The following is a 144,179-nucleotide window of genomic DNA, read 5'->3' as shown; positions in this document are numbered from 1 at the left end:
CCCCACTTGCTGGCCAGGCCAGAAGCCGGAGCTGGGCCATGATAAGAGCCGCTCAGGGAGACTGGGCTGCAATGGGGAGCCCAGTTCCTCCACTCACTCTGGCTGGTGCACCCCAGGAGGCAGGGAAATGGGCTGGCGGCTGCCTTTGGGCACCCTGCGAAGGGCAGGTGGAGGGTACGGGGCTCCGCACAGCAACCTGGGCTTCTTGGGCGGCTCTTACCACTGCCTAGTTATGGCTTCTGGCTTCGCCAGGGGGGTGGGGCCTTGGGGGTATAAGAGGAGGAGGGGTGGGGTCCGGGGGGGAAGAGGAAGAGCACCAGTCCCCCACACACCTCTATACAAGTTTTAGTGCCCCTGTGGGGGCCCCCAAATTGGCCAGGGCCCCTGGGCATGGGTTCTGTGGCCCCATGCATTAATCCACCACTGAGTGGGGGTAAATAATCTTTGGAACAATTTACCAAGGACTGTGGTGGATTTTCCATCTGGCAATTTTAAAATCAAGATTGGATGTTTTTCTAAAAGATATAGTCTAGTTTAACAGAAAATGATTCAAGGAATTGCTATGGCCTGTGTTATGCTAGAGGTCAGACTAGATGATCACATTGTACAACTGTCTGCCCTCCACAAAAAGATCTGGCAGCTGCTGATCTTACAGCTGACTTGAGATTGCTGTTGCCTTGGCACTTCACCTCAGCCTTCTGCCATGGTCAGGACACAAGGGTGGGGCTTAGGGACACAAAAGATCCTGTAGGACTGAGTGTAGGTGGCACATTGGAAATATGTACGTTTTGAATATGTGGATGTACGTTTTGAATGTTGCTTTATACTTTCCAGTCTTCTTTCCACAAGCAAAACTTGCCGAAGATGGATGCTATAGTATCTTCCAATGAAGTTTTGACTGAGCAGTGTTACAAAATTTAGAACTAAAAGGAGCATTTTGCAAACCAATCTGTGGAACATTCTTGGGGGCATAAAGTTTCATGTCAAGCAAAATTCAGAGGGCTCAAAAGTGGGTGGGATTTTTCAAGTTTTTCCCACCATCTCACTCAGTCCTAATATTATTATCCCCCTTGCGGAAACCAAGCCAGAGAGGTTAAAGCTACCATTTTAAAAAATGATCTCTGAGTTTGGGTGCCCAAAGACACCTTGGCCCAGAGCCTCAAATGTATTTAGGCACCTAACTCCCAGTGGGCTTTATTTTCTGAAGTATCACCACTCCAACCTAAGTCAAGGGGAGGTCCCGGTGCTCAACATCTCTGAAAATCAGGCCCTTGAGATGTTTCAAGTTGTGCACCCAAAAACAGGCTATCAAAAGATAGAAAATCAGACACAAATCCCTTATTGCAAATTAAAGAATATCTAAACTGCAATAGCGTAAAGTTTAAATGATTCTAAGCAGTGTGATTTGCTACAGATGGCCAAATCGCTGACAGCAGTTCTTAACTTATACATTATGTTTTACATAGGAAAATTACCGTTAACAAACCCATACACATACTCATACTATACTAAAACTGTACTATGCTATAATATAACTATACAGTACATATAATTTAACATTATTTGATAAACTCACTCTTTCCACTGGCTATGTTAGTGATACTGTCTCTTTCTGTGTTTGCTCCTTCTGCTGTGTCTACTGCTGCTTTTTCATTCTGTTACTGTTGTAGCTTTGGGTCTGTTGTTCTCTTTTCTCCAGCAGCTCTTCCTGCTGGCTCCTAACTGTCTAACTGCCTGTCAGCACACTGCCTTTTATACTGTCAGACCTTCATTGAGCATGTTCACTATTAAACATTACCTCATCCCTGTTTACTGGGCATGCTTACTACTACCAAAAAAAGCAGCCCCAAACCAGCCCAGGCTGGAACTGTCTGACCTATCCCTACCCTTCTAAGCATTATCTCAATTCTGCACATGCTCATATACCTAGGACCAACATTCAATTTGGGCATCCCTGGACATGTCCAGACATGCTCAGACTTATTCAATACGAATAACCCAGAAACACTCTGTGGCCCTTCCTTATGTTACTCTACATTCTACTGGGCATGCTCAGTCCAGGAATCTCTCAGCTCTGATTATGTGACCCACGTTGTCCAATGGTAAGCGACCTGCAGTTTTCTGTTGTTGCAGTGACTTGTGCTTATTCAAAAGGGAAGTCAGAGCAGTGGCGGATTAGCCACTGGGTTGAGAGGGCCCGTGTTCAGGGGCCCCAACCAATTGGGGGCCCCCAGAAAAATGGGCACTCCCATGCCCCAACCCCGCTCCCCAACAGAAGTGCCAGGCAGCAGGGGAAGCCCCTGGGCCCAAGACTGGAGGAGCTCTAGCACCCTGACACAGCCTCAGGGCTGGGGGAGCTCTCACTCCCTGCTGCGGCCATGGGGCTGTGGCAGGGAGGGGGCACAGAGCTTCTCCAGACTTGGGGCCACAGTGGGGGAAGCAGAAAGGAGCAAATAGGGTGCAGGCCGCAGTGGGGGTGGGGAGAGGTGTCAGAATGGGGCAAAAGCATGGGTGGAATGGGGTGGGGCTACGGGGGAAGGGGCAGAATGGGGTTGGATTGTGGGTGGGGCCACAGGCGGAAGGGGTTGGGAGGGGGCCCCCTCTTGCTCTGAACCAGGGCCTCACAAAACCTTAATCTGCCTCTGAGCCAAAATGGAGGTTATGAACACAAAACGGAATTAGAGGAATTTCTTCCGTTTCACAGAGATTTTTCCTCACTAAGTATGCAATGGCACTTCTAACAGAACCATTCACTGTTCTCTTAAGTCCATTCATGCTGATGAAGCAGCAAACTCATAGTCAGAATGGAATAAGCTTTCATGTGGAAACCAGTTGAAGGAAATGTCATTTTAGGGGATGAGCCTTCTCAGCATAGGCTGATCTCAAGGGATAGTGATCTCACATAAGCACTGACACTATTATCTTCAGAGTCACTTCTCAGGTCTATTGCTATAGTTCATCTTCCCTCTTCATCAAACTTGCAAACAGTCATATGTCTAGAGCAGCACAGCCTAATCAGGAAGTGCCACTGACTCTTACTGGCTCTTCCGTGGAAGTTATAAATCATAAAAATGTAGAGCTAGAAGGGACCTCAAGAGGTCACTTAGTCCAGCTGCCTGAGCTGAGGTAGATCCAAGTATATTTAGACCTTCCCTGACTGGTGTTTGTTTAACCTGTTCTTAAAAACCTCCAATGATGGGAATTCCACAACCTCCCTTGGAAACCTATTCCAGTGCTTAACTATCCTTATAGTTAGAAATCTTTTCCTAATACCCTCTCTGCAGATTATCAGACATAGTATAGTGAAACATACTACTGCAGTGTAATATTTCAGCACTGATCATAGGGCGACTTAAAGGTTGCATTCCTTTAGTTATTCCATAACTTTTTTTTTGTACAGCTCTGTTAGCGAATGTAAAATGAAGTAGGGTAATTTACTTCTGTGCTGTGGAGTGAAATTTATAGAGATCCAAATGTTAACAGCATTGTCTAATGACTATACCTTTTGGTCTGTCTTTTGAACAGTGTTAAAATACAGAAGTAGTGTTAATTATTTGATAGTGGTATCTCCCACTGTAAATGCTATTGAATGTTTCATTTCAAATGCAAACATACTTTTACAAAATTAACCCATTTCTAATCAACTTTCTTTGAAAATCTGAGATTATGAAAGACTTTATAATTTTTGGTTCAAACAAGCAGAAAATTAATCTGCAGCCACATCATCTTTTCAACCTTGGCTTGTAGCTTAAAGGGAAACACACATGAGGGGTTGGGATCAGGTTTGAAGGTCAAGTATGAGCATTCCCAGGGACATATATTCAACTGATCTTTGTCTTCTAGACCATAGCTAAATATTTATTTTCTTCTTGTGAATTTGTATTTACTGATTTTCACTGAGGTCTACGGTTAACTACAATACAACCATTAAAAGAGAAGGTTATGAACAATCTCTCATTTGACCTGATCCAACCATAGGCTAAACATGCCCAACTCCCATGAAAGTCATGGGAGTTGTGTGTCTTCCCTGGAATAGCCTCCCTCTCTTGTACATTAAAAACAACCCCTTTCTCTTCCTTTATAGCCATACCCTTATGCAGTAGCACTTTACTCCTGGTGTAGGCCCACTGACCTATGCTATCATAGGGGTTGACAGGGCTGTAAGGGAGAGTAAGGTCTCCCAAGTTCTGGCTGCAGTGGGGATAGCTGTCCAATTCCTTCCTGCATGCAAGTCGAAGGAGGTAGAGAGAAGTGGGACTACCACAGACTCTGTCCCTTGCCCCTGATAGCCAGAATAGCTGGCCAGCTGCACAACGAGACGTAAGTTTTTCCATGAAAAGGAAGAATTATCTTACTCCCTCCTTAGAGCGACAGTGAGCAGTAAAGGAATAGCACGTGATTCACAGTCTGATTTATTTTGGGGGCAGTGCGACCCCCTATTCCAGGCAGATTGTAAAGTTACAACCTCCAACCCAGCTGAATGGGACTATTCATGGAGTATGGTACTATTCAAGGTAAGTAATGGCAACAAAGTCTGGCCCTTAATTATTACTATTCAACCTTTATATTATGGCAGTGCCCAAATGCCCCAAATCAATATCGAGGCCACCAAGCCTTCCTGCGATCATCAGCACCTCGCTAACAGCAACTCCACACTTCCACCGTTGTCCCATGGGTTGTATTTGCCCAGTTTTCTCTACATGCTCTTCAGGATAGGGACTTTGCCTTATAAAAGCTCAATTACAGCACTACTGTCTGTAAGCAATTAAATCAGAGTAAAACCACTCATGACAAAAAGACCAGAAGATATTGGGGAAAGAAATTCAGATTAATTATTTACGAGTAACATTACAGTTATATTGCATTTAGTCAGTTGTCAGTTCAGTCCATTTACAGTACTTAGTTCAAACTGTCCTCAATAATGATGTCTTTCCTCTTAGCTGATACAGAACATGCTTTGGTGGGATGCAAATTGTGTTTCCCCTCTACTCCCGGTGTGTTTTATTATTTAAACTCAGTGGGAACTCCGACACACAGTTTCTTTCCCCAGATTTTAGAGCATAAACATGATATTTTATATGGTCTTGCCTCTAGGGAAAGGTCTTTGTCCTGGAGTGTTTGTATTCAAACAAATAGTTAACAAAGAGCAAAACTAATTTATTTTGAGAACCAAGTCTAATTGCAAACAAGTTAATTCTACAAAATTGGGACTCAAAACACATTACCATCACTGAGCAGGACTAAGTGATCTAGCCAGTCTAGGAAATAGGACAGACTATTTGGAAGTATTTAATCAAATGTGTCTAAAGAGTAAATGAGACTTTGTTTGATAAAACCATAGTTTGCTGATTCCGTTTCTCTCGACTCTAAACGTGTGTGTGCATACACACACATACACCCTACATAGACACATATATGCTGTCCCAGTTGTTCTGTCATGTTCTTTCCTGTGTGTCACTCAGCCTTATTAAAAAAAAAAAAATCACTTGGTGCCAAATTTTGCCAGCCTTACTCATGTTGAGCTGTATCTTACTCCATGATTAGTTTCGTTAAAATCAATGAATGTTCATAAAGCATTTTGAGATCAAAGGCTCTATTTAAATACAACGCATTGGGTATGTTTTCACTTCACAATTAATCTGGGTGATTGGCACCTACCTCTGAGCACCTGGATTAGTCTAGCCTAGGTGTGAGTGTCGCCACAGCAAAGCCCTCCCTGCATTACTATGTTCTCTCTGTTTCTTCACTCACCTGTAGTGTAGACATGGCCTATGCTATGCTGGTATAAGAACATTCATACCAGGATAGCTGCATCCACACTAAGGGGTTGTACTTCTTTAACTATACTGGTGTATTTAAAGCTGTATAGCTCTTGCATGTGGACAAGCCCTTCCAAATGTGTTTGATCAATATTTTACCCTAATTTATGTCCCTCTCTCCATCTTCCTGTGGAATAATGGGTATGTCTTCACTGCAGAGATAACCCCACTTTACCCAGATTTTAGCCTAACCTCCCCCCCCCCCCACCATCTGATCTGGATTTGGAGGTGCTTTAAGCCTGGGCTAGCTGGGAGCATGGGTTTAAGTCCAGGCTCCATTTTAATTTAGGTTGGAACACACCCACTTTGCAGTGAGGAGGCAGGTAAAATCACTTGAGTGCTGATAGTCCTCTAATGCCCTTCACACAAGTCCCCCTGAAGGACAGACAAGTTCTCCCTCAGCTTACTGGGAAAGAATCCTAAAGTGTCTCAGCATGAAGAATCATGGGCTATGCCCCCAGACACGCACAGGTGAGCATTTTTGCCAGCGTAGCTGATTCCATCCTTGCCCCCAGGCAAAATAAGCTATACCAGCAAAGGCACAGTTTTGCCAGTATAACTGCATCTACACTAGGGACTTTTCGTAGCACATCAGCCATCAGTGCTGTCCCTTATTAGTGGTTTTCAAAAGTCTTTTAAAACTTTGGCCCAGATTCAATATATGAATTTAGAAAGGTCTATTCAAGTAAAACTTGTGCAACTCATTGCAATATATATTTCAATTTTCTAGAGGTAATCAAAAGCAGAAATAACCAGCACTTTAAGTAAAAATTCACAGAACATGGTTCAAAGGAAGTCCCATCTAAAGTGAATCCTCTCTTTTCTCTCTTAGGAATACTGACCGTGTTAAATGAAAATAGGTGTGTACGGAGAATATGCATCTGGATTCAAAAAGAAACACTGCCTACATTCTTCACATGGGTATGCAATATGTATATAGTTAACTATTTTAGGTATTTAAAAGTTATGTATTTTCTTCAACTCTATTAAAAACAATAAAGAGTGGGGCAGCGTGGTCCAATGGATTGGGAACTAGAGTGGGAGTCAGGGGACCTAGGTTGTATTCCTAGCTCTGCCAGTGATTCATTTTTACCTTAGGCACCTTTGTCACCTCTGTTTCCCCATCTGTGAAGCAAGGAGAATGATAATTACCTTGAAAAACCATTTTGATGTCTACAGATTATCATTGCTTAATTATGTATAGATTGCTGTTGGAAATATAAGTGTCTGATATGAGACTCGATTCATAAAAAATTAAAGAAGGAAAATACAATTAATGCCACTCCATATGGGTCTATGGCAAATATAACCTATCGGACTAATTGGATATCTTTTTTTTTAAATGAGATTACACATTTTTTGATACAAGTAATCATGTTGAGTAATATACTTACACTTTCCTAAGGTGTTTGACTTGGTACCACATGACATTTTAATTAAAAAATCTAGAAAGATATAAAATTAACATGCCACACATTATGTGGATTAAAAGTTGGCTAACTGATAGGTCTAAAAATGTAATTGTAAACAGGGAATGATTACTGAGCAGGTGTATTTCTAGTAGAATCCCAGAGGGATTGGTTCTTGGCTCTACAATTCAACATTTTTATTGGTGACTAGGAATAAAACACAGAATTATCACTGAAAAAGTTTGCAGATGACACAATAATTGGAGGAGTGATAAATAATTTGGAGGACAGGTCACTGGTACAGAGCAATCAGGATCTCTCGGTAAGATGGGCTCAAGAAAACAATGTGTGTTTTAATACAGCTAAATGTAAATGTACACATCTGGGACAAAGAATGTAGGCCATACTTACATAATGGGGGACTCTACCCGGCAAGCAGTGACTTAAAAAAAGATATGGGGGTTGTGGTGAATATTCAGCTGAACATGAGCTCCCAGTGTGATGCTGTGGCCAAAAGGGCTAATGCTATCCTTGGATGCATGAACTGGGGAATCTCAAGTAAGAGTAGGGAGGTTATTTTACCTCTGTATTTGGCATTGGTGCAACTACGGCTGGAATATTGGGTCCAGTACTCCTGCCCACAATTCAAGAAGGTTGTTGATAAATTGGAGATGGTTCAGAGAAGAGCCACAAGGTTGCCGTTTTAGTCTGTATCCACAAAAACAACGAGGAGTCTGGTGGCACCTTCAAGACTAACAGATTTATTTGGGCATAAGTTTTTGTGGGTGAAAAACCCACTTCTTCAGATGCATGGAGTGAAAATTACAGAGGCAGGCATAAATATATATTGGCACAAGAAGAGAAGGGAGTTACCTTATAAGTGGAGAATCAATGTTGAAGGCCAGTTTAGTCAGGGTGGATGTAGTTCACTCACAATAATTGATGAGGAAATGTCAATACCAAGAGGGAGAATTGCTTTTGTAGTGAGCCAACCACTCCCAGTCCCTATTCAAGCCCAAACTGATGGTGTTAAGTTTGCAAATGAATTGTAGCTCAGCAGTTTCTCTTTGAAGTCTGTTTTTGAAGTTTTTTTGTTGAAAGATGGCTACTTTTAAATCTGTTATTGAGTGTCCAGGGAGATTGAAGTGTTCTCCTGCTGGCTTTTGTATGTTACCATTCCTGATGTCTGATTTGTGTCCATTTATCCTTTTACGTAGAGACTGTCCAGTTTGGCCAGTGAACATGGCAGAGGGCATTGCTGGCACATGATGGCATATATTACATTGTTAAGCTTATAAGCACACAGGATATTTATAGGGAAGAAGGCAGCATGCCGCATTTATTGAGAATACAACAGTTAGCATATGCTTTTCAATCTCTCTCTCTCTCTCTCTCTCACACACACACACACACACACACACACACACACACACACACACACACACAGAGTCCTGCCAGTTGATATTTAGTTACCGGTCCAGAGTCTGGATCAATCTAGTGGCCAGCCAGATTGGTCACAGAGGGGAGCAGGGCTCTGTCGGTCGCGATCCGATGCTCCTGGAGTGTGGCAAGACGAACCCAAAGTCCCATGGCCAAGCACCCTGTTCTTATAGTCTTTTTTCTCTGTTGAAGTCTATGGATTTTGCTGTGTCAGTTTGTGACCGGTTACTTCTTAATTGGTGTATCTTTTGATGTAAACATTCCAGTACACCTCCAAGAGGGTTATCCTGTCCTGGTTCCGATTTAACCAATTGTCCTGTCTTTAGGGGTGCCAGCCTTCACCTCAGGGTCGTCAATTTGCCCTTCCTTCATTATGGATGCGCATGGATGATTTTCTGATGTCGTTAAGTCTCTTTACTCCTTTTTCCTTGACCATCTGGCTATAACAATGGCCTTCACACCTTATCTTTTCCTGATGCATAAATTCCTCATTCACACAGTCTTTTTACAGAGATCTTTGAGAATACAAACAGTGTCAGTTTATTTTGAATCTCCTTAACATAGACACAATACAAGATCCTGTCTTTTACTTACTAAACCTTAAAACAAAGAAATTTATATTTAACTAGAGTGCCTAATTTGTAATACATATAGGAAATCATACTAGACGTTATAATTTATCCTAAAACAAAAGGGTGACCATAATCAGCTATAATGATTGTTCTGGTCTGTCCCTGCCTTAAAAGCAGTCCAGACACGGGCAGCCTGTCAGATGCATTCCTACCAATGTCCCAGAGGGTCATTCCTTTCTGCTGTTCAAAAAGGGTGGCTGGTAAAATGAAATCAAGACTTACATTAATACCTCTATTATTATAGTACAATTATAAAATCCTGCTCCTACAACATTAGTAGATGTGCAAGTGAATGAGCCTCTGATTATGTGGCTGGATCCTATGATGGTGTTGCTAGAGTAGATATGGGGACAGAGAAGGCAACGGGGTTTGTTACAGGGATTGGTTCCTGGGTTAGTGTTTCTGTGGTGTGGTGTGTAGTTGCTGGTGAGTATTTGCTTCAGGTTAGGAGGCTGTCTGTAAGCGAGGACTGGCCTGCCTCCCAAGGCTTGTGAGAGTGGGGGATTGTTTTCCAGGATAGCTTGTAGATCATTGATGATGCGCTGGAGAGGTTTTAGCCGGGGACTGTATGTGATGGCCAGTGGTGTTCTGTTATTTTCCTTGTTGGTCCTGTCCTGTAGTAGGTGACTTCTGGGTACCTATCTTGCTCTGTCAATTTGTTTCCTCACTTCCCCAGCTAGGTATTATAGTTTTAAGAATGCTTAATAGAGATCTTGTAGGTGTTTGTCTCTGTCTCAGGGATTGGAGCAAAAGGATAAATGGACACAAATCAGACATCAGGAATGGTAACATACAAAAGCCAGTAGGAGAACACTTCAAACTCCCTGGACACTAAACAACAAATTTAAAAGTAGCCATACTTCAACACAAAAACCTTCAAAAACAAACTTCAAAGAGAAACTGCTGAGCTACAATTCATTTGCAAACTTAACACCATCAATTTGGGCTTGAATAGGGACTGGGAGTGGCTAGCTCACTACAAAAGCAATTTTCCCTCTCTTGGTATTGACACCTCCTCATCAATTATTGGGAGTGAACTACATCCACCATGACTAAATTGGCCTTCAACATTGGTTCTCCACTTGTAAGGTAACTCCATTCACTTCTTGTGCCAATATATATTTGTGCCTGCCTCTGTAATTTTCACTCCATGCATCTGAAGAAATGTTTTTTTTTACCCATGAAAGCTTATGCCCAAATAAGAATGATCAAAGGATTAGAAAGCATGCCTCATGGTGATATGTTCAAGGAGCTTTGTTCTAGTTAGGTTAAAGAAAAGATTAAGGGGTGACTTGATTACAGTCTGTAAGTACCTTTATGGGGAACAAATGTTTAATAATGGACTCTTTAGTCTAGCAGAGAAAGGTATAATGCTATCCAATGGCTGGAAGTTGAAGCTAGACAAATTCAAACTGGAAATTCAGGCAAAAACTTTTAATGGAGAGAGTAATTAAGCATTGGAACAATTTACCAAGGGTTATAGTAGATTCGCCAACAGTGACAATTTTTAAATCAAGAAGGGAAGTTTTTTTCTAAAAGATCTGCTCTCAGAATTATTTTGGGGAAGTTCTATGGCTTGTGTTATACAGGAGGTCAGACAAGATAATCACAATGGTCCCCTCTGCCCTTAGAGTCTATACTACTATTATTACCTATGCCAGGTAGATTAAAATTAGCAGGGGTATGCCAACCTGTCCTACAAGCACACCTTTACTTGAGTGTAGACATACCCTGGCAGCTTCAGGCAACCATGGTGTTTGCCAACACACACATGCGCACATTACTGATTGTGGGTTTAGTGACCCTGCAGGTAATGGGAAGTGACATGGCTTTTTCCTCATCATGTGAATATGGTAAAGTCTCACAAAAAGTCACCGTCTTCTAACATTGGACGAGGAACACCATTAGGATAATCAACCAGTATTTTTTCTAAAGCTTCTCTCTCTCTCTGTTTCATTAGAATCTCTCCTCATTTGCGTCACCGGCACAAATCATCCTGGATTTTGTCCCTTTTGCCCCTCTAAATGAAGGCAAGTGAATGAGCCAGAAAAGTGCAATAACTAGAAAAACTGTAAGAGCCACTAACACAGAATCTAGAAAATAATATTATCCTGTTAATGATTAAAAGCCGTGTACTTTTATTTAGGACTGTAATAAGCTGGGGAGATTTTCAGTGGGAGTTGGGTGCCTAACTAGCTGTGGTGCCTTTACAAATCTGTCCCGTGGAGATATTAAATATAGAGCAACAATAATTTATCACAAGATCTGTCTTGCAATAAATATGTTCTTTCATATGTAAATTATTGAACAAGATTTGTAAAATCTAGTTATTGCTGTTTATCAACCTTGCACACACTATAAATGTTATACATTCAATTCATTTTAAAATAAATCCGGCGCTGAATATAAACTGAAATCACCTTCTAACTTTATTTCCACAAATTGAAAATTAATAGTGTATTTTCTTTAACTGCAAAATCATCCTGGATAATACTTTTTATTTAATCACAAAACCCTTAAATGTTAGATGCGAGCATTCTCTTGTTTCAATTCGGTAGCAGCCACACATTTTAATTAGAATAACTGTACTTTCATTTTAATCTATATAGAATATCCTGCAATACATTTTACTGGGTTGTTTCCTATTAAACTTTTATGCAATGTAATACAATATTTATCAGTCCAAATTGCTGAGTAAATTTTGGCTTGTGTTTTTATGATTATGTTTTCCTGGGTAGAGGCACCATAAAATCCCAAAATACTTTTCACTTTTGTTCTGTTTTTAATCTATTGCTTTACAAAAGAATTGCCATCCTGGAACAGACTAGTGGTCACTCTGACTATGGCCAAAGGCACATGCTTCCCTGAAAGGCACTGAAACAAATGTGTTTCTGTGAACTCATCTGTTAATCATCTTAGGACCTGAACAGGGGTATCACTGGGCAGGAGGGAGGGCTCTGGATGCTATAGCCACCCCAAAATTTGCCTTAGACCCCTGTAGCAATGGCCGGTCTCTCGCCGTCCAGATCTGAAGGCAGAGTGGAGAGCAGCAACTGCTGGTTGGGTGCCCAGTTCTAAAGGCAGCTCCACAGCAAGCAGCAATGCAGGAGTACGCTCAGGGCAGGTGGGGGGTCCCCACATCAGCCCAGACTGACCCGCTCTAAGCTGGGTTCCTGGACCCTGCCGCCCCCCGTGGTCACTGCTCCCTGAGGGCTTTGCTGGCCCAGGTCCCCCTGCCCAAGTGGCTGTTACCAGCTGTGAACAGTTGAAGGGCGGCAGGGAGTTGAGGAGGAGCCACAGCCCTGGGGCCCCAGCCCCAGCAGGAGGAGATCGGGAGCACCGCTGCTGCCTGCACCATGGCACCAGCCAGTGCAGCAGTCACCCCTCCAACCTGGCCAGGCACTTAAGGGGGAGGAAGAGGAGGTGACAGGGCCAGCACTTACCAGAGGAGAAGCAGAGGGCAGCCCCCCAGTTTTCTGTCGAGAACATCACAGCGCCCCCCTCCCAACAAGAGGTTAGTGAAGCCGCTGATCCTGAATGTGTTCAGCATAAAGCCTATTTGTATTTATGGAACCAGACAACATTCAGTTTCTACAAAAAATGAGGATTACTCAGCTGTAACCAGAGTTTTTCCAAGTGTTTGCTACACCTGAAAGGAATGTAAAGTTTCATCAGTCTTTTCTGAATACAAAAAGTGACAGTCAAAAGGTAAGTCCTCTGTCCTGCTGACCATCAGGGGCTATGCCAAAATTCTGCAGCCACGAAGCCCTCCTTATGGTCACAGCTGATGCCATCACTCTGGATGAAGCATCCACCATGTCCAGACTGCAATAAAGTCTTGGGTACCAGATGGCCTGCTGCAATGAAAGCTGTAAACTCCCTGGAAGCTTCTGGCATCTCTTTGTGAATTTGGACACTGCATCCCAATTCACAAAGTCATATTTGGATAATAACACCTGCTGATTTGCAGTGTGCATCTGCCATGATGAAGTCAGATAAATTTTCCTCTTCATCAAGTCCATTCCTAGACTCTTTGTCCTTAGGGGTGGACTTATATCTCCCCTGTCAAGACCTGTCATTTACTGCAGTCACCACAAGCGAGTTAGGAGCTGGATGGGAGTAAAAACACTCCAAGTCCTGCATGGGGACATACTATGGCTTTTCAGAACACTTATCTGTAGGCGGTAATGAATTTGGAGTATTGCAAAGAGATTCAAGCAGGCTCCAAAAGGGATTCATTTATCAGGGGAGCTGCTCTCCCTGGAGGTCAGGACAGGAGGCTATCCAGCAACTTATGAACGTTCTCCTTCACGATTTCAGCCTGAATTCCCAAGGAGGAAGGTATATGCCTAAGATCCCAGTATAACCTAAAGTCCTCAGGCACTGGAGAGGAAGAGTCTGCTATAGCACAGTCATCTGGAGAGGAAGAATAAGGGTGAGGGGCCAATGGAGGCTGCTGGGAGGGAAGGCGGGGGGAACATGTTCTTGTAGGAGACAATCTGTCTGGACTGGCTCAGGAAGAATAACCTCAGACCGCACCTGTAATAGAGGTGGCTCAGGAATAGAGACCACATTGGGAATCTGTGATTTTGCCCCAGACTGCATCAAAGAATGGGATTTCCAAGACTGAGGCACATCCCAAGGATTCAAGGAAGCCACTGCAAATAGGAGTAAGGCATTTGTGGCCAGAGGCCCCTATCCCTACTGCAGGAATGGTGCTAATCCCAGTACCAATGGTAACCTGAGGATCAATAATAGTACTTCAAAGGCCAGGGGAAAAAGGGGAAATCCCTGAACCAGATCTCCAGGAGCCCTAGAAGTCATCTAGTGGGAATGGAGGAGTCACCCCAAAGGAGCAAACAAATGGTCAGCCTCATCCAGAACCCAATATGAAGAAGGCATCAGTGCTGAGGCTGAATGGGAGGTCAACACCATCCGTACCAGAAGATGCATCGCACGTCTAATCGTCATCTAAGCAAATGACTGAGGCAAGACTGATGTCGGTGCCTGTCAAGGTTCCTCCCCCACTTTGAACTCTAGGGTACAGACGTGGGGACCTGCATGAAAACCTCCTAAGCTTACTTTTACCAGCTTAGGTTAAAACTTCCCCAAGGTACAAATTAATTTTATCTTTCGTCCTTGGAATAACCACTGCCACCACCAAACTCTAACTGGGTTTACTGGGAAACATAGTTTGGACACGTCTTTCCCCCCAAAATCCTCCCAACCCTTGCACCCCACTTCTTGGGAAAGGTTTGGTAAAAATCCTCACCAATTTTCATAGGTGACCACAGACCCAAACCCTTGGATCTGAGAACAATGAAAAAGCATTCAGTTTTCTTACAAGAAGACTTTTAATAGAAATAGAAGTAAATAGGAGTAAAGGAATCACCCCTGTAAAATCAGGATGGTAGGTACCTTACAGGGTAATTAGATTCAAAACATAGAGAACCCCTCTAGGCAAAACCTTAAGTTACAAAAAAGACACACAGACAGAAATAGTCATTCTATTCAGCACAATTCTTTTCTCAGCCATTTAAAGAAATCATAATCTAACACATACCTAGCTAGATTACTTACTAAAAGTTCTAAGACTCCATTCCTGTTCTATCCCCGGCAAAGCAGCATATAGACAGACACACAGACCCTTTGTTTCTCTCCCTCCTCCCAGCTTTTGAAAGTATCTTGTCTCCTCATTGGTCATTTTGGTCACGTGCCAGTGAGGTTACCTTTAGCTTCTTAACCCTTTACAGGTGAGAGGAGTTTTCCTCTGGCCAGGAGGGATTTTAAAGGGGTTTCCCTTCCCTTTATATTTATGACAGTGCCAAACCTGATGAATGTGTCTATAGTAAGGACATAGTGACAAAGATTGCAGTACCAAGGAGTTCATTGACATAGATGCTAAGGAGGTCGACTGTGACTCTGCCCCAGATGGTGAGGAATGTAGTGCCGACAAGCGAGACAGCTCGGTAACCCAGTCAGACAGCACCAGTGCCACAGCAGAAGAAGATGAGGTAGAAGCCACAGCAGCTGACAGCCCCTGAACTACCAGGGAATCTTGATCAGAATGGCAAAGCAGGTCTGACATCATCCTAGTGGTGTGGAGAGAATCCATGCCAATGCTATAGTCATTGGTACTGGACTCTACGGACAGCCCATGGCCAGTACTGGAGTTGACAATAGAGTCCAATTGATCTCAGCATAGTACCGTGGAGTGATTAGATGGGCCTGCTCCATCGTGTATACTGAAGGACTCAGTGCCACTCAGCAGTCCTCTTAGAGGATGAAGAAAAGTCCCTCTGAGTCCTGGAACAGTCCCAGTGGGTCTTATAGGAGGCTCTTCCTTGGAGGACCTCTAAGGATGAAGATTCCACCACTTCCCTAGGTAACCCTTCCAGTGCTTCACCACCCTCCTAGTGAAATAGTTTTTCCTAATATCCAACCTAGACCTCCTGCACTGCAACTTAAGACCATTGCTCCCTGTTCAGTCATCTGCCACCACTGAGAACAGCCGAGCTCCATCCTCTTTGGAACCCCCCTTGAGATAGTTGAAGATTGCTATCAAATCCCCCCCTCACTCTTCTCTTCTGCAGACTAAATAAACCCAGTTCCCTCAGTCTCTCCTCATAAGTCATGTGCCCCAGCCCTCTAATCATTTCCTTTGCCCTCCGCTGGACTCTCCAATTTGTCCCCATCCTTTCTGTAGTGGGGGGCCTAAAACTGGATGCAGTACTCCAGATGTGACCTCACCAGTGCCAAATAGAGGGAAATAATCACTTCCCTCAATCTGCTGGCAATGCTCCTACTAATGCAACCCAATATGCCATTAGCCTTCTTGGCAACAAGGGCACACTGTTGACTCATATCCAGCTTCTCGTCCACTGTAATCCCCAGGTCCTTTTCTGCAGAACTGCCACTTAGCCAGTCGGTCCCCAGCCTGTAGCAGTGCATGGGATTCTTCCGTCTTAAGTGCAGGACTCTGCATTTGTCCTATTGAACCTGATCAGGTTTCTTTTGGCCCAATCCTCCAATTTGTCTTGGTCACTCTGGACCCTATCCCTACCCTCCAGTGTTTCTACCTCTCCCCCCATGTTAGTGTCATCCACAAACTTGCTGAGGGTGCAATTCATCCCATCATCCAGATCATTAATGAAGATGTTGAACAAAACTGGCCCCGGACAGCCCCCTGGGACACTCCACTTGATACTGGCTGCCAACTTGACATCGAGCCATTGATCACTACCCGTTGAGTCCGACAATCTAGCTAGCTTTCTATCCACTTTATAATCCATTCATCCAATCTATACTTGTTTAACTTGTTGGCAAAAATACTGTGGGAGACCATATCAAAAGCTATGCTAAAGTCAAGATATGTCACATCCACTGCTTTCCCCTATCCCAGGGCCAGTTATCTCATCATAGAAGGCAACCAAGTTGGTCACGCATGACTTGCCCTTGGTGAATCCATGTTGACTGTTCCTGATCACATTCCTCTCCTCCAAGTTCCTCAAAATGGATTCCTTGAGAACCTGCTACATGATTTTTCCAGGGACTGAGGTGAGGCTGACTGGTCTGTAGCTCCCCAGATTCTCCTTCTTCCCTTTTTTTAAAGATGGGCACTATATTTGCCTTTTTCCAATCATCTGGGACCTCTCCTGATCACCACGAATTTTCAAAGATAATGGCCAATGGCCCTGCAATCACATCAGCCAACTCCCTCAGCACCCTCAGATTCATTAGATCTGGCCCCGTGGTCTCGTGCATGTCCAGCTTTTCTAAATAGTCCTTAACCTGTTCTTTCACCACTGAGGGCTACTCACTTTCTCCCCATACTGTGTTGACTAGTGCAGCAGTCTGGGAGCTGACCTTGTCTGTGAAGACTGAGGCAAAAGAAGCATTGAGTACTTCGGCTTTTTCCACATCATCTGTCCCTAGGTTGCCTTTCCCATTCAGTAAGGGTCCCACACTTTTGCTGACCTTCTTGTTGCTAACATACCTCTAGAAACCCTTCTTCTTACCCTTTATATCCCTTGCTAGCTGCAACTCAGGTCTTCCTGATTACACCCCTGGATGCTTGAGCAATATTTTTATACTCCTCCCTAGTCATCTGTCCAAGTTTCCACTTCTTGTAAGCTTCCTTTTTGTGTTTAAGCTCACCGAAGATTTCTCTGTTAAGACAAGCTGGTCGCCTGCCGTATTTGCTATTCTTTCTTCACATCGGGATGGTTTGTTCCTGTGCCCTCAATGAGGCTTCTTTAAAATACAGCCAGCTCTCCTGGACTCCTTTCCCCCTCATATTAGCCTCCCAGGGGATCCTGCCTATCACTTCCCTGAAGGAGTCAAAGTCTGCTTTTCTGAAGTCCAGGGTCCATATTCTGCTGCTCTCCTTTCTTCCTTTTGCCAGGATCCTGAACTTGACCCATAGGCGCCGATTCTGTGGGTGCTCCAGGGCTGGAGCACCCACAGGGAAAAATTAGTGGATGCTCTGCATCCACCGGCAGCCAAGCTCCTCTCCACCTCCTCTCCTGACTGCGCCGTGGCCCCGCTCCTCCGCCTACCTCCCAGCACTTGCTGCTGCCAAACAGCTCTTTGGCTTCATAGCAAGCTCCGTGAGGGAGGTGGGAGGAGCAGGAACGAGGCACGCTGAGGGGAGGCAGTAGGGCTGGAGTGGGGATTTGGGGAAGGAGTCGGAATAGGGGCAGGGCAGTGATTGGAGGGGCAGGGCCAGGGCCAGAAGGGGGTCGATCACCCACCGGCACGAGTAGAAGTCAGCGCCTATGACTCAACCATCTCATGGTCACTGCTTCCCAGGTTGCCACCCACTTCTACTTCCCCTACCAATTCTTCCCTGTTTGTGAGCAGCAGGTCAAGAGGAGCATGGTCCCTAGTTGGTTCCTCCAGCACTTGCACTAGGAAGTTGTCCCCAACACTCTCCAAAAACTTCCTGGATTGTCTGTGCACCGCTGTATTGCTCTCCCAGCAGATGTCAGGGTGATTGAAGTCCCCCATGAGAACCAGGGCCTGTGATCTGGAAATTTCTGTTAGTTGTCCAAAGAAAGCCTCGTCTACCTCATCCTCCTGGTCTGGTGGTCTATAGCAGAAGCCCACCAGGACATCGCCCTTGTTGCTCTGACCTCTAAACTTAACCCAAAGACTCTCAACAGCTTTTCTCCAGATCCATACTGGAGCTCTGAGCAGTCATACTGCTCCCTGACACACAGTGCAACTCCTCCACTTTTCTCCCCCGCGTGTCCTTCCTGAACAGTTTATACCCATACATGACAGCGCTCCAGTCATGTGAGTTACCCCACCAAGTCTGTTATTCCAGTCACATCATAGTTCCTTGACTGTGCCAGAGCTTCTAATTCTTCCTGCTTGTTTCCCAGGCTTCTTAAGTTCGTGTAAGATAATTAGCCGATTGCCCTACTTTCTCAGGCCTCCCCTGTTGCACCTCCTCCTTGTGTTTCCTTCCTGTATCCCTCTTCCTGTTAGGGAAAGCACTGGATATCGAGCCAGGAGCCACACTGTGTTAGCTCCAAAAGACAGCACAGGACTAGACAACCTGAAGAGGTCCCCAGTGCTGAAATAGGCTTCGTGACCTGCTCGAAGAGGTGCTGTTTCAGACACAAAAATCTCTCACCACCTGTATCCTCCTCTTAAATGACTTTTTTTAATGTGCCCTTCTTCCAGGTACAACAAACACTGTGCGTGGGTCACTACTGGGTTTAGCCACCCCACACAACAGACAATATTTAAACCCTAATGAGGGCGTCACCCAGGCCAACTAACTATCCATCCTAACTACTGTAACTAAACTAAGGGTTCTACTAAGCTACACTAACCATGAACTATATACAACAAATTTCCAGAGAAATTGAGAAAAACAGCATGAGGTAAATCATCACACAAAGAAAGCTCCAACTCTAGCCACGGGCAATGAGGAGAGTCGGGGTGGCACTGCCTTTAAATAGCCAGGGAAGGGGCTAGAGCCACGGGATGCGAGTGCTGCCCCTATGGTACTACCAGGCAAAAGTCTCCAGTTTTGATGCACAGGATGTGCACACACAGGAGTGTAACACACATCTGCACCCACTCAAAGAACACGACGTACAGGATTCCTAAAGTTATGGGATTGCAACTTGGTTTTTTGCAGTGTAAATTTTGCAGTGCAAAAGCCTGTCAAAACTTGAAGCAATATAAATCAAAGAAACCATCGAGTGATAAGATGTCCACAATGCAAGGTGCACTCCTTTTTGCAAGTCATCTTAATTAGCTAATCGCTTCCAGATGAAGACCTTTTCCAGAAAGCACTATTTCTGAAAGTGATATTTTAGCATAGGTGAATCGAAGTAGCTGTATTGAAACAGCATTGCTACTTTAGTGGGAGTACTGCCCTTTCGAATTGCCAGCACTATACTTTTAAAGTCACAGGTGATGGAAAATGCTGGCTATGTTCTATCTACATAGTAACTGCCTGCACTAGAAACACTGTATCAAAGAAATCAGTGTCATCACTACAACAGAAAGACTTTGGGTGTGTCTACACAGCAGCTGGGAGGTGTGATTCTCAGCTCAAGTAGAGATACACACACTAGATCTGCTTCCGCTAGTGTGTTAAAAATAGCAGTGTGCCTGCAGTGGCATGGGTGCAGCATAGGCTAGACATCCCAAAATTGTACTCGAGCGGCTGGCCTGAGCCACTGCCACCACACAGATATCTCTAACACTAGCTCATGCAGAGCTAGTACATATATGTCTGCACATGCTGGCAAGCACAACTCCCAGCTGCTGTGCAGACATACCCTTAATATTCAGCCTCTTAGAAGAAGAGTTGTTGAGACATACAAGCAAATATAAGTGGCAACATGCATTTAAAAGTCCAAAACAATCTAGCAAGGTACAGTCTTCGTTCAAGATGAAGGGATGATGTGGATGAAGGGAAAGCGGCGGACGTGTTATTCCTTGACTTTAGCAAAGCTTTTGACACGGTCTCCCATAGTATTCTTGTCAGCAAGTTAAAGAAGTATGGGCTGGATGGATGCACTACAAAGGTGGGTAGAAAGTTGGCTAGATTGTCGGGCTCAACAGGTAGTGATCAATGGCTCCATGTCTAGTTGGCAGCTGATATCTAGCGGAGTGCCTCAAGGGTCGGTCCTGGGGCCAGTTTTGTTCAATATCTTCATAAATGATCTGGAGGATGGTGTGGATTGCACCCTCAGCAAGTTTGCAGATGACACTAAACTGGGAGGAGTGGTAGATACTCTGGAGGGTAGGGATAGAATACAGAGGGACCTAGACAAATTGGAGGATTGGGCCAAAAGAAATCTGATGAGGTTCAACAAGGACAAGTGCAGAGTCCTGCACTTAGGATGGAAGAATCCAATGCATCGCTACAGACTAGGGACCGAATGGCTAGGCAGCAGTTCTGCAGAGAAGGACCTAGGGGTGACAGTGGACGAGAAGCTGGATATGAGTCAACAGTGTGCCGTTGTTGCCAAGAAGGCCAATGACATTTTGGGGTGTATAAGTAGGGGCATTGCCAGCAGATCGAGGGACGTGATCGTTCCCCTCTATTCGACATTGGTGAGGCCTCATCTGGAGTACTGTGTCCAGTTTTGGGCCCCACACTACAAGAAGGATGTGGAGAAATTGGAGAGAGTCCAGCGAAGGGCAACAAAAATGATTAGGGGTCTGGAACACATGACTTATGAGGAGAGGCTGAGGGAACTGGGATTGTTTAGTCTACGGAAGAGGAGAATGAGGGGGGATTTGATAGCTCCTTTTAACTACCTGAAAGGTGGATCCAAAGAGGATGGATCTAGACTATTCTCAGTGATAGCAGATGACAGGACAAGGAGTAATGGTCTCAAGTTGCAGTGGGGGAGGTTTAGGTTGGATATTAGGAAAAACTTTTTCACTAGGAGGGTGGTGAAACACTGGAATGCGTTACCTAGGGAGGTGGTGGAATCCCCTTCCTTAGAAGTTTTTAAGGTCAGGCTTGACAAAGCCCTGGCTAGGATGATTTAGTTGGGGATTGGTCCTGCTCTGGGCAGGGGGTTGGACTAGATGACCTCCAGAGGTCCTTTCCAACTCTGATATTCTATGATTCTAAGATGGTTTCTCACAGTCTCCTTGCGAGCCTTTTACTGGCTGGTCTGGCCAGGACCCATCACAGAGATCAAATTGCTTGGTTTCTTTGTCTCCTGAGGTGAAGGATGAAAACAGAGCCCCTCTCTGTTCCTTATATTCCCAAAAGGGTTGTTTTTTTCTTACAAGTCTCCTTTGTCTCTCTGGGGTGAAGGAGCCTTGTTAATTCACTGTTTCTCAAGTTAAGGATCAGGATAACCCCCACTGGTTTAGGTTGATGGCTTTGTTTACCGCTAATATGTAAAATGGGGAAAACCCACATTCCTTTGTCCAGGACAGACCTGTTTCTTACTTCTACCTGGACAAGTCTGTCTTGTCTTAAACATGTTCTAGTAACATCATGCAAAGGGAAGTCGTAACTTCACATACAAGGTCAATACATGCATTTTACAATATTAATAACCAGTGTGTTTTTAGCTTTCACATGATACCTCATAAGGCATATTTGATACAAATCTTATTACAGTAATATGTAGGGTGTGAATACAGAGGTGCCTAGGGTCACAACAACATTAAAGGTTTTGTTCAGAGGGGGGTGCAGATTGAAAAAAGAAGGCCCAGCCCATAGATTATGGATAAAAAAGGCACATTCAACTTTCACTTTCAATTTTGTCTCAACTTTATTTAATACCACCTGTTCCCACACTTTGTTCTAGTTGTGTCACTGTATTTGGACTAACGCATTTGTTCTCCATACTTCAGTGTATTGGTCTGAATTCATATTTTTCAACTTAGTGTGAAGCTTTACAGTCCTGTTACAATATTTAGGGGGAGGGAGAAAATGGGCTGATATAATACAACAAATGAATGTTTTAATGCAAGCTATTTTAATAAGGAAAAGATTAAATATTTAGATCATACTACTGGCATGCACTGTGCTTCACAGGGAAAAATGGATTCCTATTCCACACTGTTTACAATCTAAGGGTTGAATTTTATTTTTATCATACATCCTAAGTACGGGTCAGGACATAATTGCTCTGCCCCAAGAGTGGACCAAGCAACAAGACTCATCTACATGGGAAAACTGACCAGAATTGTTATTGCGGAATAAGCTATTCTGGAATAGTTCCCTGTATGGACACACTAAAGGCTTGTCTACACTGGCACTTTACAGTACTGCAACTTTCTCGCTCGGGGTGTGAAAAAACACCCTCCTGAGTGCAGCAAGTTTCAGCGCTGTAAAGCGCCAGTGTAGACAGTACCCCAGCGCCGGGAGCCATGCTCCCAGCGCCAGTAGCTGTGCCACGGCAGCGCTTTAACATTGCCAATGTAGACAAGCCCTGATTCTGGAAAAAGAATATCCACAGAGAGCTATTGCAGAATAACTTATCCCGCAATAGCTATTCCAGTCAATTTCCCTATGTAGAACAAGCCCTAAATCACAATCTGGTGTCTGGTCACTTTTTGCATTTGGGAAAATAACTTATACCAGTCCTACACCTTGTGCAGATTACTTTCCTCTCTGCATTGGTTCAAATGTGCTGACCGCCACATCTTTGTAGGGAAGGTAGGGCAGAAGCCCTTTACAGGCTGCTCTCCACCCTGAACCGTGACATGGGTATAGACCACACAGAGAATTAAATTAGTGACTTACACATTTTTACTCCTCTGTGTTGGCACATCATGTGGGCCACAACTGTGCCCTAAATTAGGTAGATAAACTTATGTGTCTGGTACAAGAGTGCATACTAAATTTTGTACATTTAAAATTAAGTTTCTAGTAAAAAAGAAATATGGGGGGAGTATGGAAGGGGGAAACAGGTAAACATTTGTGATCCAAAGTCTGTGATCCAAATTTGTCTTCTCAAAAAACTTGATCCATTTCTACTCCTGGGACAAATTCTCTGTACCATCCATCGCAAAGGCAAGAGTACATTCCCAGCATGAACAAATATTAGAGGCCAATTCAAGACACTGCCGAAACAAATTCAGCAACTGAGTTGAATCTTAATCTACTGCAGGTTATCAGTGCACAGCTATGAACTTTTTTTTGTTTTCTGAATGATCTCAACATGACACCAAATTCTTGCAACATTTATACTGTGGGTACAAGTAAACAACCTGCAGAATGTGCTCCCATGATAACTTGAAAAGTGTCATGGCACTCAGTGGGTTTAAAGAAATAAACAAACCTGTACAGACATAGTTCAAGAACAATAATGCACAGAAGTGATTCTAAAATACTACTGTGTCAGAACAGGAAGAGAGAAGTATGTGGAACATTAGGAAAATGGTTCATGTCATTACACACATCAGGAATTCAGAATACACAGATTGTCAAGGAAGTTTTTCTGCTTAATTTGTTGACCTTTTCTATAGTTAGAGATACAAATAATCCATATTAAATATCCATATTGAAAGACGGCAGGTCAATCTCTCTAATGAGCAAAGATATGTGGTTTGGTCTGTTCCAACCTGACAGATTACTTAATTTACAGGAACATTCTTTGAGATAAAATCTTAACCTGGGTCCCACTGTAGAAGTGTGCACACCATGCACATAAGACCAAAATATTTTAACCAGCAGGGTCCTTTGGGGCTATGCATGTGCTCTTCACATCCTTGTGCCCCGGTCCTCAGTGAAGTTATAAAGAGCAGAGCAGCCCCACTGCCCCTCAGTTTCTTTACTAACATATAATCCAAGTAAAGGGCTTGTCATAAAAATAAAGGGAAGGGTAAACCCCTTTGAAATCCCTCCTGGCCAGGGGAAAGCTCCTCTCACCTGTAAAGGGTTAAGAAGCTAAAGGTAACCTCGCTGGCACCTGACCAAAATGACCAATGAGGAGACAAGATACTTTCAAAAGCTGGGAGGAGGGAGAGGAACAAAGGGTCTGTATGCTGCTCTTGCCAGAGACAGAACAGGAATGGAGTCTTAGAACTTTTAGTAAGTAATCTAGCTAGGTATGTGTTAGATTATGATTCCTTTAAATGGCTGAGAAAAGCATTGTGCTGAATAGAATAACTATTTCTGTCTGTGCATCTTTTTTGTAACTTAAGGTTTTGCCTAGAGGGGTTCTCTATGTTTTTGAATCTAATTACCCTGTAAGATATCTACCATCCTGATTTTACAGGGGGGATTTCTTTATTTCTATTTACTTCTATTTTTTATTAAAAGTCTTCTTGTAAAAACTGAATGCTTTTTCATTGTTCTCAGATCCAAGGGTTTGGGTCTGTGGTCACCTATGCAAATTGGTGAGGCTTTTTATCCAACATTTCCCAGGAAAGGGGGGGTGCAAGTGTTGGGAGGATTGTTCATTGTTCTTAAGATCCAAGGGTCTGGGTCTGTAGTCACCTAGGCAAATTGGTGAGGGTTTTTACCAAACCTTGTCCAGGAAGTGGGGTGCAAGGTTTTGGGAAGTATTTTGGGGGGAAAGACGCGTCCAAACAGCTCTTCCCCAGTAACCAGTATTAGTTTGGTGGTGGTAGCGGCCATTCCAAGGATAACGGGTGTAATATTTTGTACCTTGGGGAAGTTTTGACCTAAGCTGGTAAAGATAAGCTTAGGGGGTTTTTTCATGCAGGTCCCCACATCTGTACCCTAGAGTTCAGAGTGGGGGAGGAACCTTGACAGGGCTCCATATCAGTAGAGGAGGAGCACAGGTTGTGGGATTGGTGCGATTTCAAAAGAATCTTGAAGAATTCCAGTTACTATAAGGTAAGTAACCTCACTTTCTTCTTTGAGCATTTGTCCACATCGATCCCACTATAAGTGACTAGCAGTTACTACTTTAGGTGAGTGATAGGAGTCCTATCTAAATGACTTTAGGACAGCCCTTCCAAACTGGGTATCTGATCTAAAAGCTGCCACAATGGAGTAGAGATTTATAAATGTATGAACTGAACTGCAAGTAGCTGTCCTGCAGATCTCAGAAATAGGGACTCTCCTAAAGCAAGCTAATGATGTCATCTGACTGCTCTAACTCAAAAGAGAAGAGGTAGTTTACTAAGTAGAAAATTTTAATGCAGTCTAACTCATTTATAGAGTGAGAGGAAACAGTCTGCCCATCAGACTTATCACCAAAACCCACAAAGACTGGATGATTTATGAAATGGTTTTGTTCTGGTATGATAAACAGATGTAACCATGAGACATATAGTGTGTGAAATTTAGCCTCTACAGGAGAGTTGAGCTTTAGGGGGGAAAAAAAGATACCTGTAAGTGGATAAGTTGATTTATATGAAAATCCCAAACCATTTTTGGTAAATATTTCAGATGTGGCCTGAGAGTAATCCTGTCTTTATGGGGTGAGGGGGGAAAACAAAACAAAACATTGTTTAGAGTGGCTGCCATCAAACCCTAAAAACAGTGCTGGGTGGGACAAAATTGAATGATTTTTTCACAGGTGGGTAATATGCAGATATAGCAGCAACATGAAGTCTAGCACAGCTAAACAGATCCCTGAGTGTTTCAAAGACAAATATTCCAAAACACTCCAAGAGCTGAATAGTATCAGGGGGCAGCCATGTTAGTCTGTATCCACGAAAAGAACAAGGAGTCTTGTGGCACCTTAAAGACTAACAGATTTATTTGGGCATAAGCTTTCGTGGGTAAAACACCACTTTTTCCTTCAGATGCGTGGAGTGAAAATTACAGATGCAGGCATTATATAATGACACCATGCATCTGAAGAAGTGGTGGTTTACCCACAAAAGCTTATGCCCAAATAAATCTGTTAGCCTTTAAGGTGCCACCAGACTCCTTGTTGTTTTCAAGAGCTGAATGTGTCTCTGAATGAACAAAAGATATTCCACTTAGCATGGTATGCCCTTATAGTAGAGCCTTTTCTGCTCTGGGCCAAAACATCCTGAAAGCTTCTATCCACAGAACTAAGACAATGAGCCTCCAAGCTGTCAGATGTAGTCATGCTGGGTCCAGGTGGAGACCCAATGGTCGATGGTAATCGCAGCCCATGCAGCCATAAAATAAGGAGACTACCAGAGAAAGGAAAGAAGGCGTAAAGATTCTCTACAACAAATCCAAGTTTCTTTGAACTCAGCATAAAACATGCCACCTCTGGTCTTATAAAAAGCATGCTGTCCTAGTAGTAGAGTCTCTTCCCTTTCAGAAGAGAGGCCTTTTTCTAGAAAAATTAGGATCCTTTTGTTGGTACTGAAGTAAGACGGAGGCCTCTACCTGGAGAATAAGAGAGATCTGCTTTGCTTCCTCTTCTGCAATTGTAAAGACCAAGAGACTCAAAATCCTTCAGAAAGTGAAGCACTTTCTCAGTTCTTGACTTAAAAAAACCCTCAAAAGGAAGATCCACAATTGTGGCTTAAACCTCTTTTGGAATGCCTGACAACTGCAGCCATGGTGTTCTCTGCATAGAATGGTCTGCAGTGACCATTGACCATGCTCTAGCACCAGAGGCAACCAGGGAGACCTGCAAATCTATCTTCGTCACTAACTGGCCTTCCATAGCCACTGCCTTTAGTTAGTCTCTGGTCTCTTGAGGAAGCTTACCCATTTACTGTAACACTTTGTCTCACTGCAGGAAGTTGTACTTCACCCACATGACTTGATAGTTGGCTATAGAATCTGAAAACTTGCAGAGGAGTAAACTCTTCTCCCCAGAATCTCCATCTTCTTGGGCTCTTCAGAGCACACTGAAGCATGGGATCTGTGATGAGATGGGCTCCTTCCAAGGCTACACTCAGGCATCAACCTAGGCAAAGGAGATCTCATAGGCGAAGGGCTCCTGCTGCCATGTGAAGGTGATGCAGTTTAACAGAATCCTTCTAGAGAAGGAGCTAGTCCCTGAGGCGTAGGAACAGAAAAAGACTCATAGCATGAGAAAGAGGCATTGGTATTTGTCACGAGGCAAGTCTACCCAGTCACCCTCGGGGTGGGGCAAGGGCGATAGCCCCACGGTTAAGTCAATATGGCTGCGCTCAGCCTCAGGGCTCCATGGCCCAATGACAGGCACCAATAGGGCTCGCCTTGGTGGCAGGTAAAGAGCAGCCCTATGGCCAGTCAATGGGACTCCCCTTGGCTGCAAGGAAGCACGGCTTAATGGCCAGAGTCAATATAAGGGGGTTTGGTGGGCCGCCCCCCAAAGGGGGGGGTGGCCGGTTAGGGGGACCCAGACCCTCCCATCTCCACCAGGTACCAGCCCAGGGCCCTGGTAGAGGCAAAGAGGTTCGTCACAAAGTTGGTGGGGAATCCGCCTGCAACCCGCTGACTGCTGCACGGACACTGGCTAATCCCTCCTTGGGCTACTTTCTACCTTGACTCCTGCAGTTGAAGTCTGGGTGTGGTCAGAGTCTCCAGGCCACTTGGGCGGCACGGCCCTCGGCAGCTGCAATCTCCCTGGGACATCTACCAGTACCTGGGTACCTGTCCAGGTCTCAGCACTCTTGTGGCCTGGACTTCCAGCTGCTCCTCGGCTGGAGCCGAAGAGGTGCATCCTTCCTCCTCAGCAGTCAGCCCAGACTGTGCTGAGTTGCTCCCTTTTATACTGCAGCAGTTGGAGCATACCCAGCAGGGGTGAGGGAGTGTGGCTTCCGCTGCCAAGTACTGGTTTAACCCCTTCGTCTCCCATGTAGGGCAAGTATACCCCCTCACAGTACTGTAGAGGTTGGATGCAGAGAAATTTTCATCTCTGGTACTCAGGGCTCTGGTATCAGTACACATACAGGAGAGACATCCATAAAAGTGGATTCTGGTTCCAGAGTGATGGTATATAAAAGGAGCTATGGTGGACATAGGAAGCAGTACTGATGGTGATGGAATTGTGACAGATGGTACCAATGCTGAGGTCTCAGAATTCTTATCAGGATGCGGTACCAATGCCAATGATGCCAAGGGAGTAATGTCAGTCACCGAAGACAGAAGACACTTTGAAGCGTTTTTTGAAGCAGGAGCAGACTGCTTTTGAGGGGGAACCTCAGAATCTACACTAAGGAACCTCAGAATCTACACTACAAAATGTACTTTCCATTAGAAACAGTTAATTGGCATGAGGAGCCCTTTGTGGGAGCTCAGAAAAAATTACAAATGGCACACTCAGAGATATGAGACTCGCCTAAACAAAACATTTTCTATGTGCATCATTGGCAAGCATAGGGATCCTGCAAGCAGGGCATATTTTAAAGCCCTGAAACTTATTTTCAGCCATCAGACCTACTCTCCAGTACGAAGGTGATACTCAAAAGAAAAAAAAAAAGAAAAAACGTATCAAAACTAATTCTAAATGTAAGAACTATGGGGAAGCTGGGGGACAACATGGGCTCTGACTCACTACCATGGGCAATGAAAAGGACCTGTGTGGTGGTTGAGGCTGCTCTCTCCTTTTTACCCTTGCTGTAGGGCGTGTGAAGGTAAGCAGGATGCATGCGTAGCCCCAATAGACACTTCTGGCTAAAAGATTCTTGGCTAACACACCTACAGTGATAGCTGTGTGGACAAACGCTCAAAGAAGATACTTCCAAGTCATATACAATAGGTTTTTACCTGGCTGTGGAGCCTAACAGATTCACACCTTGCAAGTTTCTCCATGATACTTTGTACTCTTATCAAAAGACTCTGAACATTTCAAAAGTACAAAGATCTTATTTTAGTATTCTTGTAGATTTTAAATTGGCTAGATTAATTCATTTCTAGGCGCTATAGCCATAACTGATAAATCATACACAGGCAAACTCTGAACATGCTCACATAAGAGGTAGTTAATGTTGGGATAGAGTACCCCAAAGTATCACTAGGTTTAAGCATGTCTCTGGTTCCATTAAAAATCTTAATAAATTGGTCATTTATGGTGAAATGTAAAACACACACAAGATGGAGGGAAGGTGTGCTGTTTCTTTAAAACTGTTGCAGGGAGCTGGACAAGAGGTGGACTGAGGAAGATTCTAGACTGTAGCGTTACAGTGAAGCAGAGAGAAAAAGGAAGACAGATCCAGTAACTTCAGGGGTACCACTTTTCTGATCTAATCAAGTTCTTTGTTCCATGTTAGAGGGAAACTACAATTTCAGTTGTCAAAGGTGATGTCATTTTGGTGGCTCACACACATTTTGGTATCGTTTTGACTCTATTCTGGAAAGCAGCAACTCTGAAAGTGTCCCTAGCCTCTGTTTGCCAGAAGCTAGGAATGGGCCACTTGATTACCTGTTCTGTTCATTCCCTCTGGGGTACCTGGCATTGGCCACTGTTGGAAGACAGGATACTGGGCTAGATGGACTTTTGATCTGACCCAGTATGGCCGTTTTTATGTTCTTATAAAGTGACAGATGTCACGATAGTTATCTGCATACACGCTTCCTGCAGGATGCTATTGCTACGAGGGCTAACACTGTCTTTGGATGCATGAGTAGGGAAATACCAAGAAGTGAGGTGACATTACCTGTGTATACAGCATTAATGAGATTATTACTGGAATACTATGCCCAGTTATGGTATCTACAATTCAGAATGGATGTTGGAAAACTGGAAGAGGACTCAGAAGAGCTGTAAGAGTGATTTCAAGATCTGGAAAACCTGTCTTACAGTGAGAACCCTTAGACATGCATTTAGCGTATGGAAGAGAAGGTTAAGAGATAATTTGATTATGGTCCATCAGTATCTACATACAGGGAGACAATTTGTTAGCAGATATGTCTTTGTCAGATATAAAGAACTAACACCCTCCAATAGGCTGGAAGATAAAGCTCAAGGGATGGTGGGATTCTCCATCATTTGAAGTCTTTCCGATTGGATGACTTTCTAAAAGATATGCTCTAGATCAACCAGAAGTTATGGACTTGATGCAGTAATTAGTGGGTGAAATACCATGGCTTGTGTTATACAGATCAGGCTAGATCGTCATAATAGCCCCTTTAGGCCTTAAAATGCATGAAAAAGAACAGCTTATTTTGTATACACCATTCCATAAATGTAAGACACAGACTTGTGAGATTCCCACCACAGAACCAGTATCAGTTCCGTGGCGGAGATGGGGGGGGGCGCGGAGAGGAGGAGAAGTATTCATGGAAATTTGTCCAGCTGCCAACCCAGCAAGTCAAAAGAGGAAAGTCCATCTGTCTGGAGTGGAAAAACTCATGAGGAGATATATTTTCAATGCACTTGTTTAGTATAGGACAAAAAATTGTGTACATATTTCAGGAAAGAATTATACTTTTTTTTTAAAAAAAAAAATCTCAATTTTATTAGGATGTTAGTAAATTATACAGGATAAAGTTCAGGTCATCAATGTGTGCTCATTTTTATTTTACTTACATACACTCTGATGTGAATTTACTCACAATTTCATTTCTTTTCATTTGTATTCACTATCTTCACAAAGTGGATGCAGCAGGTCTTCCATCAGTAAATTTAATGAAAAACATTTCTCTTAGGCAAGGCACAAAGAATTTAGACAAATTTTCAGTAATTCTTGATTAATCCAATTTTTTTTTTTTACATTAAGTACAAAGACAACAAGTTAAATAGTCACAAAATATTTCAGTGATACAGAAAATCAGTTGTGAATGCAGCATGATAATGCACAATTCAAAGCAGTCCAAGATGTAAACCGTTTACCATAATTACTTACTAAAAGAGCTTGTTCTGTGTGAACATTTTCAACACCTCCATTAATAAATTAACATTACTGCTCCTTTGTTTTACTCTCATTTGAAAACATTTAGAAATTCCATAGCAAATAATGAAAAATTACAAGAATGAAAAGAGCTGAGATAAGAACTATTTCAAGGCCATTTCACAGCCTTAAAGAATACACAATAAAAAATGAGTTAATGCTTTAAATAACTCTAGTTAGACATTTAGAATGAACACTTCTAAGCATATGCATCTGTAAGAAAAAATGGAAAACTAGCAACAGTTTCAGAGGTGTTCTTGTCTTGGACAAAGTAATATGGTATATGGTAGTTACATACAATGTTCTAACAAGTGTAGAAAGTAATATTTCTAAATTTGTTGTGATTACAATTCTTAGGTGACCAAAATGCTCAGGACAACCATCTAAGAACTTATTTACAAAATAAAAGCTTATTTCAGTTTCAAATGTATAAAAATCAGTTTTGGCACTACCCATAAGGCAATGCATAATATACCCCTTACATAGTAAATGATACAATGAAAGGTAAAGTTAACTGAAAAGAAATTCTATGTAATATTATTTAAAGGGACACTGTCAGTTTAAAAATCACACAAGTGCACATCATTAAAAGTCAACATTAGCAAATAATTACCTCATATGGATATCGGAGATACTGAAGATTTTCTTTATATTTGAAACAGAAAATATCTGTACTGTATTTGATACCACTGTGCATTGTTTTTGGTAGTGTCTGATATTTTCATGACTACCAATAATTTGTAGAACTAGTTTCCTTACCTACAATTAATAGCAACACCTTAGGAGCCTGATTCTAATTCCACGGAATGAAAAGAAAAAAAGGCTTCTTCCTCTCAAGTTTTGCCACTGGCTTTTACGAGAGCAAGGAAAGTTTTGCCACTCACAGGAGAAAGAAGATAAATAGACAAGATACATTTTAAAAAATGTAATCTCTGTTACTGATCCTAATAATTTCTTTTTACATTTCCATCAGCTTGGGCAATGAAAATTAACTAATCCGGTTTCAGTTTCTCAGTGTTGTAATGTTTGTGCTGAAAAGACTGCAAGAAAAGTTTATTTGTAATCAGTTGTTTCCACTAGAATTTTAATAAATCAAAGAAACCTTTCATTAGCCTTGAAATTTTTAAGAGCTTTTTCAAAACCTAAGGTTAGGGACAAATTTGAATTCACAGTGTCCCTTTAAATCTGAGCAAGTGTAAGATTATTTTAGACTACCAAGAAACCTGTAACACTTGGTTTTGCAAACAAAACCTAATAAGTCAGCATGCATATTTAAGATAAAACAAAAATTAACTTTTACAAGATGTTTAAATAATCCAAAGGCGGGGAAAAAGAAAAAGAAAAAAAAAAGGTTTACCCACCTTAAGAGCATTCTCATAAAACGTGGAAACTTTGGAACGCAAATCAAGTTATTAAAATATTCTGTTCAATGGTCATACAAATAACATTCCTACAATTACAAGTATACATACAATTCAGATACTTTTCATTGTTACCTAATATTTAATTAATTAAATTTACAAGACAAACATAAATAAAGCTGTTAAAACAGGCAAGTACAGTACTGGTCTGTCATTCAGCACAAATTGTTTTATACTTCTTTCTTCTTAAAACCCCATCAGGTTAGAAGTTTGTGAAGTCATTCTTCAAATCTAAAAATAAAGATCAAAAGAATTAGATTCCTATGTACATGTACAAATGCTCTATATTGCTGAGGCATATACAAATTGATGAAAAGTCCTATTACTCATTCTGGTCAAGGAACACAATTACCATTGAATGCAAAGTCTTAGAAGAGGCCACAGTCTTTTAGATTATTTTTTATGATGACGTCAGTTACAGCATCAAAAACAAACTGCACATTCTTGGTATCTGTGGCACATGTGAAGTGAGTATAGATTTCCTTTGTGTCCTTTCTCTTGTTCAGATCTTCAAATTGACACTGGATGTATGCAGCTGCCTCTTCATAAGTGTTGGATCCTGAAGGAAGGGAAAAAGTTGTTCAATAAACACTAAATTTCAGGCTAAGTGTCTACACTTACCGGGGATTCAACGCACGGCGATCAACGCATCGGCAATCAATTTAGCAGGTCTAATGAAGAGCCACTAAATCGACTGTCGATTGCTCTCCCATCAACTCCTGTACTCCACCAGAACAAGACGTGTAAGGGGAGTCGACAGGAAAGTGTCTCCAGTCGACATGGCGTAGTGTGGACCCCATGGTAACTACATTATTCACATAGCTGAAGTTGCGTAACTTAGATCGATCTCCCCCCGTAGCGTAGACAAGGCCTAAGCAGCAATGAATACTATACACTTTGAAGGAAGTCATGAACTGTTTTTTAAAAACTGCTGGACAGTTTCTTTAAAAATGGAAGAATGGTGTGCAGTTTTAAGTAACTGCACAACTACTGTTTTAAGTTACAGTATAAAACTCTTGCTGGTGGTAAAACATACTGGATTATTAATGTTTTAAGTTATATATACAGACGGCTAAGGACTCAAATGAACTCCCACTTACATGGGAGTTTTACCCTTGACTTCAATGGGAAGTTGATCAGGTTATTAAAGAGCTCTAACTGCTCTGCAAATAGAAGTGATGTTTTGTTTCCATGGAACTGTTTGTTCATGTTTTCAGATTAAACACTAAGGAAATTAAATACTGAGGGAACAAAAACTTCCCTCATTCCATTTATTTTTGTTTCCACTCACTTTTCTTTTTCATGTAGCTTTCTTCCATCCCCACCTGCCCAAATTTGTATTTGGCCTATTCCCTCTTTTCTCCCAGTTTTAATTATATTTTTTCAAGTAAGTATTCTCTGCACAAGAGAATGATAGAATTTTATATAATTATGAAAATAAAATAAATCTACCAATAGGTAGTAGAAAACTAAATGCAGACCACTGCTGAATTACATCATCGTCTCTTCCTAAAGAATTCTTGCATACCATATTTTCCCTTCCAATGTGTTTAAAAAAAACCTAAATGCCCTAAACCTCTTTAGGAGAAAATCCTATGATTGTAAAGGTTTTGGAGCAAAATGGAGTACAGGAAGAGCCTAATCAGAATAAATTGGAAAGAATCTCATCATGAAGAATGTTTAAACACTTTAAATACTGAACGAACCAAATATTTGTGTGGATTCTCCCCCAATGTTTCCAAATATTCCATGTATTTGAAAAGATGTTTGACATCAGCTTTCAATAAACCATGAAAGTAACAATACTTCTGATTACAGTTAAATATTTTAAATTGTTGTTTAAAGTTAGTAATGATCCTACTATGCTCTCAAACCACCACCTTAGAATACATCTCTGTTGGGAAGACTATCATCATTGGCATCAAGAGTTGCCATTTTGTAAGCTGTTACAAGTTTGGGACAGTTTTCTCACCTTATATGTACAGTTTTTCATATCTCTGAGCTGCAGTTAACTGTATTTTGGGATATTTTTAGACCTGGTTGTGGATTTTCAGGCGGTCAATGCTCACAGCCCAGAGATAGTGAATACTGGTCTATCAGGAACATTCCTGCTCTACAATGAGCAGTTATAAGGCTAAATTCTCTTAGCCTTACTCATATTCATAGTTCTATTGACTCTGCTGGGACTACTCATGTAAGTAAGAAGAGCAGGATTTGGCACATACTTTAAAGTGACTAAAAGTGGCACAGTGAAGTTTCATGTTTATGTTACTCAACTTTCATATCAAACTGGCTCAGTTTACAACTAAAGAACCGTCTCCCCTAACTACTAGCGGAGGACACAACTTTGATTCCAGATTAAACTGTTTCTTACTGGTGGTTCATGCATCATAAAACCAGGAATAAGATTCCATAACTGGAAGTGACTTGACTTCTCACGCAAGTAGCAGAATACCTGCATATTCAGGGTAGCAAATAGTGAGGGGACTCCTTTTGATTTTTTCTTCAAAGAGATCCTTCTTGTTTAGGAAAAGAATAATAGAAGTGTCTGTAAACCATTTATTGTTGCAGATGCTGTCAAACAATTTCATGCTTTCGTGCATCCGATTCTGCAATTGAAAAGAAGATATTTCAGCCTACCCTCCATTATCCTTTTCAATAGCAATGAAATCAGGAAATGTATACCTGTTTGATACAGTGAAACTCTACCAATGGAGTAATAAAATCTCCTTTAAAAGTGTTTTTGTATACTGAATCCCAGAATCCTACCCCATGATGTATAAAACGGAGAACAAGATCATCAAAGCACGATTTCCTGTAATAATTTTGGCAGCGTTCAGGTGAGTAAATTCTTTATTTTTGTTTTATTTTTCATTTACTTATGACTGTAGTTTTGAATGTCTAACAATTGCACAGTTTAGTGTCTCTTTTCCGTACATAACTGCAAATGTTATAAAGAAAAAAGAGTCCAGGGAAGACAGCGACCTTTACGTGGAAATTGATTACTGCACAAATCCTCTAAAAGAAGTTAGAAAATCAAATATGGCAGCCCTGCCTGATAGTCAACTACTCCAGTGTTACCAGGAGACCAAATGAATAGTGTTTTTCCCCAAAAGCGATTTACTCAAACATTTTCCAGTCATGCGAATAGCCTCTGCCATGCTTCTAACTGTTTATGCCAGCAGACTACTACCCACCCGGGACACAATTTGCCTAAGCTTGATTTGAAGGCTACTTCCTTACTCCTCAAATTACAGTCTACAGGAAAGTCAGCACACAGAAAGTACTTCACTTATTAAGCCAGCTAGAGAGCAACACAGACTAGGATCACTCTTGTCAGCTCCATGAATAAAGAGTGGTGCTAGTTTGTGTCTGTTTCCGCTAGGGGAGTCTGATCCTGAAAGAAGAGAAAAGAAGAGTAGCCGGAAAGAAAAAACAAAGAAACGAAGAAATAGCTAGAGAAGACCAGCAAATGCAGGGAAAATGATCAGAGAAAGAGACATATAGAAAGGAAGACTGAAGGACTGGAAACTAGGTAAAAAGAAAAAAGAAAAAGAAAACACACGCAGGGAAAAGAAAGTTGTGGCTAAATAAGCCATATGGTTTTCCACTAAAAATTGTTTGAACCACCAAAATTTGTCATCGTAACCCCCTACTATGCAATTAAAAAAAAGCGTTCACCCCATTACGTAATTTAAAAATAGAACGTCTTTTGGAACATGGAAAAGAGCTACCTGTAAACAAAAGTATCTATTAAGAATTTCTTTCTAGATATTTTCTTATGCCAGTAATATTCAAAGAGATGGCATTTTCTTCTCCATTTCTACTGTCCACTGGGACATTTGTAAGTGGAAATTATTTTCTTGTGAAAACAGAAGACACTTTTCATAAAGGGTTTAACTTCCTTCAAGATCATTTAGTTTCTACTTTCTCTTCTCCCCCTTCCTTCAAGATTAGTTTACTTGCCATTTCCTCATCTTCTGCTAGGACCAAATCATAATCACTGAGCGCTACACAAAAGATTATTGCTGTAACTCCCTCAAAGCAATGAATCCACTTCTTCCGTTCTGATCTCTGGCCTCCCACATCAAACATTCTGCAAAACAGAAAAATAAGGTAGTGTTGAAATTCCAGCCTTCTGAATACTATACAAAAATTTGGGAGCAGACTGTACTAGTCTGATCACACAATTTTATGGCAAAAGAGTATTCAAGTTTTAGAGTAACACCCTAGTGTTGAAAATTAATTTTAATAAAGCCTTAAAAATCTCTTCAATACAATAATTTGCATTACTTCCTAGCAAAAATTACTTTGAAACTAAAGCAAATAAAATGCCCTGCAGAAGTAAATGTGATCTGTACTACACAGTTTATCTGCAACTGTTTATGGCTGCAAGATATCAAAACCCACTGCAAAATATGTACCTGGATTTAGTTTTACTACACACGTACTTGAATAAAGAGCTTTTCAACTTCTTTGGCTTATTGAAAAAAAAATGCTAGCACTAAAAATACAATGGACCATGAAAACATTTCTTTTCTTACACAAATGCTCTGAGCTAGGGTGCAAAATCCTGTACATTCAGAAGCACAGAATAATTATGTGTTTCACTGCTTTGGAGGAAGTTTTGTAAAAACACTTGGATTAGACTCTGAAAATTGAGTAAAAGTTACATTTCCAGTTTTTATTTTCACTGTTTCAACATTTCTAAATCAAATTTACACTGTTTATCACTCAAACTATAATTTTTCTAACTTTCAGCTTTTCAAATTCAGCCTAGAAGTTAAGTTGGGTTTTGACTGGTGTACAGACATACAGCTGGGGTTTGGTAAACACAACAGTTGCTAATGTTTAAAACAGAAAAATCCAGTTCGCTTTCCTATAGCTGATCAGGTTTATCTTTAAAGACCTCTAGTATATAAGCTGAAGTAAGCAGTTCAGTACCCAAGAGATGTTCTTAAAGATGTTTTAGTCAACATGGATCCCTCTGTTGGTGCGCATGTTCGTTATGGGTGTGAGATCTGAGTCTTTTGAATAGCACTGTCCTTTGAGGTCATGAATTGAGGCCTAGTGCCTCCTGATACCACTGTACAAGGCATAAAGGGCAAAGTGGTCACAACTCTCCCTCAGTTTTCTCACAATTCAAAGCTTGTGTTAGCTGAGGACTCCTAAAAGCAATTGAAGTTGCAGCTCAGGCTGGAGCTTGGGCTCTGAAGCCTAGTGAGTGGAGTGGACTTCAAAGCCCAAGCTGCAACTTCAAAGCGCTATCTACATAGCTATTTTTAGACCACTAGTGCAAGCCCCATTACCTAAGTCTATTGACCTAGTATGAAAGGCTCTCTACGCTGCAGGCTGTGTAAACATGCTCTAAAGCAGAGGTTCTCAACCTTTTTCTTTCCGAGGCCCACCAACATGCTATAAAAACTCCACGGCCCACCTGTCCCACAATATCTGGTTTTTGGCATATAAAAGCCAGGGCAGGAATTAGGGGGTAGCAAGCAGGACAATTGCCTGGGGCTCCATGCCACAGGGGGCCCACAAAGCTACATTGCTCAGGCTTCAGCTTCAGCCCTGGGTGGCAGGGCTCAGGGACTTGGGCTTCAGCCCCATGCAGTGGGGCTTTGGCTTTTTGCCCTGGGCCCCAGCGAGTCTAATGCTGGCCCTTCTTAGAGGCCCCCCTGAAACCGGCTTGTGGGCCCCTACGGGGCCCCAGTCCCGTGGTTAAGAACCACTGCTCTAAAGGTCCTGAAAGTATTCAACACTGCAATTTAAATATTTATCATCACAATTTAATCCTTATTTGAAAATTGTCTTTGCCATGTTTGATATACATGGAGTTATTTGCACCAAAACCAAAGCTTTACAATCAAGTTTGCTGATAAATTATAAAAGACCTATCAAAAACTGCATAGAAAGAAAATTGCTTTGATGTATTTCTGCAAAACTAAAAGGTAAGGTTTTAAACAGATAGGATAAGTAATAACCAAAAAGGACCATCTTAACTTCTGAGATACAGCTTATCAAAATGGGATAAAAAACTTGCTGCTACTACTTTAGATTTATTCAGTGCTCAGAAGCATGTTAGGTACCTTACAGACAACAAAGAAATGTTGCCCTACCTCAGAGAACTTTTTTTTAAATGTAGACATGACAAAACCAGGATGGATGGAAGGATAGATAAAGTTTACGATAAGCTAGAAGTCTACAATGTTATGTGGTTATTTAAATTACTTATGTATCCTGATATATTAAAATTTGTCTCTCTTCAAAACTTGTCCCTGTCCATTTGCATCTAAAAAGATTCTGCTCAGAAGCGAGTTATTTTTAGTACTGATTCAACAAATCTATAAAACCGCTACTGCTTCCTTTAAAACAAAACTAAACAGAAAAAACTAAAATCCTCATGACTTTCCACACTCCTGTTTAACTACTACTGTTTAACCCTTGTGATGCTCCACCCAAAAACTCTAAATTTTATAAAAACAACAAGGAGTCTGGTGGTACCCTAAAGACTAACAGATTTATTTGGGCATAAGCTTTCGTGGGTAAAACACCACTTTTTCAGATGTATCTTATGGAGTTCTGCTTCCTTTTAAAAAAAAGGCTAATCAGGCAACCAATTAGGCACAGCCTAGCTGCATGAGACATTTACATCCAAAGTAAAGGTCAAGAAGAGGAAAAACAACTTAAAAAAAATCTACAAAAAGTATGAATAAGTAATCTAACAAGATGTCAGAAATTTGATAGCCAGATCTTCAGCCTCCTGAGGAACAAACAGAACTGATAATTAGGGGTCAATAACTCACAATTTGTACTACTGTCACTCCCAGAGGTTTCAAATTCCCTGGCTTTGCTAATCAGTTTGCAGATCACTCTACACCTGAGGCTAGATATTCAATAGTGTGGCTTTTTAAATGTTACTGCTGGAAATGTAATTTTCACAGAGTTCGGAAGACAGAGTGGGGAGGATTCATTTCCACCTGCCACAACAGCTACATTTTTTCATGGTTGAACAAAAACAATTCAGTATACTTATAACCTTTTAAAGTATAGAAATGAAATACATTTCCAATGTAGTAAAAGTCTTAAAACTTGGATTTGTCAAATCATACCATGCATTTCCATCAATATAAATACTGAAAGTTTTTTTAAAATGTGGGAACAGACACAATGGACTAGATATTTAGAACAGAAGTGCAGCTGCTGCACAAGAATCACAATTATCCAGTAAATATATTTATATAACGAATGCTACTTTATAGTGAATTAATACTAAGTTTGTTGCTCTTCTCATTACAAGCCATTTCAGTGTACATAAAGCAAGAAAAACACTTATCTCCAGTTCCAAAACAACTTATAAGCTTTAAAGCAAACTTAAAGAACTAATCTATGATTTCTTTTTCAAAGTTCAAAAAAATGGAAACTAAATAGAACATATTATTTTAAGAGGAAAGTCAACTTAGAAACAAAACTCCCACACTTCTGCCAACATATTGTATCTACGATTGCTTCAATTAACACCTAAGATCACATAGCAGATTTATTTCATTACACTTTATTGTGTGCTTTTGACAGTAGTCTAGTTAGTTTGTTTCCTCTGCAGAGTCAGTTAGCTAGTCATATTTCCCCCTTGTTTGTGTGAGCCTTTAATATAGCAACAGAGGAGAAAAACGCTTTAAAAAAAGGGTGACTGTAAAACCACAAGAGTTTACAGGCTGGAATTAGGGGCAAGGTTAGTAATCTACTTGTAAAACACATTTTAAAAATAGTTTAGATTTTAAGTTAAAATTGATCTAAGAACTCTCCCACGGACTTTAAATGAAAAGTTACAATGCTTTGGTAAGCCATCCAATGAATAAGATTTGCATGTGACCTTAGCAAAGTCACAATCATCCAGACCAATTGAAAATTGATGTTCAAGGTCTATTTCTATGTTCAGATACACGTAGAAAAACTTCACTGAATTCAATGGAGGTTGCAATCATTTATCCAAGGGCAAATGTGGTCCATAATTGTTAATGATCCTCATTTTCAAAAGATTGGCCGGCCTAGCAGGGATTAAAAAAATGTTGCTTAAGGTATTAAGTTAAAGTGCAGCTGGACTCCATTCTTTTAAAAATATTTGTTACTAACTCATCAAGAGTGAATAAGAGCCCAATTTTGGTCTTTAAAACTGTAATTCTGGATGGCTAAAGGCCTCTGATTTGACCATTTCTTTCCCCCTGCATTTATACTGGAAGGAAGCCACATATTCCTACTAAGGTATATTTGTATGTCATCAGGGAATGAAGCAGATGGAGCGGCCAAAGTGCCTATTTATTTGTATTACCATAGGAGCCTTAGCGCAGCAAAAGCAGAAGCTATTTCTTCAAAGAGCAGCAGAAGCTTCACGAGACCTAGGATTGGGAAGAGAGAAAGAGTAGGCAGGGAGAAGAGAGGGGGAAGAAAAAAAAAAGTGCATGTGGCCCTTCCCTCAATCCACCTAAAGAATATAGGAGGGAAAAGGAAAGAAGGGAAAGAGAAACCACATCAAGCACCTCAAAGCCAGGTGAGAAAATTGAAGAAGCAACTGTGTCCCCTCATAAGAACAGATTCATTAAAACAAGAAGCAACCATTATAACCATCTAATCTGACCAAGCCAAGAATTTCATCCAGAAATTCCTCCACGTTAATACCCTGTGCTTGAGCTGAAGTATATTATTTTACAAAGACATCTAGTCCTGATTTAAGACTTCAGGTGATGGAAAAGCCACAACCCTTGATAAGCTGTTCCAATTGTTAAGTTACCCAAAGTTAAAAATGTGTGGTTTATCTCCAGCCTGAATTAATCTATTTTAGGATTCTTAGGAAGCCTCTGGTCTTGTCTGCTAGAATAAATAGCCCTTTACAGGTACTAACAAGTGATCAAGTCACCTCTTAACCTTCCCTTTGATAAATTAAATAGATTGAGCTTCCTAAATCTTTCACTGTAAGGTGAGTTTTCCAGACCTTGACTCATTTTTGCAGCTCTCTTCTGAACCCTTTCCAATTTTTCAACATCCTTTTTGAAGTGTGGACACCAGAACTGGACAGACATTCCAATAATGATTTCACCGGTGCTGTTTAGAGGTAATATTAGCTCTCTATTCCTGCTCAATGTTTCCCGGCTTATACATCCAGGTACCCACCAGGGCCCTTAAATCCTCTTCAGAATCACTGCTTTTGAGGATACAGTTTGCCAGTATGCAACAGTCTGGGTTGCAAATTCACCAAGCAATGGGAGAGGAAGCAAGGGAATAAAGCAGGGGTAGCAGACACCCCTACCCAAGAAATGGCAGTCCGGAAAGAAGTGCCAGAGAATTGCAAGGAAAAACGGCCCGAGTAAAATTCTCTGCTCCATTCATTGGTGACTGAAATTCTGCCAACAAGCCCAGCTGGTACGTCCTTCCCACTGGCACCTTTTATCTGCTGCTTCAGTGCAGGGTGCACAAAAGGCCCATTTCAGAGAAGGCAAGGGGGACACAGGTCACTTGTCTTGTCCTTCCTCCAAACAGACTAAGGCCATGTCTACACTAGAGAGCCTACAGCAGCACAAATGTACCGTTGCAGCTGTGCTGCTGTAAGATCTCCCATGTAACTGCTCTATGCCAACGGGAGAGAGCTCTCCCGTCAACATAAACAAACCACACCCAACGAGTGACAGTCTCCCACTGACAAAGCACTGTCCACATCAGCACTTCTGTCGGTGCAACTTATGTCATTCAGAGGTATGCTTTTTTCACACCCCTGAGCAACGTAAGTTATACCAACAAAAGTGCTAGTGTAGACATAGCCTAAAAAGACACCAAGAGGAAAATACCAAGACTTTTACTGAGAGAGATAAGGTGGGTAAGGTAATATCTTTTATTGGACCTACTTCTGTTGGTGAAAGAGAAGCTTTAAAGCTACACAGAGCTCTTCTTCAGGTCTGGGAAAGGTAATCAGAGTATCTCAGCTAAATACAAGGTGAAACAAATTGCTAAGCAAAAAGAGCTAACACATGTTGCAAAGGATCATTCAAGTTAAGTAGGCAATTAACACCTCTGCAGTCATAAGACAAAGGAGGGTTAGTAGGTTAGACTGTTGTAATGAGATCTAAAACCAGTGTCCCTACTGAATCCATGATTTTTACTGTCTAGCAAAGTTATGAATTTAAGCTGTGAGGCTTTGCAAGAAGCCTAGTGGCAGATCTCCAGACAACAGTGGGCAGAACTGAAGATCAGGGCTGCATTTCTCACCATCCTGGCTACTATGGATGTAGAAGCCCTCTACACCAGCATTCCACACAAAGATGGACTACAAGCCATCAAGAACACTATCCCCGATAATGTCACGGCTAACCTGGTGGCTGAACTTTGTGACTTTGTCCTTACCCATAACTATTTCACATTTGGGGACAATGTATACCTTCAGATCAGCGGCACTGCTATGGGTACCCGCATGGCCCCACAGTATGCCAACATTTTTATGGCTGATTTAGAACAACGCTTCCTCAGCTCTCGTCCCCTAAAGCCCCTACTCTACTTGCGCTATATTGATGACATCTTCATCATCTGGACCCATGGAAAAGAAGCCCTTGAGGAATTCCACCATGATTTCAACAATTTCCATCCCACCACCAACCTCAGCCTGGTCCAGTCCACACAAGAGATCCACTTCCTGGACACTACAGTGCTAATAAACAATGGCCACATAAACACCACCCTATACCGGAAACCTACTGACCGCTATTCCTACCTGCATGCCTCCAGCTTTCACCCTGACCACACCACACGATCCATCGTCTACAGCCAAGCTCTGCGATACAACCGCATTTGCTCCAACCCCTCAGACAGAGACAAACACCTACAAGATCTCTGTCAAGCTTTCTTACAACTACAATACCCACCTGCAGAAGTAAAGAAACAGATTGATAGAGCCAGAAGAGTTCCCAGAAGTTACCTACTACAGGACAGGCCTAACAAAGAAAATAACAGAACGCCACTAGCCGTCACCTTCAGCCCCCAACTAAAACCCCTCCAACGCATTATTAAGGATCTACAACCTATCCTAAAGGATGACCCAACACTCTCACAAGTCTTGGGAGACAGGCCAGTCCTTGCCTACAGACAGCCCCGCAACCTGAAGCAAATACTCACCAACAACCACATACCGCACAACAGAACCACTAACCCAGGAACTTATCCTTGCAACAAAGCCCGTTGCCAATTGTGCCCACATATCTATTCAGGGGACACCATCACAGGGCCTAATAACATCAGCCACACTATCAGAGGCTCGTTCACCCGCACATCCACCAATGTGATATATGCCATCATGTGCCAGCAATGCCCCTCTGCCATGTACATTGGTCAAACTGGACAGTCTCTACGTAAAAGAATAAATGGACACAAATCAGATGTCAAGAATTATAACATTCATAAACCAGTCGGAGAACACTTCAATCTCTCTGGTCACGCAATCACAGACATGAAGGTCGCTATCTTAAAACAAAAAAACTTCAAATCCAGACTCCAGCGAGAAACTGCTGAATTGGAATTCATTTGCAAATTGGATACGATTAATTTAGGCTTAAATAGAGACTGGGAGTGGCTAAGTCATTATGCAAGGTAGCCTGTTTCCTCTTGTTTTTTCCTACGCCCCCCCCCAGATGTTCTGGTTTAACTTGGATTTAAACTTGGAGAGTGGTCAGTTTAGATGAGCTATTACCAGCAGGAGAGTGAGTTTGTGTGTGTATGGGGGTGGGGGGGATGTGAGAAAACCTGGATTTATGCCGGAAATAGCCCGACTTGATTATGTAAAGAGTTGTCACTTTGGATGGGCTAGCACCAGCAGGAGAGTGAATTTGTGTGTGGGGGTGGAGGGTGAGAAAACCTGGATTTGTGCTGGAAATGGCCCACCTGATGATCACTTTATTACCAGCAGGACAGTGGGGTGGGAGGAGGTATTGTTTCATGATCTCTGTGTGTATATAAAGTCTGCTGCAGTTTCCACAGTATACATCTGATGAAGTGAGCTGTAGCTCACGAAAGCTCATGCTCAAATAAATTGGTTAGTCTCTAAGGTGCCACAAGTACTCCTTTTCTTTTTCTCAGCAATGGGTCTGCTGAAACCTTGTCTAATACACCCCATATCACTTCTACCCGCAAAGTTCAGTGCTAACTCAGAGCAGGGGGCTCCACCTTGCCATCCCTTGCCTGCCATATTCTTGTGTGAATAAGGGTGCTTCTTCCCTCAAAAAATTGGAGAGGTAGCAAGGTGGGAAAGAGTGGATGGTTCTCTCACTCCACTCTGCCACATAATCTTGTGAGAACTGGAGATCAGTCTTCTCAATCTTAGATTTTTTTTTTTTTTTGTTAAACACACACACGCTCACCAGCTGCCAACTCCTATACAAACAATTCTGAAGTGTGGTTCAGGTGGTCTTTTCTCCTTACTCTCACCTCAGAGTCTCTTTGACTGCTGCTCATTGAAGTAACAGCTGCAGCATCTCCTGCCAGAAAAAGCTGCTGCTGCAGCTGGCTCCTGTCTAATGGGAATGTATGAACTTACATATCCAAAAAACCTTTCATGTCAAAGATATATGCTGGCCATATGTTCACACTGATCTTCACTGTTATAAGTGATATCTGTGAACAGATTTATGATTAAAAAATTAAATTACTTGTGGAATTTCCTGTAAAGATTGCATCCTACTTAGTCACACTTCATTCTGGTGGACTCTTGAGTAGCATAAGGAATGCTCAGAATATTTTAAAATTTCTGCAACTCTGTTGGGAGTTACTCATACAAGTACCAAGAGAAGCAAGAACGTTACAGCCTTCCATTCACCAAACCCTCTAAAGTACAGTTCTATTTTAAAAGATAACTATAAGTAAATAAAGTTGCACTTACTCAAACCTGATCTGTGTGCACATGCATGCGCAATCATAACTGCTGAGTGACAAAAAATAAGATTTTACTACTATTTATTCCTGCTATGTTTTGCAGAACAAGCCCAGGTCTTGGAGAGCTAACTAGAGTTTTTTCCAGCTCATGTGTCAACAGCATGTGTAACCAAGATCCCTTTGCAGCGCCACCAGAGCCTCCCCATTGACTTCAAATTATGTGCTCAGTTACATTGGTGAAAGTCATTGATAGCCCCCAAATATATAAACAACTGACTGAATTATCATATTCCTTTCCTGCATGGGTGCAGAAGAGAAATTTGGGGAAGGGGGTCCAAAAGTGGCAATAATAAAGGAAGGTTACTTACCCTTAACTGGAGCTGTTTCAGATATGTGGTCGCTATGGGCATTCACTGTGAGTGCCCACATGTGCCAGGGAGCAAAAAATTTTCAATAGTCTGCATTGGTCTGTGCCTGTACCCGTGCCCTTCGTCTCCTCATGCTCTCAACTGACGGCATAAGGGGCAGTGTCGACTGATTGCCTCTGTAGCATCTACTCTACTTCAAATCAGAAGATAATGCAAACTAAGGGGAAGGAGGGAGGACATGAATACCCATAGGGACCATACATCTCAAAGAAGAAACAGTTACTAACCTTTCGGTAACTACTGTTCTTCGATATGTGTTGCTCATGTCCATTCCAATGTAGATGTACATGCGCCATGTGCAGTGTTGCTGGAAGTTTTCCCCCAGTGTTATCTGTCGGGTCAACTCTGGCGCCATCAGGGTGCGGTATATAGGCACTCAACAACATGCTGCCCCTTCAGTTTCTTCTTGCCGGCAATTCCGACAGAGGGATAGGTGGGCAGGTTTTGGAATGGACATGAGTAATACATCTCGAAGAACAACAGACACAGAAAGGTTAGTAACTGTTTTTTCTTCAAGTGCTTGCTCATGTTTATTCCCATATAGGTGATTCCCAATCAATCAGTTAGGTGCTGGGATCGGAGTTTTGCTGAGACAGACTGGAGGACCACTTGACCGAAGGCTGCATCATCTCTGGATTGTTGAGTGATAGAAGAGTGCGTGGTGAATGTGTGAATGTATGAGATCGCTGCCTTGCAAGCATCCAGGATTGGGACCTGTGCCACGAATACTGCTGAAGCAGCTTGCGATCTTGTGGAGTATGCTGTCAAGCAAGGAGGTGACACCTCTGCCAAGTCGTAGTGTGTGTGGATGCAGGATGTGATCCCCAGGATAGATTCAGCCGATGGCAACATGCCCCTTGCTCTAATGGGGCCCTCCCGTCTTGACAACAGCAGATTGAGGTCCCAAAACTTTAAGCCGTTCCTTGATGTGTTGATGGGGAAGTCTTTCAGAACGTTTATGATTGACATGATGACTCTGAAATGGTCTTCCAGAAGGGAGGTTCTGGCCTAGTTCAAGTTGAGAACTGCTCCTATGAATTCTATCTTCTGAACCAGCAAGAGAGTTGACCTTTTTGCATTTATCAGAAGACCCAGATCCTGGAAGGTGGACTGTATGAGTTCTGTGTGTGCTTTTATCAGGTCCCTGGACCAGCCTTTGCCCAGCCAGCCGTCCAGGTATGGGTAAACCTGCACAACTCCTCCGGAGGAAGGCCACCACGACTACCAGGCACTTCTTGAATACTCGTGGGTTTTAGACAGTCCAGCAAGTAACACCATGAACTGATAATCATAGTTATTTACCATGAATCGGAGGTAAGCCCTTTTTCAAGGAAACAGGAAAATGTGGAAATATGCGTCCTTCAAGTCGAGGGCAGCATACCAATCCCCTGGATCTAGAGAGTGGATGATAAAGGCCAGGGAGACCACGCGGAACTTCAGCTTCTTCATAAGCTTGTTCAGGCTTCCGAGATCCCCGTTGGCCTTCGGGATCAGGAAGTGAGTAAAACCCTTTGCCTCTTAATTTCATAGGAACCTCCTCCATGGCTCCTGTCCTGAGGAGTGATTGCACCTCCTGGGCCAGAAGTCTCTTGTGAGAAGGGTCCCTGAAGGTTGGGGAGGGAGGGTGGGACGGAGTGGAAAAAATTAATTGCAGGGTGTATCCCACTTCCACTGGGCAAATGGTTCACAAACATAGGGGCAAGATCCAGACTTTGGTCTGGTACGCTGTCCTCTGGTGTACCCTCAAAAGATCTGCTTAGAACCCGTCAATTGTTTCCCAGGCGCAGACGTAGAGGCTGCTGAGGTGTGCGGCGTATGCCTCCTCCGGAAGCCCTTGCTCCTCCACTGGCTGATGTCCTGCCTCTGCTGGTGTTGCAGCGGGTAAAATTGGACCACAGGTTGGGACTTGTACTGTTTGCGCATTGGGGCTGAGGTGTGAAGGCCCAACAACTCTAGAGTGGCCCTTGAATTTTTTAGACAGTGAAGCCAAGTGTCTGTTTGTTTGGAAAAGAGGGAATTCCCCTCGAATGGAAGGTCCTGAATTGTTTGTTGTATCTCGTGGGGCAGTGCAGAGAACTGAAGCCAAGAGCTCCACCTCATGACCATCTGTGTGGCCATGGTTCTAGCTGCAGCATCCTAGGCCTCCTGAAGGGATGCTTTGGCCACAGTCTTACTCTCCTCTACTAGGGCCACAAATTCAGATAAGAGTTCCTTAAATGTTATCGCTGACCAGGAATTAAAATCATAGCAGCCTAGGTCCTGGTGGTTTGATATCCTAAGCTGGAGGCCCCCTGTCAAGAAGGCTCCTCACCACCTCATTTGCCTCTGGTGTCGATGGCAGGGCCAGGGCTGTATCTCCTCTGTGGCTCACCCTCTTGAAGACCCCTCTCTGGGGCCAGAGTCACTGGTACCGATTGTTCTGTAGATGTTTGGAGAGTGGCCCAGCACAGGTCTCAGTCGCTCCATGGTCCCCTGTCGAGTATAACTTCCTGCCCAATAAATCCAGTTTCCTGGCCTCTCGCTTTCAGCGATGGGCCTTGCTGCCCTGGTCTCTCCCATTCGTTCGCAGCAGCAACGACTAGAGATCCTGGAGGGGGATGAGTGTATAGATACTCACCCCTTGGAGGATTACAAAGTACTTTCTTTCCACATACTTTGCTGTGAGCTGGAGGGCTGCGGGGGGTTGCCACAGAGCCCTCATAGATTGCAAGATGGCTTCATTTGAGGGCAGGGCCACTCTTGCCGGTCACAACAGTGCTAATATGTCCACCAGGGCAGGAGCTGACTCTGCGATCTCTACCTGTATGTCCAGGTTCTGGGCCACATGATGCAAAAGCTCTTGGTGAGCCTTATAATCATCTTGAATGGGTGCTATGGTCATCCCTGCCACTGCCTTATCCAGGGAAGATGACAATGAGGCTTGGACTGACACCAGGTCTTGCATGTCCTCTGTTGTTGGAGAGTCCCCCACAGGGTATACTGTGCTTCAGCCACCTCGGCACCCAGAACCGAACCCCTTTCTGAAGGGAATAGCAGGGGAGCTCTCACTTTTGGGGGCACTGAGTGAGAACCTTGGAATGGATGAACCGTCCAAGGGGTCCACATCAGCCACAGGAGTGGCATTTGCCATTGGGTCGGTGGCCAGGCTGATGGGATGAGCCCTTGTGCCATGGCTGTGGAATGCCCATAGTCGACTCAATGTGTGCTCCCTCAGGAGGCGTACAATTCAGCCTCTGACTTGGAGCTAGAGGACCCACTCCTGGGTGACTATGGCAGCGTGGTGCCCATCAGTGCCAGGTAGCGGTGCTGCAATGTGAGCAGTCGAGCCCTGCGAGGAGGGACGTGATGGCAGGGTGTCGCGCCATCATTGCTGGCTTGCCCAGTACTAGCACTTGTCTCTGAGGCACTGGGTCCTGCGGTGCTAGGACTGTTCCTGGTAGTCCCTGACTAGGGGGAGATGGCAGTGCTGGGAGGGCAAGAAGGCTCCTCACCACCTCACTTGAAGACCCCTCTCTGGGGCCAGAGTCACTGGTACCGATTGTTCTGTAGAGAGTGGCCCAGCACCGGTCTCAGTCGCTCCATGGCCTTAAGGCTTTGTTGAGAGCGCCCCCAGTCCAACTTATTCAGCTTCTTTTTAGGCACCAGTGATGGGGAACAGTACTGCACAGCTGATGTTGCCTTCTTACTAGCCAGAGAGGTATGTCAGTACCAGGTAGTAGAAGGTGACAGGGAACCCATACCATGCTGAGTCCCTCTTAAAGAGGTCAGGGCACTCCCAACTGAGGAAGTACTCGCTGTCAAATTGGGTTGCCCTAACCCTCCCTCTTAAGTCACGAAGAACCTCCTCCCTGGCTTCCACTCAGAGAAAGGCTTGCATCTCCTGAGCCAGAAGTTGCTCATGAGAAGGAAAGCATGGGGGAGGGGAGTGGAAATAAACAGAAGCATATAACCCCTTTCCACAGAGTTCATCACAAAGTGGTCTGTGGTGATAAGAGACCATGCCATGTTAATGAGGGACAAGTGGCCCGAAAACTAAAGAGGGACATGATCTAATGACATGGGAATTGGTATAATGCCCAAGGAATCCCATCGAAAGATCTGTTTGGCTGGCCCCGACCTGGGCAGCCCCCGTAGGGATAATGAGGCAGATGGGGGCAGCTGCCTACATTTAAAATCCGTTTCATTTCTTTTGCAGTGATGGAATGATGTTTCTGGAGTGACGGAACTAAGAAACAGGTGGAGTGCTGGGGCCTGAAGTGTTTCCTCAAAGACCCAGGGACTTGAGGGTGGCTGTGGAGTCTTTCAGATCATGGAGCTTTGCATTTGTTTGCTCTGAGAAGTGCCAAGTGCCTTCGAACAGAAGGTCCTGAATGGACTGCTGGACCTCCACTGGCACTCCTGAAGAGTGGAGCCAAGAACATTTGCGCATGACCACCGCAGAAGCCACAGATCTAGTCGCCAAGTCTTTTGCGTCCAGGGCAACCTGCAGGGAAGTCCTTGCTACAGACTTACACTCTTCTACCAGAGCAGAGAACTCCTGCCTGGATCCTGGGGAATTGAGTCCTTGAATTTTAACATCGAGTCCCAGACGTTAAAGTCACACCTCCCCAGCAACACCTGCTGGTCGGAACTGCGGAGCTGCAGACCCTATAGAATAAACACCTTTGTCCTGAAAAGGTCTAGTCTCTGAGTCTTTCACTTTGGGGGTTGTTGCTTGTTGCCCTTGTCTCTCTCTCTCGTTGGCCGCCGAGACCACCAGAGGCCTGAGAGAGGAATGGGAGTACAAATAATCATACCCTGGAGCGGGAACAAAATACTTCTTTTCAGCTCTGAGGTGGGAGGCAGGGAGGATGGGGTTTGCCACGGGGCTTTAAAACTGTCTCTGATGGCCTCACTGAGAGAAAGAGCCTCCTTCGATGGGGCTGCTGCGCTCAAAATATCAGCCAGGTTGTGGGAGGACCTCTAGCTATCTGCACTTTCAGTGCAAGATCCAAGGCCACTCTTTTTAACAGCTCCTGGTGAGCTTTGAAGTCATCGTGGGGAGGTGACACGCTCACCCAACACTACCTCATCCAGGGAGGACGATGAGGACGCCTGCACTGGCAGGTGGTCCTCCTCTTCTCCTTCTGCACCGATCCAATCCTGAGGGTCTAGGTTCTGAGGATCGGTACTAAACTTGGTATCAGAGTCCAGATTGGGTGTTGCTCGATGGGATGGAAATGCTTTCTCTCTCAGACCACCGAGCATGAGCGCCTGGAATCAGGGGAAAATCCCCTGGGATCGAAAATGGCCATTGCATCTGCATAGGCCAGTGCCCACTGTGCCAAGGACTTCGGGGTAGCCCTACATCTGGATCCACAACCTGATAAGCTGACTGGGGTGGTACTGGGAACAGTTCCTTGGCTGGGAATACAATTCCACTCTGAGTCAAATGACTAGCCTTCCTTCAGGTCCCACAGAGGGGCAGTACTATTTGGTGCCTGGGAACGGTGCTGAGGCGAGGAGACCTGCGCTGACACCAGCAGGGACGGTTTCCCTCTTGATGGTACCAAACGGGAGCTTGGGGCAACTTGCTGCCTTCTGCTCACTGGCACCAACGTCGCCAATTCTTGTACTGCCAGCGACAGTGGTACCGAAAGTACCAACAAGTCCCTGGCTGCAACAAATGCCTCTGGGGTTGACAGCAACACGACTCTGCTGGTGCCACAATGTCCCTCTGGTGCAGAAGGTTGATCCGGGACTGGACTCAACAGAGAGGACTGGCCAGACTCAAGTCACACTCCACTGTGCTCCCCGTGGTTGGCTTTCTTCAGAGTCGGGGAACACCCCCTCTCAGCCACCTGCTTATGTTTTTTCTTCAGCATCGGTGATGGGAAATGGTGTCGAGAGACTCCCACAGTGGGAGAAGCACTCCACACCAACACCGAAATACTCAGTGCTGAGTCGACTAGCTCGGCTCCAATGAGGGTCGGCACACCGCCTCCACCAAGATCTTTTGGCCACAGCATCACACTGGGAGCTCATGTTCAGCTGATTATCCATCACCAGCAACAAATCTTTTCCAGAGAATCTCTGCTTTCCAGGAAAGAGTCCTCCATCCTGTAATTGAGGCCTTTATTCTGTGTTTACATTCAACCACATTAAAATGCATATTGTTTGCTTGTGCCCAGTTTACCAAATGATTCCAATTGCTCTGAGTGACGTGTCTTCTTCATTATTTAACACTCCTCCTATTTTTGTGTCATCTGCAAGCTTCATCAGTTATGAGTTTATGTTTTCTTCCAGGTCATTGATAAAAATGGTAAATAGTGTAGGAACAAGAACCGATTCCTGGAGGACCCCATTAGAGAGACCCACTCGAGGCAATTCCCCATTTACAACTACAGTTTGAGACCTATCAGTTAGCCTATTTTAAATCCATTTAATGTGTGCCATGTTAATTTGACATTGCTCTAGTTTTTAAATCAAAATATAGCGCGGTACCAAATTAAACACCTCACAAAGCCTAAGCATATTACATCAACACTATTCCTTTCATCAACCAAACTTATAATCACATCGAAAAATAAAGATCTATTTTCCATAAACCCATGTTGATTTACATACTACACAGACAGTACATGTAACTCTTCCCCGGTATCCTTTTCATGCATTTGCTTGCTGAGAGAAGTAGAAGAGATTCCAAAATGTTTAGTTGCAAAACACCTAATGCACAGAGAGATAACATCTCTTAATAAGACTTGATGCAGAAACGTCTGCTCCTTAGAAGTTTCCTGAACTCTCTTTACAAAGTCTCATTTTTAGTTCATGAAGAAAAAAAATAGATTTGCAAAATTAGTCAGTAAACAAAGCATCATGTTGCAAACTAGGATAGAAATCAGCATTTAGATGTACTATAAAAGATATTTTGGTGGTTTCACTTCACAAATAGTGAATGTTCATAGTCCGTCAGCTCTTCAACTGATTTTCAAGTAGAAGAAAAGCTGATTTTTCAATCACTAGTTCTTCAACATTACACAAAAAGGATTATTTGAAAGAAGTTTATATATGCACATTATTCATGTAAACATGTAAGTTTACATGGGAATTAAATAGGCTTTTCTGGTGCTACATTTTCAATGCTAAATATGCCTCCAAGTAGTTTGTGTTATTTCATTGTACTTGGTCTCTCACTATGAAAGTCATTCCCCCAAGCCCTTCCCTCCGCGTGGACACCCCATCTTCTCTGAAAATAGTTCCAAATGCCAAGAAATAAGTTGTGATAAAAGTAAGTCACAGTTGTTAACGAATATTTAAAACTTTGAATAAAACATGTCACAGGGTTATGTGTACAGCTTGAATACTCACTTAAAATGAAGATCTTTGAAAGTAAAATGAGTTTCCACTATTCCTGTAGTTTTCACTCTAGTCCTGAGAACATCCTGTTGAGTCGGGATGTAACTGGTTTGTGCTATCCTGTCCAGATCATTCAAGTAACTAAAGATAAAATAAACACCGCTTTTAATTATTTTAAAAAAGATAAGAGATTTGCACAGATAACTTTTATAACAGATAAAATATCTTTAACATATCTAAAAATCCTAACAACTATTCAGCACACTCAGTTTAGCTTTCATCATAGACATACGCACGGACAGTATTCTTTGGAGTAAAACAGAGAACCTGCACACTACATTTAAGTCTTACAGGTTATTTACTTCTTTCCTGGATATCTGGCTGGTGAATCTTGCCCATATGCTCAGGGTTTAGCTGATCGCCATATTTGGGGTTCGGAAGGAATTTTCCTCCAGGGCAGATTGGAAGAGGCCCTGGAGGTTTTTCGCCTTCCTCTGTAGCATGGGGCACGGGTCACTTGCTGGAGGATTCTCTGCTCCTTGAAGTCTTTAAACCATGGTTTGCGGACTTCAATAGCTCAGACATAGGTGAGAGGTTTATCGCAGGAGTAGTGGGTGAGATTCTGTGGCCTGCGTTGTGCAGGAGGTCAGACTAGATGATCATGATGGTCCCTTCTGACCTTAATATCTATGAATCTATGAATTTACAAGTTTAAAAATAGAATTTTAAAAAAGTTTGGCAAGCCTTTGCTAGTTAAAAAAATGCATACTGGAAAATATTATTCTAGAAAGAAGAAAATTTAAGCAATTAATTCCATCTTAAATAATTCTTCCTTCTAAGTCTCAGAACGCATATGTGGTTTTCTTCCAATTGGTGCAAGCAATTATAAAGTAGGAAAACATGTAAACAGATAATACATTTCATTATCTTTACACCTGTCTACAGAATTAAAACATTTTAATATGCTGTCCCTTAATGGGAATTAATAAATGTATGAAGAATGTTCCAGCCAAAATACTGAATCAGTTCATGTGACTTAATGCTCTGTGATTCTGTTTATTGACTAGGTGGCTGGTTTGGCGCACTGTACCACAGTAACTTTCTTTCTAGTCAGATAGTCTTGAAAATAAAGCCTTGTGTTTTACTTTGTGAAATTCTTGAGATGCATGCCATCAATTCAGTGCTTTTAATATAGTACATATGGGATTTTTATTCACATTCACTTTGAAAAGGAAGAGAAAAAAGGAACGGCTGCCTATGTGATCAGAAATTATCAACTTCAGGGATATAATTAGGGGTGTTAAGTAAACTGTGCTGTCATTATGAAATTGCAGGAAAGAGAAGAGGAAGTTACTTACCTGAAACTGGAGGTTCTTCGAGATGTGTGCTCCCTATATGTATTCCACTGAGGGTTATGTACATGCGCCAGAGCTTTTCAAAGTAATATTGCTTGGTGGTCCGCACAGGCACCTTTGTATTGCCTTGTGGTTTCGCCCGATTGTGTTCCACTGAGGGTGATTGACAAGAGGGTGCAAGGAAGATGGTGGAACCATAGAACAGAGGACCACTGCACCGAATGAGGCATCTGGCCCCAAATGCACATACTAGAGCATAGTGAGAGGAAAAGGTGTGTACTGAACTCCACGTGGCTGCTACATATACCTGCAAGGGATCTATCGTACAGCATGGCTGTGGTTGATGCCTGTGCTCTCGTGGAATGGGCTTGTATGCCATCTGGTGGGGAGTTCCCTGACAATTGATAGCAACAGTTAATGGACCCTGAGACCCACAGAGATTTTCTGGGTGGAAATGGCATGTCGTCCTTTAATTCTCTCAGCTATGTAGACAAATGGGAATGGCTTCATCCTTTGTAGGTAAAAGGCCAAGGCCCTACACACATGGAGGGAATGAAGTCACTGTTGCTCATTAGAGGCATGTGGTTTTGGAAAGGGGGTAGGCGGAGTATGGGTTGGTTGAGATGGAATTGGGAAACCACTTTTGCCAGAAACTTGGGATGCAGTCACAGTGAGACCTTGTCCTTATCTAATGTGGTGAAAGCGGGGTTTGCCAGCACGGCTCCCAGTTCACCAACCCTCCTCACTGAGGTAATGCCAACAAGGAACATGACCTTTGTGGAGAGGAGAGAGAAAGAGAGCGAGGGCAGGAGGCCAGCGTTTCAAAGGAGAGTTCATTAAAGAGGTAAAGACTAGGTTGAGGTCCAATCAGGGAGTGATAGGCTGAACTGGCAGATATTTACATAAAAGGCCCTTCCAGAATCGCACGGTCTAGGGGTGGGTAAAAATCAAATACCCTTCTACTGGAGGGTGGAAAGCACTAATGGTGACTGCATGCACTCTGACAGAGCTGAGATCGAGTCCTGAGGTTTTCAGGTAGAGGAAATAGTCAAAGCATAGGGATGTCCACAGCTTTGGGGGTAAGATCTTGCTGTTGGGCCCTGGAGGTGAAGCATGTCCATTTGGCCTAGCAGGATTGCCTTGTGGAGTCCTTCTGGCTATTGGAGAAGAGGTCTTGCACTGCCAATGAGCATTCTTGTGCTAATGGAGGTGTCCATTCAAAATCTATGCTGTCAAGTGTAGCTTCCGTGGATCTGGATGCCTGAGTCTCCAATTGTGTTGCCAGCAATTCAGGAAATGTCTGGAGTTGGAGTGGAGGTTGTTTCGACATGTGGAGAAAAAGAAGGAACCAGAACTGACGACACCAGAATGGAGAGATCAGAACGGCTGTCCTGCTGGAGTTTATGGAGGACGCGGGGGAGGGAGGGGTCATAGTTTGTCCGGTCTGATCAATCGACGACTGGAGCGTTGCTTAGTGAGCGAGCACAGGGTCCTTTCCTAGAGGAATACTGGGTGCACTTGGCATTGGTGTGTTATGCAAAAAGATCTCTGATTTGTGTGCCCCAGCGACCAAGGTTGTCTGTGATTATCGTTTTGTGCAACTCCCATTTGTGGTCGGTTGCAAAGGTCTTGCTGAGAGAATCTATGATCGCATTCTGGGTACCAGGCAGGTAGGCTGCTGACAAAAGGATATGATGTGCAATGCACCATTCCCAGAGGAATTGCCTTCATACACAGCGCTGGGGACCTTGTGCCACTTTCTTTATGTAGTATACTATTGTGGTGTTGTCTGACATGACGAGGATGTGGCAATAACAGATAACTGGTAAGAACACGTGACATGCTTTGTGTACTGCTTAAAGTTTGAGTATGTTTATGTGCATTCTGGACTCTCGCATGGATCCAGGTGCCTTGTGATCTCCAATGTAAGTGCCCCAGCCCAGTGGTTCTCAACCAGGGATACACGTACCTCTGGGGGTATGCAGAGATCTTACAGGGGGTACATCAACTCCTCTAGGTATTTGCCTATTTTTACAACAGGCTACATAGAAAGCACTAGCGAAGTCAGTACAAACTAAAATTTCATACAATGACTTGTTTATACTGCTCTATATACAAAACACTGAAATGTAAGTACAATATTTATATTCCAGTAGATTTATTTTATAATTATATGGTAAAAATGAGAAAGTAAGCAATTTTTCAGTAACACACTTGTATTTTTATGTCTGACTTTGCAAGCAAGTAGTTTTTAAGTGAGGTGAAACCTGGGGTACATAAGACAAATCAGACTCCTGAAAAGGATACAGTAGTCTGGAAAGGTTGAGACACTCTACCCCAGCCTGTGAGCAACGCGCCCATTATGAATATCACAGTTGGCAAGGATGGGAGGAAGGCATCCCGGAGCAGACTTGTAGCGAGTCTGTCCACCACCGAAGAGAAGAGATGACATTGGGTGGAACATTAAATAGGGTGTGCATAGATTGGTGCATAGGAGAATAGATTCTTTGCAGCCATAGCTGTAGACAGTGAAGATGCAGGCGGGTGAAGGGTGTGATGTATGTGCACACCGCCATGTGCCCTAGAATGGAAAGGCAGGTCTTGGCAGAGACCAGGCCGTTGAAGGTTATCAGGACTATTTTGTTCAGTAGGCTCTGGAATCTGTCCTGTGGTATATAAGCTCATGCAGAGATCACATCAATGTGAGATCCTACGAATTCCAGGGACTAAGGGTGGCACAAAGTTGATTTTTTGACGTTGATGCTCTCTCTTAGGGAGGAGAGAAGTAGAAGAAGCTGGGACATCAATGCTTGAGCTTCCTCTTTGGACCACACTGCCAAAAGACAGTTATCCAGGTTGGGGAAGACAAGGATTCCCTGACATCATAGGTGAGAAGCTACAACAGAGAAAACCTTTGTAAAAACTTGTGGGGCAGCAGCAAATCTGCATGGGACCCTGTATTGGAAGTGTCGATGCCCCACTTTGAACCTTAGGAACCTTCTGTAGGTCATATGTATGTTGAGAGCCACATGCCTTTTTCCAGTGAGGGAATAATGGCCACAAGTGTGACCATATGGAATTTCGACTTGCAAATCGAATGGTTGAAGGGTCGGAGATCAAAGATTGGTCTCCATCCCGCTATCTTCTTAGTTACCAGGAAATAGTTGGAATAGAACCCTGTGCCACAAAAGACTGCCGAGACTGGCTCTCCTGCTCCTCTCTGCAGGAGGAAGTCCATCTGTAGGGTAAGAATACTGTCATGAAAGGGATCTCTGGGGCGGGAGGCGGATGTGGAGGAGGCCTCATCATAAACTCTGTGCTGTAGTCATGTCGAATGATGTCCAAGACCCACTTGCCCATTGTTATATAACTCTCAAGCTGGTAGAAAGAGTTTGAGATGACCCTCGAAAGGGGTGGAGGGTAAGAGCACTGGTGTGCAGAGTGACTGATGGCTCTCTAGGTGCACTAAAAGACCACTTTTGTGATGACAGTGTGTTGTGCAGAGGTCTGCATTACTGGAACAGGCACACATGCTTGGAGTACCTTAGGGCAGTTCTGATGAGGTTCGTACGTCCACTGGTGGCAGAAGTGTGGAGTTCTATATTGTTGCGCTGATGGTGGGCGATAAAATTTTCTCTTTGGTTCCAGTGTATATATGCCCAAGGATCATAAGGTGACTCTAGAGCAGTGGTGGGCCACCTGCGGCCCGTGGGCTGCATACGGCCCATCAGTATAATCTGATTGCGGGCCGCGAGACATTTTGCTGACATTGATTGTCCGCGGGCACGGCCCCCCACAGCTCACAGTGGCTGCAGTTCACCATTCCGAGACAATGGGAGCTGCAAGAAGCGGTGGCCCGTCCCACCAGGCCACACGTTGCCCACCACTGCCCTAGAGTCTTTTAGTCAGTGTAAGGAATCATCAGTTTTCTGATAGAAGAGGTGTGATTCATTGAAGGAAAGGTCCTCAATAGTGTTTAGCACCTCTCTAGGGAAACCTAAGGATTGTAACCAGGATTCCTTCCTCATGACAATTCCAGTCACCAATACATGCAAGGACGTGTCCGCTGAACCAACTGCAGCCTCAAGTATGGACTTGGTGACAAACTTGTCTTCCTGTACAATTGCTTGGAATCAAGTACAATCCTGATGAGGTAACTTATCTGCAAATTCCTCCATCCAGTCATAGTTTATAAAGCCATTCTTGGCCATCAGTGCCAAGTAGTTAGAGATCTGGAACTGCAGTATAGTTGAGGAGAAGACCGTTCGACCCATGAGGTCAGGTCTCTTACCCTCCCTGTCTGCCGTGATGGAGTGTGGGTATTGTTGTTTGGTCTGCTCCAATACAGCCTGTATTACCAAGAAGTTAGGTGGAGGGTGTGAAAATAAAAGTTCTGGTTGGGGGTGGGGGAGAAGAGGCGTAGTACCTTTTTGCAGCTCCCTTTGGGGTTGGTGCACAAGTGTCCAGGATGTGCCACACAGTGTGTGCTGGTTGAAGAATAGCATCGATTGGTAAGACCACCCTTACCAGTACCAATGTGTGCAGAATGTCTAGTAACCAGTGCTGACAGTCCCATACCTCTTCCAGTTGAATCTCAAAGACAATGGCTATCTCCATAGGAGTTCTTGAAACTGACGATAGTCATCTGGTGGAGAGGAAGGTGTTGATGACACAGCTGCGCCTGGAGATGACGAAAGGAATCTCTTCCAATCTGCCAGTACCGTTGGAGCCGGCCTGATCGGTGCCTCGTCTAACCTCATTTCTGAACCTCTGCCGGACAAGGTGGGACGGTGAAACAGGGGAGTTCTCCTGAGCCGAATGAGACTATTCTGGAGGCATATAATGGGGCCATGAGCTCCAATATGGCCAACCCGGTTGATCCTGCTGCTGTTATACTTGTGCCCAAGGAGACAGATACCAGCTTCTTGGGTAAGGCAAAGGGGTAAACTGCCATGGAGCTGTTGGAACCCTCTGGTAGTTGTGTTTCCTGAATGGAAGCAGCAGACCATGCTGAACATCCAGATTGTCAGATTCAGGAGTCGTAGTCTTGCATGAATGCCAGTGTCAATAGAACAGGATGTGTTAGAGGGGTACGGCTAGCAGGGGGTAGATGTAACGCATGAGATGGAGCCCTCGACAGAGGTGAGTGCATCAAAACACGTGGTGACCTCGCTCCCTCCAGGGTGAACAGTTCTTGAGGGCTGAGAGTGCTTCCGAGTTTCCCCAGAGTCAACAGTATCTGGTCCATTGATGGGACCAGAACCAGTAAAAGCATCTGGGACGCCACCGACAAAAGCAGGAGGGGTATGCAAATCTGGCGCTGGGACCGGCAGATCTGGCAAGTGGTGCAGCCTTTTATCAGTCAGGCGAAACCACAAGGCAATACAAGGGCACATACGCGGACCACTGAGCAAAACCACTCTGAAAAGCTTTGGCTTAGGGCACATGTGGAATATAATAGGGACCATCACTCGAAAAGGAATGACTACTTCCCCAATAAAGCTAGTTACCTAAAATACTGAAGGCATAGAGTCTTTGAGGGATCTTATTAAAAGTAGGAAAATGACCCACAAAAGTGACTTTCCAGTTCTTTTTGTCATGGATGTGCTTTCTTCAGACTTATTTGCTACCTTAAGTTCATCCTGTTTGTCCCTATTCTCGATGACTTGAAGACTCTAGAAAGTTCAAGCTGTCCTCCAGGTTCAGAGCAGATAAAAGCAGGCTGGAGATATGTACAGCAGTGTTTTTCAACAACTGATCCGTAGACCAATGCCGGTCCCCAAGATCTCCCTGACACAGTTTAGGAAGGCAGCAAGCCAGTCCCTGGTATCAAAAAGTTTGAGAAATACTGATCTATAGTATCTCAATGCACTAACGGCATCATGTTTTAGTTCATTATATATGGATTTGAATCGGTCATTTTGTTATATTTTTTAAATTTAAACCAATCATTTAGCCTGTTGTCAAGGTTCCTTCCCCACTCTGAACTCTAGGGTACAGATGTGGGGACCTGCATAAAAGACCTCCTAAGCTTATTTTTACCAGCTTAGGTTAAAAACTTCCCCAAGGTATAAACTTTGCCTTGTCCTTGAAACGTATATTGCCACCACCAAGCGTGTTAAACAAAGAACAGGGAAAGAGCCCACTTGGAGACGTCTTCCCGCAAAATAAACCCCCAAGCCCTACACCCCCTTTCCTGGGGAAGGCTTGATAAAAATCCTCACCAATTTGTACAGGTGAACACAGACCCAAATCCTTGGATCTTAAGAACAATGAAAAATCAATCAGGTTCTGAAAAGAAGAATTTTTAATTAAAGAAAAGATAAAAGAATCACCTCTGTAAAATCAGGATGGTAAATACCTTACAGGGTAATCAGAGTCAAAACATAGAGAATCCCTCTAGGCAAAACCCTAAGTTACAAAGAGACACAAAAACAGGAATATACATTCCATTCAGCACAGCGTATTTTACCAGCCATTAAACAAAAGGAAATCTAACACATTTCTAGCTAGATTACTTACTAACTTAACAGAAGTTTCTAAGGCTGCATTCCTGATCTGTTCCCGGCAAAAGCATCACAGACAGACAGACAGACCAACCGACCCTTTGTTCCCCCCCTCCCCCCCCGACTCCAGCTTTGAGAGTATTTTGTCTCCTCATTGGTCATTTTGGTCAGGTGCCAGCGAGGTTATCTTAGCTTCTTAACCCTTTACAGTGAAAGGGTTCTGCCTCTGGCCAGAAGGGATTTTATAGCACTGTATACAGAAAGGTGGTTACCCTTCCCTTTATTTTTATGACACTTGTGTACTGCTCAGTGTTGGTAATTCATGCTTTAGATATGCTAAAGCCACTCTGCGCCGATCCCTTTACTTTGTACTGCAAAAAAACTAGTAGCAGCAAATTTGAAGATCAATCAGGAACAGAAGATTTATTAAACTTAGAATACGTTCAGATGATTCAGAATCATGATTTACACATCACAAGCCTATAATTACATGATCTTATTACTATTATCCTCCTTCTACCCTATTTTCCATCTGTTTATCCTCTGTTGCTGCATCTAGTCTTAATTAGTTTTAAACTCATTAGGGCAAGAATTATCTCTATCTATGCATCTGTACAGTGCCTAGCACAACAAAGACAAATCCTGATTGGTATTTTTGGGTGCTACCACAATATTAATGTAATGGAACAGAAGCAAAGTTCAATCGACAATGCTGATTTAGAGCCAACAGTCATGGAAGGTTTCAATGTACAGAACAAGTAGCTTTGAGACCACAACTCCTCCCTCAACCCCACACCCCCAGTATATGGGCAGAAATATAACAACTGGCCATATAAAGCAATTGAGAGTACCTGTTTGTTTTTATTTCTCCCATTAACTGCTCTGGGCACTGCTCACAGATTTGACCTGTTAATTCCAGCACAACACTTGGGTTCCCCACCCAATTCCTTTTCTTCGAGTTCAGACTTCTACTTCAGGACTGCTGCAGCTGTCTGATCCCAGAAAAGGGCAACTCTATCTAGGTACTTCTAAGACTCCCATCAGCATAGTATCAGACTGCCTCAAAGAATTTCATCTTACAATCTTTACCATTTTACAGGAGAGGGACAGGCTTGGTTACAGTTCTACACTTACTATGCTGCAGAGTCATTAAGCTGGTATTCTCTGGATCTATTGAAACAGGCTTGAACTCCACTATCTTTCCACAATCTCTTGATAACTCCTGCTAGTTCCGTGGTCATAAATCCTTCCTCTGCTGCTCCAGCTAGTACAAAGAGTTGTCGGGCATCATCCTGTAAGAAACAGGGAAACAGAAAACTTGAAAGGGAAAAAACTAGAGCAGAAATCCATACCATTCCTTTAAGTCAACAGAAGGACGTAAAAGCAACAGCCCAGTCCACAGCAAATGTATGAATTAGTGGAGTAAGGAAATGAGTATGTCTACACAGCCCATCACAGTGACCTCCTGACCCAGGCTGGCAGACTATGTCTCACGGAACTCATGCTACGGTAACCCTCGTGCCTAATAGGGAGGTCTCTTTAAAGAGGTCTATGGGGGTGGGGTAAGAATAAGTTGTGTCTGGGTCCTTTTTATTTATTTATTTTTTTGTAAAGTTGAATTTTCATTTATTAGGCAGACAATACAAAGAGATTCACTTAGATTTCTGACTCTGTTGTGGAGGTGTTGAAGACACAAAGCACAATATTCTGCTCCTCAATAAGGAAAGCTCATTTGATTCTCTCACGGACACATGTAGCACACGTGGAACTGCCATAGGATCTACTAACATGCTTCTTTGTTTTTGACAACTTCATAAGGACTTTAGGGTGCACAGTACGAACACCACGAAGTCTTCCTGGACACATACCACATGCAGACTTTGGTGCCTTGCCAACTTTCTTAGTGTAAAGGTAAACAATCCTGTTACCTAGTGTCCAGGACATCCTGGTCTTGTTAAAGGCTGTGTTGTAGGACAACCTAAGACGGTATGTCAGATGCTGAAACATTTTTTATATCTGGTCTGGGCAGATGCAATCAGATCTCCACACTCAGAAGTTTCTGGAATAGGGTGTGGCAGTTTTGGGAATGCTAAATAGGTTCCCTGTTGCTGAACTCAGACTTCATAAGGGCAAGTAGTCAGGGCAGCTATTTTACAAAAGGCCATGCGCACTGTATGGTTTCGGAGAAGCTGAGCTCCTGGAGCAGAAAGCAGACTGTTTTCCCTAACTCTAAAGCATTTTGCAGCAGTTTTTTTTTTTTTTTTTTTTAAATCTATATACTGAACTAAGTGGTTGATTAATTGTGTAGCTAACTAGTTAACTGAGTTGATTTCAGCAGAGCAGGAGGAAGAGTCTTCATGGATTCCAACTAAAGATTTCTACAAGCAAGTGGTGGGAAGATGTTGCTTTTAACTCAGCAGACTATATAAATTTCGTGATCAAAGACTAATAGAGACTCAAATAAACTAAACCTAAGCATTTGGGAGCTCAGTTTCTTTTAACTGGGATTCTGTGGGGACTGACCTGTTTAGATTTAATTTGTTTTCTTTATTTATGCTTATGAATAAACTGTGAAGATAATGTATGTGGATTATAAAGTAGCCATGTTATGCTATAAATATAAATTTTAACTATGTTTCTTTATCATAAGATTTTATAAAATTGGTACTTAATTAAGTTCATTCCTTTTGTTCTTTTTGAGACTTGAATGTGTGGAGGTTGACCCCGTGCAATCCTTGCTGAAAATCTTTAGAGACTGAATTCTGGGTCTCTTGCTGCTTTTCTATGGGAGCTCGGTTTTTTAAGGCACTGGTAAAGGGCAATGAAGTGAACTCTAGCCCACCCACAGGTTACACTACCACACTAAAAATAGCAGTGTAGACGGCACTTTGAAGTTGCAACTTAGGCTGGAGCTTGGGCTCTAAACCCCACCCCCGTGCCTAGGCTGCAACAGCTACACATCTATTTTTAGCGCAGTAGCACAAGTCTGAGTCTGTCCATCTGACTGTAGAAAATAAAAGCCTATTGTTAATTTAAGTTTTTATATATTGACACACTGGTAGTAAACCAAATATTTGCGTGAAGACACTAAATTTTATTGATAAAGAAATTTTATTTCTCCTTCCATTTCTAGATATGGTGATAATGAAGAGCAGTTCTTGTTTTGAGGGGGTTAAGCATTACATTATCATATTAGAACACCGTGGAATTCATAAGTCATATCATAGTATCACCGGTTAAAAATTTCTTATCTTACACTTATACGGCTCTGACCTTCAATGCACAAAAGTTTAATCACAAGAAAAAAACAAAACCCCTCCTTACATCTTAATTTTCAGATCTGTTTGAAATGACAGTACAGGAATGGCATGTCCCAACATCACAAGAATTGTATGTCCTTGTCTTTTTGCTCTGATTCTCTCACAGGCAAGGCTTGCTTGTTTGCCAGAAACTCAAATATGGGTCCCAGTTCTCCAGGAAACAGGTTGCAGTTCAAATTTTGCCTTCATTTACAAGAGCGAAACTTTCACCGAAGGACAATTAGACTGACAGGTGTAACTGAGGGCAGAATTTGACCACAGCTGTTCTACATTTACCAGTAAATACCAAGATGAAAAAACCCTGCCCCAAGGAGCAGACAATTTCAACAGTGGATTACATAAACAACTGAAATAGTAACAGACACCAAGAAAAGGGAGAAGCAAGAAAGGACATTTGTTAAATACACAGATATTCTCTTCTTTATGAATATATACATCTGAGTAGTTGAAATATTTGTTTTGTTTTGAAGTATAAGCACATTTTTTTAAGAGTGGCAGAGGTGATTTCTCTGGAATGATCTGAATAAAACAGTGGAGCCTTGACAACAGAACTGAGAAAGGTACTATAAGCAAGGGGAGCATGGCAAGAGACAAAGAGACTGCTGCTGCAACAGAAGATGGAAAGTAGGTCTCAATTAGACTGGTATCTTTGATGGAATAGAAAGGGATAGGAGACCTTGGATTCAAAAGGTGACCAGGTTAGAAACAAGAAAAGGAGTACTTGTGGCACCTTAGAGACTAACCAATTTATTTGAGCATGAGCTTTCGTGAGCTCATGCTCAAATAAACTGGTTAGTCTCTAAGGTGCCACAAGTACTCCTTTTCTTTTTGCGAATACAGACTAACACGGCTGTTACTCTGAAACCAGGTTAGAAACGTAGGCAGGGGCTGCATGATGCAGGGAACAATTTATGGAGCACGGAACTATTTATGAAGGTAGCAATCACATGCATCTCTTCATCCCACCTCCAATTCCATCAACAAATCTACTTTTTGTTTTATGACTTACCATGACTTATCCTTCAGTGCCACGTTTCCCTTTAGAGAACAGTAGACACACCAAGTGTGGCTTTATTATGGGACATTACCTAACTTCATAAAAAGAAGAGTTGATCCTAATGTGGGGTATCTTCCCTCCCATCCTTAAACAGTCTGGAATAGAGGGGCTTCCCTTCAGGAAAAAAAAGTGGTTACTAACTTTTCTGTAAATACTGTTCTTTGTGATGTGTTGCTCATGTCCATTCCACATTAGGTGTGTGTGCACCATCACAGGAAATTTTTCCCTCAGTGGTACCAGAGGGCGCTAGAGCCAGCCTGACAGATACCGTGCGCTCATGTGCTGGTATAAAGAGTCTGGCTGGCCCCTAACCCTCTCAGTTCCTTCTTGCTGACTAACTCTGACAGAGGGGTAGGAGGGTGGGTCGTGGAATGGACACGAACCACACATTTTGGAGAACAATAGTTACAGAAACGTTAATAACTATTTTTTCTTCTTCAAGAACTTGTTCATGTCCATTCCACTTTAGGTGACTTACAAGCGGTACCCAAGGAGGTGGGTTTGGAGTTCATAGACATGCAGATTGCAACAGTATTCTTCCAAACTTGGCATCATCTCTGGCCTGCTGGGTGATGGTGCAGTGGGGTGAGAGGGTATGTACTGACAACCAGATTGCAGCTCTGCAGATGTCTTGCATCAGGACCTGAGCCAGAAATGCCATTGATAAAGCCTGAGCTCTCGTTGAATGAGCAGTCAAGATGGCAGGAGGTGCAACACCTGCCTGCTTGTAACACATACGAATGCAGGATGTGATCTAGGATGAAATTATCTGGGCTGAAACCGGGAGGCCTTTCATCTTGTCTGCAACTGCGACAAAGAGCTCCGTAAATTTACGGATCGGCTTGGTCTTCTAAATATAGACGGCCAGAGCGCATCTAACATCCAGCGAGTGGAGACACTGCTCCTCTGAATTCCTGCATGGCTTGAGAAAGAAAACTGTCAGGAAAATAGCCTGGTTACTATGAAACTGCGAGACCACCTTTGGAAGGAACACTAGGTGGGGGTTCAGTTGTACCTTGTCCTTAAAGAACATCAGATATGGGGGTTCTGATATAAGAGCCATAATTGCTGAGACCCTCCTGGCCGAGGTAATTGCTACCAGGAAGGTGACCTTCCAGGAAAGATATGACAGACAGCATGATGCCAGCGGCTCAAAGGGAGGGCCCATGAGTCTTGACAAGAACAGGTTTAAGTCCCACAGTGGAATCATTTTGAAAATTTGAGGGTAAAGTCTCTCTAATCCCTTGAGGAAGTGGATGGATAATTCATGAGACAAGACCGACTTACTGTCCACCACAGGGTGGAAGGCTGATTGCCACAAATTGCAGATTAATTGATGAAAAGGCCAGACCCTTTGTTTCAGGTGAAGCAGGTATTCCAGCACAGACTGGAGGGGTGACGGAGTCGGAGAGAGACATCATAGGGAAGACCACACCAAGAAACTCTTTCATGTGGCTAGGTAACTTGCTCTAGTACACGGTTTCCTACTACCTAGCAAGACCTGGCAGACTTGTTCAACCATGGAGCTTCCCTGATGGTCAGGTGGAGGACCCTGAGGTTCAGGTAGAGTAAACAGACATGATTTTGTGAGATCAGGTCTGGGCGGGGCAGAAGCAGTAATACTATTGACAGGTCCAGCAGTGTGCTGAACCAGCATTGTCGCGGCCATGCAGGGGCTACAAGGATAACCCTTGTCTTTTCTCACTTGACTTTCAGAAGGACCTTGTGTATCACAGGAACAGGAGGTAATGCATAGAATAGGAGCTCTGTCTGTGGAAGTAGGAAGGCGCCAGCAAGAGCCTGGGCTGTGACTGCATAGCAAGCAGAACTGCTGACATTTCCTTTTCAACCTGGTTGCAAACAGGTCTATCTGGGGAGATCCCCATCTCCAGAAGATGGATCTGATCACCTCCGGGTGAAGGGACCACTTACAGTGAGAAGAAGAGAAAGACCTGCTGAGGTGATCTACCACAGCGTTCCAGGCTCCCAGAAGATGGGAAACTTCAAGGTGGATGCAGTGTTTCACACAGAAGTCCCACATGCAGATGGCCTCCTGGCACAGGGTAGAGGAACACACTCGTCCTGGTCTATTGATGTAAAACATGGCTGCTGTGTTGTCCATAAGCACTTGTACAACTTTGCCCATGATCTGGGGAAGGAACACTTGGCAAGTTAAGCAGACTGCTCTGAGCTCTCTGACATTTATATGCAGGGAAAGCTCTTCCTGGGACCACAGGCTGAGTTCTGAGGTGCTCGAGACGAGCCCCCCAACCTAGATAAGATGCATCCAAAATTAGGGATACTAAAGACTGGTAGTGACAAAGGGAACATGCTCATGACCACTAATCGGGGAATCCTTCTACCAGTCGAGGGAGGCAAGGACTGGGGCAGGAACTGTAATCACCGAGTCCAAAGGGTGTGGTTCAGTGAATACACAGAGGCCAGCCAAACTTGTAAGTGCACACAACCATGTGGCTCAAAAGTCTGAGGCTGTCATGGTGGGGTGGGCATTGACCTTGGATATCAGAGCTGACATTGTCTGGAATCAAGCCCCTGGGAGGAAGGCTCTGGCCCAGGTCAAGTCAAGCACTGCCCTGATACACGCTATTTGCTGGACAGGAACGAGAGTCAACTTTTGCTCATTTATCAACTGACCCAGAGCATGGAAGGTGGCTTGGACCAGGTGCAGTTTTTCACTTGAGCCTCTGATTGGCCACTGATCACCCAGTTGTTCTAGGTACAGATAGACTTGAACGCCTCGCCTTCTGAGGAAAGCAGCTACCACCGCCAAGCATTTTGTGAAGTTCTGTTTGGGGCCTCGCAGTACCTGTGTGACCCTGGTAGCGAAGCTGAGATGGAGGGGGGCAGTTGCCTGTGCTTGTAACCCCTGCTCCATTTTTTAAACAGGTCCTGGTAAGGCAGCAGAGCTGAGAAGCGGGCCTGCGCCTGAGGCTTGAAATGCTTCCTTGAAGGTTCCAAAGAGTAGAGATCCAGAGATCTGAGGGTAGTCCTGGAGTCATTCAGACCATGGAGCTTTGAGTTGATCTATTCTGTACCTTCAAAGGGAATATCCTGGACTGACTAGTGGCCTCAGGTGGCAGCCCTGAGGATTGGAGCCAGGAGCACCTTCTCATGAGAACAGCCGAAGCCATTGTTCTGGCCACTGCATCAACTGTGTCTAGGGCTGCTTGGAGGAAGGCTCTGACTATGGTCTTCCATTCCTCCGTCAGCGTGGAAAACTCTTGCCTGCAGTCATGTGGCATCAAGTCTTCAAAATTTGCCATAGAGTCCCAAATACTGTAATTGTACTTCCCAAGCAAAGGTTTGTTGGTTGGAAATGCAAAGCTGTAACCCACCCATCAAATAAATCTTCTTATGAAACAGCACTAGCTTCTTTAAGTCCTTTTGCTTGGGATTTGCACCTAACTGTTCTTGTCTGTCCCTCTCATTGGGCACATAGTACCTTTTCTCTGCCCAAATTGAGGTGGGGGAGAGAGAGAGAGGATAGGGGTCTGCCACAGGGACCTGACTGGACCCATAACAGCCTCATTGAGGGGTAGAGCCACCTTTGATGGGACTGCCGTGGCCAAAATATCAATGAGGCTATGTGAGGACTCTAAGAACCTCCATCTCTAGCCCCAGGTTAGAAGCCTTTTTAGAAGCTCCTGGTGAGGTCCAAAGTCATCCTGTGGCATCAAGCCACTTGGTCCTGAGACAGCTTTGTCTGTACAGGTGTGTGTGTGGGGTCTTCCTCCTCTTCTTCAACCCCAACCACATCATCCAGGCCTAAGTCCTGCATGTTGGTCCTGGGCTTGGTACTGGATTCCAACTTGGGTGCTGGATGATGCAGTGGAGGAGCCCTCCTCTCAGACACCAGCAAGTAGGAATGGCTGGGCAGAGGCCCCGATACCAGGAGAAAACTGCAGGGATTCTAGAATGGCCACTAGACTTGCTTCAGAGTAACAGCCGTGTTAGTCTGTATTCGCAAAAAGAAAAGGAGTACTTGTGGCACCTTAGAGACTAACCAATTTATTTGAGCATAAGCTTTCGTGAGCTACAGCTCACTTCATCGGATGCATACTGTGGAAAGTGTAGAAGATCTTTTTATACACACAAAGCATGAAAAAATACTTCCCCCCACCCCACTCTCCTGCTGGTAATAGCTTATCTAAAGTGATCACTCTCCTCACAATGACAGGTTTCAGAGTAACAGCCGTGTTAGTCTGTATTCGCAAAAAGAAAAGGAGTACTTGTGGCACCTTAGAGACTAACCAATTTATTTGAGCATGAGCTTTCGTGAGCTGTAGCTCACGAAAGCTCATGCTCAAATAAATTGGTTAGTCTCTAAGGTGCCACAAGTACTCCTTTTCTCCTCACAATGTGTATGATAATCAAGTTGGGCCAAATCCAGCACAAATCCAGGTTTTCTCACCCCCCCCCCCACACACACACCTGTAAAAAAAACTTCTACACTTTCCACAGTATGCATCCGATGAAGTGAGCTGTAGCTCACGAAAGCTTATGCTCAAATAAATTGGTTAGTCTCTAAGGTGCCACAAGTACTCCTTTTCTTTTCACTAGACTTGCATTATCCATTGTCCTTTGGGCCAGGTGCTGAGGACTGGGGAAGGAGGGAGCGCACCGAGATTTGGTGGAACGTAGGACTAGTATTGGTGGCAGCTCCTTGGTTGAGTGCAAGGCTTCACCCCAACTCTGAGGAAGAGTCCTCTTGAGACCATGTGGGAGCGGTACCCTTCTTTTCTGTTGACCGGTGCCAAGGGTCTGGGGATCGGTGCTGGCGCGGAGAAGTCTTCGCCAATGACAGAAGGGCCAGTTTTCCTCTGGTCGGTACTGAAGAACCCAGCACTGGGTACGAGTTCAGAGCAACATGCTCCCTTCTTCTCGACACACTCGCCAGAGCCAACAATTGTCCCATTGGGCTCAACAGAACCGGGAGTGTCATCAGGACCCTGGCCGCTGCAAAGACCTCCAGGGTGGAAGACATTGAAATCCCGCTGGTGCCACAATGTCCCTCCGGTGTTGGTGAATGGTCCCATACCAGGCTCAACAGCACCTGCAAGCAGGGCAGAGTCAATGCTATGGTAAAACAGGGGTGAAGAAGAGACATGACACAGGTCGCGCTCCGCTGCACACTCCTTGTTTGTCTTTTCTTTGTACCAGGGAGTGTCCTCTCTTGGACCATTGTTTCTTCTGCCTCTTTCTTGGTACCAGAGAGGGGGAATGGTGCCAAGAAACATGCAGTGCCAGAGGAGCGCTTTGCACTGAAGCCGAGGTGCTCGGTGCTGAGTCAGACTGGCTTGCCTCCAATGCCAGTCTAAGCGTGGCTTCCATTAGGATAGTTTAGCCTCCCTATTCTTTTTTGTACAAGGCTTGAAGTTGCAGCAGATTTGACAACACTCGTCAGTGAGCTTCTCCCAGACACTTCAGACAGCTAGAGTGTGGGTCGCTCATTGGCATAGGCTTGTCACAGGACGTGCAAGGTTTGAAGCCCAGAGACCAGGGCATGCCAGGCCCCAGAGACAAAAGAAGCCTCTTTAAACTAAGAGAGGGGAGTCTATCTATACAATAATACTATTTACACTACTATTAGAAATTAAAATGAAGATAACTAGAGAATAACATGAAAAAAACCCAACCCTGAATGATCACCTTGCCAAAGCAAGAGAAGCTGTTCCAGTGACTGTCATGGGAGGTAAGAGGGAACTGAGAGGGTGCGGGGCCAACTGAGCCCCTTATATCAGTGCATGAGTGCATGGCACCAAAGGATTCTAGAGCCGGCCTGGCGGGCACCACCGAGGGAAAAAAATCTCCGGTGACAGTGCACGCAGCACTCACGTACCTAACGTGGAATGGACCTGAGCAAGCACTTGAAGAAGAACGTGCCATTTCTATCTCAGATTTCCTGAATAAGATGGCATGCAAGAAGTATTTCAGCCATCCTTATTGAACTGGTTACAACGAATCTCGTATCTTGGAGCCAGTCTAAAACCTTTTAACTTAAATGAAAAAGCCATTTGCCAGGTTACAGCCCCTCTCTTAAAAAGTGTTCTATCCAGTCTAGTATCACTTTGTCCTCCACGGATGATCAATAAAATCGAATAGATATTTAAATATATGCCAGTCTCCAAACTGGAGAATTTTAAGGCAAGATCACCTGATCGTCAGCTGCTCACACATTGAGTCAAATTAACACAGTTCTACTATAATCACTTCAAAGGGCTTATTCCAGTTAATGACTAGCCCTTGGTCTAGTCCCAGAAGTGACTGCATAGGACACATGCCCAAGTTCCATTTAAAATAAGTTTCTTTAAAATACCTTTCAGACCCATAGGGAAGAATGTCTCTGAATAAAGCTGCTTTCCCCCAGAGACCATTAGGATTCTACTCCACTTCTAAATTTTCTGAATTTTCCTTCATACACTTAAGAAGAAAGGTCTGAAAAAAGTCAATAAAGCAGAAAGAAAAAGCCTCAAAACACACTTCCCCCGATTTCTTATTTTCCATACCATGACTACACTGACCAATTTAGCTGGACCAAAGTCAAGTCATTTTCAGGAAATTATATATATATATACAAAAATAAAAACACACACAGTCCTTGTCCTTCTCTGCTTTCTGAAGGGTTTAAACAAAGTGAACATTGATACTACAGAGCTATATATGCTGAAGGTTTTGTCCTCCATCAAGCACGCCAATTAGTGAGAAGTCAAGTCCACAGAACTACTTAAATGACCTATTTTCTCAGAGAGTCAAAATACCAAAATGTAAATTTACACTGCAGCAAGAATTCAGAGCAAGAGTATCAACTTAATTTCCATATATATAATTATATAGTGAAATTGTATATATTCACCCAGAACTCTGTACTTTTTTGTAATTTTTTACAAAACAAACAGCATTGGGTTTGTCCTGTTCCTACAGACAGGAAACAAGTGACCTGACTGTAAATTTATGCATTACACAAAGAAAAAAATGTCACAAAACTTAATCATCTCCTCCTGATGAGTCACAAATTTATCTCTTCATCGCCTTCTTGTTACCGATATTAATATAGTAATTACTTTTGAATGTCATCACAATAGAGAGTCTCCACAACTCAAAAGCTGGCAGTTCAATATTTACACCTGGGGGAATTCTCCGCCACTGCAAAATTCATGTCTGGAGCATAATTTTTTTTCCCCCTGCAGGAAATACATTCTTCCCAAGAATTGCTGCAGTTACACCTTTCACCCACCAGAGGACGCTGTGGTGCCAGAACAGCCAGCAACATGAACACAGCCAGCTGTTCTGGTGCCACAGAGGCCTCTGTTGGGCAAAAGGCAGAACTGCAGAATTACTGGGGCAGAATGGTTTTCGTTTGGGAAAAAAAAATTCTGTGCAGTGGCGCAGAATTCCCCCAGGAGTAGAAGTTAATCACAGCACCCTGCCCACGGAGCCAGGTTAACTCAGAGTGGGGCACATGGTGTTGCTGGGGGGTGGGGGTCACAGACTGGGGTTCAGAATGGCTAGTGGGAGGTATGGGGGATAGAGTGAGGCGTGGGCTCAGGAGCTAGTGGGGTGACAGCATTGAGCCAGGGACTGAATGGGAGTGGGGGGCTGCAAGGCCACATGGGGATGGGGGGTGCCTGAACAGAGGCAGATGTGTGACTGAATGGGAGAGGCTTCAGGTCAGCCAGGGTCTCCATGGGGGAGGCTCCCCAACTGCCTAACAATCCCGCCCCTGAGACCCAGTTCCATACTTCTCCCACTCACACCCAACAACTCTCCAGGTTCACGCCAGGCTCTTTCCCTCTCCCTCAGCTCCTCTGTTACCCCTGACTCCTCCAAGCCTTTGCCCTGCTTCAGATGGGTGCAGGAAATACAGTTCTGTAGTGTAATTTAAATGAATTACTCAAAGTTCTGTATTAATATGCCTAGTAAGGAATCTATTTATCAAAAAAATTACCAGAAATTTTTTTTTGGGGAGGGAGGGTGTCTATATTGTTAGATACATACTTTCTGACAGGTATTTTGAAATAAAATACCAAAATAATTGAAACTGGCACGATTATATTTTGTTATTTTGACATATAAAATATGCAGAATATTAAAATATTGTGCCCAGAATTTTTAATTTTTTGGTGCAGAATTCCCCCAGGAGTAAACACTGGTCTCTCTCTAATATTACCGAATTATTCTTTTTACTATATTACCACCTAGAAACTCCAATCAAGCACACAATATGAGACAATCCCTGTCCTAGAGAGATTACAAAAAGGTAAGCCACAACCAGTTGGAGAACAAACTAAGCAACAGGTGAGGTAAATGAGGGTAACAGTGAGAGAAACAAGGCCATATAGATTAGTTGTGTGCATAATTAGCAGTTCTGAGCACATTATAATATATACACATTTTCTCGTTTCATATATAACAAGAAAATTAGTGATCTAGTAACCCCTATTAGCCAAATCATTATAATTTCTGTCTTACCCATCACCATAAACTCAATGTCAAAAGCAAAGCAGCATTATCTAGTAATCTGAACATAGGCCTGGAATCTGAAGATCTGGGTTCTACTCCCAGCTTTGCCACTGACTTGGTGGCCTTAGACAGCTGAAAATCTCTGTTCACACTCTTCCCTGAAAAATGATAATGGCTACTTCATAGGGGCATTGTGGCTATAGTCATTAATGTTAGTAAAAAGTGTTTTTGAGAAGTTCATATAAAAGAGGTATGCAAGTGCAAAGCGTCAACATATAAAATGGAGCTCCTTTCCTGATAAAACCATTTTTCTTCCCCTTGTTCTTTGTTCCCACCCACCCCCTTTCTGTCATTCAAGCTTGTAATCTTGACGTGTGAGGAAAAAGTAAATATGGCACAAGACCCTAAAGTACAAAATAATAAATGTCTCAATACTTGACAAATTTCTTTCAGTACATGATCTACAGAATCTCTCCCCTTCCTCTATGTGCTTCTGAGAAGACTAGCCCGTACCGAGACTATTTCCTGCTTCAGCTCTTGCAACCAATGAATACTCCACACACTGACCTTGACCTCCATTGAGTGCAATAACTTTTTATGCATTCCAGGGTAGGGACTGACACTTTAGGTGCTAAATCCAACATCTGGGCGTTACTGAGATCCTCAAAACCCCTTCTCTAGTGTCTACAGAATTAGACAGGTGAAATCCCTGGGTGCTCGAGTATCCTCTGTTAAAAGTCTCTAGACGACCACATTTCTTCAAGTATGTATGTACACAGATGCCTCAGATGCATGGGTACCTCTTTTATGCCTTAGTCTTCAAACTAGGCATTTCCCCACCAAACTCACCTGCAGGGCCTGACTGGGCAGGTGTGCTATGCCTAAACACACGCAAAAGGGCTGGGGAGGCCCGCCTTATAAGCTGTAGCCCAGTGGTCAGAGCACTCACCTAAGATGTGGGAGATGTGGGTACAATTCTGATGTGTAGAAGCAATCTGAACACAAACTTCCCATCTCTCAGGTGAGTGCCCAAAGCACTGTGGTATGGGATATCCTGGTGCAGAGTCTCAATTTTTCCTGTCGAAACTGTTCCTGTCAAGGTTCCTTCCCCACTCTGAACTCTAGGGTACAGATGTGGGGGCCTGCATGAAAAATCCCCTAAACTTATTTTTACCAGCTTAGGTTAAAATTTCCCCAAGGTACAAACTATTTTACCTTTTGCCCTTGGACTTTATTGCTGCCACCACCAAGCGTTTAACAAATATAATGGGGAAAGAGCCCACTTGGAAACGTCTTTCCCCCAATAATCCCCCCAAGCCCTACACCCCCTTTCCTGGGGAAGGCTTGATAAAAATCCTCACCAATTTGCATAGGTGAACACAGACCCAAACCCTTGGATCTTAAGAACAATGAAAAATCAATCAGGTTCTTAAAAGAAGAATTTTAATTAAAGAAAAGTAAAAGAATCACTTCTGTAAAATCAGGGTGGTAAATACCTTACAGGGTAATCAGATATAAAACATAGAGAATCCCTCTAGGCTAAACCTTAAGTTACAAAAATACACAAAAAACAGTAATATGCATTCCATTCGGCACAACTTATTTTATCAGCCATTTAAACAAAACAGAATCTAACGCATATCTAACTAGATTGCTTATTAACCCTTTACAGGAGTTCTGACCTGCATTCCTGCTCTGGTCCCGGCAAAAGCAGCACACAGACCGAGAGAACCCTTTGTTTCTCCCCCCTCCAGCTTTGAAAGTATCTTGTCTCCTCATTGGTCATATTGGTCAGGTGCCAGCAAGGTTATCTTTAGCTTCTTAACCCTTTACAGGTGAAAGGGTTTTTCCTCTGGCCAGGAGGGATTTAAAGGTGGTTAGCCTTCCCTTTATATTTATGACAGTTCCAATGTCTATAAATGAATAAATAATTATGCATGCGGACAGAGGAGCAGAATGACTGCAGAGTAGCAGTTAGAGCATTCACTTGGGAGATAGGAAATAAGTTCAAATCCCTTCTCCACATGAAGCAGAAGGCAGCCATATACCATGTAAAGTGCAAATGCCATTTATGGTGCTCTATAAATCAAGCCTCCTGCAAAGGAAAATTGTCAGTCATTTATTTGAAATGTTAAAAGTGAACTATTAATATTTTTGTTTGTCTGCACCCATTAGGTAAGACAAGGTAGGTTTGTATAAATGTTGCCAAAGTTCTTTAGATTCTGTATTATTCTGAAAAGTATTTTTCTCACTCTAAGGAGTTTTGTTTTTTTATTCTCTTCTTTCTTGGAGTGTGGATGGGGGAAAAAGTTCTATTACCTTTACCATGCAACAACAATGGACAGGAAAATTTTTTTATTATCTTTACCATGCAACAACAATGGACAGGAAATTATGTTTGAACAACATATGGCATGTTAGCTGCACATCTACATTTGTATGTACTTCAATACTCACAGCCCTGGTTGGGTCACAAAAGTCTATCTTCAATCTCCCCATTGCTCTAATGATAGCAATAATGGATTGAATGGTATTACTGTAGACAACAGCTTTGTACTGTTTACATTCTTCTTCTGAATAACCAGCTTCATGGATAATCCTATGGAGGAAAATAATATTAAGTCTTCTATTCAAACGCAAGCTAGTAAATAATTTCAGTTATATCTTTTAACCATACTTACTTCATTTGTTTTACAATTGTGCTTTTCCCTGATTCACCAGCTCCTGAAAAATAGAAGTGTAAAGATTATTAAAATACATCCTTCTTGAGTTCCCTTCGTTTCCAAAGCTAACAGTTAAAAAGTCAGTTTTCACATTTCAAGAATTCCTTAACTGATATATTACTGAAGGATTTTAAAACACAATTGTTACAAGTTACCTCTTAACATCAGGCAGAATTCTTGCTTTTGACACTTACAATAGGAGGAGATTTAACTCTGAAATGCCTTTATATTCATAGCTATACTCCTTCAATCCACACAATCTTCTCATTTAAAAAAACTGCAGGAATGTCTAATGCAAACAAATGGTCAAATACATACCTGCAGAATCAACTAACTAAACCAGGGATGGGCAAACTATTGCCCGGGGGCCACCTCCGGCCCTCCAGACATTTTAATCCAGCCCTCGAGGTCCCATCAGGGAGCAGGGTCCGGGGCTTGCCCCGCTCTAGCCAGGGAGCGGGGTCGGGGGCTTGTCCCATTCCGTGTGGCTCCCAGAAGCAGCAGCATGTCCCTTATCCGGCTCCCACGAATATGGGAAGCCAGGGAGCTCCACATGATGCTCCCGCCCCAAGCGCTGCCCCCGCAGCTCCCATTGGCTGGGAACCACGGCCAATGAGAGCGGCAGTGGTGGCGCCTGTGGATGGGGCAGTGCACTGAGCTGCCTGGCTCTGCCTCTGCGTAGAAGCCAGAGGGGGAACATACCGCTGCTTCTAGGAGCTGCTTGAGGTAAGCGCCCCCCTGAGCCTGCACCCTTGACCTCCTCCCATGCCCCAACCCCCTGCCCCACCCCTGATCCCCCTACCACCCTCCGAACCTCTTGGTCCCAGCCCCACCCCAGAGCCTGCAACCCCAGCCGGAGCCCTCACTCCTCACCCCCTGCACCCTAACCCATTGCCCCAGCCTGGAGACCCCTCCCACACCCTGAACTCCTCATTTCTGGCCCCAGCCGGAGCCCTCACCCCCTCCTACACCCCAACCCCCAATTTCGTGAGCATTCATGGCCCGCCATACAATTTCCATACCCAGATGTGGCTCTCAGACCAAAAAGTTTGCCCACCCCTAAACTAAACCAACAAATTGACAACCTTTTCCCTCACATGTTTTCACAATACCTCCCCTGAAAGACAGTGTAATCGAACAGTCATTCCTGCGACATCTAAAGGCTTGTCTTCAGGGCCCCGCAACGCAGGCTATGGGTGTGTGAGTTGCAAAGCACACTAAAGTGTTTACTGGAGCTGCCCCACATCAACACTGCTAGCATGAACTAAAAGGCACAATGGGACCACATTAACACAAACTAGGTACACCTTTTATTACACTAAGTCAATCATTTCATTAGTCAGCTTTTGGCACTTAACACATCTTTCAGTTTGACTTGGGCTAAAAGTTGTATGAGATTCAGTCTAAGAACAATTTATACTTTTTTTAAAGGCTATGAAAATCGTGTGTGTAAGTAAGTTGTAATTCATATGAAATATACAGCAATGAATGATTCCCTCTCCTCCATATGTAAGTAGTTTTGGGGTTTTTATTAATCACTTCATCATAGTAAAAAATGGACATAAATTCTGTGCCTGGGATGGTACATTTTACCACAATCTGAAGAGTGTGTGTACACATACACATTCGCGCGCACACACACTCACTCTCTCAGAGGTTCTTCTCAAGACTCATACGGGATGACCTTCATAACTCATTGTAGCTTCACTACTCATGAATAATACAGCCATCCCAAACTCCCATTGATAGAACCCTGATATGGTACCACATAATCACATTCCGTACAGCCACAGATAGACATGATAGGTACTAGAGGAGGGTTCCCCAACACCACCGATGAGCTCTAGGAACAAATATTTCCCCATCTCAACTGCTAGGAAGGGAGAAAGGATTGACTAATGAGTCCTCCAACTTTAGTATCAACCTCTAGAAAGTATGTCTAAAAGTTGGTGCCTCCTGCCTACAGTACATTGGAAAGGAGAAGTACCTTTCTCCCCCTTCCCATGATTCCATCCTACCATCAGGGCTTGTCTACACCAGCATAGCTGCACTTGTGCAATCCTCCCCTGTACTCATGTAAAAAGTGACAACTTTCCCCAGTATCAAATTGTGGCAAGTTGTACTAATGCAAGTAACACTAGAGGTCTGCATGCGTACAGCTACATCACTAAAAATAAATTAAAAAAAAACCCACCAAACAAAAAATACACCCACTATGGCAGAACCAAGTGTGCCATGGAAACAGAGCTATGGAGGACTTGAAACCTTGCTTGAGGGAATTTTCAATCTACAAAATCATTCAGGCCACCAGCTCTATCTACTGAGATCAGGGTCTCCCTGTACCAAGAATGGATGAGGGGGAGAAGTTTTAGATACTGAATAGCAGCTTTGTCTTGTGGGGCTACTATATTTTAAAGGCAGCCTTGTTAATCCACCTCTCTCCCCCCAAATTAAACAATCCCCAAACCACAATTTTTTTCCAGGGATTCCAGATTGAGAATAAGATATTTGCCCTTTTTGCATCTGATTGTTAGCTTTTTTAAGGTGGTGAGCAAGAGCTTATTGTTGGCATGTGCTATATTCCAAGGTGGAAGGAACAATTTCTACCTAACATTCCATATCATCTGAATCATATTGATCTGAGACTGGGACGGGTTCTCCATCCTTACAAGGAGAAAGGGAGGTGGGCACTTAGCAATCCCCACAGGACTGCAGAGCTTCAGTGAACAATACTCTGATATCCATTTGGGATAGAAGGGGGTCACAAGGCACCATGCCCCAGCTTCTCTCTTTCTGCTTGCTCTCACTTTGGAAGGCACAGTTCAAGAACTCCATATACTGACTATATAGTTTCTGTAACTATCTACAGAGGGCACATACCTGCAAGAACAGGAGAAGCCCTGCCACTAGTGGCTGCTGGTTTGGTTTCTCCACTACTGTACTTTTTGCTACAAGAATAAGAAGAGGGGTCCAATGGAGCTTGAGCTAGTCTTTTATCAGTGGAGGAGGAAACCTTTCCTTTATTCTCCCTGTCCAGGATCTTTTCCCCCAATCGCCTTTCTGCCCCTCATCAAAACTAAGAGCTCTGTGTTGACAGCTTGGAGTGCATCTGCAGGCAGTAGAACTACAGCTTATAAGTTACTGCCCAAGTCCCTGGCAGTTTCCCCCAGACCACTTTCCTAGGACTGAGGTATGTGAAGGAGCCAATTTCTAAGGTTGCTAATGCTTGACCAGTTACTGTGTTTGATTCCTGCTCTCTGATGAGAAGGGTGAATCTTTCTGCAGGAGCCTCTACTGTTAGAGCTGCTCCTGCCTCCGGGGAAGCAGGAAGCGTGGCCCTCCTTGGCCTTGAGAGAGAGATTATACCAGAGGTATTTCCAGAAGCTTATAGCTGGCTTCTCCAGACCTCCCTGGGTTCTTTGCTAAAACCACTGTCCTTTCTCAGCATGGGAGCTCAGACTTTTTCCAAGTAAAGGCAGAACCCTTACTTTTCCTCCCAAACACAGGCCCATCTTTTTTCCTGGAGAAGTCTAAGGCCTGGTCTACATTAGGAAATTAGGTCAGTATAATGACATTGGAAAGGGATATGAAAAATCCACACCCCTGAGCAACACCGTTAAATCAACCTAACCCCAGGGGTAGACAGCACTAGGTCGAAGGGAAACTTCTCACACTGACTTAGCTACTGCCTCTCAGGGAGGGGAGTACCTACGCCAATGAGGGAATCTCTCCCATTGGTGTAGGCAGAGTGTTCACTGAAACGCTGCTGCTGTGCCGCTGCAGCATTTTAAGTGTAGTCAAGCCCTCAGACGGGGCAGCACTAAGGCTAAGCATACACTGGACGTCTACCCTCTGTTCCTCAACTCTTCCTTACCCTGGGTGGCATAGCTGGTGTTGTGAAAGGGACTGCCTGAGTAAACGGTAGGCAGCTGGCTGAAGGGGTGTCTGAGCACACCTTGCCGCCTTAAAGGGACCAAGTCCTAAGGTATCGGGGTATTCTTAATAGGCCTTCCTAATTTCCTCCCCTCTTCATGAGGAGGGACGCTTCCCTGCTTAAACTAAATCTGAGCCATCTCTGCACTTCAGTCAGGTAAGGCATGCTAGGCTTAGCTGGTGCCTGGCACTGGACCTGGTTATAGTCAGTTACACTGGCCACCTATTAAGGGAAAGTTCAGTGTACATGAACTGTGGGCCACAGCCTGTCATAGAATCATAGAATATCAGGGTTGGAAGGGACCTCACAAGGTCATCTAGTCCAACCCCCTACGCAAAGCAGGACCAATCCCCAACTAAATCATCCCAGCCAGGGCTTTGTCAAGCCTGACCTTAAAAATATCTAAGGAAGGAGATTCCACCACCTCCCTAGGTAACGCGTTCCAGTGTTTCACCACCCTCCTAGTGAAAAAGTTTTTCCTAATATCCAACCTAAACCTCCTCCACTGCAACTTGAGACCATTACTCCTCGTTCTGTCATCTGCTACCACTGAGAACAGTCGAGATCCATCCTCTTTGGAACCCCCTTTCAGGTAGTTGAAAGCAGCTATCAAATCCCCCCTCATTCTTCTCTTCCGCAGACTAAACAATCCCAGTTCCCTTAGCCTCCCTCAGAAGGCATGTGTTCCAGTCCCCTAATCATTTTTGTTGCCCTCCGCTGGACGTTTTCCAATTTTTCCACATCCTTCTTGTAAGTGTGTCAGTGTGTCAAGTGTGCTGTCAGTGTGTCAAGTGTGCTGCTAGGGCACATGGACACCGAAGTGGGTCACAGGAGCTGCTTAAGTCTTCAAAGACCTATTTCTTACTTCCAGTAGGAACCTGGTAGGGACAATGTTCTCCACCTGCTCAACACACACAAACAACACTACCAGTCAAGTAAGCGATAATAGCAGTAGATTGACTGTACCTAATCAGGTGAGGAATCTGTACGAAGCCAAGCAGAAACAACTAAGATGTTTGTACACCAAATGCAAGGAGCCGGGGTAACAAAATGGAGGTACTAGAATAACTGGTGCAAGGGGAAACAGATATTATAGGTTTCAGAGTAGCAGCCATGTTAGTCTGTATTTGCAAAAAGAAAAGGAGTACTAGTGGCACCTTTATGCTCAAATAAATTGGTTAGTCTCTAAGGTGCCACTAGTACTCCTTTTCTTTTTAGTTATTATAGGGATAACAGAAACATGGTGGAACAGTAGTCATGACTGGAGTACAGGTATTGAAGGGTATGTGCTCTTCAGGAAAGACAGAAATAAAGGTAAAGATGATGGAGTAGCATTGCACAGTAATGATGAGGTAGACTGTAAAGAAGTTAGAGATGATGCAATGGATAAAAACAGTCTGTTTGGGTCAAAATCCCAAACTACACAAGATTAGAGGGCTCTATTTTTATATCTTTCTATCTTCAGTTGCACTAATTTCTTCAAATTCAGTCGTTCACAAGTTAAAATAACTTGTAATGTAATATGTAATAATACATAACTGACATAGCTAACTAGGACTGGTAAAGCCTGATGAATAGTATTTCAGAATGATCAAATAAAATCATTCAAGAAGCAGATATAATTATCACCATAGTATCAAAGTATAGTATAATGGAGAAGTTGGTCATGATTTCATAGCTCATATTGGATTTAAACTTCCATTTTCAGACCCATTTTCAATATCCCTCTAACTTGACTGGAGAAATTAGTTTATATGCTTAAATTAGGTTTGAAGTAGAATTCTTCTACACATTTAGAAGTCTACAATTAAAAACTGAAATGGTAAGAGAGCAAAAGTTAAGCCAGTTTCATGACTGTAGACACATACCACATTACTTAGAAATTGAGAATGCTAGAAAAAACACATTTGTTTGCAGCGTGGTTGTAGCCATGTTAGTCCCAGGATAGGAGAGAGAGATGTGGATGGAACCACTGTGGAACGGGCCACCTGAATATCCTGAGAAACTCTGCTTCCCCACACACACCTATGCACATGCCTAGCTATCACCTACCACCCCACATTAGAGCCCATATGGGGTTTCATGAAACAATTACCACCCATACTTCATGGAGACCACATCCTGAAAGAAATTTTTCCTGAATGCCCTCTTCTGGCCTTCAAACAACGCCCCAACCTTGTCATCATCAGAAACAAGTTCCCCACAGAATAGAACAGTCCAACTCAAAATGGCACCAGACCCTGGCAAAACAGACACAAAACATGCAGACAGATCTCCACTGGTATGATGATCAACACCCCCCACAACACACCCGTCAAGATCCCTGGGTCTTATACATGTCAAAACATGCATCAAATACCCCAAAAACAAATATGTGGGTGAAACCAGACAATCACTACACTCTTGAATAAACTATCACAGACAAAAACACCCTATCACCCAAGGGCAAATACTTTTCACAAAATGACCATTCCATATCTGACCGCTCTGTCCTCATCCTCAAAGGAAACCTGCATAACACCTTCAAAAGATGTGCCTGGGAACTTAAATTCATAACTTTGCTAAACACTACAAATCATGGACTCAACAGACACTGGTTTTATGTCTCATTGCAACAGTCTAAGGGCATAGCTACATTAGAGAGTTTACAGAGGTGCAGCTCCACCGATGACGCTGCGCCGCTGTAAGAGCAGCTATATTAGAAAGCTAAGCTGATGGGAGAGAGCTCTCCCATCAGCTTAGCTACTCTAGCCCTCGCGAGCGGCAGTAGCTATGTCAATGGGAGAAGCTTTCCCACCAACATAGTGCTGTCCATACTGGTGCTTATGTCAGTGTATCTTATGTAGTTCAGGTGAGTTGTTTACAGGACACATCTACACTAGCACCTATGTCAGCAAAATTTTTGTTGCTCAAGGATGTGAAAAAAATACATCCCAAAGCAGCATACGTTTTGCTGGCATAAGCACTTGTGTGCACATTGCTATATCAGGTTTCAGAGGAACAGCCGTGTTAGTCTGTATTCGCAAAAAGAAAAGGAGTACTTGTGGCACCTTAGAGACTAACCAATTTATTTGAGCATGAGCTCTCGTGAGCTACAGCTCACTTCATCAGATGTATACCGTGGAAACTGCAGCAGACTTTATATACACACAGAGAATATGAAACAATACCTCCTCCTACCCCACTGTCCTGCTGGTAATAGCTTATCTAAAGTGATCAACAGGTGGGCCATTTCCAGCACAAATCCAGGTTTTCTCACCCTCCACCCCCCCCCACAAATTCACTCTCCTGCTGGTGCTAGCCCATCCAAAGTGACAACTCTTTACATAATCAAGTCGGGCTATTTCCTGCATAGATCCAGGTTTTCTCACATCCCCCCCACCCCCATACACACACAAACTCACTCTCCTGCTGGTAATAGCTCATCTAAACTGACCACTCTCCAAGTTTAAATCCAAGTTAAACCAGAACATCTGGGGGGGGGGGGTAGGAAAAAACAAGAGGAAACAGGCTACCTTGCATAATGACTTAGTCACTCCCAGTCTCTATTTAAGCCTAAATTAATAGTATCCAATTTGCAAATGAATTCCAATTCAGCAGTTTCTATATCAGTGGGAGATGCTCTCCCAGCAACATAACGCAGCTACACGAGTGATTTTATAGCGGCTTGCCGTTCTAAGCTTGTAAGTGTAGACATGGCCACAGCCTAACCCACTAACCCTCATTTGTCCTACGACAGCAGAGGTGTTAATTGCCCACCTTATAGCGAATAGTTTCTTGCAGTATGTGTTAACTCATGATGTTTAACAGTCTGTTCCACCTTGTATTTACTAGCTGTGACAGTGACTATCTTTCCCAGACCTGAAGAAGAGCTCTGTGTAGCTCAAAAGCTTGTCTTTCACCAATAGAAGTTGGTCCAATAAAAGATATTACCTCACCCACCATGTGTCTCAGGAACAAAAATTAACATTTCAGTCATTACGAAATAGATCTTCATCAGTTACTTATCAATTAAAGTTTTGAGTGCTAAGAACTTAACTGCATTCCAATCTGCCATGAGTTGGAGGGTGATAGATTTGAGTGGGTCATAAGGGAGCACAGAAGGGAAGCCCCAAACTATATTACGCTGGCACCTTAGGGATATGATTGGGATATACAAAGGTCTAAGCACGAAGATTTCCTTTTGCAAACATTAAAAGAGGAATGATTGTGAATTGAGGGTGCGGTAAAGAAGAAGCCAAGGAGACAGCTTGGCTGGAAGCTGGAGCTGCGAAACAGAGCTGGTTCTGGGCTTCCAATTCAATCTGGCTCAGGAATAGGGCCAGGGAGTTAATAAAACAATCATATTTGCACCAGGAAAACGGGCTGCAAGTAGGGCAGAAAAAATTTTAACTGACACAAACTTTCAGACAGCGCTCAGCATTTTGGGTGAAACAGTAATAGTCTATCACTGTATTAAATCTGAAACAAACAGACAGGAAATTCCAAAACAAAACTAAGTTACAGTTAAGGTTGCAAAGCACCGTTGTGAAGTATCAATGAACACATCTGTGTTAAAAGCCAAACACATTAAAAATTATGGAAATAGGCTAAATGCACATACAGACACATTCTCAATCACCAGCATCTAAATCACCTTAATTCTTCCCTTGCAAGTGTTGTTTATTTGTTTTTTTTAAACAGGGGCAGGGTTAAGGTTATGTAGATGTTGATGACTAAGCCCTGGTCTACACAAGGAAATTTGGTCAGCATAACTACATCGCTTGGGGTGTAAAAAATCCACACTCCTGAATGCCACAATTAAACCCACCTAACTCTCGGTGTAGATAGCATCAGGGCAAAGGGAGAATTCTACTGTCAACCTAGTGACCACCTCTTGGAGAGGTGGATTACCTATGCTGACAGGAGAAGCCCTCTCATCAGCATAGGTAGAATCTTCGCTGCAGCATCTTAAGCGTAGACAAGGCCTGAGGGTTTTTTTGTTTTGTTTTATTTTAACACCAGAGTGGATAAAAATCAAGGATTTTTTTTTTAAAAAAAGTTTATTTAAATTGGATTTTTTTTATAAAATGCTTTTTGAGGAAAAAAACCTATCTAAAGTTTTAATTAGATACATTATAGCTCAAAGATATCTCATCATGGAATAGGGATTATAAATTCTAATTCTATAGTATGAGACAATATATTAATGTAATGTTTCAGAAAAGTTTTGTAAATGAGTTCCAATAGTTCATGGATTAGGGACCCAATCTTATGGGGTTCCAGGGGGTTCTGTATAGATTATTTAGATTAATCTTTCTATCTACCCAATGGAACTCAGTGCTCAGTCTAGACAATACCATCAGAGATGCTTAGTTTTGCAGTTCTCAAACTGTGGATTTGTGTCTCCAGAGATAGCTTGCTTGTTAACAGCAAAAATGTTTTAAAATAAATAATATATATAGGTGAGAAATAACAGACCACAACCCTATTTCCCTCTGCAAATTTGTGTACACAGTCAGTCCCTTACCTCTCTCTAAAAGTGAAAAGTTTCAAAAAGTTCAATGAATAGAAGATTGTTGGGGCCGGAATAGATCTGGACACGGAGAAGTCTGGAGATAAATGTGAGAAGGGAGGGACAAGAACTAGAAACAAAAGTGAAATTGCTTGAGCAGCATATCCAAAAGTCTTGAGGTCTTTCTGAGTGTAGCCTTCATTGATTTGAGATCTACCATACCATTCTCTCACTACAAGGGAAAACCTATAATGCAGCAGGCCATAAAAGAGACACAGTTTGGGAATATTTTAATGAAGTTCCTCTACCTATTGGTAAGACAGGCATGCATGCAAAATGCAAACAGTGCAACAAAGAAATGCAAGGCCTGGTTGCCCAAATGAAACAACATCATGAGAAGTGTTCCTTCTCAGGAGGAAGCTGCATTGAAGATGATGAAAGGAACATGTCTGAACATGCAGGATCTTCAGGTTGGTAAAGTTTTTTAATTCATACTTCTTTCCCAAGGACTGCCTGTCTTCTTTCTGGGTTATTCCTGAATTCTCACGTTTGAGCAAAAAATATAGTTGTTACTCTATGGTACTATCATTTTAGATGCAGTTTTGATAAAAAATAAATAGCTGAAATAAGCAGATCTTCCTTTTACAATTTCATCTTTAAAGTAGTATTGAATGTCAGTGAATGCAATGAGTAATACTAAATGAGCAGTAAAGTAATAGTAATTAAATAACTACATAAATAAAATAAGGACTTATTTTGTTTAGGAGAATCCATCCTCAACATACAGCATTCTGAAGACTATACACCTTCAAGATCACCATCATTTTCTATCGTTTCAGAGTTATCTGCCAATGATAGTGTTTCAGTCACATCATGTATGTCATATAGCCACAGAATATCACCTGTAGCAAAAAGAAAAAAAAAAACTCCATCATCCAGAAACAACCACAGAGAAGTTTGTGATAAGAACCAGCATATTACAAAAAGGTAATTGATGAAAAATCTGCCTGGTTTGTTTATGCAACAAACTCTCCTTTCCGTATGATTGACTGAACCATGTTAATGAAGTGTGGGTTCTCATTAAGACCAGGATACAGTCCACCCAACAGAGCAGATGTTGCAGGCAAATTGCTGAATAAAGTGTATGAAATAGAAATTGAGCAGTGTGCAAAAGGTCTAGAGGGTGAAATTGTTAACCTGAGTCTTGATGGGTGGAGCAATGTCCACAATGATCCTGTTGTATGTGCTTGTGTGACAACAGAAGAAGAGAATGTCTTCCTTACAGAAACAATTGATACACCAGGAAATGCACACACAGCAGAATATTTACAAGAAGCAGCAATAAAAGCTATAACAAACTGAAAAAAAATTCAAATGTCTGGTACACAGCTTGGTCACAGACAATGCTGCAAATGTATCCAAGAGGAGAAGAAGAAAGTGAAGTAAGTCCCAAGCTAATAACATACGGTTGCACTCATTTGATGCACTTCCTAGCCAAAGATTTCAGGCTAATGTTGAAATTGCAAAATTCTTCCATAACAATCACTTTGCAGCAGCTGCTCTGAAAAAAGTGGGAGGAACCAAGATAACTCTCCCACAAGACGTGCGATGGAACTCAGTAATGGACTCTTTTGAGCACTATGTCAAGAACTGACCTAATCTGATGACAGTTTGTGAACAAAATGGTGAAAAAATATTTAGATGGCACTGTCACAGCCAAAATTCTCACACTAGGCTTACAAGAAATGTTGAACACATGCTGAGTACCCTGAAGCCTATTTCTGTAGCTTTGAACAAAACGCAGGGAAATAGCCCTTTTATTGCTGATGCTGTTGAAATTTGGAAGGAACTGAGTGACATCTTAAAAAGAGAAATATGCAATGATGAAGTTAAATTACAATAATTAAAAAAATGAATGGGACAAGCACTATCTCCAGCTCATTTTCTTGCAAATATTCTCAATACTCAGTACCAGGGTCAAACCTTAACCGCTGAAGAGGAGGAGTTGGCTATGACATGGACATCCAGCAATCATCCCTCCAAAATGCCAACTATAATAAACTTCAGAGCTAAGGGTGAACCATTCAAGAAATATATGTTTGCTGATGACGTTTTAAAGAAAGTCACACCAGTGAACTGGTGGAAGTCACTTAAACACTTGAATTCAGAGACTGTTGAAGGGATAATCTCACTTTTAACAGCAGTAGCTTCTTCTGCCGCTGTAGAAAGAATATTTTCTTCCTTTGGAAGAAGCCATTCCACATTGAGAAATAGTTTGGCACCTGAAAAAGGAGGAAAGCTTGTTTTTCTTTTCCAGATTATGAACAAACAGGAAAATGAAGGTGAAGATGACTGAGTTAGCTGCAGAAGCTGTAGCTCACAAAAGCTCATGCTCAAATAAATTGGTTAGTCTCTAAGGTGCCACAAGTACTCCTTTTCTTTTTGCCAATATTTTAAGTTTCTCATGTTGATCTGGCTGACAGTTATTTAATTTTTTTTGTTTTTAATATTTTATTTAACTATTTTAGTTAAAAATAATTTTAACAAAAACAAACCTGATTTTAAAAAACTTGAATGTTTAACTAAATTCAAAAATTCATATGCTTGTTGTGTTAAAACATTATGCATTTGCTGTTGAAGAAAAAAAACCAGAATACATAACGTTGTTGTTTTAGTTAAATAAAACAATTTAAATGTCTGTCTGGTGATGTTCTCCTCCTAATACAGCATGGCAAGAAAATCCTACAAATATTAATGATTAACCTGTTGAACTGAAGATAGTTCACCTACCAAGGACTTCATAAATATCTGAGCTTCAATTATCTTTGGTAAATGAAATAACCAAACAATCATTCATTTTCTGATATAGCTGTAAAACTAATCTGAAAAGTTTTCAAAATAAATCATTTAAAAAAATATATCGGGAGTACCTTCTAAAAATGAAACCTACATCTATCTCTGAGTTGTGAAGAATATGTATTAAGGTTATAACAACCAACAAGAATGCACTTTTATGTAGAAATCCATGATTAAATCGAGTCTTCCCAACTAGTGATTTAAATCAATTTGATTTAAATCAAATCTACCCTGTTTAACACACTGATGTTTTTAATGTTATGTCTTCTCTTGAACTGCTCTTATCTTTTTTTGTTTTGGAATTTACAAGTTACTTGAAATGTAAACATTTGAGAGAAGCTTGAAGGACTTAAGAAGAAAGTTGTCTACGTAGTACCTACAGACTACAGAAAATAAATTATTACAGTAACTCACCCAGGAAGTAATGAAGCATGAAATAAAGATCAGAACATCACTGTTAGAAGCCATAAAAATAACATGACAGACTTTGAAGTGATAATGACACTGATTTGTTGGACAGAAGATTTGAGATAATTCAAGATCTAGAAATCAGCCAGTGTTTAGATATTAGGTAGAAACAGAAACCACGTGTATGGCAAACTTTCAATGCTCTCACTGTGGGTAAGCACTCTGGAAAACTAAGATGAAAGAGGAATTGCTGCTGCTTCATTTCTTCTTCGATAGGTCTTTATTGCTCTAGACAAATCCTGAGAGTCAGTCTCTCAACAATAACTCATTTAGCTGATTACATAGAATATGTACTACTTAAGGTTACTTCTTTTTTATTTACACCCCTATCACCTAGGGTAATTATGCAACAACTCATTTAAGTATATAGAATATAATGATTTACCACACATAGGCCACTGTTTGTTTAAAGTAATCAAATTACTTGAATACCTACATTATTATTATTATACCTAGATTCATCAGGCCTGAAGCAAGGAACAAAAAGTAAGAGAAGGTAATTTAGGATTTTTCATTTACACCATTATTTCTACAAGAGTATGTTATAAGTAGTCCAATGTTTCACAAGAAAATTAGAATTTAAAAATAACCCTAAAAATGGTACAGTCTTCACCCTCCATAATTTCCACTTTTATCAAATTTTAAAAGACAAACCTTTAAAACCGTATTTATCTCTGGATTCCTGACCCAAAATTTAAGTTACATTTAACAGGATATCTTCAGATAATCCCCAATTCTTTCCATATTAAACACATTCACACATCACTAAGGCAAATAAAGTGCTTACCCATCAGTTTCCAAAGAACATTCCAAATATAAAATGATGCATTTTGTCTTCCTACATCTACTGACACCCTAAAACCAGAATGTAGCAAATTACCCAAGAGCCAAATCCTGGACCCAAAACACAGCCCAAACAAACAGATCATGCACTGAGGATAAGTATTTTCCCAGGTTTGAAGGTTTTTCCAATATGTGCACCATATCTTAACAGTCACAGTCATATCTTAACAGGCCACCTTCCCTCCGATTTGCAAGTACAAAGATCACCTCATTTCCCCTTTGGCACCTCCACCAAATAAAATCTCTGAACACAGTAACTGTTTATATAGGAAATATTAGTATTAACATTGTAATAGCATTCACCAGACCCATTATGTTGGGTGCTGTGCAAATACATATTAAAAACAAACACTCCAGCCCTGAAGAACATATCGTTCTGTGGTCTGATCTTGCTCAGTTTCACGTTACCAACTTTGCTCATATAAGCAGTCCTGCTGAAGCAGACTACGACAAACACACAAGTGACTTTAAGAAATTAAAGGAAATGGAAGGGAAGACAAGGATAGGAATGCACAACTATAGCCAGCCATATGACAAACCAAAATCCAAGACAGAAGTAATCTTTTTGTTTTAAACCAGCAATATTCATGATAACAGTATTTCCTATTGACCACCATTCCAGCTACTGTCTGTCAGAAAGCATAATGTTCTGTGTAACTGCAAGTCTACCTCTGTTCCAGAATCTCACTGTTCAACAGCTGACCTCCGCTGAATATGAGTGCCTAGACTTCTGCTGTGATAAATCCAGAACAAATTTACTCCATAGCTCTTCACTTCCCTGGGGAAGAGAATATGAAGGAAGACTCAGTAAGCAGGAGGTCTCAGGATCAACACCAGTGGTCCATGAAACCAGTACTATTTTACAGAGGGGGCCACCCGCTAACAAGTCTGTGACTGAGCAAAAACACCAAATGTCAAGTGCATTGCATAAAGGGGCATAGAAACAAAACCTCTTTCAGATTAACTTTCTGCTGGACTGGAGTCATCATCTCCTATAGGACTTCCCTTCCATTCCTGTGACTCAAGGTATGTCTACACAGAAATTAAACACCTGTGATTGGCCTGGGTCAGATGACTCTGGCTCCTGGGGTTTAAGCTGTGGGACTAAAAATTGCTGTGCAGATGTTTCGGCTTGAACTAGAGCCCAAGCTCTCGGACCCCACGAGATTGGGTCAGCTGACCCAGGCAAGCCACAGCCATGTCATAGATCTTTTATTCCAGGTAAATGTATGGTCAGAGTCGTAAGAATGGCAGGGTGGACAGGACAATCTCATACTAACAGCTCCACTGTGGCCTCATCTGCACTGGTATCCAGATCTCCTGCAGGTAGCCAGAGAGCCACCATATCCACCGTTTTTGTTCCCAGATCTCCTGTCTCAACAGAAAAGGAGGATCCAGCATCCCAACCTACACACACTCCAGTTTGCAGTATTGAGGATAACATGCTGACTAATGTTGACAATTTCCATTCTCAGAGGCAGAAACCTCTCACACCATCCTCTTACAATCCAGGAAAGATTCCACCCTAAAATGTTGTCCACTCCCCTTCCCCCACCCCTCAAAAAGGAAACCGTTTACTATCTGTGCCACTGGTAAAGAACCTGCTCCATCTCGAGCTGGGGTCTCTGCAGTCCTAGAGTACTTTCTACAACTTTAGTCTGAAGGCATAACCTTCCAAAAGGTCTACATAGCAGCAATATCTGCTCATGACAATTATGTTAAGGACAAACCCATCTTGTCTCATCCTACAATCTTCAAGATCCTTAATGGCCTAGTGAAAATGTTTACCTCCATTAGGAAGCCCCTGGTTTCACGGGACCTAAATACTGTCCTATCAAAGCTGATGGGCCTCTCATTATAAGCCTCTGGCACAAACCTTTCTAACATCAAAATGGCATCCTCATACCAATTACATTTTCTAGGAGTGTGAGTGAGCTAGTACTTTGTAGCCCATTCCACTTTATACTGTGGTTCGTATGAGACCGCATCCATGCTTCACACCTCAAATGGATTCAGATTTCCACCTCTCTCAATATATTTCCCTCCCCATGTTCTTATCCAGATTCCATTCCCACTCAGGAAGCTCAACTCCATTTCTAGATGTAAAGAGGTTCCCTGTTTTACCTGGGAAAAAAAATCTTTTAAAAAATCGAATAGATTGTTTATAGCATATGGGGAGAGATGTCTGGGATAATCCATTATGAAACAGACTCTCACTGGATTAAATGTATAGAACATTATATTTTAGTATTGAAACCAGTAATCCATGGTTTAAACCTCGATGAGAACTCCCACATTATCAGTGGCATCTCTTAGGCAGGTTCATCTGGTGGAGATAAGCAAAGCAGAAACTTGGAGTTCAGTTCACCCTTTCACCAGATGCTTGCTATTCCTTAGATTTAGTACGGCACTACAATGACCAGTTTAGGAGAGTGGTGCTATAGTCCATATTTAGCTAAGAACTCCTTGCCCACCATCATCTTGGTGAGGTACTGCTTATGGGAGGCCCTCAAAGAAGAAAAGTCACTTATTAGTAACAGTTGCTCAGAGAAGGGCTATGTGTATTCACCATATTGTCCCACCTTCACCTCTACTTCAAAGTTCTACATATCACCACAATTTGGCAATCAGGGAGAAGGAACTCTAAGATGATTGCAGGTGCACTCCCTTAGACAGAAAGCAATAACATCACCCTGACAAAAGATCCCTCAAGAACTCTTCAACTGATATGGCTTTTCAAGGCTGGTATCTGAGGAGCCATATCCTACAAGTGGAACTACACTGAGGCCCTGGAAGAAGAAAGCTGTGCTTGCCCTAGTGCTCTGCTTTACATTGAGCAGTGCATCAGCACTGGAAGTGTTGCATTGGCATAGTACCAGCAGTGCAAAAATCCCTAATGTAGCCAAAGCTTTAATCTTTAACCTTTCTGAATGAGGAGCCTAGGTAAGGGCCTAAAGTTCTAACCAATGTTCCAAAGCAAACCTTTAAGGAACTCGGATATAGGGCCCCATTTTCAAAACTCAGGTTCTAAGTTATATATGCAAAATGTATTTGCGCATGCAAATGCATGTTTCACATATATATTACCTAAAAGAATGTTTGTGATAAATTATACACATATCACAAAAAACACTGATTGTAATTATTTTTCCAACTTATTTTTAAACAGGTTAAATATAAAATATTTAATATCAACGTTTTGATAACTAGTCCCAACTATTTCTGCTTGACAGAGCTTTGAAATACAGCAAAGATTCAAATTACCCAAGCAGAGGTTCATGTCCTCCAACAGGTTCAAATAATTTGCTCTATCAGTCTCCCCAGCTTGAGCAGAGGAATGGTTCTCCTTTAAAACCAGGTCCAATCCTCCCCCCCCACACCCTCCACTATGTCTTCATTAGGTCTTCAAAACATTAAAATTTACGTTTGTAGTGTGCAAAAATCAGCAGGCACCCATAAGTGTGAAAATGTTGGTTTAAATCCATAAAGGTAGATGCCTAAATAGAAGTGACTTGCTGGTTTTCTGAGGATATTATTAAGACTAAAATCTAGTCTGATACACCAACAAAAACAAAAAAGCCACTGAACAGCACAGAAAGACAAAATTCAACTATTGTAGAATCCAGGGCAGAGGCAAAACACCAACCGCTACTAGCAAGGTCTGAGGTGTTAAATCATGTTAGTTGGGAATCCCACGCAATGACATTAAGAGCTTTAGCAGCAAATAACGGTTTTGCTATGAGTTTACTGGATTTGTCAGGGATCAGTAACTGAACTACAATATAGCTGAGAAATCCATTTCCAAGACAAATATATAACGTCAGGGAATAAAGAGGACATTGGTCCAAGCTTTGGGACTTTATATTCAGTCCATCACTAGTTGCAAGAAAGCAATGATGGATTCATCAGTGACTCTTTCAACATCAAACATCTCATTAACCATTAAAGCTGCATATGCCTAATCCTACTGACTTGTTTATATCCAGCTTCTCACTACTGTGGGGCGTTTCTAGTCCTAGCAGATCCTAAGTTCGGACCTCAAACTGGCAAAGAGTCCTGAGTCCTCCTTGATTGAACTAGCCTCGTTATTCATAGCCTGATTCTTGCTTGAATAGTTATACCTGCCTCTGGAAATTTCCACTACATGCATCTGAAGAAATGGGTATTCACCCACGAAAGCTTATGCTCCAATACATCTTTTAGTCTATAAGGTGCCACAGGACTCTGCTGCTTTTACAGATCCAGACTAACATGGCTACCCCCCCGATACTTGACCTCAAAACTGTACATCATTCAGTTACTATCTTATCGGTCACAGAAATTTATATATAATTTTAATAGCTGCTATCTAAAAAGTGGCAGAGCTATCTAGACTGTAAAGTAAGAAAGACTCTCTTTAGTGCATGTTTATGCAGAAATTCACAATAAGACTCTATGTTAATATAAACAATAATATAGAGATTGAAAACCAGAATGAAGCATTCATCAGCAGCAGTTCACAAACTATTTGCTGCTAAAGTCTTGTCATAACTGACATTTGGGGAAATTTAAGATAGTCATTTGCATGATCAGCAAGATTCAGAAGACCAGTTTCTCAACTTTCTAGTGCTAGATGTTTCTGGGTTCCAATTTTTCTAATGTGGATGCAGACTGAGATGTAGAAATGGGGGAGGGGAGGGAATGTGGATCATTCAAATGCTTTCAAAATGGCTCGCTTCCTCAACACAAGCCCTGCTTTTTGACCAGAGATCAGAAATGTTTCATTCCATGTGTTAATACCCATTTTACTTCCTGTTCTATAAGACAGCACAACATTTCTACATAAAACTCCTCCATCCTACGACTCAGACCACTTCTGGTGAAAGTATTGCAACATACAGGGATAGGAAGACTTTTACCACAAACAGGTTTATATAACAAACTAAGGCCTCGTCGACACAAGAAAAGTTAAGACCAGTTATTTATCGTGTGTACAGCTCCACCAGTAGTAACAAAAGTGGTTTATGGGTCCCATTTTGCCTAATGCAGGAATCCTAGAAAGTTATTTCAATTTCAAAACTGGGTGCTCAGATACGAACCGTCTCAGAACTGTTACATTTATGAGATGCATCTCATTTGAAATAAGAGTTTGTAAAGCTCATTCTCATTAAAGGAACAAGTAATAGTTTATTAACAAGGAAGAAAAAGTAGTGAACAGTTCAGAAAGCTCCTGCAAGCTCTTATGTAAGTACTTAACTTTACTCATGTGAGCAGTCCCAATGACTCCAATGGAGTCACGCATCTGAAAAAAAAGTTAAGCATGTGCTAAGTGTATATAGGGCAAGGGCCTAAGAATATTCAATTTTAAGTCTACATTTAGCCATTAGATTTCCAATAGCTACATCACACACAACCCCATGGAGATTTAAAACAAAAACAAAAAATAGACAAACTTTTCTTAATCATTGTTTCACCAATAATAAGCACATTTCAACAGTTCCATCATGTAATATCTTCATTACAACGTACTGTGTGCTTCTGTAAAGGCAGCCCATTTAGACCTGATTGCAGAGATTTTTTTCCACTGTTTTTCTGTTGCCTAGTTACTGTAAGCTCCTACTAAATATTTTATTGGGTGCCTTTGCTAGATAGATTGATGTCAAGTACAATACATTTTATGTAATGTCAAGTACATTACATAAAAATTATATAAAACAGGATTATTACACACTACCATTTTACTTCAAAAATCCATCTCTTATTCCAGTGAACTGCAATATTTGCTAGTAAAATTCTTTGAAAATATCAACTTTATAAAAAGTAGGTAGCTCGCATTTTCCCCATTACCACCTTATTTTAATATCCCTTTTTTAAGGAAAAAGATTGTACTTGTATAACAATGTCAGCACAGACAAACTAGAAATTTCAGTTATTCGGAAGCTGCAATGTCCTGTCAGTTACCCCTGAATCTAGGGGAGAAAAGCAATCTGTTTTCCCACCACAGTTAACACTGTGGTTCTGAGAAGCATCTTCTGATCATTCTTAAGCCTGATAAGCCAATCAACTGATTAGATGGGAGAACTGTAAGGAACAGTATTAAGTTCTAAGAGGATGAGTACTTTAAACCATAACAGCTAAACTAAAATAAATGCAATAGACATGTGAAAATGTGCTTTTCCTATCAGAAGCAGTATCAGTATCGGCTATTTAACAGACCTGACTTTATAAAAGTATGGTAAAAATAGCACTGCTATGTTGAGTCAATGATTCTCAATTATACTGGGTCTATGTCCCACAGAAATGGCCAAAATTGACCTCACAACTGACTATACCCATAATCCTTTGTGATTAGAGATGTGGAAGCGGGATCACAGGATGGTTTTTAAGACCATTTTGTGTGTTGGGAGAGACAGCATGCTGGCTGAGATGCTTCTCTCCACCACTTACCCAGCACTCAACCTCAGGGAAGCAGTACCTCCAGAGATTTTGCAGATAAATCCACCATCTCCGGCATCCCACTTTCCATGCCCAGAGCTACATAGCAATGGGTTTGGGGCAGGAGACAGCAAGCTTAGGAAGGAGAAAACATGGAAATAAGCTGCTTCTTCCTTTTCCTCCCCAGGCTGTTACTAAGTCCTAGGAACAAAATGATTTTAACTTCACACAGGTTTCAGAGCCGTGTTAGTCTGTATTCGTAAAAAGAAAAGGAGTACTTGTGGCACCTTAGAGACTAACCAATTTATCTGAGCATAAGCTTTCGTGAGCTACAGCTCACTTCATCTGATGCACTTCACACACCATCCCAACCCCAATCAATGGGTGAGATGCATAAGACATCTCTTTGCAACTCAGAGACAAAGAACTGATCCCAAATCTTCTTGTGTCAAGAGCACAGATTCCTGAGGCACAAGACTGGCTCAGCATGAAAAAAAATATTTTCTCTGTCCCACGAGTCAATTTGCTTGTCCATGCCCTAATTATATTTCAGCTCAACCATGTCACCCTTATTTTGAGTCATTTCACTGATTTCCCATTTGCCTGTGTAATAAATTCAGAATTCTTGTCCTCACTGTCAAGACCTTACATTATTCAACACTTGCTTACATTTCTGACAATCTCATCTACTGTTCCCCACCACCACAAGTGCTTATTCCTGGTCACAGTTCAACATAGGGTCAACTGCTATCTTCGATCATGTTGTAACAAGGTTAGTCTAAACAAAGCCTGACAATAAATACTGAAAAGTCCAGGGACAAAGCTTTCTTGATGACAACTTCAGGTCTCCAAGCTATCAATTAAGTTCTCTACTCCCTTCTGATGGGAACACATTACACCACTGTGTGCTAAACACTAAGATCGTCTATAGTGTTGCCCCAGCTGTGTTGGTCCCAAGAGATTAGAGAGACAAAGTGGGTGAGGTAACATTAACATCAAACCAAGACCTGAAGAACAGTTCTGTGTAAGCTTGAAGTCTGTCTCTCACCAACAGAAGTTGGTTCCATAAAAGATTCTCACACACCTTGTCTCTCCAACAGTAAGATAAAGAAACTTAAATTAAGGTTAAAAGAAAGTTAGAAGTGTACTACAGTTAACATCCAACCCAGCTAAACAACAAATTCATATGCTGCAGTCACATATTTAAAAAAAAAATCCTATAAAGTTCTGAATATTAGAAAGTTTGGGAAAAAAAACACCTTAGGTTATGTCTACACTAGAGACCTAAGTTGCGCCATTGTAAGGTATCCCATGCAACCGCTCTGTGTTGATTCACTCGGCTTTTTTGTTGGAAAAAGTTTTTTGATCAAAATGAATGTCTGTTTTTTCAACCAAAAAGTAGGTAACAAAAAAACTTTGTTAGAAGTTTTCAATTGTCAGAAACTGAATGTTTTTCACCTCTTGTATGAAAAACAAAAAATTTCATAGTAATTTTTTTTTAATTTTCAAGTTTCCTCAAGAAAACTATGGGCATTTGCCAGCTTTATTTTCTAAAATTCAGTAATAAATTTTACAAAATGTACATCAGAGAGATTGTATACCCTAAAGATCTCTAATTGTTGGAAGATCACCCCTAAGACGGTGGGACAACAACACTATATCGGATACAAAATTATCCAAGTAAAACAATACTTTAAGACGAATATATTTTGACTCGAAAAGATAAAAAAATCAAGAATAAATTACCACAACCTACAGTCTCTAAGGCACACCCTTAAGGGGGTGTGCCCCAAACGTTCCTCCGCACAGCAAAGCCCGGAGCACCACCACAAACCCAACTCCGTTCCCAGACCCTCCCCCAACCACAGCACGGTCCTGCACCCAGTCCCAGCTCTGCTCCCAGACACAGACCTAGCCTCAGCTCCGGCCCTGGCCAAGCAGCAGCTTCTCTCCCAGCCCCCTGGCGTGGACAGATTCCATTACAGATAAGAGGTGGGGCACAACATAAAAGTTTGGGGACCACTTTCTAAGGCCTAGCTTAGTTGCACTGGCTTGACTAAAAGGTGTGATGCTAAACCAGTGCAACTTTGTGTTTAGACAACATTTAAACTCAGTTGTTATTTAACATTGGGAAGATAAATCAGGTTCAAACCCAATGAGAGACAGTCCACACAAAAAGTTACCTTAAATCAGTTTAACATCACACTTTTAGTTTAACCGGTGCAATTTCTGCTCTTATATAATGAAAAAAAGATGGAAATACTACTATTTTCAATATGTATAACACCTAGCATTTGAATATGTGTTAGCACAAGACCCAACAAGAAACACTCAAGTCACGGTACTAAAACAAAAATAGTTTTTGTAGACTCTAGTCATTTTGTCTTAACAACTAATCATTTGGGGTAGACAGATAGGTCTATATAGTAGCAAAGTACCGCACATTGGAAAACATAGTCCCAACTATACATATAAAATGATGGCATCTAAATTAGCTGTTATCACTCAAGAAAGAAATCTTGGAGTCATTGTGGATTGTTCTCTGTAAACATCCACTCAGTGTGCAGCGGCAGTCAAAAAAGTGAACAGAATGTTGGGAATCATTAAGAAGGGGATAGATAAGAAAACAAAATATTATATTGCTTCTATATAAATTCATGGTACACCCACATCTTGAATACTGTATGCAGATGTGGTCATCCCATCTCCAAAAACGTATACTGGAATGGCAGAAGGTTCAGAAAAGGAAAACAAAAATGATTAGAGGTATGGAATGGCTTCCTTATGAGGAGAGATTAATAAGACTGGGACTTTTCAGCTTGGAAAAGAGATGACTAAGGGGGGGGGAATCTGATAGAGGTCTATAAAATCATGACTGGTATAGAGAAAGTAAATAAGGAAGCACTATTTACTCCTTCTCATTACATAAGAACTAGGGGTCACTGAATGAAATTAATAGGCAGCAGGTTTAAAACAAACAAAAGGAAGTATTTCTTCACCCAACGTCAACCTGTGGAACTCCTTGCCAGAGGATGCTGTGAAGGCCAAGACTATAACATGGTTCAAAAAAGAACTAGATAAGTTCATGGATGAGCCATCAATAGCTATTAGGCAGGATCGGCAGGGATGGTGTCCCTAACCTCTGTTTGCCAGAACCTGGGAATGCATGACAGGAGATAGATCACTCGATCATTACCTGATCTGTTCTTTCCCTTTGGGGCACCTAACATTAGCCACTGTCAGAAGACAGGATACTGGGCTAGATGGACCTTTGGTCTAACCCAGTATGGCCATTCTTATGTAGCAAGAAAAAACACCAGGAGAAACAAACCAACTTTGGTGCAGTATGAGCCACACAAATAGGTCAAGAGGTATTCTCCGAATTATGGGCCTGTTCATGCTGTCCTTAATTATGTAAAATCTTAGTCCAATTATTTTCAATGGGTTCTTCCTGCACAACTACTTTAGGATCCAGCCCCAATAAAAATTCTCTCTCTGATTTTCACAGCCCATTTTAACTGAAGCAAGCTTTCAACTCCTGGGTTATGCTATTCTCAAAATGTATTGGTATGAGCAGATAAGCTATATACACTGGGACTGCATGAAAACTGTACAGAAGTCTATGTATTTTCCTATATTACAAACCCTGAATTTGTGAAACTTTTAATTAAGGAGAAACAGTTGCAGAGAGGACTTTATTAATTGTGAAATACAAAAGTGAAAATACAATTATCTAAAAATCATGCTTTTAAAAGGGTATGTTCAAAGTGTGCGTCTATGGATGTCATGCAAATATTTGTGCACACTAGAACTGCACAAATTAAAACTTCACAGAAAATAGTAAAATGCTTAAAAAAATTATTTCGGTTGGAGTTTGTAGGCACTACCATAATAATAAAATGATCAGTTTCTATCACCTTCAGGAACAGAAACACTAGAATGTCTACACTTTTAACACTGACATACTTTTAACCTTTCATGCTACAATCAATCAATGGCTGAGGAAGCATTGCACTAACCAAACAGGCCTGATATTCTGAAAAAAAATCAGTTGTTTCCTTCATAAGAAAAATGTCAAGTGCATGAATGCAGTGTAGGACTACATTTGTTTTTCTCCATACAAAGCTTGTTTCACCTCTACACCTACCCAGGAGAGAACTTAAGTTTCCTGTGCAATAGATATCCAATGTGCCATTTTAGACGTTAGAATAGAAAAGAAGAAGAATTGTTTCCTGTGCAAAAATATATATCAGAGTATTATTCTGGCAGTTAACATTTCCTGGGAAAAATCAGAAAACTTTTCCTTTTGAAATTACCATCAACTACTAGTGCAGCTTCTGAAAGGCAGAAAAACCATGCAGTTCACTGAGTTTGCATATGTGGGTTAATATATCCCTGTTCAGTTTGTACTTTTAAAATATATAATACAAGATACCTCACAATAATAGTGTGGTGCAAAACTCACTTCCCTCATTAATTTTAAAAGTATCTTCTGCTTGTAACTAAGGATTATGTAACATTTACTTAAGTGAAGGATTTTAAATGTTCACTTCCGATTTTTTAAAACCTCTTAAACTTCCTGGTTTATACATCCCCACATTCCCCAAACACTGTTAAAAATATGTCAAAAAAAAACCCAACCCCAAATCATCATGGAAAGGACTAACAAACTACTGCCACAACTGTATGAATGCAGAAGACAAATATATAGTGATTCATTTAATTACGCATTGCAAAAAAACCCAATCACAAAAGGTGATTTTAAGATAGATATTTAAAGTATAGTCAAAATAAGTGTTCCTCGTGGAAGCAGAACATAGGGAGAGTAAAAGTAGTACCCTTTTGTGTGTTCCTTTAACGTGTGCTGTTTCAAAAGGCGAGTGTGAAACGTGTGGGCATGTCTACAGAGGGCAAGCGTTAAAGTAAAAATCGTCCAACCCCAGGGTGCTGGCTACATTACAACACTGATCATTCCAATTTCCGTAAATTCTTCCACTAGCCAGTAGAGGCCAAGCGCGCCGCTCTTCGGGAGAGGCTGCCTTCCCCATCCCCACTCCCCGAGAACTTATGAGGCATGGCGACCACAAGAACATCCACGGTCCCGTTCGTGAGGGATCACCACACGGGGCAGTAACATCTCCAAGGTGCCACACGCCACGTCTCGCCCTCGGCAGCGGGCGCTCAGGAGTGTTACCCGGAACCGTGCCAGGGCCCGGGGAGGGAGTCACCGGCTGCCACCAGCGCACAGGCGAAGCAGGATCCCTGCCCCGAGGAGCCCAGGCACAGAGCAGCGGACCGGGGGCACCGGGCCCACGGGCCGGGAAGTGCAGCAGCCCCGTCCCTTACCTAGGAGGAGCAGCTTGACCTCCCTGGCCGCCTTCTCGCCATCCTCCCGCAGGTTCCTGTCGATCATCTTGCTCCGCTCCACCGCCGCCTTGTCCTCCGCGCTCAGCGTGCAGCCCATCTTGGGGGGCGGTAGGTGCTTAACGATCCCCGCCCAGAAGCCCCCCTGTGGAGGCGCTCAGGTGACAGAGTTCACCCCCACACGCGCGCACCGGGATGTGGGGGGGACGACGCTGACCAGACAAGGCTCAGAGCCGTTTCTGTCCGGGCGTGAGTTGAGCCAACGGTCCCGAGAGCAGGGACCCGCTTCCCTCTCCCCGAGCTCCCTCAGCCCAGTGATGCTGCTCAGCTCCCGAGGCGCCGCCTGTCTCTCGCGCTCCCCAGCAGCGCGCGCGCGCACGCGCGCCAAACACCTCGCGTGAGGGAGCGCGAGCCGCTCGCTCGCGTTCAGTCTTGCTCGCTCTAGGGGAAGGCAGTGCGCGTGCGCACGGCTGCTCGGGTTAAAGAAAGCTTGTGGCGAAACGGGGGTGGGGGGATGGAAAAGAAGGGGGTAAGAAACCCAGATGAAAAATGGGGAGGGGGTGGAAAAGGGCAAACCACCCCTCCCAGTCCACGCTGCGTCTGCGTGACGTCACCGGGCCGACCGTTTTTAATAAAAATTCTGTTAACGGGGAAACCAGAGACCAGAGTTGAGGGAGTTTTGAATTTCAACGGTTGTAGTACCAGACTGTACCAGTCTTACTGAAGGGAGGAGTCACCCATTCAAGACTGTACCAACAGGAGCGGGTGAGTCCGCCCGTTGGCTGGGGAAAGTAAGCCCGGCCCACCCGTTCAGTGCGGCTAGGCCGGTCAGGGGAGTGCATCAGCCAACCGCGACCGAGCGCCTTGCGGGGGGCGCGCAGGAGTTCTACAGTAATCCCCAGGGGCTCAAAAGTCATGAAACTCGTTTAAAAGGGAGCGAGGAGGCGCCAGGAACCGCCCTGTCGCCCCCTTGCTAAGAGAAGGAGAGGAGGGCGGGCCCCGTAGCTGCCGCTTCTCTCCTGTGACAAGAGGGGACAGGGAGCTCTGGCTGCAGCAGCTCTGATTGGTTAGTCTGCCCCAGAAACGGGGGCGTTAGCCAATCAGAGGGCTCAAATTCGCTAGGGGGTGGAACTTCTCACATGATGAGGCTGGCGCCCGTGGTTGCAGCGCCATGGCAGGAGTTGGCCCGGGGGGTGACTGGGCGCAGGACTGACCTACCCGGCATACGGCTGCCGCGCAGCCCGTCTGGGTTTTACCCAGACAATTCGTTTTGGGGGCTCTGGCTGCCATTTAAGGTTGCCTGGTGCCCAGTTTTGGAACGGAAAGTCCGGTCAAAAAGGGGACTTGGCCGTCTCTGGTCACATGTGCTGAAGGGCATCAGAAGTCCAGTTACCACAGGGCATGGGGAGGTGCTGGGTCATTAACCCTTTCCAGTCCCTGCTCAGCCAGGGCTGCCTCCTACCAGCAGGCAGGCTCCTTGGCAAGCTGCAGCAGCTCCAGTCCCAGCCCTGGAGCAGAGGGTCCCCGGGGAGTCCAAGGGGTGAAGGGATATCTAGATGATTCAGAGAGCGGAGGGGGAAGAGGCATGAGCAACAGGGACAGGCCTCGGCGGAAAGACGCGGAGCAGAGGTGGGGCCTTGGGAATCCAGTTACTAGCCATTAGAAAGGTGGCAACCCTAAGCAGTAACTGTGGTTCAGGGTGCCTGGACTGCACTCCTCCTGCTTCCTTGCCACCACGGCACCCTCTCCCAGTTGCAGCCATTCTGGGGCCCCTGCTATTTAGGCCCTGGGGTGCAGGGGAGGGCAGATGGGGTGCAAGGGCGTGGGCCCAGTTGAGCTTGCCCAAAAGAACCTGGGCTCCTGTATGCGGGGTGCACATGCACCAGAAACAGAACTGATTTGGACAACACAGCTCAAAGAACCACTGTTACTGAAGAAGATGTCACGTTCTCTCTTGGGAACAGTGAACACTATTGTATAGTTAAAGATGAGAAACTTGCAGTTCCTTCCGATATTCACAGACTAAAAAAATCCCCTCTGTGAAAATGTCCACAACTGACTTCAATTGAAGGGTATTTGGTTTGGTTTTTTTTTTAAGTTTAGCTGGTATCAAATTATGGTTGAAAAAATTTCATTTTTCAGTGAAGAAATTATTCCCCATTAAAATACCTTAAACTCTCAAACTGAACGTAACATTTCAGATTTGGCATGATTTAAGTCATCACTCAGCAAAGAAAATGAAGCCAAATTTGAAGAAAAATGATTCGGTTAACCAGCAGCAGGAAACAGCTTCCTGGGCCAGAAGTCATAAATCTCAAGTGTATAATTAGCAGCATAAAGGGAAGATGCAGCTCTCCTCATCCTCCTTCATCACAAGAATCTGCTTCCTGCCCTGCTCCTCCCACCCCAATCAGTTGCCACCTCTTCCAGCCACATGTGCTTTCCATGCTCAGTTTTGGTTCACTTCTGGCACCTTCCCCCAACCACCATCTCCCCAAAGCTATTTTTCATTTAAAAAATGAACAACTTTTTACTAGCTCTGCTATTTATTAGTGTTATTACGTATCAAAATAAACAATGGTCTACTGTGGCTTCTGCACTGCCATCTGGGAGACCTAGTGTCAGTCTCATTTCTCAAACCAGAGAGTTTTGGGAGCAGCTGCATAATTTACTCATTTCCAAGAATGAAGCGGGTGAATAATGCTACAACAGTGATCCTTAAAGTAAATTAAAATAGATGGAGGAATGGTGGCCATGAAATAAAATCAGGGGGATTTGGGTCACTAGGTTGGCTATTTGAGGGGTTGCAAAAATGATGTGTATGAAATTCCAGATGAGCTTTTGTAAAATAACCCAGTTCCTTTGTACATATCTACTAATTTAAGAAAAGTAATTCTGAATTCAATCACTTTTAACTTACTCCCTTTGAGCTGAGAATCACAGCATGTTTGTAGTGTTCTTCATTGCAGTGGTTCAAATTTTGACAGTAGGACAGGTCATTCCCCTTGGGACAGGGATTTGTTATAAAATTTAGAGTATACAGAAATGCAGAATTTCATCTCCACAGCATCATCCCCCCCCCTTTTCCCACATGTGCAAAAGCCTGGGTTTTACAAGTGAGATGGAGCAAAGGACTGGAGGAAGCAGATAGTGGACAGCTACTCTCTTTGGTATGTGGAGCTATTTTACCACTTTCTCCTCTCCCTGAGGGAGGGACTGGGGCAGCAGACAATAGGGAATAAGATGGAATCATGGAAGCCAGTGGGCCTGAGGTACATAGGATGTAGTACAGGAATTCTGTGGCTTTCAGAGGTTTAACCCCCTTCCTTGGGGCCCAGGGAGGATGGAGCTGAGTGAACTCCAATATGGCCCCTCCTATCAAGCTACTGAATAAAGCTGAAACTACTATAGCTGGGTTAGATGATGGAATTGCAGGACACAACCAGGCAGACCTGAGGGATTTGGGACAGGCCTGATCAAGTGCATCTCAGGACTCTGGAGCCATGCTACCCACTTACACCGAACAGAAAGTGGGGTTCAGTGATGGGAAAGTGAGAAGTGATGTGGTAAAGGGACATTTGCCTCTTGGATGTTGACACCAGCAGGCAGGGAACAGAATTAATGGACTACTGCCATGGGAAAGTGTTTTATTATTGATATAGTGTAGTTGTGTTTTCCTTAGTTGATGCTGTTTCCTTTTCCCCAACTAAGCTTTTAAATGTTTATTACATAGATTCACTGCCTGTGAGTGGAGGATTATTGCCTATTAAGAACCCCCAAGGAAAGTATGTAGTGACCCCAGAAATTCTGGTTGAGGGTTTGAGCTGGTGGGGTTTGTTAGTTGTAAGAGACATCCCTAGCTATTTGAATCCAGACATTGTTGCTGTCGATGACACATAGGAGAAGGGTCACATTATGATCCATGTATCTTATATATAGGGCTAAACTGTGCAACCCTTGTTGGTGACCACTCAGCCAAATAGTCTCATTGAATTTCATGGGAAAACCCACGGAAGTGTTTCCAACATGCGTAATGGTTGCAGTATCTAACCTTTAGGTGAGCGGGGAAATGGTCCCGCTATTGTGGGGAACTTTCCTGGCTTATACAGTACGGCGGTGAAGTGGGCTAGCAAAAGGATCTGAGTCCTCACTCCCACTTCCTTTACCCAGAGCCCTGCCTGACCTCAAGGGCTCCCCTTCCACTCTCCTGTGTGGCAGAGTCCTCGTAATCCAAACAAGACTGGACCCGGATTCCCGGAGAACTTGACCCCCAACCTTGTTGTGGTCACTTAGGGCAGGGGCTAGGGAGTTCCCACTCCGGGGTGCTCTCTCCACACTGGACACTTCCCTGACCCACTGATCATTACATACAGTTCAAAGCAAATACAATTTATTAAACAGCAATCGATTTAAAAAAATAAGGAAAAAATGGAAAAGGTTAAAGGAAAACACATAATCCCGCTCTGTGGCACAGGGACATCACAAACAGCATCTCTGGAATGCAAAGAAAGTTCAGTCTGTTCCTCACAAGTTTCAGGCCCCTTCTCAGGGCCTGGCTGTGCTGCAGGGATGCTGCAGGTCAGACACTTGCTCTGGCGATAACCACACACCCTCAGGCTCTAGGTGGCAGGACCCTTCTTCCCAGCGTTGACCCCGCCCTGTCAGGGTTATGATCCCCCTTCAAGTCTGGCCTGCAGGGCCTCATGGCTGGGGGCATCTCCCTGCGCTGGGCCCACTGCCCCGGGTCCCCCTTGCTCTCCCCAGCTGCTCACTGCACTCAGCTCTGGACTGCTCCAGCTCCATCTCTAGCTCTACTCTGCCTCAGCATGGCTGCTGCTGCTCCCTGGGCTGCTTCTCTGGCCCCTCTGGCTCTGGTTGCTGCAGCTCTGCTCCCAGGACAGGTCTGGTCTGTGGGCTGCTTCTGTGACTCTGCTCCCAGTTTGGACCTGCTTCCTGGGCTTCTTTTCTGGCCCCTCTGGATCTGGCACGGCTCTTCTCCCCAGCTCAGCTTGGGCCCTTGCTTTCTCCTTAGCTCGGCCCCACTCTGTCTGACCCAGGCAATTCCAGCTCACAGGGAGGACGGGAACCCCCCAACCTCCTGACTCTCTGATCAGCCTGATTGACAGGGAGGCCAGGCTAACCTGGAGCATTGGCCTCTCCCCATTGTTCCTGGGGTTTGTCAGCCTCAGGGTCCTGATTTCCCGCTGACCCTTCCCCTTTCTTTTGGTACTGGGAGCTAACCAACCAAAACACCCCCACCGAGTTTTAGTAAGGGGACAATAGTCCCCTTATGTAACGATGCTGGCTTTCATGGGACCCAACTGAGAATACCAGTTCAGGACAAATTGCTTATAGCTGGGCAGTTACAGCCCAAGGCTGAGGTTCCTTTGCACCCCGACGCAAACCAAACCAGCGAAACAGAGAAGACTTTGGTTTTAACCCGCTGGCTAACCATAAGTCACACAAGCAATTCCCTTAGACACTCCAGTTTCCCAGTATCACCACCAGTGCCACTCATTATGGGGATGAATGGTTATGAAAACAAATACGCCAGTAAAAGAAAAAAGGTTCTCTCGATCCGAAAGGACCAAGTCCCAGACTCAGGTCAATATACAAGTTAGATTTTACCCACTAATCACACAGTTGCCAATTCTTTAGAATCTAAAAATCTAAGGGTTTAATCATAGAAGGAAAAAGATATAGATGAGAGCTAGAATTGGTTAAATGGAATTAATTACATACAGTAATGGCAAAGTTCTTGGTTTAGGCTTGTAGCAGTGGTTAGAATAAACTGCAGGTTCAAATCAAGTCTCTGGAGTACATCCACAGCTGGGAAGGGTCATTCAGTCCTTTGTTCAGAGCTTCAGTTTGTAGCAAAGTCCCTCCAGAGGCAAGAAGTAGGATTGAAGACAAGGTGGAGGAGATGCATCAGCCTTTTATAGTCTCTTGCCATGTGGTCTCTGCTTTCTTTGTTCCAAAGACACGCTATCCTGCACATGGCATAGAAAAACCTTAGAGTTCTGTCCATAGGCAGGTCCCTGCATACCTTGCTGAGTCACAAGGTGTATCTACCTTCGCTCAGTGGGTCAGTTGTGTAGCTGATGGTCCTTAATGGGCCATCAAGCAGGCTAGATAGTGCTGATGCCAAATTGTCTGGGGTGTCACCCAGAAGCACAGCACAGGTTTGAAATACAGACAGTATAGAGCTGATACTTATCACTTTAAATACAAAAATGATACATGCATACCGATAGAATAATCATAACCAGCAAACCATAACTTTGTCCTAGACACCTTATTTGACCCCCTTTATACAAGATTTGGTGCCACTAAAGGACCTTGGTTCCACCAATGATCTATACAGTCACAGGTTATGTTAGTAACATCACACTTTACACTTAGCAAGTATGCAATTAGTTTGATTGGATGAGACTTTTGGTCCCAGTTCTCCATTGCCTGGCATTTTTGTAGCTGTAACACTCCATTATTATTTATCATTTGAACCAGAGTGCCTAGGGATCCGAATCATAGGCTAGAACCACATACTGCTATGCCCTGTACAAACACCTAACACAAAGATAATCCCTGCCTGGAGAACTGGGGCCCCAGTTCAGTTTCCATTGACTCCAATGGATGCATAATTGGGCCTCATTCTAGACCCCAAACTAGCACATATAAATGATGGATTTTGTTTTTCTTTAATTGGCATTTTCCATATTGACTTTAACTCACTTTTAGGTAGACTTGTGGCATTTGTTATATATAACAGATGTACCAGGCCTGACAGAATGAGTTGTCCTCAGTTCTCAATAGCTTATATGGGTGGGAAGTACAAGGTACGTAGGGGCCTAAGTCCCATTTTTAGGCACGACTGCAATCCATAAAATTGCTGCTCGGCTGCCACCTAACCCCATAGGTGCTTAAAGTCGCTCAGCACCTATCTTTGCAGTAAAAATTCCTTGGCGCCTGTGTTTCTACCTCTGAGCGTGTGCACTGCTATCTCCCACTAGGTGCCCAGACCCCTGTCTCCCACCTAGGCCCTAGAGTAATTCATGAACCAGGGGAAAGACCAGTGTTCATCTGCTTAACTTGTGTGTGGGATCCTCTCCAATAGGCATGCACTGAGGCTACTTAACTCTACCCAAGACGGGGGAGAAGAGAGGAAGGGAGTCATTCCTTCTAACCTTTAGCCCAGTAGTTAGGTTAATCACCTGGGAAGTGGGAGACCCCTGATGCAAATCCCTCTGCCTGATGCGAAGGGATTTGAACAAGAGTTTGCTACGTCTAAGGTAAGGTGCCTATCTCTCCCCTTTCATTGTATAGGAGCATGTGTTCCTAACTCAGGCTTTGTGGATAGCCGTGCTCTTCCTGTGATTGTATAGGTACCTAAAAGTTAGGTATTGTGACACTTGTCCAACACCTAGCTCCCATTTGTGGATCTGGGCCCAAGAAGCCACTATTTAACTGTGAGCACACCACCTAGTAATATATTTGTAGTTGGACTCCCACCAAGAGATGGTAAATTAAAATGGTCTTGAAGGTCTTCGTAAATAATTTACTCTCCTATTTAAGTAGACACAATAAGTCATTGCATGCCTTAGAAAATTATACTACTGTTGGAAATTAAAATTCATGCCAACATTTGTAACATAACCAGTGCAGGAATGTAGCTAATAAAAACCTAAAATAGTCAGGAGTTGCTTCAGATGATAATAAACCAGTTGAGAGTCCTGTCCCAGTACATTAATTTCATTGGTGAAAAAAAGCATCCAGATGTTAAATGTAACACCTCTGTAGGGATGGCTTTTCCACTACAGACTTCATCAAATCGCTATCATCAACTTGCCCGTCTACATTTAATGCAAACCAGAATTTTTGTTGCAGCCAAAAGCACTAAACAACATGTGGTTTGTAAATTTTATAGTATCATAGCTGGATAATGTTAGGTAGACTGAGCAGGCAACTGGACAGTATAATAATTTGAATATACTGATAAGAATGCAATGGATGCAAGTAATTACTATCAGTGCCGTGGAGATTTCAGTGAAAATAAAATTTAATGTGTTGCAGAAGAGTAACAGTGTTAGATAGAAGAGCTGGGTGAATGCCTTATAATGTAGGGCTTGATTCTGCCCTCAGATACATAGTGCAGCTTCTGTTTACTTCCGTGGAATTAATTCTAATTACACTAATGGAGAGGAGAATCAGTTTTGTGTGAGCATACTATGCAATCCAGTAATCCTTACAGATAATTTCTGGCAAAATATTTGCAGTTAAAGTATTTTTAAATGCCAGAAATAAGAGATAGAGGGGCAATTTGATGCTTAACTTATTTTAAATTAACCTTTCAGAAAAAACGTCCGGTTCCCCACAAGTCACACTGGTCATCTCTCAGTTATTGAGACTCCAGGGAGCAATGGTCTGAGATGTCATAAATATGAGGACTCTAGAAGAGTTATGGTATCAGGCCATAGCTGCTCCAGTAAATGGATTTCTTGTAGTATAATGCATATGTTTTGAAAAGGCTTTTTATTATGATATAATATGAAAAATCATACCAAAGAAGGCCCCATTCCCCAACATTCCCATACAACCTGAACTGAAAATGAAATAATCATGATTTGGTGTGCTGAATGCCCCAAGTAAGCAAGAGGGATAAGATATTTCTTAGCCCCTACAAAATAAATAATTATTAAATTAATAAGTATGCTTCTCAAAAACTTGTAATTATCTAAAAATACTAACCTGAGCTTCTGCAGGGCTATAATGGCAGTCTTGATGTCACATAATTATGCGTTCAGGTTTGTCACAGCAGAACAGGAATGAGATGCCACAGCTAGGAGAATTAGACATTTTTTTAAAAAGTTTATAGTTAAGTGTTAAGTCAAATCATGATTATTTCACTTTTAGTCACATTTGAATTTCTCCTTTGGGCATGGTCCTTCACAGTAAACATCACATTCATAAATGTCACTAGATTTGAATACCTAGTAGACACACATCTGATGTGAATTTGACAACTCATGAACAATTTTTCTTGTTAGCAAAAACGTTGCCAAAGTTGAGTAAAACATTCTTTTCTGTGTCTGAAATTTTCAGTGCAACTTTTTGGTGGTGCACTTTCAGATATTGAATTACAATGACATTTTTTCAGGTTTCCTGATTGGCAGAGTCTGCTCAATATGTTCAGGATGGTCCACAGAAACCATTTTGCCTTGTTTCTCCAGGCATATGTAGAGTGAAGGGGATATTCCCCACAAAAGACATTAGAAGGGAGAGAAATCCTGAAATCCAAAAAGACACAATGGGTGAGCCTCTCACACCCTGCTCTGGCCTATTTACACATGGTAAAAGGGCCAGAGCTGTATAAAGGGCCCTAAATGTGCCAGTTCTAGCTGGGGGAGGATTCCTGCGACATAGGCACTGCAGAAGACAGCAAAAAGACTTCCCTTTGAGACCCCCTTTTAAGCCCTGGCATAGGAGGGGTGAGTTGGGAGCATGTTGCAGAAATTCCAGGCATTCCAGGCATATTACAGATCATAAGACAACCAAGGGAGGCTGCCATAACTCAGACAGACCCCTGGGGCAGTCCAAGTTACACTTGGAGTCACTTCAGTCCCCAACACAGCCCAGGATCAAGAGGATACAAAGGTATTTTAAGGGTAGCTTGGAATCTCTCCCTGCTCTCTGCAAGTTCTGTGCTACAGCTGTAAGAGGTGCAGCACAGAATCCCATCTCAGATGGAAAACAGTGGTGACTTGTTAACCTCACCAAAGATAATACAAGGATGGGAGAATGTCCAAGGGAGGATGCACTAAACTGTGCATATTCTGTTTATTAATCTTAAAATTATAGAAATGTAGGGCTGGAAGGGACCTTGAGAGGTCATCTAAGCCAGTGGTTCTCAAAGCTCGTCTGCCGCTTGTTCAGGGAAAGCCCCTGGTGGGCCAGACCGGTTTGTTTACCTGCCACGTCCGCAGGTTCGGCCAATTGCGGCTCCCACTGACTGAGGTTCGCTGCTCCAAGCCAATGGGGGCTGCGGGAAGCGGCGCAGGCCAAGGGGCGCGGTCCAGCCCGCCAGGGGCTTTCCCTGAACAAGCAGTGGACTGGCTTTGAGAACCACTGATCTAAACTAATCCCCCCATGCTGAGGCAGGACAAAGTATACTTAGGCCATCCCTATTAAGTGGTTATTTAATCTGTCCATAAAAATCTCCAGTGGTGGGGATTGCACAACCTCCCTTTGTAACCATTTCTAGTCCCTAAGTATCCTTATAGTTAGAAAGTTCGTCCTAATACCTAAGTCTCCTGTGCTGCAGATTAAGTCTATTACTTCTTGTACTGCCTTCAGTGCACATGGAGAACAGTTGATCACAATCTTCTTTATAACAGCCCTTAACATATTAGAAGCCTGTTACTAGGTCCCCCCTCAGTCTTCTTTTCTCAAGACTAAAAATGCCCAGTTTGTATAACCTTTACTCAGAGGTCAGGTTTTCTATTAAAATTTAAAAACACTGAAATTTGCATATTATGTTTATTAATATTAAATATAGATTGTGCCATTTGAACCTGTTGGTGACACTGGGCACTACACTAGGTAACTCGGGAGAGTGGAAGACCACGAGTGTTGATGAAGCCTTCTTGCTCTAGGTCCAGATAAACTAAGGCCCCTTTGCTCCTTGAACTTTCTGTGACCCTGCATAACTCTAAGGAAGCTAGCACGCAAACAGACAGGTTTGCACACGGCTCGCCAGCCAAGGCCAGCTTCGGCCTGGGAAACAGATAGATAAGGCAGAAATGTTTAGCAAAAACCAGTAACAAATTTGGACCAAATAAGGTAAGGCTCGGGCAATGCTACTCAGGAAAAACACAACTGGCTGCTTTAACTGATTGGCTACGGTATTGTACGGGGCAACAGGTAATTGGTTGCATAAGCTTGTGTAGTGAAGTAGGCAAATGTATAAAATGTATACTGGAATTTGCTGCGCAGCTGCAGGATTTGAGACAGCTTAGTCTCCCTGCGCCCTATTTGAAGCTTCAAATAAATCTCTCTGCTTCTCCACCCTGTTGTGGTCATTGGCGCGACGCACACTGGGCAACGAACCCAGCTGTTGCTTGCCTCGGGCACTCTGTGCTGGCAACAGTTCTTGGCATCCCTGGGTGGGCTCAAGGCTGCTATTTAGCCTTGCTCGGACCCCTCCTGGCGGCCGACGGATTGTGGCGACAACCGACGCCTAGCACGCACCTGTGAGTTTATCGGGAGGCCTCGGAGGAGACGCGATTTGCTCGACCGCGAAGTGCACAACGGTGCAACGCGCCCCTATAGTGGAGAAGCAACTGCAGGCGATGGTGAGGAACCGGTCCCTTGGAAAAGGTAGGAACAGTCCAGAGGTCTGGACTTTCTCTGTTAAGACCTGGGGACGCCCAGAGTCGTCCGGGAATATGGGACAGGGACAGAGTACTACAGGCAGGGCACAGTGCACGCTCCTAGAATGCATTCTAGCAAACTGGAAAGCGTTTGGATCAGATCCAATGACTAAAAGCAAATTGAAAAGGTTTTGTACAGTAGACTGGCCTCAATATCGGCTAGAGGACCAGGAACGGTGGCCACCAGGAGGGTCAATCAATTATAATACAATCCTCCAATTAGTTTTGTTTTGTCAGTGAACGGGTAAATGGAATGAACATCTGTATGCACAAGCGTTTATGGCTTTAAGAGATAGAACAGACATTCTACAGAGCTGTAATTTGACTCCAACAGGACCGGTAGTAGCTAATGTTAGCCCCCAGAACCTCCCCAATGTTGTAATGGCAGATTCAGTGTCCCCTTCGGCCCCCACACCCCCACCTTATAAGGGTAGGACACCTCGGGTTACAGAAATTGCCCCCTCGGTGGGACTCTATCCTTTGATTACCGAGACTGTTGTAGCTCGCCCAGGGGCAAACGGACACCAGGCCACCACCATGCAAGTTTACACCCATGTGCCATTCAATCCAATAGACCTAGCAGCTTTTAAAACACAGGCTGGGGAATTCTCCTCGAACCCAAGCCGGTTTATTTCAGTCTTTGAGGGGTGCCTCAGTAGTCACAAGCCGGACTGGGACAACTGTAATATCCTCCTGAGAACCCTGTTGTCTGAGGTGGAGCGGAATCAGGTTACAGCTAAGGCAAGGGGAGCGTCAGCTTTCAAGCGAAAGAAAGGAAGCTATCTGTCAAGTCTCTACCCCAAGCACTTGTAAACGGCTCAGGGCTTTTCTGGGTATGGTGGGCTTCTGCAGGATCTGGATCCCAGAGTTTGGACTATGGTCTAAACCGTTATATGACTGTGTCAAGGGAACAGATCACAACCCCTTTCACTGGTCCCCAGAAGCCGACAGGGCATTTAAAATCCTAAAAAGGAAGCTGATGGAAGCTCCAGCCCTGGGTCTGCCGGATCTCTCAAAGCCATTTCAATTGTATATACATGAACGAAAAGGGGTGGCCCTGGGAGTGCTAACCCAGTTGTTGGGGACCTGGAAACGTCCCGTGGCTTATTTTTCTAAGTAACTGGATCAGGTTGCAAAGGGTTGGTCAGCATGTTTACGGGCGCTCGCAGCTACTGCCCTAGTACTTGAGGAAGCCGAGAAGCTAACATTGGGAGGGGTTATGCAAATCAGGCAGCAGTTCTGCGGAAAAGGACCTAGGGGTGACAGTGGACGAGAAGCTGGATATGAGTCAGCAGTGTGCCCTTGTTGCCAAGAAGGCCAATGGCATTTTGGGATGTATAAGTAGGGGCATAGCGAGCAGATCGAGGGACGTGATCGTTCCCCTCTATTCGACATTGGTGAGGCCTCATCTGGAGTACTGTGTCCAGTTTTGGGCCCCACACTTCAAGAAGGATGTGGATAAATTGGAGAGAGTCCAGCGAAGGGCAACAAAAATGATTAGGGGTCTGGAACACATGAGTTATGAGGAGAGGCTGAGGGAGCTGGGATTGTTTAGCCTGCAGAAGAGAAGAATGAGGGGGGATTTGATAGCTGTTTTCAACTACCTGAAAGGGGGTTCCAAAGAGGATGGCTCTAGACTGTTCTCAATGGTATCAGATGACAGAACGAGGAGTAATGGTCTCAAGCTGCAGTGGGGGAGGTTTAGATTGGATATTAGGAAAAACTTTTTCACTATGAGGGTGGTGAAACACTGGAATGCATTACCTAGGGAGGTGGTAGAATCTCCTTCCTTAGAGGTTTTTAAGGTCAGGCTTGACAAAGCCCTGGCTGGGATGATTTAACTGGGAATTGGTCCTGCTTTGAGCAGGGGGTTGGACTAGATGACCTTCTGGGGTCCCTTCCAACCCTTATATTCTATGATTCTATGATTCTATGAAATCTATACTCCCCATATGGTCCGAGCCCTGCTAGACACCAAGGGTGGGCTCTGGCTCACCCAGGCTCGGATTGCTCGGTATCAGGCTAAGCTGTTAGAGAACCCCGAGGTCACCCTGCAGTCTTGCCCCACCCTTAACCCAGCCACCCTCTTGCCAGAAACAGAGGAACAGGAACACGACTGTTTAGAGATCATAGATGCCCAATGCTCCAGCCGCCAGGACTTAAAGGATCAGCCGCTCCCAAATGCAGATTATGAGTGTTACACTGATGGTAGCAGCATTGTCATGGAGGGGCAAAGGAGGGCGGGTTATGCTGTCATGACCCTCCATGATACCGTAGAGGCCGAGAGGTTGCCCACCGGGACCTCTGCCCAGCTGGCTGAGCTAGTAGCCCTGATCCGTGCACTCGAATTGTCAAAGGGAAAGCGGGTCAACATTTTCACTTATTCAAAGTATGGTTTTGGGGTGCTGCATGCTCATGCTGGCCTGTGGAAGCAAAGGGGAATGCTAACAGCCCAAGGCTCCCCAGTCAAGTATGGGCCCCAAATTCTCCGGCTCCTAGAAGCTGTACAACTCCCCTCAGAACTAGCTGTGGTGCACTGTAGAGCCCATCAAAGGGAAAATCAAGACGTGGCCGGGGCAATGCCAGGGCAGACAGAGAAGCCAAGCATGCCGCCACCTCGACTCCACCGGCAGCTGAAGATGCCCACATGCATACCCTTATCCCATCAATGGGGGAGCTTCCAACCCCTCAGTACTCTGGGGAAGAGAGGAAACTAGCTGACAAACTCAGTCTTCAGGACAAAGAGGGATGGCTTCATTCCCCGGAAGGGACGATCCTCTGACCGAAGGGCCTGATCCGGCCAGTACTGCAGCAGCTACACCAAACCACTCACGCCGGCAGAGAGGCCCTTATCCAGCTAATGGGAAAATACTTCTTAACTTCTGGACTCCGACCCCTGGCTACCCAGATACAAGCTGACTGTTTAGTCTGCCAAAAGAATAACCCTTGGCCAGTACATCCAGTAACACCAGCTACCCTGGAACCCACTCCAGGCCCCGGACTGGTGTGGCAAATAGATTTCACTGAGTTTCCCCGAACTCAAGGGTTCAGATATCTCCTCGTCTTGGTGGACCAATTCAGCGGATGGCCTGAAGCCTTCCCGTGCCGTAATTGCACTGCCAAAACAGTGGCCCTCAAGCTCGTTAGGGAAATTATTCACCGCTTCGGACTCCCCCAGTGGATGGAATCTGACAATGAGACGCACATCACATCAAAGATCGTTCAAAACATCTCAGATGCCTTACAGATCCCTTGGAAACTCCATATGCCATGGAGACCGCAGGCCAGTGGTGTAGTGGAACGCACCAATCAAACCCTTAAGCGACATCTCTCAAAAGTGTGCCAAGAAGCCTCCCTGCGATGGCCCAATGCTCTACCCCTTGTCCTGTTCCGCGTCCGCGCTCTCCCGAAGGGTAGATTAGGGCTTAGTCCCTTTGAAATTTATGTTTGGAAGGGCATGGCCTATGAATGGGACACCGGTTCTGGCAGGGGAGTGGGAAATAGGATGTGGTTTTTTATCTCAGTTTATGTGCTCTCTGTCTCCTGTTCTCTCTTCTCTCCACAGGTATACCAAAGACTTCCAGCCTCTTCCGTTGGATTCCCCTGTCCACTCCTTGCAGCCAGGTGACTCCATGCTGGTTCGTACCTGGAAGGACGAGCCCCTCCAAGAGAAGTGGAAGGGACCCCACATCGTCCTGCTGCTTTCCCACACGGCGGCAAAGGTCGAGGGACACAAAAACTGGATCCATCACTCTCGCCTGAAGGTGGTGCCTGCTCCTCCACCAGCGGAACAGTGGACCGTCCAGCCCGTCACCATGTCACCCTCCAACAATCTTGGACTCAAATTATTGTTTAAAAAGACATAAGCACGGGGGGGGAGGGCTACAAGGGCATATATATCATGAGGTCCCTCATAGTGGGTGTCATTTGCCTGGTATTCCCCATCTCTCTCTCTAAAGAAGGGATGGATGGGAACCATTAATTTGAATGTAAATACCTATGAGGCCCTCAAAACCGCCTTTTCCCGGGAATTTAATCTTTCCAACTGCTGGATATGTTCCCAGATCCCCTACCATGCAGCCAGCTTCCCTTGGAGGGCAACCCCACAACTGGTCAGACCTCTGTGATGGGTGGATAAAAGCAAACGCCACTCCCTTCGGGTCATGGCCCACCTCCCATCGGGCCGGCGCTGGCACCAGCAGTCCCTGTATGCCCCCGAACCCATTAGTGAGAAAGATAGATTCGGTATGATCCTTCTCCCAGCATATGGTGTGGGTAGATTGGCCAAACTCTATCACCAGCTCTCTGTATTCCTCACCAAGTTCACCAATGATACCTTGGCCATAGAGAGGAGCCTCAGCACGGAACTTTATCAACTCCGGTTGTTGTCCCTGCAAAACCGCCAAGCCCTAGATTACCTTTTGGCTGCACAGGGCTGGGTGTGTGCCCTGATTGGGAATGAATGCTGTACGAAAGTCCCAGAAAATTCACAGGATATTAACAAGCACATCCTGTCAGCCAAACAGGCCCTTAACCAGTGGAAAGCCCAGGAAAGAGAGCCCACTATCGTTGACTCACTCTGGGGATGGCTGCCCGACCTGGGGGGAGGCATTGTTCGTCTTCTGGTCACAGGTGCCGTGTTGTGTATTATCATTCTTCTCTTTCTTGCCTGTTGTAAAGCACTCATATACAAGATATGTGCCTCCCGCGCCACAGAAACCCCATTATATCCTCTTGTTGAGGATTCTAACTCCTCAGCACTTAATCACTTATTGTCCAGGGAATATGAGAAAACTCAGTTGCAAGCTTGTTGAGTAGTCTCAAAGGAGGGAGTTGTTGGTGACAGTGAGCACTACACTAGGTAACTCGGGAGGGTGGAAGACCACGAATGTCAATGAAGCCCTCTTGCTCTAGGCCAGATAAACTAAGGCCCCTTTGCTCCTTGAACTTTCTGTGACCCTGCATAACTCTAAGGAAGCTAGCACGCAAACAGACAGGTTTGCACACGGCTCACCAGCCAAGACCAGCTTCGGCCTGGGAAACAGATAGATAAGGCAGAAATGTTTAGCAAAAACCAGTAACAAATAGGACCAAATAAGGCAAGACTCGGGCAATGCTACTGAGGAAAAACACAACTGGCTGCTTTAACTGATTGGCTACGGTATTGTACGGGGCAACAGGTAATTGGTTGCATAAGCTTGTGTAGTGAAGTAGGCAAAGGTATAAAATGTATACTGGAATTTTCTGCACAGCTGCAGGATTTGAGACAGCTTAGTCTCCCTGCGCCCTCTTTGACGCTTCAAATAAATCACTCTGCGTCTCCACTCCATTGTGGTCATTGGCGCGACGCATACCGGGCAACGAACCCAGCTGTTGCTTGCCTCGGGCACTCTGTGCCGGCAACAAACCTTTTCATTCAATTATGTTAGTAATTAATCAGTAAGGGCCAGATTGTGCAAGCTTTACTCATGTTGGATAACACTTATTCATGCAAGCAGTTTAATTTAACTGGTGTAAGTAAATGTTCAACAACCTAAGAGTTGCACAGTTGGACCTTAAGGTAAGGTATGTTTGAGAGTAAAAACCTGAATTCAGCCTTGGTTAGCAGTCTTGGTCTGGTAAAAGGGTGAAGTGTTGAAAAGATGAGGAAGAAAAAGAGTTCAGAAGAGGAAAAGAAAATGAAAAAGAATGATCAAGGGTCTATATAAACAAAAAGAGTATGAATCATATTCTTTGCTGGGTATCTGGCTGGTGAATCTTGCCCATATGCTCAGGGTTCAGCTGATTGCCATATTTGGGGTCGGGAAGGAATTTTCCTCCAGGGCAGATTGGAAGAGGCCCTGGAGGTTTTTCGCCTTCCCCTGTGGCATGGGGCACAGGTCACTTGCTGGAGGATTCTCTGCTCTTTGAAGTCTTTAAACCACAATTTGAGAACTTAATAGCTCAGACATAGGTGAGAGGTTTTTTGCAGGAGTGGGTGGGTGAGATTCTGTGGCCTGCATTGTGCAGGAGGTTCGACTAGATGATCATAATGGTCCCTTCTGACCTTAGTATCTATGAATCTATATTTCATACAGATCTCGTCTTTATTTCTACATAGTCTTCAGAATATATGGAAGGCAAAGACTGCTCTGAATCAGAATTACAGAATCATAGGACTGGAAGGAACTTTAAGAGGTCATGTAGTCCAGTTCCCTGCACTCATGGCAGGACTAAGTATTATCTAGATCAGTGGTTCCCAAACTTGTTCAGCCGCTTGTGCAGGGAAAGCCCCTGGCGGGCCAGGCCAAGCCGGTTTGTTTACCTGCTGCATCCGCAGGTTCGGCCGATCGCGGCTCCCAGTGGCCGCGGTTCGCTGCTCCAGGCCAATGGGAGCTGCTAGAAGCGGAACAAGTTTGGGAACCATTGATCTAGATGATCCCTGACAGGTGTTTGTCTAACCTGCTCTTAAAAATCTCCAATGATGTAGATTCTACAACCTCTCTAGGTCATTTATTCCAGTGCTTAACCACCCTGACAGGAAGTTTTTCCTAATGTCCAACCTAAACTGCCCTTGCCACAATTTAAGCCCATTCCTTCTTGTCCTATCCTCACAGGTTAAGGAGAACATTTTTTCTCCCTCCTCCTTGTAACAACCTTTTATGTACTGGAAAACTGTTGTCATGTCCCCTCTCAGTCGTCTCTTCCCCAGATTAAACAAACCCAATTTTTTCAGTCTTCCCTTATGCATAATGTTTTCTAGACCTTTAATCATTTTTGTTGCTCTTCTTTGAGCTTTCTCCCATTTGTCCAGATCTTTCCTGAAATGTGGCGCCCTGAACTGGACATAATACTCCAGTTGAGGCCTAATCAGTATGGAGTAGAGCAGAAGAATTATCTTGTGTTTTGCTTACAACACTTTTGATAATACATCCCACAATGATATTTGCTTTTTTTGCAACAGAGTTACACTGTTGTAGGTTTCCAGCCCTCCAGGATTGTCCTGGAGTCTCCAGGAATTAAAGATTAATCTTTAATTAAAGATTGTGTCCTGTGATGAAATCTCCAGGTATACATCCAAGCAAAATTGGCAACCCTACACTGTTGACTCATATTTAGCTTGTGATCCACTATGACCCTCAGATCTCTTTCTGCAGTACTCCTTAGTCAGTCATTTCCAATTGTGTAGGTGTGCAACTGATTATTCCTTCCTAATTGAACTACTTTGCATTTGTCCTTATTGAATTTCATCCTATTTACTTCAGACCATTTCTCCAGTTTGTCCAGATCATTTTGAATTTTAATCCTATCCTCCAAAGCACTTGCAACCGCTCCCAGCTTGGTATCGTTCACAAACTTTATACGTGTATTTTCTAAGCCATTATCTAAATCATTGATGAAGATATTGAACAGAACCAGAACCAGAGTTGATCCCTGTGGGACCCCACTTGATATGCCCTTCCAGCTTGACTTTGAACCACTGATAAGTACTCTCTGGGAATGGTTTTCCAACCAGTTATGCACCCACCTTATAGTAGCTCCCTCTAGGTAGTATTTCCCTAGTTTGTTTTTGAGACAGTCATGCAAGACTGTATCAAAAGCCTTACTAAGATCAAGATATACCACATCTATTGCTTCCCCCATTCACAAGGCTTGTAACCCTGTCAAAGAAGTTATCAAAAGTTATCAAAAGTTAAATTGTCATAAAATTATTACAAGTGATGTCCCCTATTAGTTAACAAACATTGACACTGCGCACATATAATTCATAAAAAAATCATTCAAATATCATATCTAAAATATCTGAAAATATAAAATTAAAAATTACATACTAGTATTAGTACACAAGAATACCAGAAAGATTCTTGGAGTTAAATTTTCTGCTCTTGAATCTTTGCAAATTTAAGAACTTCAGGCTTTTTAAACAAAGGTTTCTGTTCCTTTAAAAATCTTAATTATTGCTGGGTGAATGGTAAAGTGTATGTTATACCCTGATCTCTCAATAGTTTTCTTGCAAGATTGAATGCAGTTTTCTGCTACAATAAATGGAGAGAAAAATCTTGGAAAATGACAGATTTTCCTGTTTGAGTCAGTAAAGATCTCTCTACCATAGCAACCTGTAAAATTCTGTCTTTAAAGTTATGAAGGCAGATAACTACAGTTAAGGGTGAAAGCTGTCTCTTACAGCCATGTTTTGTACTCCTGGAGACTTTAGGTAAAATCCTGGCCCACTTAACTTGTACAGGTTTCAGTGGGGCCAGGACTTCACTCTTTTTCCAGGTGTTGCATAATGGTGTCTATTGTTTGAGTTCATTCAGACAACGTTATCACTTTGTTGCACTGCTGTTAGTTGATTTTAAAATTTGTCTTTCCTTCCAGGTGATCAGTCTAAAGAGCATTGCAGAGTCATTTGGATTTCTGAAGACTTACAGTCCATTATTATGGTCACCTCTAAGGTAGTTTTTTGGTTAGTTGCCAAAAAGCTATATTTTTCAGTGTGAATGGATCCACCATCTCAAACGTCTTCCTGATCCATTCCAATTTCTTCCAAGCCTGCAAGTTGTGATATCAATGCAACTTTAACGCCTTCGTGGCCAAGATGGAGTCTGCTCTGCAGGCAGCTCTGGCCAAGAGATGGCGTGCTCAGGAATGCAGCAGGAAAATTTTTTTCCACCCCAGGGGCACCTGTTTCAAACCCTTCCAGAGTGAACACCCACACCCACAGGAAAAGTACAATGGATATAACAAAGGGAGATATTTATTTATAGAGGAATGAGAGGAGAAAAAAAGGGGAAATGTAGAGGGAGCAGTAGAACAGGGTTGCATTCAACCAAGGCCCCACAGGCCCAGTGGTAACACAGTCTGAAAGGGCAGGCACTGAGCAATGTGTCTGCACACAGAGTTCAGGAATCCTGAGCAGAGTTCCAGTTTAAGGGTGAGTCTTGGGTGCTCCTGGTCATCTTCAGCGCCAGTGAACTTTTCCCAACAAATCCCTCTGGTGCCCTCTTCTGCCGCTCTCTGCAAAGCCACACAGAGAGACAACCACCCCACTTAACTAGCTATAGCCTCCCTCCTTATTCTCAATGCAAAGTCACAAGCCCCGGTACTCACAGGCCCATCCAGCTTTGGGCAGCAGTGATACTGGTTCCAGCTTCGGCCTGTCCTTCTCGGGCAATTTCTCCCTGGCACGGTGCTCCTCTTGGCTCCTGTCCTGGGGTGTTCCCGATCGGCTGCCCTGTCCTTCCCAGGCTTCAGGAAGGTTTTTTCTCCTTTACTTTGTTCAGGATCTCCCAGCTGCAGCCCTTCTCTCCCTGGGCTCCAGAGCCATACCCCCAAGTTTCCCTCCTTTTTCTCACTGCTCCCCCTCCCCAATAGGAAAAAGATTTACAGGGGCCATGCTCTCTAAACCCCAAGGGATTACATCAAGTTGAGCAGGTTGATCTTTGAGTAGTTTCCACAGACGTTTAGAAAGTTATTTCTGTGGTTTGATCAGCTGGGGAGCCAAAAATTAGAGTTTTGGAAGAGGACCTTAAAAGAATTCAACCAGGAGCTCTTAGGGACACAGCTTAGCTGTTGTACTGTATCATGTCATACAATTTAAGGCCAGAATGGACCACCAGATCATCCTATCTAGGCCTCCACATCACGGGCCACTAAACTCCACGCTGCTACCCCCCACATCGAGGGCAATAACCTGGATTAATCTAAAGTTTTAGTGCCCTCAGGAGTCTAAACTATTGTGTGCCACAGGCAGAGAATAGGAGGGACTGAGATGTACCAATGCCCACGACCCTAGCAAGCAGCCCATTCTGTAGAGGAAGGCAAAAACCCCTAAGGTCCCTGCTAATCTGTCCTAGGGGGAAATTCCTTCCAGATCCTGAAAATGGCAATCTATTTGACCTTGAGCCTGTGAGCAAGATCCACCAGCCAAGCATCTGAGAAGGAATTCTCTGAACTGCTCCCGAGCACCAGCTACCACCATCCAGTGTCTTATCTCCAGCCAGCTCCATCTCTGCTTCAGAGGAAGGATAAAAAACAGCCCAGAATACATTGGGGAGAAAAAAAATCCCTCCTGATCCTTCCAGGAGATCAGTTGAAATAGCCATTGCAGAATAATTTTTGTTATTTTTAAGTCGGAAGGGATAATCTGAATGCTATTGATATTGACACATAAATACTAACACTCTGAAATAGCAAGATAATAAAGGTACATCATCAACTCGAATCTTTTTTAACTAACTTAAAAACATATAATTTTCAGACAAAGCCCCCTTTTAAATAAATAGTGTGTGACCTTTCCTTGCCTTTAGTTAATGCAAATAATTTTTGGAATCATCTCTCCAGTTATAGGTGTAAAAGGAAATGCACATGAAGCTTTGAGTCTTTAAAGAGACATTAAAGTTAACATACTATCATGGCAAGTCTGCAATAAACCACAATGAAGAGCGTGCTGCCAAATAAATCTAAAAACTGAATCTGTATAATAACAGTATAGAAAAATGGAGGCTTGAGCGATTTAAATGGCAGAGAGATAGGAAAACAAATTAATTAAGCCAATAAGGGACCATTTCATTAATCTGATAAATTTTTGCGCTGTTGATTAATCGCAATTAACTGACGTAATTAACTCAAAAAAATTAATTGTGATTACAAAAATTAATCGTGATTAATTGCAGTTTTAATCGCACTGTTAAACAATAGAATACCAGTTAAAAGTTGTTAAATATTTTTGGATATTTTTCTATATTTTCAAATATATTGATTTCAATTACAACATAGAATACAAGGTGTACAGTGCTCACTTTATATTATTATTTTTATTACAAATATTTGCACTATAAATAAATACAAAGAAATAGTATTTTTCAGTTCACCTCATGCAAGTACTGTATTGCAATCTCTTTATCGTGAAAGTGCAACTTACAAATGTAGATTTTTTTGTTACATAAGTGCACTCAAAAACAAACCAATGCAAAACTTTAGAGTCTAAAAGTCCACTCAGTCCTACTTCTTGTTCAACCAATGTAAACAAGTTTGTTTACATTTACGGGAGATAATGCTGCCCACTTCTTATTTACAGTGTCAGCAGAAAGTGAGAACAGGCGTTCGCATAGGACTTTTATAGCTGGCATTGCAAGGTATTTACATGCCAGATAGGCTACCATTCTTATTCCCCTTCATGCTTCAGCCACAATTCCAGAAGACATGCTTCCATGCTGATGACACTCATTAAAAAAATAATGTGTTAATTAAATTTGTGACTGAACTCCTTGGGGGAGAATTGTATGTCTCCGGCTCTGTTTCACCTGGATTCTGCCATATATTTCATGTTATAGTAGTCTTGGATGATGACTCAGCACATGTTGTTCATTTTAAGAACACTTACTCTGCAGATTTGATAAAAGGCAAAGAAGGTACTTGTGACATTCCCCTCTGGTGTTATCTGGACCAGTGATCTGCTAGGTCTCTCCAATCGTTGACTCTGGGAGCCAGCCTTACCCTGCTCTGCTGTGAGAACCCCCACTCGTGGGCTGTTCACGCACAGCCTCTAGTATGTAAACTGTTCCCAACTATGTGAGGGAGCACTTTTGGCCAGCCACTGCTTGGATTGTGCAACCGAATGACACTAGCCAATATTTCTGGTCCTGGACACAACCCTAAGAACCTCCATCTTGCAGTGTCCAGCTATACCTACTGGACGCTGCAAACTTATATGAGTTTGTCAATTTTACAAATAAATTGATATGTACCAGGCTTGTTATCCCAAGGGGAGTCTCTGACATGCTTCTGACATCCATGAGAGGGATGAGGTGTGGAGCATGCTTTCCGAAGTCTTAAAAGAGCAACACTCTGATGCAGAAACTACAAAACTTGAATCACCAAAAAAGAAAATCAACCATTTGCTGTGGCAGCCGACTCAGATGATAAAAATGAACATGCGTCAGTCCACATGGCTTTGGATTGTTATTGAGCAGAACCTATCATCAGCATGGACGCATGTCCTCTGGAATGGTGGATGAAGCATGAAGGCACATAGGAATCTTTAGCACATTTGGCACGTAAATATCTTGCAACACCGGCTACAAGAGTGCCATGCGAACTCCTGTTCTCACTTTCAGGAGACAGGAGACATTGTAAACAGGAAGCAGGCAGCATTATCTCCTGCAAATGTAAACAAGCTTGTTTGTCTGAGTCATTGGCTGAACAAGAAATAGGACTGAGTGGACTTGTAGGCTCTAAAGTTTTACATTATTTTATTTTTGAATGCAGTTATTTTTTGTACATAATTCTACATTTGTAAGTACAACTTTCATCATAAAGAGATTGCACTACAGTACTTGTATTAGGTGAACTGAAAAATACTATTTCTTTTGTTTTTTACAGCGCAAATATTTGTAATCAAAACTAAATATAAAGTGAGCACTGTACACTTTGTATTCTGTGTTGTAATTGAAATCATTATATTTGAAAATGTAGAAAACATCCAAAATATTTAAATAAATGGTATTCTATTATTCTTTAATGGGGCGATTAATCAAAATTAATTTTTTTAATCGCTTAACAGCTCTAATAAATTTATAATCCAACCAATAAGGGATTTTATTTAATGGATTAGATTGTGAATTGCATATCCAGTAAAAGACTATGGATTTCATGTATACCTGCAAGCTAGAAAATAATACAATTTCTGAAATATATATTATTTATTTTTACAAAGATTTTAAATGTGGTTGAAGATGACCAAAATTCTCACAGTAGCTTCTAGGTGCAGTTATTCATTGCTTCACAACAGTTTGCTACTGTTTGGTGTTTGGTGCACAATGCAGAATGATTTGTGCCCTGATCTAATATGCATATATTGTTTTGAAACCTGATCCTGCACCACTGAATTAAATTGGCATTGTGTCATTGGCTTCAGTCCAACTAGGATCAAACCCATAGTTCTGTGTGTCTCTTGTAAATAAATACCGGCGAGTGAGTAAGCATACAGCAGACCTAAGGAAGGCTTTTGACATAGTTATAATGCTTACTCACATTCTCATATTGCTAATATATTCCCTCATCATAGGCTTGATTCTGCAAGGTGCTCAACACTGTGGCCCTAATCCAGTAAAGCACTTAGGGCTAGATTTACAAAGGAGACTTTACACATTAACTAATAGTTGCCCTGCCACCCAGTGGGATTCACTGCCTCAAGTTAGGTGCCCAGATTCTCCACATCATGCACAGGGAGAGTGAGGCACCTAAGAAAGGAATTTGCAGAAGCCAGGAAGCTGAGCAGGGAGTTGCCTGAACTAGTCAGTAGGAAATGCCAAGGAGAGGGATGGGGCCTAAGTCCTGCCCCTCAATGGTAATTAGGTGCCTTACTCCAGTGCCAGAGGAAGGTTCTACCCTCCACTTGGGATTCTCAACAGTCAACCCTCTCCTGGAGGTTGGCATCTAAGCCAGGTCAGCCCTTTCTCATTAAAAAAGAGAGACTCCCCTGCTCTATTATACACAATAGCCCATTAGTTAGGGCCTCACCTGGGATACAGGAGACCTGTTTTCAAATCCCGGCTCTGCCTGATTTGAAGTAGAAATGTGATCTCCCGCTCACTAGGAGACTGCCCTGACCACTAGGCAATGGGTGTATTCTTATGGGATCTCTCAGTCTTTCCTGTTGAAATTTGTATAAATAAATACTCATTGGGCCAGAGAGAGAGAGAGACTATAGACCCGTGGTTAGGACACCCACCAGGGATGTGGGGGAGTGAGGTTTAAGTCCCTGCTCCAATGAATATTATACACAGTAGAATATCTTCAACAGGAGAAGCTGAGATAGTCCCACCCCACCATGCACAACAGGCAGGTGGCCAGGGCAGCTGGGATGTCAGAGACCCGGGTTCAAGCCTCTGCTCCAAATCTGGCAGAGCACAGATTTGAAAACAGTTCTCATCTATCCCAGGTGAGTGTCCTAACCACTGAGCATAACAAGACATGAAGAGCCAGCTAAATTCTTGCTCTCACCTGCATTTTGTGAGGGCCAGATGTGCTCCGAGCATGCCTACTGGATCAGACCCTACAGGTGAGGGAATGCAAAGGTAGAGAATCCCACCAGCCTCTGAGGGCCAAGCAGCTTGGCATCAGCAGCAGAACTTAAGTGGTTTTGCGCATGCCTGCCAGAGGCATCTACATGTTGGATTCAAGCAACTAAAGAGGCAGTTAGGAACATACGTCCTTTTGCAAATCTCACCCTTAAACTCATGCTTCATTTTAAGCATTTGAATCATCCCACTGAAGTCAATGGAAATTTTGCATTGATTTAATGGGGCCAGGATTTGAATTAGAGCTGTTAAGCATGTGGTGGGTTGGGTGCTATTCTGGACTGGGGTCAGGGTGCTCAGCACCTTTCATAATCAAGCCTCATGTCACTAACAAATTGTTGAGTAAGCTGACACTTGTATATATTGCACAGTTGTTATTGTTACTGCTCAGCTGATACTTCTTAAGTCATGATGATGATCCTGTATCCACAGTCTGACACCAAAGTACTTGGGAAGAAGGATATTCTTTTGGTTTAGGTGCTGAAATCTAAGGATATGGATTCAATTCTCATGCTCAGTGTAACTTTTGACTAACCGATTAGTCTCTATGTTCCTCAATTCACCTCTGTAAAATGGGGGAATAATATTTCCCTACCTCAGAGGGATGAGGATATATAGGAGGAATTTTCTCAGATACTTGCTGATAAGAGCTATCGTAGTAGATAAATACTGTTTTATTTATTTATTTATTTATTATTTTTAAATTGATTAAGGAAAACAAAAAATATTAGACTCATTAAAGGAAATATAGGTTACTTTTAATACATTAATTTTCAACTTACAAACAGGAATGAGTAAACTAGCCCTTCAGTCAGTTTAACTTGAGTGTTCCTTGTTTGAGCAGGCAGTCCTTTCCCTTCTATATTGAAATAAAACTGCCCCAGGTTGATAGGGTAATGCTATCTGTACTATTTTAATGCTTATATGTTAAATATACATAGTGTGTGTACTAGGTTGTATTTTGAGTATAGAGACTTATTTTTCTTATACAGTACATTGTTCTCCATAATTGCTACAGAAAGTCAAAATGGTTTGCAAAGTTCATAATTTTTAGTTTCCACAATAAATTGAATACCATTAGGGTGTTTAGCTAAATAATAAATTTATATTTATTGGGGTCAGGGAATTATAAATTACCTTTCTAAGGATAATCTTTTCTTTCATAGCTAGAAAGTTCCACCTTAGCGTACTCAATTGATTTGTTTAGGCCTCATAGAAAAATTAACCCATAACTAGGGAGTTTTTCTTGCTCTTTTACTAATGCAATGTAGTTGTAAAACGACTACCAAGACTGTCAGTACTCCTGGACAGGAGACCTTCTTTGTTATTACTAATACACAGTTGGGTCTGCTCTTTCAACCTTAACTGTCAGAAGCCCTGTTGAAGTCAATTAAACCCACTGCATATGAGTGTAATATGAGTAAGGGTTGCAGGATTAAGTTAAGTCCTTCAAGATATTAAAACTCCAACTAATGAAAATTTAGTGTATTCCTAAAAATGCAACTACTTAGAAAAAAGCTTTCACTAATAATCTATAGATGTTGTGGTTAGCAACAGAATTAATGCTTATTAGACAAAATAGTCTCAAAAACTTAGAGGGTAGGAATCTAATTAATGCCGGTCAACATGGTTTTATGGAAAATAGATCATGTCAAACAAACCTGATTTTATTCTTTGAGATTATAAGATTGGTTGATGAAAGTAACTACATAGATGTAATATATTTAGGCTATGTCTGCACCACAAAGTTAAGTCGACTTAAGTTAAATCAAAGTACAGCCACTGCTGTAATTAAACCACTGTTGCATGTCCACACTACGCTTCATGTGTCAGCAGAGCGCATCCACTGTAGCAGCTTTGCATCAACACAGAGAGCCATGCACTGTGGGGTAGCTATTCCACTGTGCAACTGGCTGCAGAGTGTTTTGGGAAGGATTTGCAATGTCTCAAGGGGGCAGGTTCAGTACCACATGATGCAGGTTTCTCAATTCCAGCATTCCATGGGCATCCTACTAGCTTTCCAGTCACTTTTCAACTGCCCTGGTAACCTGCGAGCCAGCCATCTGTATCAGAAAGCAGGATCCTGCACTGCTCTTCAGTATTGTGTTGTGCATTATGAACACAAAACTATCAGAGGAGCTCAATGGGGGAGGGTATTCACCACCACACTGACCCCAGCCGCTTTCTTGTAGAAGCAGCATGTCTCTGGCTCCATACCAGAGGCAACTATTTGCATCCCTTGCCTTCTCCTATGCCTGCCACAGCTCTTGGAGTTTTACACAGCACTGCTGCATGTCCCTATCCCTTCCATGACCCAAGCAAATTCCTGTACAGCCTCTCCTTCCCGGAGACTGAGGAGATCCATCATCTCTCGTGTACTCCAGGCAGTAGCGCATTTATTGTGTGGAGCCGGCATGCTTAGCTGGGCAGTTGCTGTGTGACCACTCCAGACTGGGTAAACAGGAAGAGCAAATTCAAAATTTTCCTGAGGTTTAACAGTGGACAGCTGTTCATCTATGTACCTGGCTGTAGGGAAGCGGAGTTCAAAACGGTGACCAGAGCGGTCATGGTGGGCATTATGGGATAGCTCCTGAAGGCCACTTAGTGCAATGTAAACAATATAGTGTTTACACTGACACTGCATTGGTCTAACTACATCACCCTAAGCTCTACTCCTCTTGTCAAAGTGGTTTTATTATGTTGGTGTAGAAGGTGAGTTAAAGCGGTGTGAGGAGCATTGCAGTGTGTACATCTGCAGAGTTAAGTCAAAATAAGGTATAAACTGTGTAGTGTCAACATGGCCTTAGACTTCTGAATAACAAATTAGAACTATACAATATCAACAAATCTCATGTTAAATGGATTAAGAACTGGAAAACGGACAGATCTCCAAAAAATATTCCTCAAAGGGGAATCATCATGGAATAAGGGTGTTTCTTGTGGGATTCTACAGAGATTGGTACTATGCCTGATGTTGTTCAATATTTTCGTCTGATCTAGAAGTAAACATAAAATCACTACTGATCAAATTTGTGGCTGTCACAAAGATTGGTGGAATGGTAAGGGCAGTCATTCAGGGCAACCTGGAACACTTGATAAACTGGGCCTGTTCCAACCAAATGCATTTTAATAAAACCAAATGCATAGTTATGCATGTATGAACAAGGAACGTAGGCCATACATGCAGACTGTGTCCTGGACAGCTGAGACTCTAAAAGGATTTAGGAACCCTAGTTGATAAGCAAGTCTGAGCTTTCAGTGTGCTGCTGTGGCAAAAACAGCTCGTAGGATCCTTAGAGGCAGGGGAGTAATGAGTAGCAGGGGAGCTGATTTTACCTCTGAAAAATACATTGGTGAGAATGATACTGGAATTCTATGTACAGTTCTGGTGCCCACATTTTAAAAACAATGTTGAAAAATTGGAGATGGTGCAGAAAAGAGCCACAAAAATTATTTGTGGGCTGGAGAAAATACCTTACAATGAGAGACTTGAAGAGCCAATCTTACTTAGTTTTATCAAAAAGGAGACTGACGGGTGACTTGATCACAATATATTATTATTACCTTCAAAGGGAGAAAAGACTGGGTACTAGAGGGATCTTTAATCTAGCAGAGAAAGGCATAACAAGAAACAATGGCTGGAAGCTGAAGCCAGACAAATTAAATAAAATATATTAAATTAATAACACATTAAATAAAAAAGGCACCCACTTAGAAATGAGGGCAATTAACCATTGGAACAAACTACCAAGGGAAGTGATGGATTCTTCATCTCTTGAACTCTTCAAATCAAGACTGGCTACATTTCTGGGAGATATGTTATAGCTGAAACACAAGTTATGCTTTAATCAAACACAAGTGATTGGGCTCAATATAAGGGTAAATGAGTGAAATTTAATAGCCTGTGTTATACAGGGGAGTCAAATTAGAAAGTCTAATGTAGCTCAATCTATGAATTGTATACTGATTACTTAAGAATTCCCAGTTATCACTCTGAAGTTTGACAGGTTCTTGTCTCAAGATCAGGCCCAGTATTATTAAAATTACTGTTTAGTTGGGAAGCACGATGTGCACAGTTGCAACACTCACACTTTAGGAACCCTTCTATATTTGTAATAATTTATTAATACATTTAGCAAAGTCACAAACACTTTAACCCAGCAAGGTAGATCTAGATCATACAGAATATACATCTGAAGTCACACCTTCCCTTGCAGAACAACCTGAAATGTTAGCATTTTCCTCCTCCTCATCATCATCTTCCTCATCATCACCAGTGGCCATCATCCTGGCACCTCCTAAGGGCTACATCTCACTTTCCTCCTGCCCACAGGCTGGGATACAACTTTTATATGTTATGCTGATGTCATCATGTCTAATGCATATTCGATAGGAGTTTCTCCCCTCTTCCTTAGTTGTATTTCCTCACCATACTAATGTTGGGTTGCCCTTCTCCTATAGGTTAGTATATTAATGATCTCAATTTATTATCATATACATCAATTTGTTGCCATGGAACTCTTGTGGTCAGACACCTAGAGATGTTCCCATCCTAAAATATCCAAAAGCTGGGGTTAGCTCATTTTCCTGTGGTTGGCTGGTGTTGTTATGGACAAACTTCACCCTTAAACACTCTATTCCCAATTCTCCAAAACTTAGGGGTGACCATTAGGGCATTTCTATGAACTTTGGTTCAGATGCCTCAAGCCTTATGCTAACTGCTGAAGCCAGTGTGTTACAGGATACAGGCCTGTAGGTTCCTTGCATTACGGCTGAATAAAATAAATGCTAAAGCTAGCTCTATTGGCTACACTGTCTCTTCTGGCCTTAAATTCTATGAATCTATGAAAAAATAAGTAATGAATACTCATTTATAAATTTCTTCTGTTTAGTTTAGACATGATACTGGGAGATATCCCATCATTTAATTTCTCTTTGTAAAATAGCTGGCTTTCAATAAAGCATGATGATCTAGTGGTTATCTGACTTTTGTTCATCAGTTAACAATGAGCTTGGGAAATTATCATTTGTTGGAGTCATATTTGTAAATCAATGTGTTTTCACTTTTCCACATTTACCATTTTCTCCACTGATGATCAAATCAATAACTGGCATGTACATATATTTTTCTGCATATCTTACAGTATATAAAAACATTATTAACTGATTACAAACTACTTATGACAGAAATCACTTCACCCACAACTAAAATGCATCCACCTTTCAGATGAAATGTGAGAATTCTTTGACATTACATATAATCATGTCTGGACAGACAGTGAACAATAGTTTTACCCAACTGAAACTAGATGGAACATTTTACGTAATCACAATATAATATCCAACTGAAATTTAGCCATGACACTTATGCTAGCACCCTTATTCTTGTGCAAAGTACTTTGGGAGTTTTAATGATCACAAATGGTCAGAGCTTCAATATTACATCTCATCTGAAAGGTGTGTATTCTCATTCAGTTCATATAATGGCAAAGAAAGAATTTGACTTCTACCCAAATCTTTTCTGGGACCTTTAAACAATTGGAAAAAAAGAGAACATAACAGCAACATAAGCTGTTGTAACAGAATGGCAACAATAGTGACCACACGCTGTTTTAGTCAACACTAATTCATGCTCATCAGTAGGGCAAACTATGCTGCCTTCATTCTACTGAAGAACTAGATAGCTGCTTCATAAAACAGTAAACAGGTAGTATTATCACTTAAATAACACTGAGTTCAAATAATTGTGAGAATGATATGTCTGCAAATTATTCTATTAATTTACATAATGTGGCTATAATTTTTAGGTGCAATTTAATTTTTTTCAGCATTTTGGCATGAGACAAAACAGTTATATTGATATAAAATATATCTTCCTATCAATTTCCTCTGAATACAGAATTTCCAACAGTTTTTACCTTAGTTATAGATTGGTTCTGAGGGAGAAACACTTTCAAAGTGGTGAGCTGTTATTCCTGTCTAAATGAGCTATGGCATGGAGCACACGCCTGTTCCTTTAGAAATTCACCCTGTTTAAAGTGTCATCCACGCTAGCACTTTTAAACCACGGGAAGTAGCTTAATATTATTTAAAATAGGTATCTATATTTGCAATTTTTAAACTGTGCTACAGCTGTTTTCAGAGACATAATCCCTCTAGGGTAATTTAACTATAAAGCTCTGCAAATACTGGGGGGAGGGGAAATTTCCAGACAATTTCATTTGAAATTTAAAATAACTTACTTTTGATTGCGTTAACATCTCTTTTGTGTTCACTTTCTGAGACTAGCCCAGCAAACTGGCAGGAATGTTCATTGTAAACTTGAAGAGACTATTGCAAAATATTGAAAGAAAGAGAATTTGAAATTCGTATTGGGAAGCATTCGCACGGTTATATGACTAATTGCGCTGCTCATCCAATCAGAAACCATGACGATATTGTATGTCTAGTGAATCTAATCATGGCAAATATTTGCAATAAGCTGCTTATGAATGAACTAAGGACCAAGAATTATTATTAGTAATTATTTAGTGAATAATTTTAAAGAACAAATACCGTTGAGAACAACATAGTCTGTTCACAGACATTTTATGAACACAAAGAAGTGAAATTCATCACATAAGTTATATAAGAATTATTATTCTTATTTCAAACATGGTTTGGTGAAGAAAGTTGTTGCTGTGAACTAGTCTTAAAGAGTTAAAGCTTGTTAGCAAAACTAGGTAGAGTTTTTGGTAGCATGGAGAGGGCTTTTTGTATAATAGTTGTAATTTCTGCTACAAGTAGACATGATAAAGGGTTTTGTAACTTGGATAATAAAGATTTTATTTATTTAAAATGAAAGATGATCAATGCACCTTGAAACATTGGTTTTCCTTTTAACCCATTCTTATTTGACTCTAAGCTTAACCGCAGCTAGTCTTTGTAGTTAAAATTTCAAAGTCTGATTCATATCATTGCTGAAAATCCACCAGTAAACTGGCAAAGACAATTATAGGTATATGAGTATATACTAAAAGTGTCTTGTCAAGACACTCTCAGACACTTGTGGAATATGTAACTGACACTGATGAACATTTTGCTTATTTTCACTACAGAAAATTTGAATGGCAGTAACAGATACAAAGCAGTAGTAAGAATAAAAAATTGCAGCAATTATTTTCATGTGCATCTCATGAGATGTCTGATACCCTGGGCATCCCATCAGATACTCAAAGGGAATGGTGTACAGAAATGATGCATGTATTTGTGGAACGAATTAGGGAAAGAGTTGATGGAAGTTCCCGATTAAACAGGAGTTGTGGAGTGAATATGTGATCTGTTCCAGCAAAAATCATACTAAAAGGGCAGATATCCTGACCCTCATGGGTACTGGAGCCTATGCAGTAAGTATCACACTCGCATTTCTGCCCATTCCTGGTGTCGTAGGACCCCACAACCTTGGAACAATGTGATTGTACGTATGGCAGCACTAACTGAACCAGGCCAGACTAGACTGCACCAAAATAAAAAATTATTCTATTTTGAATACTGAAGTTGTTCATTTTAACTTCCACCTACATAACTCTTAATAAATGTATATATTTTGTTTATTCAGAAGAATTTTGTGGGCTGAAGCAGGCGGTGGGTATTTTACTATTCATACATCTCTGCTTCTTAGGAGTGCCTATTCAGGGCTAGACAAAAGCCCGATTGAACAGCTAGGAGAAATTTTGCATTATACAGTCATGTAAATGAGCAGCTAGGACATTCTCTGGACAATTACATAAAAATGGCAAGTGACCTGCTGTACAATAGTTGCTTTCAACGCGATCCAAGGCCAAGACAGGCTTTTGACAGTTGCATAATACAGATGGATCATAATCAGCCAACACAGAAATATTCCTCATTCATGCAATAAATGGAATCACATTTAGCAGAAGTTGAAAAAAAATAGTAATGTCAGATAAGAAAATTGAGCATCATCCATTGAAGGTGAAAGCTTTTCTGATGTTATTAATGACAATAAAGCTTAGAATTCAGTATTAGGTCATGAAAGCCAGATAAAAATCTGAAGTCTAGAAAAAACTGCAGTATCAGGAAATTTGGGAGCTACTCAGCCTGTGAATGGAAATGGTTTTGCAAAGACCTCTGAAATGCTGCAGCACATTGTAAATGTTTTATGAAATTAATAACTGGAGATAACATGTGTTGTCAATATATGTAAAATACACAAAAGTATATTTAGATAATTTGGCAATACTTAAAAAAATATAGTTTCTAAATTAATTTAATTCTTGTACAATGAAAGGTAATAGATAAACAACAGTGGCCAGTGAAGTTTTCTATCCAAAGAAAAGGTATAAAACTTAAAGAGCAGCAGCACATTCTTCCTTGCACTGCTTGCTGTTATATTTTCACTATGATCTGGAAGAACGCCTGCTAGTATTAAAGGATAATTCAATCTCCCTGTACATTCTCTCCTTGACTTCCAAGATGACAACAAGGGTGCCAGTCAATGGAACACAGGAAGTACAATACCATTTCAAACCGATGGCCCATTTTTATGGTGTCCTTTGGCTGAGAATAGCCAGCATGAACTATTCCACAGGAAGGTGCATAATATATTGTAAGGGACAATCATGCAACAGCATTCTCAGGAGGAAAGCTTTTTTCTAGTCCCAGGCAGGAAGTGATTGGCTCATGGCCTGATGCATGAAACTTGATGCCTCTGAAATATTTTTTTATTCTAGTTAGTGTGACTGAAGATGCTATTATTATTATTCATATGTCTAATCTCTTCAGACCCTTCTGATTTTTTTGCCTCAATAATACTTTATAGTAGGGGGTTCCACAGTTGTGGGTTTTTTTAAGTATTTCCTTTTGATCAGTTTTAAATATGTTTACTTTTTAGTTTTCTTTGTTCATTATGTACAAATTATGTATTTTTGTTGAGTGCAAAATTCTGGTGATGTTTTTCTTGTTAGGTCTGTGTCTCCGCTAGACTTGGACTGAGACCCCTATCTTGTGTCATGTACACCATCAAACTCCAGCAGATGGCAACACTTTTTGGCTGCTAACTACCTTTGTGCTGGATTTAAGTTGTCAATCTTGTGTTGAATGATTTTATATTGTAAAGCTTTGCAAAAGATTCAGTTTCACTCTAGAGTATAGTAAAAACTAGCCTTGATTCAAAGTTACCCACATCTGAGACCAAGCAGCACTTAATTAGAAATGTTTTTTGTGTGTGTCTGCAAACTCCATCAAAGACATATACCAACTTTCTTCCCACAAACTGGATATTGGCTAACTTCCTGAAGCTGTTTTTTATCAATGGATTTCAAAAATGTTTGCTAGGAACAGTCACCTGGGACAAATCAATATGGCCATTAGTCCAGCTTCTGGTTCTAGTGAACCAGAAAAACCTGTGTGAACTGGAACCTACCATATAGAAACCAGATTTGATTAAATTCAATCCATTTAGAACTTGACAGCCTCCAAAACCATGCAAACCTTTTCAGAGACAAAAAATAACATACCCATTACTATTGATCAGGTCTCTAGTCTGTATCCTATTACTAATCATTTGATCCATTGAGGCACCCAATGAAATATGTTTCAGAAATGTGGGCAATAGATGTGGTCTACACTAATGTGTACACGTGCATGAGTTCATCCATCTTGAGGCATGATTAAACTGAACTGGATAAAGTGAGAACCATTCTATATGTCTCATAATGCAGTTCAAATACACTAGGTGTGAACTCAACTTTTACCCCCTGCCTGGGGTTTCCTTTACTGTTTATTTAAATAATAGTAAACTTAAGCCTCAATCTCATCTTCTTGCTTTTAGGATGGTTGTTTTCCTAAGGTTTCTCTCTCTGTTCCTTCCTTTAATTCATTCTCTCTTCTGAAAGACCCTTAAATTTGATCTGGCAGCTAAGGAGAGTCAGCAAAGTAGCCATTATGAAGGGTCCTAGAGCCTGACTTCAGGGTGAATTAGCAGATTAGCTCTACTTCTCAACGCGGAGTTCAGAATGACAAGTTCTTCATAATAAGAAATGGGTGCTCCTATGAAAATGGTATTGATGCACTTCATTGTCAGAAATGCATTCAGAAAAGTCAAGGAAAAATAAAAACCTGTGCACTCTAAAAAACCTCAGGAAGACTAATCAGTATTTATTTATTTTTCTATTTAATTTATTCATTATTATTATTCAAGATAGTTCCAAGACACAAGACTCATTCTGATCCTCTCCCCACCCCCACACTTATAAAATTCAGTGTGTCTGGATCTGAGCTTTTCTTGTGCAGAGGCAAGCTTGGACAAAGCATAGAGGAAGGCAAGATTTCTTCCCAAAGACTTTATATTCCAAAGCAGACAATACAAAACAGATATTAAGAGCCCATTGAAGTTAAAGTAAGTCTTTCTACTGACTGCAATGGGATTTGGATCATGCCCATAGTGCCCAAAGTGACCAGATGAAGGGTTTGTATCTTAAAGCATAGAAAAAAATAAATTTTAAATGAATATTTAGCACTTATTTTATGAGTGGATTAGCCTAGGTAGGATTTGTGGAGGAAGTGGAGTGTTTAATTGTCATTGCATCATTGGCTGTGTTTTGTAAGAAGTGGTCTCAGTGTCCTAGCCAGATTCCAATTTGGGTAATTAAATTTGCCTATTTAAAATCTCCTCTGTAGTTCCAGTTGAAAAAAGTTATATTCCACTTATTTTTTGCTTAGGAATTTCTTTTTTTTTCTGTGCACAAAGCAACCACCTTTAAACATCTTTAAACCATCCTTCTTTGGCTTAGTCTACCACCACTGCTATCCTACAAATCTGTCTGCTTCCACTCTCACGATTCTTCATGTAATTGTTTGTATTGTAACAAGACAGATTAGATGTAACTACTCAGGACACACACCACATCTCACTGTATTTGTAAAGTATCATGCACACTTAATGCACTCTATAAATATTAATAAATAATAACAATAAAGTGGATTATGTGCAACATGCTAGCACAGAATGACTGCCGCATTCCACCTCAGATATAGCTGCATTGCAGTGATGGATAAATGCATACATTATGCACTTATGAAGTGCTGTGGGAATCTTTAGGGAGAGAGGCACTACAAATACATAAATGTAAGTTGTTATTGTTGCACAAAATCTTTCTCAACATGAACTCAAAAACAATTACCCCCTAGATGAAATCCATATCACATATATCTCAGATATATTCTTTTTCATAGTCCCAGGATAAGCTGTGAATTATTCAAGGAAGAGGTGTGTACTAACTCCTCTCAGTTTTGGAGAGAAAAATCTCCCAGTGAGATTTTTCCTATTAACAATAACAGATTGGTTGTAAAAGGGCCAACTTGTCAAAAAGGATATTGTCAAGACTTGTGGGAGGAAGAATCCTTGATATGCAGAGGAGTTTACTTTTGTAAGTTCTCTCTGCACTGTGGGGAGGATAATTCACTAAGCAATCTTAAAACTTGTACTGTAGATGTAAAGTACATGAGGAAAGCAACTTAAATAAAACAGGCTATGTTGTTGATTTTGTATGCAAAAGAGATATCAAAACAAGTCAAATAAAAAGACAGTTGGAGAATGCCTGATGAATTTGAGCCTAACGGAAAATATAATGTTCATAGTGATGCAATCCCAAAGTGTCATCAATGCCATAAAACACCTGCTGTTTGCATCCTTTAAAGAATCCTAATGAAGACGTGCAGTCCAAAAGCATGATTGCCAACCAGCTCCAAGAGCTGCTGTGATTGAGGAAAGAAATGGATTGCTATGGAGACAATAGATAGCTAATAGGCAGTGTGGTAGGAGGAATAAAAGGGGAGGAGGAGTAAACAGATACATTTTTAAAAAAATAGATAGATAATAACAGTGCCTAACACAAAGAGTTTCTGATTTTATGTTGAAATTTGTAGAGAGTAAATTTAGATTCTGTCAATAAAAACTGATGAAGCCATTAAAGCATTGGTGGAGAAAATTCCTTCCAGAGAATGGTCAAATGGTTAAAGCAGGGAAATAAGAGATGTAACTTCTGGGTCCTATTCTTAACTTTGCCACTGATTCTATGGCCTTAGGCAAGTCACTGCACTAATTTACTGTAGAGTTCCATAAGGGTTACTAACTCCTAGGAGTGCTGTGGATACCTTTCCCCTAATTAGCCAATTCATTTATTTCCTGACAGCAGCCAGGAAACTGACTAGGCATGACAAGCCAAGACCAATAGATATGATCCCTTTATTTTATGAAACACCAGTTTGTCTGTAAAAGACATACATATACATGAGAAGGATAATTAAATAATGTACTCTAGGGAAGTTGCACCAGATTTATGTTCACTGAAACAATCATTTCATAGTGACCATCAGAAGTGTAGAGAAACCACACAAAAAAGTGGCTATTGCTGTAACATTATTGGATGTCACCAGATAGTTCTATTACTGATAGTTTTACTAGTGCTATTTATTCAGAATGTTGGGAGATCTTAGACAAATGCCTATTGTGAGCTGTGGTGCAGTTCTTTTTAGAAGGTGAAAAATAATAAAAGTGAAGTCCTTTTCTACATGAATCTCTATAATTAGGAATGAAGTCATACAGTTTAAGGACGAAAGGGACAACTAGATCATTGTTTCACCGCCTGTATATCACAGGCCATTTGCACCACCTAGCACCTGCACACTAACCCCAATAACTGAAATTATACCAAACCATTCTAGCCCAAGGGAGGCTACACTATCATGTATTCACAGGCAGAGAACAAGAGGGACCGAGATACACCAGTCGCTTCCCCCCTTCCCCTCACCCCCCACCCCAATGGCAGAGAAATGATTAAGTGAGATATTTCCAGATTATCCTGACAAGTGACCTGCATGCACACATTGCAGAGAAAGGCAAAAACCCACCAAGGTCACCGTCAATCTGACCTGGGGAAAAATTCCTTCCCAACCCCACATATGGCAATCAGTTAGACCCTGAGCACATGAGAAAGAGGCAGCCAAGCATCTGAGAGAGAGAGAGAAAGTGCTTGATGCCACCTCAGATCTCTGGCCCACCCTACCCAATGTCCCATCGCAGGCCATGGTCAACCTAGGACTGATGCTTCAAGGAAGGAGTTAAAAAATACCCAGAATACATTGGGGGAGAATACCTTCCTGACCCCTGCAGGTAGCTGGTTGAAACCCGGAAGCATGAACCATTAGGAACACAAGTCATAAACTAGAAGTGAGCTCCAGGACTGCTGACCCCTGACAGCACAAGCAACCTAGCGATACAATAATTTCCTTAAGTGTAGGTGCTGCTTACAAAATATCACATAACATTGAAACATTACAAATATCATAATGGGATGGGGAAATTCCAGCACCAACCTTCATCTTCAGACTTAATACTTGTCCAAACTTGAATCCTTCTGTTTCAGGACCAGATTACAAATGCTGTTCCTTTGCTAACTCTCCTGTTCCCTGATTTCCCCTCTTTTCACTCAGATGGCTGTTTATAGTTCCCTTTGTCTATCCATACTTTCTCTTCGTTTCCTGGATTCTTGCTTTGTTTCTGTCATTAGTCATGTCTCAATCCTTGAAGACAGGAAGGAGAGAGAGATTAAATCTCTTTCTAGACTCCAGAATCTATCAATCATTCAAGTTATAGCTAATCAGCATAGGAATTTCCTAAATTAGGATTTTCCCCAGGAATTGAAATTGGGTTTTTCCTCCCCCGAATTTACAGGGGGGTGAGGGCTGAGGGATGATATTGTGAGGGCAAATGTGGACTGTACGGCACTATAGTAACACTGAAAAATATTTCATGACCACTTTATTAGATTTAACTCATGTTAAATCATTACACAAATTAAAGTGGGCTACTCAAGTCTTCTGTGAAGTACTACATCTACATCTTTCTCGGTTTCTTGTAATTTTGCACAACTCTGTTAATGAACTTCTTGAATGCAGTGTGTTCATCTTTGGAGGTTTCTCGAGCATCTGGTACTCCAGTCCTTCAACTGATATGCTCATTAGTTCATTCATATGATCAGGCAGAAGGCAACTTCTTTAAGAACATAAAATTCTATTCAATGACAAAAAAGAACTCTCAACTGTAGCTTTTGTGACTAAGAGTAGCAAGAGATGAATTCCTACTTCTTTCAGCTCAGGAAACACGGCACAAAGATCAAGTCACTAGTAATGATAAAAAAGAAGTTGAAGTCAAATCTTCATTCATTCGTTGTATGACATTCCACTCTGTGTTCAAATTCTCTATTCCCTCCAGATCATATGGAAGCCCCATTGCTGGTAGTGCCTCACTCCACGGAACTGTCAGTGTTTTATAAGATAGGCATCTGTAAAAGCAACGTAGAGATTGAGTAGAATCCAAAAGTTGCTGTTGTAGATTAGTAAGAATCAAGTCTGTATTTTTTCAGCTGTCTTAAACACTTCTTATCCTCTTCACTTAAGGCACATAAGTGTCTTCATTAGTCAACTTCTGGACTAAAGTCTTTGCTTCTTCTAGTATGTTTTCAATGGATATCTCTGATTGATCCAAGTGTAGCATCTATTGCAGGATAAAGATCTACTACTGTTGTAGCAGATGCTTGGATGGCATTGTTTAATGACCCAAGTGATTTCAACAGTAGACTTACAAGAGAGAGAATGGCAATTGTCTTTTCTGAACGTAGTAGCAAAAGTAGTCCACCAGCCTCACTACTTAGATACGTCCCATCTTGGCAGATACTTTCCGAAGTCAGTAATAACGGTTGCTGTAATTTTAAGACAATAGCCAAGGATAGCTCATGAGAAAGCCAGCGGGTTTTCCCAGGTTGGACTAATTTGAACTTCAGTCCCAGCACATCTTCTATTTTTTCCAAGATATTCAGTCTTTTTGAACTCTTGTTGAAAAATACACTATAACGAAGACATTAAATGTATGGCTAATGTTTTTTGAAGATTCTGCAGCTCATACTCTTGCTATTTGAGAAGATAATGGAATCATAGAATCGTAGGACTGAAAGGGACCTTGAGAGGTCTTTTAATCCAGTCCCCTGCTTTCAAGATAGAACTAAATATTATCTAGACCATCCCTGAGAGGTGATTGTCTAAACTGTTCTTAAAAACCTCCAATGACGGAGATTCCACATCCTCCCTCGGCAATTTATTCCAGTGCTTAACTACCCTGATAGATAGGAAGTTTTTCCTAATGCCCAAACTAAACCTCCCTTGCTGCAATTTAGGCCCATTGCTTCCTGTCCTATCCTCAGAGGCTAAGGAGAACAATTTTTCTCCCTCTTCCTTGTAACAACCTTTTATGTACTTGAAAACTATTCTCATATCCCCACTCAATCTTCTTTTCTCCAGACTAAACCAATTGATTGATTATTTGCTCTATTATCTTTCTGGGTACTTTAGTTAAGATGGCCTCTACAGTGTGTATAGGTGTGGTGGGGCGGCTGCCCCACACAAGGAGGAGACAGGGTTAAAAGCAGCACCAGGGAGGCTGTGCAGAACCCACGAATCAGGAAAGGGCTTATTGACCCCACCAATAGGGGGAAGGCTTGCTGGAGCAGCCAGTTAGCATCGGCGAGGGCCAAATATAAAGGGCTGCTCAGCAGAGCAGAAGGCAATCTCTCCCTGGAAGGCAAGGGAGGAGGACTGGCTGTGTGAAGAAGTGCCATAGCTAGAGCAGTGCTGGGCAGGGGCAGCAGAGTGCAAAGGTCAACTGCTGGCTGACCAATGCCAGGCTGGGGCCTTGCTATAAGGGCTGAGAGGGTGCTAGGGCTATGGGGGAAGTGACCCAGGGAAAATAGACAGCAGGTTGAGGAGGGCAGTAGGTGGCTGCTGGCTATAGGGTCCCTGGGTTGGGACCCAGACTAGTGGGCGGGCCTGGCCACTCCCCCCCCCTTTGCACCCCACTTGCCAATGAGGAGAGTGGCCAGTATCCAGACCGCCGTTTGCCCCTGAGGTGAGGGCCTGGACCTCGGACTGAAATTGGCCCCTGAGGCAAGTGGTGGGACTAAGGACTGCTGATCCCCCAGAAGTGGGGACATACCAGAGTGGGGGCACAGCTGGAGGACCTTGCCCAGAAGAGGACACTGCTGTCCGGGGAGTGATGCGGGTCCAGAGAGTGGAGACAGTAGTGACGGCAGGCATGACACCACTAGCTGAAGGTGGACTGGAAGGGCCGAGAGCTAATTCCCAGGACGGCCAGCAGGAAGTGTTGTGGTGGTGAGTTCCGCTTTGCCACAATAGGAAAGATTAGGATTACACTTTTCTTTGAGCAAAGTTTGTACTCCACTATGTCTTCTAGAGGAGTTTGCAGCTCCATCAAATACACAACCAGCCCTCTGTTTTGGGGTCCAGTTTACAAGCATGTAACTCTTCTAAGCTGTGGGTTGTCAGAGAAGCAGCAGATGTGTCTTCTATAACCTGAACATCTAAAAATGCATCTACTGGCCTATGACTAACATAAAATAACATATGCAATGACTTAATACTCGACACCCATTTGCATCGGTACATTCGTCAGCCATGTATGCACATTTTCTGAGAGTGGTTAGAGTACTTCACTTTTTCCACTGGTGAGCTTTTCATTGTTGCACCACATGCTTATAACCAGTCAGCTGAGTTTCTTGCCGAAAGATAGCGAACATTTGCCGGTCTTGTTCAGAACCAGTGTCCAGATTCAGGATACACAGAATATTGGCCTCCAATTTGAAGTGTGGTATCACTTGCTTAAATCGAAAGTATGCTGCCACAGCCATGT

The 144,179-nt window shown here is 42.7% G+C and overlaps 1 protein-coding gene across 1 annotated transcript; it reads right to left on the bottom strand.

Annotated features, from left to right (window-relative positions):
- Positions 1 to 30,623: 30,623 nt before the first annotated feature.
- On the bottom strand, positions 30,624 to 102,320 carry GNAI1 (G protein subunit alpha i1). The gene is made up of 9 exons (XM_048836487.2): positions 101,911 to 102,320; positions 76,514 to 76,556; positions 76,290 to 76,431; positions 62,109 to 62,266; positions 53,126 to 53,254; positions 36,411 to 36,540; positions 34,900 to 35,053; positions 32,797 to 33,003; positions 30,624 to 32,675 (listed from the first exon to the last, which is right to left on the bottom strand). Exons 1-8 carry the CDS (start codon positions 102,026 to 102,028, stop codon positions 32,813 to 32,815), a joined length of 1,065 nt encoding a protein of 354 aa, XP_048692444.1. The 5' UTR covers positions 102,029 to 102,320; the 3' UTR covers positions 30,624 to 32,675; positions 32,797 to 32,812.
- Positions 102,321 to 144,179: the final 41,859 nt, after the last annotated feature.

Source organism: Caretta caretta, chromosome 1 (assembly GCF_965140235.1).
Source record: "Caretta caretta isolate rCarCar2 chromosome 1, rCarCar1.hap1, whole genome shotgun sequence".
In the NCBI taxonomy this organism is placed as follows: Eukaryota; Metazoa; Chordata; order Testudines; family Cheloniidae; genus Caretta; species Caretta caretta.
This window is presented reverse-complemented; position numbering and strand designations above follow the sequence as displayed.

Excerpts from the sequence above, each read along its gene's own strand:
- GNAI1 (XM_048836487.2), bottom strand. The coding sequence starts at position 102,028 with ATGGGCTGCACGCTGAGCGCGGAGGACAAGGCGGCGGTGGAGCGGAGC. Across the intron at positions 62,267-76,289 it reads TTTGTGACCCAACCAGGGCT|GATGATGCCCGACAACTCTT; the intron begins GTGAGTATTGAA and ends TGTTTCTTACAG. Across the intron at positions 35,054-36,410 it reads TAGCAGAAGATGAGGAAATG|AATCGGATGCACGAAAGCAT; the intron begins GCAAGTAAACTA and ends TTTCAATTGCAG.